General features: G+C 43.9%; 1 protein-coding gene across 1 annotated transcript; it reads right to left on the bottom strand.

Moving 5' to 3' along the window:
* Positions 1-20,711: 20,711 nt before the first annotated feature.
* Positions 20,712-95,969, bottom strand: CSF2RB (colony stimulating factor 2 receptor subunit beta). Its single transcript, XM_033930026.1, has 12 exons — positions 95,864-95,969; positions 95,452-95,609; positions 94,281-94,449; positions 79,117-79,252; positions 73,796-73,953; positions 72,620-72,777; positions 66,505-66,700; positions 48,524-48,626; positions 35,341-35,410; positions 25,249-25,352; positions 23,687-24,926; positions 20,712-22,228 (listed from the first exon to the last, which is right to left on the bottom strand). The coding sequence occupies exons 1-11, from the start codon at positions 95,940-95,942 to the stop codon at positions 23,696-23,698; spliced, it is 2,562 nt and encodes an 853-aa protein (XP_033785917.1). The 5' UTR covers positions 95,943-95,969; the 3' UTR covers positions 20,712-22,228; positions 23,687-23,695.
* Between the last annotated feature and the right edge of the window lie 13,537 nt (positions 95,970-109,506).

Below are 109,506 nucleotides of genomic sequence, written 5' to 3'. Positions count from 1 at the left end.
GCTGCTTGAATCGCCGGGTAGGTATTCGGGTCAGCGGCAAGGGAAGGGGGGTGAGCGGCAAAGAACTCCTCTGTTCTGTTGTGGAGGGCGGCCCGGCTCGATTTATTAATTCGTTGGGGGGGGGGGAAATGCGCTGTGTTGGGGGGAAGGGTAGGCAGACGCGAGGACCGTCCAGTTCGAGAGAGGAGCCGGGGGTGAGAAAGGCCGCCGCAGCTATGGAAATTTTTTTTTTATTTGAAAGCCGCCGCCGGGGCCGCGCATGTGCAATTGTTTTTTCCGCGACAGCTCAAGGAACACGTTTTTTTTAGTGCGCATGCGCGGCTTACCATTTTATTATATTAGATTAAAGTATAAAAAGAAACAATATTCTGTACAATTGTCATTTTATAAATACAAACTAGTCTTTAAGCCCGTTACATTAACGGGTGCTAGAATATATGTATGTCTGTCTTTCTTTCTGTCTCACTCCCTGCCCTTGTGTCTTTCTTCTTTTCTTTCTGTCTCCCTCCTATTATTTGTCTTTCTTTCTATTTGTCTCTCTTTCTGCCCCCTATGCAGCATTTATCTCCCCTTGTCCACTTTCCTGTACAGTAGCCATATCAGCATTCCCTCCCCCTCCATTTCCTTGTGCATCAGCATTTCCCCCCTCCCTACTTCCCTGTGCAGCATTTTCCTCCCTCGGGTGCTAGAATATATGTGTGTGTGTCTGTCTTTATTTCTTTCTCTCTCTGTCTCCTTAGCCACTTTTTCCTGTCCATTCTCCCTTCTTTTTACCTCCCCTGTGTCCACCACCACCCCTTCACTGCTCCCCTTATCCAGCAGCAGCCCTTCTCCCTTTGTTTTACCTCCCCCCTGCCCATCAGTACCTCTTCCTGCTTCCCCTGTGAAACAATAGGCATCCCTTCCTTTTTTCCCCCTGTCCATCATCACCTCTTCCTGCTCCCTCTGTCCAGCAGTAGGCCTCTCTTCATTCCCCCCATCCATCAGCATCTCTTCCTGCTCCCCCTGTCCAGCAATAGGCCTCCCTTTATTATTCCCCCCTGTCCATCAGCATCTCTTCCTGCTCCCCCTGTCCAGCAGTAGGCCTCCCTTTATTTTTTTCCCCCTGTCCATCAGCACCTCTTCCTGCTCCCCCTGTCCAGCATTAGGCCTCCCTTCATTTTTCCCCCCTGTCCACCACCACCTCTTCATTGCTCCCCTTATCCAGTAGCAGCCCTTCTCCCTTTGTTTTACCTCCCCCCTGTCCATCAGCACCTCTTCCTGCTCCCCCTGTCCAGCAGTAGGCCTCCCTTCATTTCCCCCCCTGTCCATCAGCAGGTCTCCCTTAATTTCCCCCCCTATCCATCTGCACCTCTTCCTGCTCCCCCTTTCAAACAATAGGCCTCCCTTCCTTTCCCCCCCCCCACCTGTCCATCATCACCTCTTCCTGCTCCCCCTGTCCAGAGTTTTTTATTTACTGGGATAGAGTCCTTGCGCCCCCCCCCCCCCCTTCCCTTGTAACTCGGCGATTCAAGCAGCCTGTGCAGCAGTCTTCACACACTGCTTCGGGTCCTTCTACTGCCCTTATTTGCTCTGCCGCGTCTCTGATGACATCATCAGAGATGCGGCAGAGCAAATCAGGGCAGTAGAAGGGCCTGAAGCAGCGTGTGAAGACTGCTGCACAGGCTTCTTGAATCGCCGGGTAGGTATTCGGGTCAGCGGCAAAGGAAGGGGGGTGAGCGGCAAAGAACTCCTCTGGTCTGTTGCAGAGGGCGGCCCGGCTCCATTTATTGATTCGTTGGGGGGGGGGGAAATGCGCTATGTTGGGGGGAAGGGTAGGCAGGGTTGCGCGGGTACCGGGTTGCGGGGACCGGGTTGCGCGCTTGTGGTGCCTGAGCTGCAGGAGAGGGAGCTGGTTGTGCGTGGCAGTGGAGGCCCCGACTGCAGCTTCTTCGTCGTTGAAAGCCGCCGCCGCCACAGCTCCTCTCTGTCAATCCTGGTCCAGTTCGGGTGAGGAAGGCCGCCGCAGCTATGTAAATTTTTTTTAATTTGAAAGCCGCTGCCATGGCCGCGCATGCGCAATTGTTTTTTCGGGACAGATCAGGGAACACATTTTTTTTAGTGCGAATGCACGGCCTATCATTTTATTATATTAGATAATACAGAGCAAGGATCAACAAAACCCCTGTCTCCCCTCCCCTTCACATATAGCCCCTCTACTATCAAGAAAAATGAATAAGCCAAATTATTACAGAATGCTACACAGGAATATCATGCTAAGAGAATATCGCAGTCACACATAGCAGGAATAGGGTTAGGGGACTGCAACTAGGGCAACTGCCCCCCTGGTCAGAGAGAGCCCTAAGCCACTGCCTGGACTTTGCAGTCCCCAGTTATGTCTAATACCAGCTCTAGCAGGATATATATTTTAAATCTGATATATTCTAATCACAAAATAGAAATGAATTATTTGTTTCTACCTTTTGTTGTCTCTGGTTTCTGCTTTCATCTTCTTTTCACTCTCTTCCTTCCAGCGTCTGCCCTCTCTGTCTCTTCAATCTACTGTCTGACCTCTCCCCCTTCCATATGGTATTTGTCTTCTTTCTATGCCCCTCTCCCCTTTCCATCCAGCCTATTCCCCTCTCTCCTTTTTACATGATTCATTCCAGCTTCACTGCTCTCTTCATTTTTATCTCTCCTACACCAGTTCTAACATCTTTGTCCCTCTCAATTTCTCTGCTGACCCCCCTTCCCATCTCATTCCCGTCTCTCCCCTTCCCCTCCTCTAATCTCCCTGCCAGCTGTTTCCTTCCTTTTTTTCTTCTCCCTTCTCCCTTCTCCCTGTTCAGCAGTAACTCTCTTCCCTTCCCTTTCCCTCATCTTCCGTGTCTGCCATTTCTTCCTCCCTGCTTTCTTGCACTCCCAAGTCAACATCTATCCCTTCTTCCTCCAGTCCAGAATCACTCACTCACACTCTTCCCTGTCTGCCTCCAAGCTACCCCACCATTCAGGCCACAGTTTGGCATCTTGCCCCTTCCTTCCTCACTTCCCTGCTCCGAGTCTCTCCCTCTTTAATCAGGAGATTCAGCCACCACCTCCATTGCACCCCTGCCCCAGCTTTTGTCCTTTCCTCCCCACCCCAACACCTGCCGCTGCCAAAGAATCTACCTTATTTGCATTTCAGAAGTTACTATGGTTCACATAGGCTGCTGACCCTTTCATCTCCTACTACTACGCTGGTCCCTGAAGCAGCAGGAAGTTATGTCAGAGAGGGTGGATCACAGTAGTAGAAAGAAGACACCGGGGTCGGCAGCATATGTGAACCACTGCTGCCAGTAACTTCTGAAATGCAAATAAGATAGATTCTGGGGCGGGGGTGGGGGTGGGTGGAGAGATGCTGGCTGGGAGCGAAAGACAGATGCCGGGGCAGTGGTATGGCAGAGGTGGCAGCTGAAGCTCCTGATTAAAGAGGGAGAGACTTGGAGGAGGGAAGTAAAAATTTGCTATCCCCTAAAGAGTGCTATCTGAGGCCCTCACCTCAGTTGGCCTCATTACCGGGCTGTCGCTGACTGGAGGATTCTGCTTTAGCTCAAAGAGAGAGAGAGACTGTGTGGAGAGTGCTTGTGTCAGCCTGTCAGCTTGGCACTGGTCCAAGCTCACGGCCTTACTATAGAGAAAACTACTTTGTGTGGCCCCTTTCCAGCAGCTGGGTACAAAGGGGGACTTACAAGTGCCAGCACTGAAAACTAGCTATAGCAATGGAGAGCACAGCACAGGCTCCCACCACTCCATTTTGCTGGCTCTGCAGAATCTTCAGGTGGTGTGAGGCCCATGGATTCCTCTGTGCAACTCTACCTGATTAGCTCCATGGACTCTTCAGCTGATGTGACCAGGGAATCCCCAGTAGCTATACTGGTTCCACCACCAAGTTGCTCTATATTTTGCTTCCCCCCCCAAAAAAAAAAATATATGGTACTGTAGGCAATTTCCTAGTATGCCTAAAAGTAATGCCGATTCCTCCTAAGTTGTATTCGTTGTTTAACATGAGTTATGATGGGGGGCTTAAAACTCAGTAGATATACCTTCTTTAAAAGTTAGGGCTAGATCCATTAAGGACAACAATCATGTCCCGACCACTTTGTGACCCCCAACCTGATTCACTAGCCTTACTCCTGATTCGATCTGTGCATGCAAATGTAGGGAGACAACGATTCACAAAAAAAATCAGGAACGCCGACTTGGCTGGCCGATCAAAAAAGAAGCGACTGCTGGGGACCAGTCGCTCACATCTCTGCCGACTCTCCTGCCCCTCAGAAACAGTTTCTCTCCTTGCTCTCATCCAAGCAATGCAAGTTTAAAGAAGTTAACTTCCGGATGCCATTTGTAAAGCTCTTGCCGCCGCGACTGTCCTGCTTTTGCCACCCTTCCCTGCAGTGCGAGCCTGTGGTTTTAATCTGTGGGTTTAAAGCGGGGCTGCACTATGACTTGTTCTGTTCTGTTCCGGAATACGCCGAAGTGCAGCCTCGCTTTAAACCCGTGGGTTAAAACCACGGGCTCGGCAAGTAAAAAAAAAAAAAAAAATGCAAACAGGCATGGAGAGCACGCGAATGCGCAGACCATCTACAGGCAAAGAAGATGGTCTGCACATGTGTCAGGATCGCTCTTCAGTGATCCGTGTGGGCAGTTTGGGGTGTGCCTCTGATCGGCATAATTTGCATCAGGACGCGTCGTGAATCTGTCGCCCAACCACCTCACGGATCGGATCGCCCACGGATCAGATTGGATCCATGAGGTTAGTGAATCTAGCCCTTAGGCCCAGATTCACTAAGGGCACAGATCGGATCCGATCCGTGTCCGGGGGGCTGATTCACAAATCGCTCTCTTGCAAATGAGGGTGATCAGAATCACGCCCCCATCAGACCGCCCAGATCATTCTATAGCGATCCCCATGCATGCGCAAACCATCTGTAGATGGTCTGCACATGTGTCAAAGATCAGCAACCTTTTTTTTTTTTTTTTTTACTTTACTTTTAACTTTTTAGCGAGCCTGTGGTTTTAACCCGCTTTAAACCCACAGGCTCACACTGAGGGGGAAGGCCGGGGCAGAAGCAGGGCAGCGCTCAGGGCAGAGAGAGCTGGAGAGTCAGGAGCAGAGACAGCTGAAAAGGGCAGAGAGCAGGAGATGCAGTCAGAAACGACGTGAATGACTGGTCCCCCAGCAGTCGCTTGTTTGTTGATCAGCCAGCCCAGTCACTGTTGCAGTTTTGTTTTTTTACTGAATCGCTGCCTGTCTACATTTGAATGTTGTTCCCCCTCATTTGCATGCGCGGATTGGAGGATGATCGAGATAGAGGTTAGTGAATTGGGTCGGAGGGAAATCGAGTCGCAAACCGATCGGTACATGATTGGCTTGCATAGTGAATCTAGTTGTTTAACTCAGCAGTTAAAGCATGCTAATGTAAAAGAATGAAGAGGAGGTGCAAAGAATTCCTTTCTCATTAACATAGATGCTGTTATTGTGTGTTAACTGCTAATGTGGAACTGTTAACTACAACAGTGGCCATGCTCTTAATGCACAGTAGCCACCGTTACTGTTTAGCTATAGGCACGGATGCTATTGTCAAGCTACCTTAAGTTAATGTTTGCTGTTAATGTGGATTAAATATCATTTTTGTACCACAAATTAATGGAATATCTTCAGTAACATTTTTTAAATGAAGGGGGCATGACCAGCATATGGCAGGATTGTAACAGTAATGCATGTTAAAGCAGTGGCAGATAACAGAAACGTTTACCTATACAATTGAGGGTGTGCTAATGCTGAATTGGTCCATTCCTTAGCCTTTGTCCTCCTCAATGACATACCAAAGGGGGGTCAACACCGGGTGCACGCGCTAAGGGGAGAGACAGCCAGCACACCGGATCCGGGACCCCGCCTTACTCTGCTGCTGCTTTCCCGGACCTACAGTGATAAACTTTAAATTCAGCCATTGTGGGCCCTTCCTGCATCTCTTTGGAACTGCTGGTCCACCCCCTCCAACATCACTTTCTTGTTCCAGAGCAGAGCCAGCAGCCACGGGGAGGTGCAAGAAGGTCCCACGATGGCTGAATTTAAAGTTTACAGCTGTTGATTCGAGAAGCATACAGCAGTGTTGGGGAGGTGGAGGGGATGAATACTAGATGATATGTCTTGGAGGGGGTATGTGGGGAAGAATATTGATCATATGGAGGTGGGTGTAGGCCAGGGATATCTTGTGTATAAGGTGTGCATAGCAGGGGTTGATGTAGAGGAGAAGTGGGAAGATGCATTGCCAAAGGGCTGTCAACCAGTCACATTTTCAGGTTATCCCTAATGAATATCCATCCACAAGATACAAATCTAACTGTAAAGTGTACAAAACTTTTCTTTATACATTTTTTTAAAATAATATGATGTGCTCTGATCCATGACCACAAGGTTTAGGCAAAGGTTGCCATGGAACCATCACTGTCACATCAGAGTCCCAAAATGCCCATTTCCTGTCACACTATATCATTGCAACCATTATCAACATATATAGGCTGAATTTATAATAGAATTGGACTGGAGTTTTATAACAGTGCATTTTTTTGATGGTCTGTTTTATTTGTATGAAGAAGCTAAGATTAGCAAAACTCGAGTTGTGAGGAGTTCTTTATGTTTGCATGTTATGTGTTGTGGAGGCCGTGTTTATGCCCAAGAGCCAAGGTAAGCTGTGAAAGGAATGGAGCCGCCATTCACACTAGAAAGATAAGTACATTCAGTCTATATATGTTAATATTGATTGCAATGATATAGTGTGACAAGAAATGGGCGGTTTGGGACTCTGATATGACAATGATGGTTCCGTGGTAACCTTTGTCTAAACCTGTGGCGTTCTAGTTATGGGTCTGAGCACATCACATTATTAAAAAAAAATTTTATAAAGAAATATTTTGAGCACTTTACAGTCTTAGAACATAAGAATTGCCATATTGGGACAGAGCAAAGGTCCATCAAGCCCAGTATCCTCTTTCCAACGGTGGCCAACCTAGGTCCCAAGTACCTAGCAGGATCCCAAGTAGTAAAACAGAAAACAGAGAGTGGGTTTAAATGGTCAATATTCACAATGGTGAAGGGTAAATAGTTGGTTCCCCAGGGGTCTGTGCTGGGACTGCTGCTTTTTAATATATTTATCAATGATCTAGAGATGGGAATAACTAATGAGATAATTAAATTTGCTGATGACATAAAGTTGTTCAAAGTTGTAAAATCACAAGAGGATAGTGAAAAATTGCAAGAGGACCTTGTGAGACTGGAAGATTGGGCGTCAAAATAGCAGATCACGTTTAATGTAAGTGTAAAGTGATGCATGTGGGAAAGAGGAACCTGAACTATAGCTATGTGATACTGGGTTCTCACTAGTTATTCCCATCTCTAGATCATTGATAAATATGGGTTCTGTGTTAGGAGTCAGTGCCTAGGAAAAGGATCTAGGTTTCATTGTTGAGGCTACATTGAAACCCACAGCTCATTGTGTGCCGGCTGCTAAGAAAGCAAATAGAATGTCAGGAAAGGAATGGAAAACATGAAAATGTTATAATGTCTCTATATCGCTCTATGGTAAGGCCACACCTCATATACTGTGTGCAGTTCTGGTCATCATATCTCAAAAACGAAATAGCAGAATTAGAAAAGGTATAGAGAAGGGTGAGAAAATTGATGAAAGGCATGAGACGACTTCCCTGTGAAGAGGGGCTACAGCGGCTAGGGCTCTTCAGCTTGGAGGAGAGATGGCTCAGGAGTGATATGATAGAGGTCTATAAAATAATGAGTGGAGTGGAAAGGGTAGATGTGAATCCCTTATTCACTCTTTCCAAAAATACTAGGACTAGGGGCTATGTGATGAAGCTATTAAGTAGTAGATTTAAAACAAACCAGAGAAAATATTTCTTCACACAATGTGTAATTAAACTCTGGAATTTGTTGCCAGACAATATCGTGAAATCAATTATCTTAGCGGGGTTTAAAAAGGGTTTGGATAATATCATAAAAGAGAAGTCCATAGGCAATTATTGAAATGGTTTGGGGAAAATCCATTGCTTAACCCTAGGATAAGCAGCATAAAATCTGTTTTACTACTTGGGATCTAGCTAAGTATTTCGGACCTGGCTTGGCCACTGTTGGAAACAGGATACTGGGCTTGATGGACCTTCAGTCTGTCCCAGTATGTAGAAGGGAAATAGAAGTGTCCACTGCTGAAAGAAAGTTAATAAAGGCAAGAGAAAATTGAAATAGCAAAGAAAAAAAGAAAGGAGGCCACAAGATACAGAAAATGAAAAAAAAAAGGAACAGACACCAGGATAGAGAATGGGGACCCCCCCCTCCCACTAAGCCAGAAAGTCAAACCAGAGATATCAAAGGTTGAAAACTCTTTTATTATCTTACAAAGATAATTAAATGGAAAAATTCCTTTCAGGAGGATGATGGGAGGTCAAGGATACCAGCCATATGCATAGAAATTTGATCACACTAGCCATATAGGTGCCCTTAACAGCCTTTCTCATCTACTAATTAATTCACATTGGAAGTCCAGATGTCTCGGGGGGTGGGGGAAGCAGGGCTACAGTGCTTGCATGCAGGAGTGGGCTGATAAGGGTCATAATCTCTGGACAATAACGGACAAGCCTCCTCTTCCTGGGTCCCTTATCTCTCCTCCATCTTCCCAGATCCAACATCTCTTTCTCTTCCCTGCTCCCCAGATCCAACATCTTTCTCCCTATCCACCTCTCCAGATCAAATATTTTTCTTCTTCTCCATCCTCCCAGATACAATATCTCTCCTTGTTCTTTCTCCTTCTCCCATGTGCACCATCTCTGCTTTTCCCTACCCCTGCACCATCTCTGTCCCCACCCCTACAATAAGGTTCAGCATCTCTGCCTACTTCCCTTCCTTCTCAAGGTCCAAAATCTTCCCTTCTCTCCTCTCTTTCCTCCATCCCCAGGCTTATCTCTCTCCCCCTCCCCATGTTTACCAGGAAGATATATCAGAAAGGGGTGGGTCACAGATGAGAGAAGGTTTTGGTCTGTGGCAAAGTTTATTTTGGGGTCCTGCATGGAGGAATGAACTTTTGAGGTAAATGCCCAAGGTAGAGGGTGAGAGAAGATGAGTGTCAGACCTGGGAACAGAGAGGCAAAAGATGTTGGTCATGTGGGGAGAAGGTACTGGGTCTCCAAATGGTCTTTGCATTCGGGCACTGCCCAGTTGACAGAATGGTCAATCTGCCCTTGCTACCATGTGATACAGGAGATATTCAATAACTCTAAGTAATGCTATACTTTCTGGTTTGGAGCTTTTTATTCATCTTAGTATAAACTGTTTTATTTTAAGGTCTGTGGGCTGAAAAACATACGGAAGGCTCAATCATAGCCAAAAACCTCCAGCATTACCTGGAAAACCTGCCCAAATTTGCCAGGACCTGGGGAGCGTTACCTGAATCAGTGGTAAAAATCAAGAGGCCAGTAGCCAAAATGGAGGTTGTGAAGCCAAAACTGCTAAAACGAAGTAGCTGGAAGATGGAAGGTTTGGCTCAGGGTTCCTTGAATATTCCAGCAGGAAAGGCACCACCCACAAAGACTGATGAAAATTTCTGGGACTTTTATGATTGTCCTCTACCACCAGTATAATAGTAATAACCACCTTTCCTAAGGAAGGAATGCGATAGGATGAGCTAGTGGCCAGGCATCACCCTTCACAGATACAGGCAACAGACAATGTAAACCAAAAGAAAAGTCTTTATTATGAACCAAAAGTACATAGGCCAGGACTGTCCTGACCTCCTCCTTCCTAGGCTTGGACTGTCCTGGCCTTTCCTCCTTCCCTGGCTTGGAAACTCTCCTAGGCCTCCCTCTTCTGTTCTGCTATAATGCTTTTAACTTCTGCCCTGCCTGAGCCCTGCCCTCTTGATTCAGCAAGTTAGCTCTCCCTACTGTAAGGTAGCTCTGTCTCAGCTTCAGTGAAAGAGTGTCTTTAAGGAAGCCCGGGCTTATAATCACCCACGCCCTCACAAGGAACAATACACATTGCCATTCAAGCGTATAACTTAGATTAAAGGCCCCCTTGACAAAGGAAAGAACTTGTAAACCTAAATTGTAACTCTTCTTGTGCCTGGATCTAAGGGTGAATAATTAAATCCAAACTAAGATATGAAGGTGTGTGTGGGGGGAGGGGAGGGGAACTTAGGCCCAGATTCTCAAAATGGTGCTGTAAGTTAAGCGGCAGTATGTGTCATACCACCATCTAACTTAATCGATTTAATCGGCACAGTAATTGACCATGCTATTTAAAAACTAATTAAATTCTCATTAAGAAAAGAATGTAGGCACCAGAATTGTATTTGGAGGTAGTGCCTAGCTGTGCCTAACATCAATATAGGCATGGTTAGCGGAGTTGAAGTTAGGCACGATTCTCTGTCAAAGGTAGGCGCTGGAAATGTAGGACTTTAAAACCCTGACCTACAGTACATTTCTGGTACCTACCTTTTACAGAAGGCGTGATTCTGCGAATGGTGCCATAACATGATTGACACACAACCAGTGCCATTTTTTAAGGTGCCTGGTGATTATGGCACCAATTGCAGAATCTGGCCCCTCTCCCGCATTTCCTCCAAAGTATACAGATTGAGATCTTCTAAATGAGGTCTCAAAGTCTTATTTAGGGGCATCAATACCTCCTTTATCCTACTTGCCATACATCTCCCTATGCACCCTAGCATCTTTCTAGCTTTTGCCGTCACCTTTTCAACCTGTTTGGCTACCTTAAGATCATCCCATACAATCACACTCACGTCCCGCTCTTCTGTCGTGCACTTAAGTTCTTCACCCCCTAAACTGTGCCGTTCCCTCGGGTTTTTACAGCCCAAACGCATGACCTTGCATTTCTTAGCATTAAATTGTAGCTGCCAAATTTCAGACCATTGTTCATGCTTCGCCAGGTCTTTCTTCATGTTATTCACCCAATATGGGTGTCTACTCTATAGCAGATTTTGGTATCATCCGCAAAGAAGCAAATCTTGCCCGACAGCCCTGCAGCAATATCGTATATAAAAATGTTAAAAAGAACAAGCCCACCACTGCTAACGTCCCTTTCCTCAAAGCAATCTCCATTGATCACTACCATTCAACTCAACCATTTCTTGACACAGCCCGTCACTTTGGGACCCAACCCGACGACACTCGGTTTATTTATTAGACGTCTGTGTGAAACACTGTCAAAGGCTTTGCTAAAATCTAAATACACCACATCTAGTACACTCCCTCTGTCTAATGCTCTGGCTACCCAGTCAAAGAAATTGATCAGATTTGTCTGACAAGACCTACCTCTAGTGAATCTATCCCCTTTATTATCTTGAATGTTTTGATCATGTCCCCTCTCAGTCTCTTCTTTTCAAGGGAGAAGAGTTCCAGTTTCTCTAATCTCTCACTGTACTCCTTCAGCCCCTTAACCATTTTATTCGCTCTTCTCTGGACCCTTTCGAGTAGTACTGTGTCCTTCTTCATGTACGTCGACCAATGCTGGACGCAGTATTTTAGGTGAGGGGGTACCATGGCCCGGTACAGCGGCATGATAACCTGCTTCGATCTGTTTGTAATCCCCTTAATCATTCCTAGCATTCTGTTTGCCCTTTTCGCTGCTGTCATGCATTGTGTGGACGGCTTCATTGACTTGTCGACCAGTACTTCCAAGTCTCCTTCCTGGGGGGTCTCTCCAAGTATTGCACTGGACATCCTGTATTTGTGTATAAGATTTTTGTTACCGACATGCATCACTTTACACTTATCCACGTTAAACCTCATTTGCCATGTTGCGGCCCATTTCTCGAGCATGTTTATGTCATGTTGCAGGTCTTCACTACTCTGAATAACTTTGTATCGTCTGCAAATTTAATCACCTCACTCGTCATACCAATTTCCAGGTCATTTATAAATATGTTGAAGAGCACAAGTCCAAGCACCGAACCCTGTGGCACTCCACTCGTGACACTTTTCCCGTCCGAGTATTGTCCAGTTTTTAATCCATGTGAGTATTTCACCCTCAATTCCATGGCTCGCAATTTTTTGAAGTAGTCGTTCATGCAGAACCTTGTCGAATGCCTTCTGAAAATCCAGATATACAATGTTGACCGGGTCACCCTTGTCTATCTGCCTGTTTACTCCCTTGAAGAAGTGCAGGAAGTTTGTCAAGCAAGATCTTCCTTTGCTGAAACCGTGCTGGCTAGTCCTCATTATATCCTGTCCGTCAAGGTGATCAAAGATGTGGACCTTTATCAGCATCTCTACAAACTTTCCTGGTACCGAGGTCAGACTCACCGGTCTATAGTTTCCTGGATCTCCCCTCAAACCTTTCTTGAAGATCGGCGTAACATTTACCACTTTCCAGTCTATACAGAAATCTTTCGCACTCATGAGAAACCTAAGACAAGTTTGGAAATTCTTCAAGATTACACAATTCCAGCTCATAGTACAATCTGTAATACTAGGCCTTCTAGACTATAGCAACATCCTTTATCTCCCTTGCCCTGCAACAATAACAAAACAATTCAAAACAATTCAAAACACAGCACTGAGACTCATCTACTCATTGAGGAAACACAACCACATTACAGAGGCCTACCTCAATTCACACTGGCTTCCAATTCCAGCAAGAATACTATTCAAATTCTATTGTCTACTATTAAAACTATAAATGGAGGTAGCCCAACCTACCTGAACAACCGCCTCATCCAAACTACTTCAACCAGACACAGGAAAACTCACACCCCATTCACACACCCTCCAATCAAAGAAGTTAAAAATGAAAAAACTATATGATGGCCTCCTGGCCACTCAAGCAGCAAAACTTGACAACCAAATCTCCAATCTACTGATCGCGACCCCAGACTACAAAATATTCAGAAAAAAAATAAAGACTACACTTTAAGAAATTAATGAAAAAGACCTAACACCACATATATACTACTCAAGAAATCCCTGGAAAAAGACCTAACACCATAAGTCCTCTTCATTCCCTCCACTAACTCCCCAACCCCCAGAAACAACCTATTCTACTCTTTATTCTCCCTGAAAATGACCAGACATCTTCTGTACTCCACTTTCTATAACTCTTTTGTAATCTACCTTGAACCGCGAGGTAATGGCAGAATAGAAACCCCTAATGTAATATCCTCTTTGGTAAATACAGACACAAAAAATGTGTTCAGTTTGTCGGCGATGGCTTTGTCCTCCTTTAGCACTCCTTTTATTCCATGGTCATCCATAGGCCCCACCTCTTCCTTCGTGGGTCATTTCCCCTTAATATATTGAAAGAACGACTTTAAGTTTTTTGCCTCCTTGGCTATTTTTTACTCGTAGTCTCTTTTGGCCCCTTATGGCACCTGCTTTGATGTTGTTTGTGCTTTTTCCAGTTTTTGTCCGTTTTTGACCTTTTCCATTCCTTAAACAAAGTCTTCTTGTCTCTGATCGCTTCCTTCACCGCTACAGTGAGCCACGCCAATTCCTTGTTCTTTTTCCTCTTGGATTCCTTGTTGATACGCGGTATATATAGATTTTGCGCCTCGGTGACTGTGTCCTTAAAAAGGGACCATGCTTGCTCTAACGTTTTTACAGTGCTTATCCTCTTAACCTTCTTCCCCACCATGAGTCTCATCCCTTTGTAATTCCCTTTTCAGAAGTTCAGTGCTGTGGCTGTCATTCTGGATCAATGTTTTGCTCCTGTGTCCAGGTTAAAGCAGATAATATGGTGATCACTGCTTCCCAGTGTCCCTTCTACTTCTACACCTTGTGCCGGTTCACGTGGTTCATTTAGAATTAAGTCCAGAATTGCATTTCCTCTCGTATTTTCCTTGACAAGTTGTTCCAGGAAGCAGTGCCTACAGCATCCAGGAACTTGGTCTCCCTACTGCAGCCGGAGGTGTCTAGGTTCCAGTCTATCCCCGGATAATTGAAGTTGCCCATGATAACTGCATTGCCTCCCTTGCAGTTGCATTTAATTTTGTCTGTCATTGCTCCATAAATTTTTTCGGACTGCCCTGGGGGTCAGTAGTAGATGCCGATCTTCGTTTCCGTTCATTCCCAGAATTTTGACCCATAGAGACTCTATCTTATTTTTTGTTTCCAGCATGTTCTCTCCAGTAGACTCAATTCCCTCTTTGACGTATAAAGCAATACCCCCACCTTTTTGACCTACTCTGTCCCTGTGGTGTATCCTGGTAGCACAGTGTTCCAGACATTTTCCTCATTTCACCATGTTTCCGTGATGCCGATGATGTCAAGGTTATCTTTTTGTGCCATAGCTTCTAATTCCCCCATCTTATTCCTTAGGCTCCTTGCGTTCGTGTACATACACTTGAGTTTGCGGCCTTTTACTTTCTTGCATTTCCTTCCCTCTTGTGTCCCTTTCAATCCATCAGGATTTCTGTCTTGCCTATGATCCGGTGAGTCTTCCCCGCTATCGCCCTGCACGGTATCCTCTGGGTATACCATTTCCCGAACTATCGACTCTTGGTCAACTGTCGGCATTTCCCTTCTTCCTAGTTTAAAAACTTCTCAATTTCTCTCTTGATGTTGCTTGCAAGTAGCCTAGTTCCGTCTCCGCTGAGGTGGAGTCCATCCTTCATGAATAGCTTGCTCTTCCCCCAGAAAAAGTGATGGGGCCGGATGGTGTAGATCCGAGGGTGTTGAAGGAACTTAGAGAAGTTCTGGTGACTCCATTGACTGACCTTTTCAATGAGTCTTTAGAGTCAGGAGTGGTACGAAAGGACCAGAGATGGGCGGATGTGTTCCCTCTCCACAAAAATGGAAGTAAGGAAGAAGTAGGGAATTATAGGCTGGTAAGTTTGACTTCTGTGGTAAGCAAATTAATGGAAACACTTTTAAAACAGAGAATGGTGAAGTTTCTGGAATCCTGTAAATTACAGGACCGAAGACAACATGGATTCACATGTTGGGTCATTTTTATTGTATGGTTTCTATCCTGTGGGTCACTTGTGACTGTATACACCCTTTGTGGATTGTTTTTATGATTATTGTATTTAAGTTATTTTGATGCTTATTAAACTGTAAACTGGTACATACGATCTTCTGTTCCACAATCTTTTTATTGTTTTGCTGTGGAACTTTTGGTGCTATTTGGATTTTGTTGTTTAGTATTGCTTTATATGTAAAATCTGATTCCTCAAGATTTCCAGTTCAGGTTTTTTGCCTTCATATCTCTATTACTGATCTGTGGTCACATATGCAAGACAGACAGATCATCAACAAATATTTGTTGAGGGTTTGTCTGTGTCTCATGTTTGGCTGGGGTGTGATCTTTTACTAGCATGTACTTTCTGTGTAGAGATTTGTAGCAGTCTCATTTGTTTTCTTTTCTCACTATTTATCTAACGCAAGAAAGTTTGATCATGTTACCCCTCTACTTATCAAAGCCCATTGGTTACCCATTGAACCCCAAATAATATATAAGATACTATTATTGACCTTCAAAACCAGTCGCTGGCTATCCAGAATTTATTAACTCTTAATTACACATTCATCTAAGCGTTCTTTCCAATCTTCTAACCAAAACTTGCTCTCAATTCCCTCTCTAAGACACATTAATACCATGAGAACTAACATCTTTTCCGTCACTGCCCCCACACTTTGGAACTCAGCTCCCAAACACTTCAGTGAGATTACATCTTTAGACATTTTCAAATCTAGCCTAAAAACATTCCTATTCAAAGATGCTTTTGAATTGTGACCGTCCTTTTGTGCTAGTCCTGCCCTTAACGGGTTCCTCTGTTTTCACTGCCTTTTGTTTTTTCCAGTTTTTGTTCTTTCCTATCTGAATTTTGTAGTTCCTCCCCTTCTCCCTTCATACCAGTCAGTCACTGTTTTTATTAAATGCCTTATGTTTGTCTGTTGTGGGATTTGATGTATTAGTCATGTTAATATTTTCCGCGTATTTTATCTTTGTAAAACTGCCTTGAATACTGGTGGTATATCAAATTTTAATAAACTTGAAACTTATTTATTCAATTTTTTATACCGTTCTCCCAGGGGAGCTCAGAATGGTTTACATGAATTTATTCAGGTACTCAAGTATTTTCCCCTGTCGGTCCCGGCGGGCTCACAATTCCAGGATAGAGGGTTGTCAAGCTAGGGGGGGGGGGGGGGGGTGTCTGATCCGACCCTACCTCCCTCAGCCCACTAGACCACCAGGATTTTGTGGGAGGGGGAAGGATGATCAGAAGGTGGAGAGCGCTTGGTGTCAGGGGGTCCCAGTTTTGATGGTGGAGGAAGGGATGCACAGACGCCACAGTGCCCCCTACCCTCGCTATGCCACAGGAGGGGGCAAACTGGCTGAGGGCAGATGGGATATGTGTGTGAGAGATAAAGAGACTGGAAGTCTGGTTGAAGGCAGGATGTGAGAGAGAAGGGTGGGGGCAAGACTGGCTGCAGGACTATATGGAGGTGTAGGCATCATCTTGTAATACTTTTTTCAATCCACTTATATTCAATTCTTGCCTCTGGCCAGTCTGGGACTCTGCCATACTGAAACTCAGCAAAATAAGGGCCCAGTGTGAAATATTTTGTTGGCAGATGTAGAAAAGGGAATACCCATAGCTAACAAAAATGGCTTAGAGAACTTCTTCCTTTTGCTTCAATGCATTTTTGTGAAACCATTCTCTCGTCTAATAGTTCTCAAATGTAAAATGAGAAACGACTTCTGTCTGGAAAGTTACCTGATTGTGGAAATCAGTAACACTGAAACTAAGATTCAGAATGTTTATTTCATATGGTCCTCGTTTGGTCTCGTCCATAATATTTAGTTGGTCCCCCTTTTAAAAAGTTTTATTTAATTGTACAATGCTTAGAATTTTATGATTTGCATTTAATCAAAATTTTAATAAACTAAGATACTATCCATCCCCCCCTCCAGAACTCCTATTAAAACTGTAAAAGCAAACATGTGTGCCTCATTTCAATATATTTTAAGATGATCTGCACTTTCAGTTTAAGTACTGTGATTGCATTCCTTGTATGTTCTGAATACAGTTTTTTCTTTTGTGTCATTACTATGTGCAAAGTAAGGTGTTTTGGTTCACTGGGGCCTATTTATTTAAAAGTGGAGAGAAATGAAACTGGATTGGTCACTATTGGCAACTTTTGTGGAGAATTTTATGTTCTCCTATTTGTAAGAATAACATATGCCAACTGTGTTTTGGTCTGTATGCTAGCTGCAATGACCTGTACTTGTTATGTGTGTTGCCTAGTTAGTTAATTAACCCCCCCCCCCAAAAAAAAAAAAAAAAATAGCTTGATATGAAAACTGTAGTGCAGTTTTTAGCGCTGGCCACAGCGGTAACAGCTCCAATGCTCATAGGAATTCTATGAGTGTCTGAGCTGTTACTGCAGTGGCCAGCGCTAAAAACTGCTACGGTTTTGTAAAAGGGGGGGGGGGGAGTTAATTTCTCTACTATGTCATTATTGTCCCTGAGTGGCCCTTTTATTCAATAATGATCCAACCTGACTTCCTCACAGGTTTGCTGTGTCTAATATACTTAAAAAAGTTTTTATTATGAGGTTTTGCCTCCAAAATAAGCTGCTTTTCAAATTCTCTTTTTGTTTTTCTTACGTATCAATGGTTTCCATCTAACTTGCCATTGCCAGTGCAGTTTCCTATTTTCTTTATCAGATAATTTTTCCAATTTAATTACACAGTAATAGCCTCTTCACTTCACATATATTTCCAGATAATATACAAGCATAGCTTGATATGAAAAAGCACTTTAGAATAAAACAATATAAAAGAGGGGGAAAAATAAAGGAAATACAGTATATATATGGTGTTAAACAGATCACAAGTAAGGCAAATAATCAATAAAAAAAATGAAGCTGGATATATACATTACAAGAAAATTCATAACAGAAGGAAAAAGAAGATGAGGTACAATCAAGTTTTATAGCCTTATTAAGCTCCACTTGGGAAAAGGTAGCTTTAACTTCTTAGGAAAAAATTACAAAGCATTTACAAGAAAATCACAATTGAAATTTGTTCTTTTAGGCTTCCAAGGCTGGTGTCATGATTGTTGCAATTGTCCGGCTCTCACTGCATCTTGGTAGGTAGAAATGATATTTCAGACATCTAGCCTCTTTGTGCCAGAATTTCAAGTTGTGATTAACAGACTTTCCCACCAAATTCAAATTTTGTTTTTCCTACTAAAATTCAAATTTGTGACCAATGGACTTTCCCGCCAAAATTCAAACTCCTGACCAATGGACTTCCCAGTCTCAATCACCTCAAGCCCCAGCCAATCAGGTTTAAGGACCCACTATATATGTAAAACTAACTGCAGACCTCACAGCTCACCCTGAAGAAAGCCTTAGCATGATGGCTGAAATATTGGTTTATCTACTGTGCAGGGTGCAGGCTCAGCCAAAGGCAGAGACCAGTACCTCAGCACAGCACAGCCGAGTGAATACTGGAGTGGCCTTGAGTAGGAATGTTTACCTAAGATAAAAAGTCCAAATAGTTTTTTGTGCAAAAATTAAAGTTCTTTATTTTTCCCTTTTCAGGGTACTGAAGCAAAATAAAATGGGTAAAACGCGGACCTGACGGACCTCGCGGATCTAAAACCGCATGTCCTTAAAAATCTGTAGTCCGTGTCCATGCCACTTGTAGTTTCTGCCTCTGATAGACCTCAATGAGATTTTAGCGCTGACAGATCCGTCTCAGCATGAGGGAAAAGTATTAGGATCCGTCAGCGCTAAAATCTCATAGAGGTCTGTCAGAGACTGAGGCCCGCGTTTTACCCCTTCTCCAAGAAAGGCAGAGCAAAGGGCATTTCCTATCCCTGCTTATGCAATCATCTCACTAGTGCACTGAGCCTAATCATTACCAACTCCACTGATTTAGCTCTCCACTAAGCCATAAACATTGGACAGGCTTTAGTGAGAAAGGGGCAAACTATTCCCTGAATATTATTTGTCCCTACCAAGTGTAGACCCCCTTCCCCCCCTTCAAATGAACAGTAAATCAAAATTTGGGTTTTAAAGCTCTTGGCTCTAATCACACAGAGTGAACTGGCAAGAAGAGATTAGAAGTTCCCCTCTCCCTCCTCACTATATTTCAGCTGTTGGATCCCAAAACATGTACTTATTCATCTGTGAATTCTCAGACACACCTTCATCCACACTCATAATGCTAGATAATTCTGCCTCAGCTAGACTTTCATCTGATACAGATCTCATGTCAATTTCTCAGCTATTAAATATTGAGTTTAAGCCTGATTTGGAGGGTAGAAACTTTCAGGCAGCTTCCTAGGCTCAGCTTTTCTCCTTGCAATAGCTGTAGTGTCCAAAGGCTTGGAACATGTGCCCGGCTGCTTCTGAGGTCTGTTCTGGAGGAAATTCTGCTTGGCAAGAAAACTGCTCCTCCCTAACCCCTGTTTAACTGCAGGGTTAGCAGGAGCTGGAGCTCTGATTGGCTGTTTGTGTAATGGCTTAATTGCTCTCAATGAAACATGTCCTGATGTGTTTGCCTTGCTGTTTTCTTTACCCCACCCTCTCCTTGCCTCCTGCAGGGACAGTGGGTGTGAAACCTGTCTCTGGCAAAATGCTTACTACAAGGCAAATAAGGCTTGGGCTCAGGAATGTTTTTACTTTCTGCAGCCATCTGCTTTGTGTTAAAGGCACTGCTACTGTATTTCTTCTCAGAGACAGGGTTTAAAACTGATGAGACGCTTGATGATATAGGGGCTTCTGCCTTCTCCCTGCCACACAAACCAGATGTGGTGAGACTCGGAAAGCTGCAACAATCACAATTGAAATTGACCACCAAGGGACAAAAACTTTCTCATCCAAAGCATTTTCTTCTTTGCTCCTGTGTATTCAATCAAAGGTTTGGAAATATCCATACTTTAAGACCCATAAACAACTCTGTTCTGTCAAACATTTAAATTCAAACTGATTATTTCAAAATTACTTAACTGAATGATCAAAACTTCTTCTGTACCCAAGGTAGAAACTTCAATAATATCCCTGGCTATATGACTGGTTCCTAGTACCTCATCAAGGCAATTATTAAAGAGTTGCCAAATTTGTTAGCTTTTCTAATTTCTGTTAACATTTCATTGTCCATTCTTGCCAAGCAGACAAAAGTATACTCCTACCCAATGTATTTTTTTCTAGCATAAAAGGTGATGGTACTCAAATACCAGGCCATTTTTTCAGGAGTAGATTGATCACTGAGGAACTCACCCTATAATAGCCAGGCCCCCTGCAACTAGCCACAGAATCCATGAAAATGCAGCACTGAGTGTGCAGAATCTGAGCACTTTTATTAATATTTGAGGACCATGGGCCATTTGTATCAAGCAATGGAGAAGATGCTGTTACTCAGTACCCCTGAGTACCCCCCTGAAAAAAAGCCTACTCCTATCACTATTCTTTCCTGTAGAATATTTATTCTGTTTGACTCAATGTCTTCTTTACAATATAGAACCATCTCACAGAAGAACATAAGAATTGCCGCTGCTGGGTCAGACCAGTGGTCCATCGTGCCCAGCAGTCCACACACACGGCAGCCCTCTGGTCAAAGACCAGCACCCTGAGACTAGCCCTACCTGCATACGTTCTGGTTCAGCAGGAACTTGTCTAACTTTGTCTTGAATCCCTGGAGGGTGTTTTCCCCTATGACTGTCTCCAGAAGAGCGTTCCAGTTTTCTACCACTCTCTGGGTGAAGAAGAACTTCCTTGCGTTTGTACGGAATCTATCCCCTTTCAATTTTAGTGTACCTTTGCATAAGGAGTCCTAAGTACTATAACTTCTGAGAAGCTTGCTCAGCATAATCACATAATTGAGAAACTGAGTTTTCCAACATAAATTCAACTCTAGTCACTAATTTTCACATGTCTACTAGGGTAATATCAGATGGTACTTGTTCTAAAGAGCCCTTATCCAAATCAGGGCATGGTACTATAGATGCTACTTTGCATCTGGAAATAAGAATTGGAGGATCTTGAGCTGAATCTACTCCAGAACCCACTACGCTAAATGAATAAGGTACCAATTTGGAGATGATTAAGGAAGACATAGATAAAGGTGGGGTAAGGGGACCCCCCCCCCCCCCAGGGCTGAGAAAAGTGCCTGAGCATTGAAGAGGTTTTCATTGGACCCATCAAGGCTGCAACAGCTTGTACATTTTCTCTGTGGAGTCAACAGTTAATTTCCTAGCAGAGGGTGATGAATTATCCTCGTTCTTCTGTTTCCTCTCCATATGAAAAAGAAAGATTTAAGTACTCAAATTCTGCAGAAAGAGTAAAACAGATCATGTAGATATCCTATCAGGGTCTCTGGCCTTCCCCATCCTCCAGAGGGGCTCCAGAGAGGTATGTCTCTTTGGGCCACATCCCTGCAACCCACGCGTCACACATACTACAACACCGATAAGGACCTTCCACTAATGACAGGGAGATCCTGTCTCAAGCTGTCCTAGCAGTGCCCAAGTCTCATGGCACTCCTCTGTTAGTCTGTATCCAAACACATCTGATTCCAAATCTATTCAGACATTGTTGGACTGATAAGATTTCTCAATAAGGACCTCCCGGTGACATCAGGAAGGTCCTATCCCAGGTTGTCTGTGCAGTACATGAATCTCGTGGCACACCTTTGCTAGTGTCTGCAGTCAAACACACCCAACTTTCATGTCATCCATCTATTGAGACTTCAAAGCTCCTTCTGCCTCTTGGGTCCTGTGCATGGACTTGAGAGCATTTCTGGAAATGTTGCCCTGGAGGTCCTAGATTTCCAATTTCTACTTAATTTTGCTTCCAAAGCATCTATTCCACACTATCCTATGTTGTTAGTACCCACCTGTGTTGTGCCAAGACAGCTGGTTCATTCACACCTATTATGTATATGAGGCATGAGGTCCTCCACCTTAGCATCAGATAGGCAAGTGACTAAACAATCATCCAGGAATGAATTACAATTCTCATGAGGCAAAAGCATTCTGGAGGAGAGGGTGGAAACTACCAAGACACAGAGCAAGATGCCTCATTAGGGGAGCAGAACAGAGAAGTAAAGGATGAGAGATATTCTTCAGTCTATCAAGACAAAAAGCAGATCGAACTACACAGGAAGGTGAGCTCAACATCTGTGCTGGATGGTTGTGGTATGTTCTTCCTTTTAATTGAGAAAAGAAGATTAAACCTGCAAGGAAGGGTTGTAGAGAGACAGAGGGAGAAAAAAAAAACTTTTCAAAGCTAATAATTTGGCTTTAATAAATCACTCCCCTTAAAACAGAATCTCTATGAGCATAATATAACAATTACCGTATTTTTCGCTCCATAAGACACACTTTTTCCACCCAAAAAAGTGGGTGGAAAAAGGGTGCATCCTATGGAGCAAATACCCCCCCCCCCCACCTCCCAGTTACCTTTTTTTAATTATTGTGCCCTCCCTCCCTTGACATGGCTGCCTCTCTAGCAGCAGAGAGGCGCACAAGACTGCCTGCCTGGTTAGCTGACGCGGCTGCCTCCTCTTCCCTTCTGTAGTAGCAGAGCGGCACACAAGGCTGCCTGCCTAATCCTGCGCCGCTTCCGTTCTCGCAGGAAGTGGCGCAGGACCAGGCAAGCAGCCTTGTGAGCTAACCAGGCAGCCAGCTTTGCATGCCGCTCTGCTACTGAAGACAGCAAGTCCTGCTTCCCACACACTACCCATGGGCCGAGCATGAGCAGCAGCCATCGGAACCGGAAGCCACTAGGAATCGGCATAGTGGCGCAGCCCTGACAAGAGTGAGCGGCTAAGGCAACAGCAGCAGTGGCAGCTGGTTCCGGTCTCCCACTCTCCTCCCTCCCTTCCACCATGGCAGCGCTTGGCTGCACATTCAGGCCTCAGCTGCCTCCACTGTTGCTCTTCTGACTCCCTTCACGTTCGGTCGGGACATGGAGGAACGGGCCCATCAAGCTGCGCCGGAGGAACTATAAAATACAGGGGAGAGGTTGGAGGGAGTATGGAGGGGTCCTGCCTGCCTGCCTGCTTGCCTCAGGGGGTGGGGTGCCCTGCCTGCCTACCTCGAGGTGGGGGTAAGGAGTACAGGAGGAAATGAAGCTTAACATGGGGAGGGAAAGAGACAGCAAATAAATTCTGAAGGAGGAGGGAGCATAGGGACAGGGACAGGGACATGGAATAATGCTGGAAAGGGGAGGAATAAAGATACAGTGATACTTAATGCAAGGGGAGGAAATGGTACACATGGATAGTGAAGAAGAGAAGAAATATTATACACTTTGGGGGGCCCTGCCTGCCTGCTTATTTGCCTTGGAGTGGGGGGCCCTGCCTGTTACTAGGCCACTATTCCTGCCTGCCACTAGGCCTGCCTGTCCTGTGCCCTGTCCCTGTCTACCTCTAGACCACCAGAATGGGGACAGGGTACAGAGCCTGGCAGGGAGGGAGACAGGGTGCAGAGCCTGGCAGGAAGAATTTGGTTCAGAATGGTTTTTTTCTTGTTTTCCTCCTCTAAATCTAGGATGCGTCTTATGCTCAGGTGCGTCTTATGGAGCGAAAAATACGGTATATTAAAATAGCCAGTTACTCACATTAGGGCAAATTTTAAAGATTAATCATTCTTGGATGGGAATGGTAGCCTTGTATATTCCAGTTGCTTACCATGGGATATTACACCTGAGGTAACATAAAGTAATCATTCTTTAATCTCTTCAGCAGATGGATGGTGTATGTTTCTGGTGTATCTTCTACCCTAGCATCACTGGATTCTGGACTTCCTTTGGCCTTTCCTATTAAATCTCTGGCTTCTTGTTGGATACTGAGAGTATAACTGATTTCATGTTGAGTACTGGGAGCTTCCATGTTTTTCCCTTCCTCTAAGCAATGGCTTTTTGGGAGCTGTTCACTGGGTTTGGAACCAGGAAAAAAACAATAGTCGCCAACTTGCTGTAAGAGTACTGGACTGGTGTGATCAGGGATAAGCATGATGATATCATCATCTCTTCTTTCTCCCAAATCCTTAGAAGCAACTGGTTCCTGGCTGGTTGGAGTGTCCACAAGTTGTGAGCTGGTTAATAGATTGGCTAGAGAAGGAGACGTTTGTACATAGCATTCATGGAGCTTGGGAAGAGCCAGAATACCACACTCTCCAGTGTCTGCAGCCTGAGAAAATCCCTGTTCCTTGCATTCATTCTTGCTGGAAGAAGGGTGGACAATTGAACTCAACTGGGCAGGAACTTTCTCGTGTGAATCAGTTGAATCTGAGGAAGAAAAGGGGAAGAAATGTTTGTCCCCTGGTGAGGGTTTCATCCCATATTTCACTGAGCACTGTAAAGGCTCAAAGTTGGCTTCCATGCTCTGAGTCATCAGATTTTCAGTTGAAGTATTCTGAGCATGCAGTGTCCCATCCACTAGCGTCTCTCCTGATTGATCACCTCTTACCATAGTAGATATGATAGTATTCATACAACATTCTGGTGGATTTACAACATATCCAAGAGAGGAGGGAGGAGGGCAAGTCTCAGTCAGTGAATCAGTCAATAGTGAGGGCAGGTTCTTAGTCAAACACTGAGGAAGTTTTATGTAACCATTGAGTCTTTGTGCCAATTCCTCCATGTTCTTGACCAAGATGAGCTCTGAAAGCAAAGTATTCAAAGAGCGTGCATGGGGACATATTAAATATGGACCGTTGAAAGCCAATGGAGAAATAGCATTTTCTATTGACTTCTTACTGGATATAGCATCCTGGCCAGTGAGTTTCATTGGTGGGAATGACTGGAAATCAGTGTACTCTGTGGGTATAGTGAACCCTGGGATGCTTTGCTCATGATCCAGTGAGGGGAACGGCGGGCACATCTTCTCCATTTCCTTCATCACCATGTTTGAATCCTCATTTATCTTCCTGTGATATTAAAAAAAAAATGATGCAATATATTAAAAAACTTAAATGGAACTTAAAATTAAATGGAAGTGGTTTTTACTAATAAACAATTGATGAATGACTGTTCACTAAATAGCTCACATACCCATGGGACCAATTCATATGAGAATGCTATGAAAGTAAATGCTATTTCCTAAATTCACTGCTTTCTTTCTACACAGATACTGTATATATTTTCACCCAAGAATGCTTTGATTGGGATAGTGGAATAGGAATTAGTATTTGAGCTCTGAATTTGGTACTTTCCCATCCCTTATGACTAGCACAGAGGAGTTCTACATACCTTTCCGACACTAGAGAGCAACTGCACAGGTCATCTTTCGTCATAAGACTGGGTATAGAAAATTCTGATCCATTAAGCAGCTTAGGAAGCACCAGATATCCCTTCTAAAAGCATAAGGAGAAAATAGTATTCACTTAGTTTAGGGAGTAAGCAGCTTTGTATTAAGTTGGGGAGGCTTTTGGAAATCTGAGACCAGAAATATTATCTGTCTCCTTCCACTTTATGCTTTTTGTTCTCAATTATTTCCTGACACCAAACATTATTAAGGAGGCCTGATGCACTGAACATTTTCTCCATAGCTAGAAAGAGACATGGAACTCTTAATACATTCAGCTTATTTCTCTGAGAGAATTACCTCCTCCTCCCCCCCTACTTCATTTTGAAACAGGTCCTTTAATAATAATAATAACTTTATTCTTCTATACCGCCATAGTCGAAAGACTTCTAGGCGGTTCACATTCGAAGAAGGCTGGACAATCAGCGAGATACAGGATGTATGAAGAGAGGGTTACATAAGAATTAGGTAAAGGAACAGTAAAAATAAACAACAAAATTACATCGAGGTAGAGAGGGGGAGAATATATCATTTGGAGGCTTCTGTTTAGGAGACAAATTTGTCAAACAGAATGGTTTTGATTGATTTTCGGAATTGACCTACGGCGCATTCCAAAAATCAATCAAAACCAATCTGTTTGACAAATTCGTCTCCTAAACAGAAGCCTCCAAATGATATATAAAGTTACTATAGTTGCTAATTGCATGGGTAAGTCATATAATACTTATGCTTATGTGTGAAACCATTACCATTATGTGCTTAAGTGCTAGTTGGGTGCTAAGCTGTGATCTATAACTTTAGTGTTCAACTCATATAGAACTGGATTCAGTAAATAGTGCTTATAATTTGGCACTGAATGGTATTCTATAATGAGTGTAATGGGATGGACATCTTACAACAGTGGTTGTCATTGCAAGGCCTGGAAGCCAATTGCAGCCTTTCAAGACCTCTGTGTGGCCTGCGGAACCTGTGCAGAATATCATCTCCCCCTTCATGATCCACCACTTTTTGTTTCCAGTCCTGCAGTCCTGCATTTTTCAGGCTGCGGGCAACGTGTATGAAGTAAACACGTTGCCTTCAGTGACCCTGGAAGCTTTCTCTCAGCTAAAGTTTCCTGTCTCCGCGGTAGGAAGCTGTAGCAGAGGAAAAGCTTCAGGAACAGCCGAAGACAGTGTGTTTACTTCATTCATGCTGCCCATAGCCAAAGAGTGCAGAATCACAATGGGGGTGAGGGTGGTGGGAGAGAAAGGAGAAGAAGATGCCAGACCTCTTTGTGGGAAGAAAAATGCGGAGAAAAGGTGAAGAGCAAAGAGAGGGAGGAAATGGTTCATATGGATGGATAGGAAGGGAACACATGGAAAAGTAGATAGATTGAGAAGGAAGCAGAAAAATGGAAGAAATTTGAATGTTAAAAGTTAATGCGAAAGATGGATATAGGGCAGAAAGTGAAGGAGAGAAAAACAGCAAATGGATAAGAAGGTCCTGGAAACAGTTAGGAGCACAGACAGAAGGAAGCACAACCAGAGACTGGGAAAAGATGATTAGAAAAATAAAATTACCAGACAGCAAAGGTAGAAAAATGATTTTATTTTCAGTTCAGTGATTGAAATATGTCAGTTTTGAGAATTTACATCTGCTGTCTATATTTTGATTTGTTCAGGAACAAATGCATTTCTCTGGTGTTGTACTACATGCAGAGTCTGGCATCATGGGTTTCAGTTGTGGATATTAGGACTTTTAGTTTGCATAGGCTAGGTCTCATTGTGTGACCAAGGCCAGGTGTTCTAGTAGGAATGAATGTCAAAAGGCGCTATTGCTATCATGGCCCCAAGTAGGAATATATTTGTCAACTCTCCTTCAACCCTTTGGGACCCAAAATGGCCCTTTCTTAAAAATTAGTGAAGGCCACTGCCCTAGAGCAGGGGTAGGCAATTCCGGTCCTCAAGAGCCGGAACCAGGTCAGGTTTTCAGGATATCCACAATAAATATGCATGAGATAGATTTGCATCTCAAGGAGGCAGTGCATGCAAATCCATCTCGTATATATTTATTGTGGAGATCCTGAAAACCTGACCTGGCTCCGGTTCTCGAGGACCGGAATTGTCTACCCCTGCCCTAGGGCCAGCTCAAGGAACTGTGGCACCCAGTGCCAACTTTTCTATCGTTGTTCCTACTCATTCACGATCCAGTTGCTCCCCCTCTATCTCAAGTCTCCCCCCTCTCCAATGTTGGTGATAAAGAACGCCAAAATCTTGAATCCCAATCTTACCCTCCCCATCCACAGAGGGAAGAGAAGAGAGGGGGAGAGATGCTGGACTGAGATTTTGGCACCCTTTATCACCCACACCCTGGGTCAGGACTTGACAATCCCATAGGTTGAGCTGGCCCTAGGATACCCTATATAGAATAGTATGCAGTACTTGGATCCATACTCAACTTTGGGTGTGAGGCGTTACACCAACTGAAACCAGGTGTAAATCCCAGCATGCAAGTTGGGCGTGAATCCTCACAGTATTCCATAACTGCGTACATCTTAAGAGGCTGCCCCTAAACCAGTGGTCCCAACCCTGTCCTGGAGGATCACCAGGCCAATCGGGTTTTCAGGCTAGCCCTAATGAATATGCATGAGAGAGATTTGCATATAATGGACGTGACAGGCATGCAAATCTGCTCCATGCATATTCATTAGGGCTAGCCTGAAAACCTGATTGGTCTGGTGGTCCTCCAGGACAGGGTTGGGAACCACTGCCCTAAACAACCCATGTCTCTCCCATTGTTATGGCCCCTTTGTATATTCGGCACTATTCTATAAATGGGTGTGTAAGTGTGTTTTCGCACAGAACTGCCATTTCTGCCCTGTTAGAACACTTTTCCGCACCAAAAAGTCAGCAAGGAAGAATTACCTAATGTTAGGCACCATTTATAGAATTCCCCCTTTAGCATGTAAATGAAAGGGTGCATGCACAGAGGGAGACACATGGGTGAGATATTAGGGTAGTCCAAAAAATTTAACACATTTTGTTTGTCTACAAGGCTAATTTTATTCTTTTATTTTAAAATGAAAAACACACAAAATTTTTACTTAAACAAAGTTTAGGGGTCACCCCACCTCGCTGTTTTATAAAACTACAGCTAAGCTTAACAGTATATTGTAATTCTTGTGCACTCAACAAATAATCAACAGTCTATGACAAAAGAGTCACATTTGATGCAGAAGGAAACTTCTTTCGGTGGCTGGGCACTAGCTGAAGAACAAATTGTTCTGTTCTTCATCTTTTGTTAAGGTTCCTTGAAAACTGGATTGTCAGTTCACTCTGTAGGATATTTCTTCAGGAATATTTTTGCTTTTGTTGATCCTCCTTTAATCATGAGATCAAAAAATGACTGTGTTCTCTGTTACAAAACTTTCAAAGGCCACAGGTTCTGTTTCATCTGCATGCATGAGACGTCGTGGAATGTCTGGCAATGGTAGGCATTGCAATTTCTGCACCATTTGTAGCTTTGTTTCTGGTGCAAATCTGTCATCAAAAAGGGCAAGTGCTACTAGATGACTGGACAGAATCTATAGATGTATAATCTATAATTTACTTGGATTTCAGCAAAGCCTTTGATACAGTTCCTCATAGGAGGCTGTTGAACAAACTTGAAGGGCTGAAGTTAGGACCCAAAGTGGTGAACTGGGTCAGAAACTGGCTGTCAGACAGACGCCAGAGGGTGGTGGTTAATGGAAGTCGCTCGAAGGAAGGAAAGGTGAGTAGTGGAGTTCCTCAGGGATCAGTGCTGGGGCCAATCCTGTTCAATATGTTTGTGAGTGACATTGCTGAAGGGATAGAAGGAAAAGTGTGCCTTTTTGCAGATGATACCAAGATTTGTAACAGAGTAGACACCGAAGAGGGAGTGGAAAATATGAAAAAGGATCTGCAAAAGTTAGAGGAATGGTCTAATGCCTGGCAGCTAAAATTCAATGCAAAGAAATGCAGAGTAATGCATTTGGGGATTAATAATAGGAAGGAACCGTATATGCTGGGAGGAGAGAAGCTGATATGCACGGACGGGGAGAGGGACCTTGAGGTTATAGTGTCCGAAGATCTAAAGGCGAAAAAACAGTGTGACAAGGCAGTGGTTGCTGCCAGAATGATGCTGGGCTGTATAAAGAGAGGCGTAGTCAGTAGAAGGAAGAAGGTGTTGACACCCCTGTACAGGTCATTGGTGAGGCCCCACTTGGAGTATTGTGTTCAGTTTTGGAGACCGTATCTGGCGAAAGACGTAAGAAAACTTGAGGCGGTCCAGAGGAGGGCGACGAAAATGATAGGAGGCTTGCGCCATAAGACGTATGAGGAGAGACTGGAAGCCCTGAATATGTATACCCTAGAGGAAAGGAGAGACAGGGGAGATATGATTCAGACGTTCAAATACTTGAAGGGTATTAACGTAGAACAAAATCTTTTCCAGAGAAAGGAAAATGGTAAAACCAGAGGACATAATTTGAGGTTGAGGGTAGTAGATTCAGGGGCAATGTTAGGAAATTCTACTTTACGGAGAGGCAGTGGCGTACCTAGGGTATGTGGCACCCGGGGCCCATCATTTTTTGACACCCCCCCCCCCCCCCATGTAAAAAAATTTTTTTTTTTTTTTTTTGCAATAACCATGAAATGGAATAAATGGTCAGAATAGAAACAGGCAGTGAAAATTTTCTTTTATTGAACCTCATATATGTAACCATTATTCCAAACATAACAAAACATAAATTATGTCTAAATTGTCATGACATTAGAAGTACATATGGAGTAGTTGCAGGCAGTGGCGTACTTAGGGTATGTGGCACCCAGGGCCCATCATTTTTTGACACCCCCCCCATCTATATGAAAAATATGATTTTTAGTACCAATCTACATATCGCACCACAAGAGTGTACCTAGGAAAAGGCTGCATCTTAAACACTGCAGTGAGCACTAGAACACCAACACATACATTGTAAAACTAAACAAGCCAGATCCCGCACAGTCAATTGGTCCTGTAGTCAATGCCAACTGAAAACTATGTCTTTTTCATACACACAGAACAGAGATACACCCTCGCCCAAAATGGAATAATCACAAACTAAAAATAGAAATATGTAGACAAAAGTTAAACTGATCCGCCAAGAAACCAGACCCTGGATACAATGCAACACCACAAAAAACAGTAACACATGTCCTCTAATACAGTGCAAAATATAAAGACAGTAGATGTAAATTTGAAAAAACTGATACATAACAATCACCACTTTATAAATTAACAAATAAAAATAAAATAAATAATGAGATATAAAAAAATACAATTTTATTGGACTAATCCCCGTAAGCTCGGTCCCCATCCCCGCAAACCACCTGATTCCATCCACACAAGCCTTGAATTGTTTATATTAAAGTATAAAAAGAAACAATATTCTGTACAATTGTCAATTTATAAATCAGCGTCTTCTCCCCACTCTCTTCCCCATTTCCCTTCAGCATCCTCAGCCCACTCTCTCTCCACTTTCCTTCAGCGCACGCACATAAAAACAAGCAAGTAATTTTATATCATTTTCATTCTATTCATTCATAGAAATTAAAGTCTAGATAATGCCAGTCACATAACAAAACATGATTTTACAAAAATAATTCCCTGCAGTCAAGCCTGCAAGGATTATTAGATGTCTTTCAGCAGTTCCCCTCCCTCCCTCCCCCTTACCTTTGTGGCCAAGTCAAAATGATCTACTAACAATAAAATTTTAAAAACACAAAGTACGCTGTACGCAGAGAAAATGTTAATTATCATTTATATTCTGCGGGTTTTCAAAGAGGTCAAGGCAGATGACTTTATGCAATGTCACCTCAGTAACAACTATACAAAAATAGACAAATATTCCCCCTCCCTTTTTACTAAACTGCGATAGCGGTTTTTAGCGTAGGGAGCTGCGCTGAATGCCCCACGCTGCTCTCGACGCTCATAGGCTCCCTGCGCTAAAAAACTCTATTGCGGTTTAGTAAAAGGGGGCCATAGTGCAAAATATAGACAGCAGATATAAATTTTCAAAACGGACACATTTTGATCATTAAGTTGAAAATAAAATCATTTTTCCTACTTTTTTGTCTGGTGATTTCATGAGTCTCTGGTCCTTCTTCTGATCCTTCTTCTTTCTCTCTCCCCCTGGCTCCCCTCTTTATTTCTGCCTTTCTTTCTCTCTCCTCCTGGCCCCCCTCTTTCTTTCTGCCTTTCTTTCTCTCCCCCTTGACCCCCCTCTTTATTTCTGCCTTTCTTTCTCTCCTCTTGGTCCCCCTCTTTCTTTCTGCCTTTCTTTCTCTCTCCCCCTGGCCCTCCTCTTTCTTTCTGCCTTTCTTTCTCTCCCCCTTGACCCCCTCTTTATTTCTGCCTTTCTTTCTCTCCCCTTGGTCCCCCTCTTTATTTCTGCCTTTCTTTCTCTCCCCTTGGTCCCCCTCTTTCTTTCTGCCTTTCTTTCTCTCTCCCCCTGGCCCCCCCTCTTTATTTTTTCCTTTCTTTCTCTCTCCCCCTAGCCTGCACAAAGCCATCGTGCCGATTTCTCCACTTCCACGATTCTTTCCCTACCCTCACCCCCAAGCCAGCAGCCGATTTCTCCCTGCTCCTTCCCCGATGTCCTGAACTTCATCGGGCAGCAGCAGCATTCACAATTCACTGATGTTGCCCGCTTCAGGCCTTCCTCTCTGTCGGGTCCTGTCTTCATGAAAACTGGAAGTAGGCAGGACCCGGCAGAGAACAAGGCCTGAAGCCGGCAACAGCAGCGAATTGTAAACGCTGCTGCTGCCCGAAGAAGGTAATGGAGCACCGAGGCAGTCCGCTTCTCCCCCCTCCCAGCCGAACCCCCGCTGACCCTCCTATCTCCCCCCCCCCCGTGAACCTTTCCGACCTTCCCAGCGAGAGCAGCAAACCTCCTTCGCGGCTTTCTCCTCCCTCTGCCGCGTTACTGATGACGTCATCAGTGATGCGGCAGAGGGAGGATAAAGCCGACGCTACTGGAGGGAGGTTTGCTGCTTTCGCTGGGAGGGTCAGAAAGGTTCACTTGGGGGGGGAGAGAGATAGGATGGTCAGCGGGGTTTCGGCTGGGAGAGGGGAGAAGCGGTCTGCCTTGGTGCTCCAAGGCCTGGCGCCATTACCTTTTTCGATAATGGCGCCGATGCTGCTTTCGCTGGGAGGGTAGGAGCGCGATAGGGACCGGGCCAGCTGTGCACCCCCCCCTAAGGCGGCACCCGGGATGGACCTCCCCCTCGCCCCCCTTGGTACGCTACTGCCCTGGGGAAACAGCCTGCAACAAGATCGCGCGATGCCAGAGATCTTTGCCTGCTTCGGCTGTTTCCTCCGCCGCGGTCCCGCCCCTCCTCTGACATCAGAGGAGGGGCAGGACCGTGGCGGAGGAAACAGTCGAAGCAGGCAAAGATCTCTGGCATCGCGATCTTGCTGCAGGCTGTTTCCAGACGCGACACCCGGCGCAGGGGGGGTAACTGGACCGGACCGGGAGCACCCCCTCAGGGCTTGGTACCCGGGGCGGACCGCCCCCCCCCGCCCCCCCCTTGGTACACCACTGCGGAGAGGGTAGTGGATGCCTGGAATGCGCTCCCGAGAGAGGTGGTGGAGAGTAAAACTGTGACTAAGTTCAAAGAAGCGTGGGATGAACACAGAAGTTTTAGAATCAGAAAATAATATTAAATATTGAACTAGGCCAGTTACTGGGCAGACTTGCACAGTCTGGGTCTGTGTATGGCCGTTTGGTGGAGGATGGGCAGGGGAGGGCTTCATTGGCTGGGAGGGTGTAGATGGGCTAGAGTAAGTCTTAACAGAGATTTCGGCAGTTGGAACCCAAGCAAAGTACCGGGTAAAGCTTTGGATTCTTGTCCAGAAATAGCTAAGAAGAAAAAATTAAAAAAAAAAAATAAAATTTTAAATTGAATCAGGTTGGGCAGACTGGATGGACCATTCGGGTCTTTATCTGCCGTCATCTACTATGTTACTATGTCTATTTATTGTATGCCTAGTCGTTCCTCACTTCGAATCTAATTGTGAGTTGTATTTTCTTAAGGAATATTTGATACATGTCTTGTAATTTGCTGTATGCCCAGCTCTTCTTTCATCATAAACCACCTTGGACTGAAGGTTTGTTGGTATATAAGAATAAATTATTATTATTATGTCTGGAAATGGCTGTGAGTGCCTTGTTTGCAACAGTTATATTCATGTAGTTTCTTCAACTTCCTAGCACCCTGATCTCCTCCCGTGAATTCCAGTATCACCTATATGCTGATGACTCCCAGATCTACCTCTGTACACCCGAAATTTCACCTACAGTCCAAGAAAAAGCGTCTGCCTGTTTGGCTGACATTGCTGCCTGGATGTCCTGCTGTCATCTGAAACTAAACATGTCTAAGACTGAGCTGCTCCTCTTTCCTCCTAAACCCTTTGCTCCTCTCCCTCCATTCTCTGTCTCTGTAAATAATACTGTCATGGTTCCAGTCTCCTCTGTTCGCATCTTTGATTCTGACCTTTCATTTTCGATGCACATCCAACAAACTGCTAAGGCCTGTCACTTCTATTGCTACATCACCAAAATTTGCCCCTTCCTCTCTGAGCACAATTCCTGGACCCTTTTGTAACTTCATGCTTAAATTACTGCAATCTACTTCTAACTGGACTTCAGTAGTGCGGCTTCTCCCCCCTTCAATCTGTGCAAAACTCTGTATGACTCATCTACCAACCTAGCTACACTCATGTCACCCCTCTCCTTAAATCACTTCAATGGCTTCCTATCTGCCTTTTCATACAATTTAAGCTCCTATTGCTGACCTACAATTGTGTTCATTTTGCTGCCCCTCTCTCCTTATATACCTCCCAGAAACTCCATTCCTCATATCAGCTGCACCCTTCTCATCCACTGCCAATTCCAGACTTCATTCCTTTCATCTAGCTGCCCCCTATGCCTGGAATAAATTACCTGAGTTTATCTGCCAAGCCCCTTCCCTTCCCTTGTTTAGAAGTAGACTGAAAGCCCACCTTTTTGATATAGCCTTCAATCCATAACCCTACTCCCCACTGCCAACCTACCTAGCCAACAGATTAACCATTCCCTTTACTGTATCCATGACATCCTGCTTGTCTATCTTGTCTATTTAGATTGTAAGCTCCTTCGAGTAGGAACTGTCTTCTTTGTGACTGTACAGCGCTGCATATGTCTGGTAGCGCTATAGAAATAATTAATAATAATAGTAGTAGTAGTAGTAGTGGTATCTTGGCTCAAACCCATACCGCCATTGCTGACTCACAAGCTAATTTATAGCTTTCAAGTAAAGGTTTTCCTTCATCATAGTGATGAAAATTGATCAGTCGAAGAACATCAGTCCACGTGGCAGTCTAGCAGTTGATAGCTGGCAGACTGATTTCCCAAGAAGTCAAGTTTTGGATGCAGATCACATACTAGATGATACCATACAAACTAATTACTCGCAATTGCCTACATACAAAACACACAAGCAAACAGTGCATGCTGGGGCGACCTCTAAATATTGTCTAATGAAGCTGAAATTTTACACATGAGTAAGACATGTCAAGTGGACAAAAATAAGCCTTGTGGAGACAAGATTTGACAAGGTTGATATATTTATTTATTTTTTTTTTTTGCATGCTACTGTGAACCATCCTAGTGGGACATGAATGGGTCTCACATATATGCCTGTAACTTACTCAATACTGTATGTTACACACTAAAGTACTGCATTTAGGTGTGCACATTTATGCCTGCTACTGACATGGCAATGGATGTGCCTAAATGTTAGCAAATAAATGTTGATTTAATTCTATTATTCTATAACAGAATCTGGGTGCCTAGATGCCATTATAGAATTAGCGCTTGGCATGCTGTATCTTGGCACCCAACTTTTGGGGGCCTTCATAGAATCGCTCCCTTTATGACTCACCCCAGAAGAAAGAATTTGATATGAAATCTACAATCTGCTGGCTATCTGAATCCTTACACCTCCCTGTGTTCTTACCTGGAGGCTGTTGATAAAAAGTTTACTCTTCCGGGGATCTGGAATTTTATCATCCCATTTTTTCTTTGCTCTGTAAAAAAGAAGAAACATTATAATGTGCAGGAATCACCCTGATTAATCCGATAAATGAAAACTCTTAAAATTCCTTCAGATCAAACCCATAATACCTTTCCAGAGTTTCAAGTTTATTAACATTTGATATACTGCTTATCAAATATCTAAGCGGTGTACATGAGTACAAAGTTAAAATGAAAAAAATTAAAAGGTAATCACAATAACCAAGAAAGACCACACATACAGAGGGGAAAAGTGGAGAGAAGTACAATAGTCAATAGGAAACAGAGACATCAAAAGGGATGCACAATAGGGAGGGTGTTAAAATTCTGCAAGACAGTAGAGGCATAAAATAGTATTAACAGTCAAATGCATCCTTGAATAAAAATGTTTCTAAGTTTGATTTAAATTTTGTAAGAGACGAATCTTCCCAAAGGTACAAGGACATACTGTTCTATAAAGATGGGGCAGTGACAGAAAAAATTGATTTTCTGGTGGTATCGTATAATACATGTCAAGGAGATGGAATTTCTAATAGATTTTGATTGCTTGAGCGTAGCACCTGAGAGCTTAAGTGAGCAGAGCAGCTTACTACATTCATAACTTCTGGTGTTCAAATTTTAAAGGACAGGCAACAGTTTCTGTGCCTGACTATGGGCTCCTTTTACAAAGGTACACTAGTGTTTTTAGCGCATGCACCGGATTAGCACACGCTATAGCACGAACTAGCCAAAAAACTACTGCCTGCTCAAGAGGAGGCAGTAGCAGCTAGCGCGCGGGGCATTTTAGCATACTCTATTCCGTGCGTTAAGGCCCTAACGCACTTTTGTAAAAGGAGCCCTATGTATTTCAGACTTAATTGTCTTTACACTGGTTCTCTGTACTACCCATATTTTGTTTGGATTTTTAGACTTATTCACTGAAATTAAGCATTGCAATTTGTTGGTGGAGGATGTGGTATAAGCAATTGGTGTAGTTGGATCTAAAAATGATTTGGGCAAGTTCCTGGAGGAAAAGCTCATAAACAGTTGTTAAATTTGAATTGGGAAAAGACACTGGTCATAAGCAGCATGAACTTCAGCTTCTTTTTGGGACCCCTGCCAAGTACTTCTGACCTGGATTGGTCATTGTTGGAAATGAGATAGTACACTTGATGAATCTTTAGCCTGTCGCAATATAGCAGATGGAGTTGGTCCAGAGGAAGACAACTAAAATGGTTGGTAGTCTTTGTCATAAGACATACGGGGACAGACTTATAGATCTCAATATGTATACTTTGGAGGAAAAGCGGGAGAGGGGAGATATGAAAGAGACGTTTAAATACCTATGTAGCATAAATACACGAGGCAAGTCTCTTTCCCTTGAATGTTCTTTCTTATTATCAATTGTAGTTCCAACCCTTCTTCCCTTTTGTTCCAGTTCGTCAATGTCTTTATAAATTGTCATTTCCCCTGGTTTGTCTTTGTTCATATTGTATTTTAATTGGCGCATTGTTTTGGCGTTTTTTGTACACCGCCTAGAAGGCTTAATTAGGCGGTATAAGAAATTTTAAATAAACTTGAAATTTGAAACTTGAGCATAGAATAAGATTAAGAGGTGACAGGATCAGAAGTAAACTAAGGAAATTCCTTTTTATTGAAATGGTGGTAGATGCATGAAATAGTCTCTTAGGGAGAGGAGGAGATAGTGGATGATGCAGATAGGCAGATTGGATGGGCCATTTGGCCTTCATCTGCTGCCACGTTTCTAATGTTAATACCTTTCTTTATAGGTTGCTACTTTTAAGCTTGTTTTGTAACTCCATTCATGCTTATACAAGTAAAATATAAAAGGCTCTATCAATGCAGGTAATAGATAGAGCTATGGGGATAGACTGAATTCATCTAAGTGGATTTTCAGTTGGTTGAATGCATGGGCATGTTCATAATTTCATATTTGTGCATAGTACTTTTAGTCATGTTAAAAAGAAATTTTAGGGTCAATATTCAATGCAATTTAACTGGTCAGAACAGTGGCGTACCTAGCATATGTGACACCAGGGGCCCATCACTTTTTGACACCCCCCCCCCCATCTGTACAAAAAACATGATTTTTAGTAACAAGCCACACGTCACACATGAGTACCTAGGAAAAGGCAGCATCTTACATATGCAGTGAGCAGTACAATATCAATACACCCATTGGAAAACTAAACAAGTCAGACTAGTACAGATCAATCCTGCAGTCAATCCTAACAAAAAACCATGTCTTTTGAACACACAGAACACAGAAAACACCTTCGCCTAGTATGGAATATGTCATCACAAATTAACCCCTCCCCCTTTTACAAAACTGTAGTGTGGATTTTAACCATGGTGGTAACAGCTCTGACGCTCATAGAATTCTGAGCATCAGAGCTGCTACCACCACGGCTGGCACTAAAAAACGCTCCACAGTTATGTTAGAGGGGGGATAAAATAGAAATACATAGACAAAGGTTAAATTGAACCAGTAAGAAGCTGGACTCTGCATACAGTGCACCACAGAAACAGTGACATATGTCTCCTAAAGCAATAAATGGAAAAAATTTTTCTACCTTTGTCTTCTGTGGTTTCTGCTTTCCTCATCTTCTTGTAACTCTCTTCCTTCCATCCACTGTCTGCTGTCTCTCCTTCTATGCCCCTTCCAGAAACTGTATGCCTCCCCCTTCCATCTCTCCTTTCACCCCCATTGGTCTGGCATCTCTCTCCTCTCCTTCCCTCTTCCACACCTCTCCTCTACAATCCCTTTCCCTTTTTTCCCTCATTTTCCTTTTCAATTTATTTTCTGCATCTGTCTAGATTACGTTCTTACTACCCTCTCATCAATGTCCTTTTTTACTGTCTACCTAAAGCTTGCCACCTCTTTCCCTCACCCCTCCAGTGTTTCCCTAACTCAATCCTATTCTCCCCATCATGTGCCCTCCTTTTATTTATCCCCTCCTTCCATCATGTACCCTTTTTCTCCAACCCTTCCATCTAGTACCTTCTCCTCTCTCTGTCCACTTCCATTCAGCATCTGCTCCCCTCTTTCTCTCCTCCCATGTCCTTCCTGCATTTGCTCCCTTATCTCTCCCATCTGCACTTCCATCCAGCATAGGCTCCCCACTATCATCCAATGTCTTTCCTTTCTCTCGCCATCCACCCCTCTTCAATCAGCATCTGCCCCCTTTCTCTCCCTCCAATATCCTTCCCCCTTATGTCTCTCCCCTTTCTCAGCACCACCCTTCCATACCACCTTGCCCCCTTTCTTTCCCTCCACCACTTTTCCATTCCAGCAATCCTGCTCCTTTCTCTCCCTTCATGCAGCAAGGTCCCACGATGATTGTAGCTGCCGGCTGCCAGTCCACCCCACTCCAACGTACTTGCATGCGGGCTCAGCAGCCGCATGCTGGAAGGTCCCACGATGACTCGTCTGCTGACTCTGCTCCAGAAAAAGTAAGTTACTTCGGAGGGGGTGGACCCGGCAGACGCAGAGAGTTGTGGCAAAGTTCCGCAATGACTGCGTCTGCTGGGTCCACGCCCTCCGACTTAACTTACTTCTTCCGGAGCAGAGCCAGCAGACGAGTCAGCGTGGGACCTTCCTGCACCTCAGCATGACTGCTGCCTCTGCTGCAGAGAAAGTAAGTCAGAGGTAACGTGACCATTTATTTTTTTCATCAAAAGGGGACATCTATTAATTGACTGTGTATCCTTTCTTTCTCCACTCAGGCCCAACAATTGTCCCTTTCTATTCCCTCCCTCCTTCCTTCCCATGTTCTTAGTGCCCCCAGTGCCTCCGTCCTGTGTCCTTAGTGCCCCCAGTGCCTCCTTCCTGTATCCATAGTGCCCCCAGTGCCTCCATCCTGTGTCCATAGTGCTCCCAGTGCCTCTTTCCTGTGTCCATAGTGCCCCCATTGCCTCCATCCTGTGTCCTTAGTGCCCCCAGTGCCTCCTTCTCATGTCATTAGTGCCTCCGTCCTGTGTCCATAGTTCCCCCAGTGCCTCTGTCTTGTATCCATAGTGCCCCCAGTGCCCCATCCTGTGTCCTTAGTGCCCCCAGTGCCTCCGTCCTGTGTCCATAGTGCCCCCAATGCCTCCGTCTTGTGTCCATAGTGCCCCCAGTGCTTCCGTCCTGTGTCCATAGTGCCCCCAGTGCCTCCTTCCTGTATCCATAGTGCCCCCAGTGCCCCATCCTGTGTCCTTAGTGCCCCCAGTGCCTCCGTCCTGTGTCCATAGTGCTCCCAATGCCTCCGTCTTGTGTCCATAGTGCCCCCAGTGCCTCCGTCCTGTGTCCTTAGTGCCCCCAGTGCCTCCTTCCTGTATCCATAGTTCCCCCAGTGCCTCCATCCTGTGTCCATAGTGCCCCCAGTGCCTCTTTCCTGTGTCCATAGTGCCCCCATTGCCTCCATCCTGTGTCCTTAGTGCCCCCAGTGCCTCCTTCTCATGTCATTAGTGCCTCCGTCCTGTGTCCATAGTTCCCCCAGTGCCTCCGTCTTGTGTCCATAGTGCCCCCAGTGCCTCTGTCTTGTATCCATAGTGCCCCCAGTGCCCCATCCTGTGTCCTTAGTACCCCCAGTGCCTCCGTCCTGTGTCCATAGTGCCCCCAATGCCTCCGTCTTGTGTCCATAGTGCCCCCAGTGCCTCCGTCCTGTGTCCATAGTGCCCACAGTGCCTCCTTCCCGTGTCCTTAGTGCCCCCAGTGCCTCCATCTTATGTCCCCCCCACTACCTTCATGATTTTGGCCACCCCCAAAGCCAGCCTGCCTGTCTACCTATCTCCCTCCCTGCTGTGCTAAAGCCAGCCAGCCAGCTTGCCTGCCTACATCCTGCCCTCCCTGCCATGGAAAAAAAATTGCCTCTCCCCTTCCTTTCCCCCGGTCCGCACCGCTGCAATCTTACCTACCCCCCCAGCCCCCCGCCGACAAGAAGTCTTTCCGACGTCAATTCTGACATCGGAGAGGACGTTCCGGGCCAGCCAATCACTGCCTGGCTGGCCTGGAACGTCCTCTCCGGCGTCAGAATTGACATCGGAAAGACTTCTTGTCAGCGGGGGGAGGTAGGATTGTAGCAGCGCGGCTGGGGGAAAGGAAGGGCAGGAGGACCCGGACCTGGCCGGCTGTGCACCCCCCAAAGCCGTGCACCCGGGGTAGACCGCCCCCCCCCACTCCCCTTGGTACGCCACTGGATCAGAAACAACTCCTGCCCAGTTAAATTGCCCGTTTGGGGTTAACTGGTCATTTTCTAAGTTTCCAAGTTTATTTAAAATTTTCTATCTCGCCCTAGGGAAAACCTTCAAGGCGGCTTACAATCTAAAACATATTTAAAATACACAATATATAAACAATAATCAACACATAATACAAAACATAAATTTATTTAATTTGTTTTCTATCCCATTGTCTCCCCAGGAGTTCAGAATGAGTTACAGGTTTAACATACACAAGTTTACGACACAAGTTTCTATCCTAACTTGATACATACTAGGGTCTAATATTAATATGCACAATATACAGTTTACTGGTTACAGTTTGCTATAGTTATTCTTATGGTACAAGGTTTTCAGTACAAGTTATATCATAATTTGACACACATAAATTTACAGTATATGATACATAAGAACATAAGAATTGCCATCTCCGGATCAGACCCTAGGTCCATCAAGTCCGGCGATCCGCACATGCGGAGGCCCTGCCAGTTGTACTCTGGCATAGTTTTAGTCCCCGTTATCACTCTATGCTTCTCATAAGGAAATGTGCATCTAGTTTACCCTTACCCGTATCACTCTATGCCACTCATAAGGAGATGTACATCTAGCTTACCCTTAAATCCAGTGGATTCCGCAATTACCTCTTAAATTACCCTTAAATCCAGTGGATTCCGCAATTACCTCTTCTGGAAGAGCATTCCAGGTGTCCACCACTCGCTGCGTGAAACGGAACCTCCTGACATTTGTCCTGGACCTGTCCCCCCTCAGCTTCAGTCCGTGCCCTCTTGTCCATGTCACATTGGAAAATGTAAATAACTGTTTTTCCTGCTCTATTTTGTCGATTCCTTTCAGTATTTTGAAAGTCTCGATCAGATCCCCTTGCAGTCTTCTCTTCTCAAGGAAGAACAACTCCAGTTGCTTAAGTTGTTCCTCGTAATCCAGGTTCTTCATACCTTTCACTAGCTTTGTTGCTCGTCTCTGCACCCTCTCCAGCAGTTTTATATCCTTCTTTAGGTATGGAGACCAATGTTGGACGCAGTATTCCAAGTGTGGTCTGACCATTGCTCTATAAAGTGGCATTATTACTTTCTCCGATCTACTCGTAATTCCCATCTTTATCATGCCTAGCATTCTATTTGCGTTCTTCGCCGCCGCCACGCATTGCGCCGACGGTTTCAGGGTCCTATCAATTAGTGCACCCAGGTCCTTTTCCTGTTCGGTTTTTCCCAGAGTTGCACCTGACATACTATACTTGTGTTCCTTATTCTTTCTGTCTAAGTGCATCACTTTGCATTTTTCCACATTAAACTTCATCTGCCATTTATCTGCCCATTTCTCCAATCGACTCAAGTCGCTCTGGAATTCCTCACTGTCCTTCTGCGATTTGATTGCCTGGCATAGCTTTGTGTCATCTGAAAACTTGATGATCTCACTGGATGTTCCATCCTCTAGGTCATTGATGAAAATATTATATAAGATGGGCCCAAGTACTGAGCCCTGGGGTACACCGCTAGTCACCTTCTCCCAGTCTGAGAACTTCCCATTTATGCCCACTCTCTGCCTTCTGTTTTCCAGCCATTTGCCTATCCATCTTAGTATATCTCCTTCTATTACATGGCCTTGCAGTTTCCTGAGAAGTCTTACATGTGGAACCTTGTCGAACGCTTTCTGAAAATCCAAGTATATAATATCCACCAGTTCTCCATTATCAATTTGGCTGTTCACTGTCTCAAAAAACTGAATTAGGTTCGTCAAACATGACTTCCCTTTCCTGAATCCATGTTGGCTGGCTCTCATCAGGTCGTGTGTGCCTAGGTGCCAGATTATGCTATCCTTGATCAGCGCCTCAACTATCTTCCCAGGGACTGACGTGAGATTCACAGGTCTATAGTTGCCTGGCACTCCTCTCGATCCTTTTTTAAATATCAACGTGACGTTCGCTATCTTCCAGTCGTCTGGTATCTGTCATGTTTTGATTGACAGGTTGGCAAGTTTTTGCAATAGTTCTCCAATTTCCACTTTCAGCTCTTTCAAGACTCTCGGATGAATTCCGTCTGGTTTAGGAGATTTGTCACTTTTGAGTTTGTCGATCTGGCAGTAAATCTGGTCCAAGTCCACTTCTACTGTGGTGAGGCTGTCCTCTGTTACTCCTTTGAACACTTTCACTGCTTCTGGAATTGTTGCGATGTCCTCCTTCGTAAAGACAGACGCAAAGAAGGAATTTAGTCTGTCTGCAATTTGTTTGTCTTCCTTGATGTACCCTTTCCTTCCCTGGTCGTCCAGCGGTCCCACCGCCTCTTTTGCGGGTTTCCTCCCTTTTACGTACCTAAAGAAGAGCTTGAATTTTTTGGCCTCATGCGCTATTTTCTCCTCATAGTCCTTTTTGGCATCCCTCACCGCCCTGTGACATTTCTTCTGATCATCTTTGTGTTTGTTCCAAGCATCAGTTGTTTTCATGCGTTTCTATGTTTTAAAGGAGTCCTTTTCTTTTATGGTTTCCTTCATCTCTTTAGTGAGCCACGCCGGCTCTCTTTCACCTTTAGTTTTCTTTGCTTTGGACATCCGCGGAATGTAGAGGCTTTGTGCTTCCGTGATAGTATTTTTCAGTAGGGACCATGCCTGTTCTACCGTTTTGACTTTGCCCATCTTTTTCTTGATCCGTTGTTTCACCATGGCTCTCATGCTATCGTATCTTCCCCCTTTAAAGTTTAAATTCATGGTTGAGGATTTGGTACCTTTCCCCTTCCCGACATCGAGTTTGTAGTTGATCATGTTGTGATCGCTCGTCCCCAGCAGGACCGTGACTTTTATTTCCTTTACCGGTCCTATAATGCCATTTAGGACCAAGTCCAAGGTGACGTTTCCTCTTGTCGACTCTCCCATCAATTGTTCCAGGAAGCAGTCCCCTAGCACTTCCAGGAACTTTGCCTCCTTGCCACAGTTAGAGGTTCCCAGGTCCCAGTCTATCCCCAGGAAATTGAAATCCCCCAAGATTACGACATTACCTGTCTTCCATTCGTGTTTAATTTCCTTTATCATTTCCCAGTCTGTCTCCTCCTTCTGTCCTGGCGGTCAGTAGTAAAGGCCAATCTTTGTGTCCTTATGTGACACATACTTGTTCTGGAACCAATATATATTTCTTTGTAGTCTATTGGTCAAAAGTAGGGGTTTAGGTGAAGAGGTATGTTTTTATTGCTTTTATAAAGTTGAGGAGTCCTTCAAAGGATCTGATCTGTGGCGCAGTCGATCTCAGTGGCTCAGTATGAAGTGGGAGTAGGACTGTCGCTTTGCAGTTTGCAGTTGAAGGGCACAACCAGGGAGCATTTTGAGGCGTATTTCATCCTGGGAATGGAGGGACCAGTTCAGCATATATGGAGGAAGCTCAGTCGTCATGTAGGCTGGTGCCATGTCGTGCAAGGATTTGAACGCTAGCATCAGGCCCTTGAAGATCCAACGTTTGGCTATGGGCAGCCAGTGAGCCGATGTTAAAGCCTGGGAGACAGGGCATGGAGGTTTTACAGAAGCCTGATTGCCGTATTTTGTACATGCTGGAGACATCATACATTCATCACCGTGAGACCGTTGAATAGCGCATAACAGTAATCCAGTAATCAAGTTTCAAGTTTAATTAATTTTAATATACTGACCATCGACGTGCACCTGGCCAGTTTACAATGCTAAAAATGAAAGGTTAAAATACATTTTTGTAGGGGGGGGAAATTTGAACATTAAATAGACAAATTACAAATACGAACATGAGCTTGAGGGGAAAGGGGGAGGGGAAAGTTAATAATTACATCATTAAAAACAAATTAATTAAAGGGAAGGGGGGGAAAGGATAAAACACCAGGAATGGGGATCGCTTCTTAAAAGTGGTTTGTGTTTATTTTGCTAGCTGTTGGAAAGGAAATGTTTAGATGCTATGGTATGCGTCTTGGAATAAGAACGTTTTTAGTTTAGTCTTTTTTGTCGAGTGAATTTTCGAGGCGGAGTTGAGGTGGCATGGCGTTCCATAAAGTTGGAGCTACAATGGAAAAATTAGTTTTTCTAGTGTAGTAGAATTCTTTAATGGAAGGTATGGTCAGTAAATTCTGATCAGCCGATCTAAGGGTCCGGGGAGGGTAAAAGGGGATGATGAGTTTATCAAGAAAAGAAGGGAGACGCAAAAGTTTGATTTTAAAGACCAGTATTAAAGTTTTATAGGTGATGCGGTGGGTAGCCAGTGAGCTTCTCACAGAAGAGGAGTGACATGATTATATTTCCCAACCTTATAGATAAGTTTGATTGCCGTATTTTGAATACCGTATTTGAATGCCGTATTTTGAATTGCCGTATTTTGAATTTTGCAGATGACATAATTCTTTTTGAATAATTCCATTGTATAAAGAGTTGCAGTAATCTAAATGAGAAATGACCAGTGAGTGAATGAGGATTGTGATAGCATCAGTTTCAAGAATTGAGGTTAAAGAATGAATGAGCCAAAGTTTGTGGAAATAGATTTTTATGACGGAGCTTATCTGGTCATGGAAAGTTATATCTTTGTCTAGAATAACTCCGAGCAATTTTATTTTTGATTCCATTTTTACCGGGCAAGATTTAATATAGATTTGTCCATTTATCATTTCATTGTTCCTGATTAGGGAGAGTATACCACAGGATATATTGATGTTGAGGGAAAGTTTATTTATGCAGAGCCAGTCACTGATTTTGTCAAGTTTGGTGTTTATTTCTTGTATTTTGCAAATATTTGAAGGATCAACAGGGTGAAGAAGTTGGATGTTGTCTGCGTATGCAAAGATAGTAAAGCCAATGGACTGAGCTGACGTCATCAGGGACGCGGCAGAGGAAATTAGGCCAGTAGAAGAGCCGAAGCAGCGTGTTTAGTGTGCCTGGGACGTTGCTGGAGCTGCCAGGTTTGTCGGCCATGTAGCGGTGGGAAGGTCGGCTGGGGGTATCTGGTATGGCGGGTAGGATCAGCGGGGGGGGGGAGGGGAGTTGCGGCGTGTTAGTGGTGTGGAGGGTAGGGTTGGCAGCAGGAGAGGGTGGAGGAGGGGGAGTCGCGGTGTGTTACCTGGCCGGTCCTTCGACGCTTCTTGGCGGCCGACAGGCTCCGCATGCGCACTCCTACCTGCAGGTCCCTACAGCGCACGGAAAACGGGCGCATGCAGGTGGGAGTGCGCATGCGCGCTTAGGGTTTTATTATATTAGATTGTTGTATATCAAGTCTTTGAAGTGTTAGTGACACACATTTGTTGTAATGATGTAATATATGGACTTTTGCGAGTTATCACATAGAACAGATGGTTATTATTGCAAGTACTGTAACGTTAGTTTAGTTTATTTCTTTGAGCACACAATGTCAAGAGAGGATTTTTCAGGATCAATGATTGAAATCTAGAACTGATAAGCCTCAGATCAGTTCTTTAATACAAAATTCTGAACAGGTTTCTGAGATCCTTTTTCCTCTCTTTTAAAACAGACACTTATTGAGCATTTATAAGTGTTTTGATATATTTTGAGTAGTTCGTGCTGTGGGTTCAAGCCCAATGCTGCTCTTTGCAAGTCACCCAAGCCCCAGGTATGCTAGGTAGATTGAGAGCCCACTAGGACAGATAGGAGAAAAATGCTTGAGTACCTGAATGTAAAACCACTTAGACAACCTCCATTGATAGGCATGTCTGCAGGAAATTTAGGGTCTTTCCACCCATCACATGGTCTAAAATTTATGCATAAAAGGCTATTCAGGAAAGAAGGAGGGGGGCTGCTCTATCGGACCTGTTTCTAATTTGGACCTCTTCTTCTGCATGATCCTGAGCTGTTTTATAAAGAGAGAATTGGGTGATGTATGGTTTCCTTTGATTTGATATAAGAATTTAGTTGCATTTATAGAAAGGAACTAGTTTATTCATAGATTGGGTAAACATAGGATGAGAGGTAGTTGTTTTAGAAGAGTTTTACTGTAATCACAAGTTGTGACTTACATGAGAAACCTCCAGTTGTATACAGACTCATTGTGTGTACACTTCCCCATCCCAATTCGTGGTTTTAGGGCTCGCAATTTCAATTATTCACGATTTCCTAAAACCGGAATCACCCCCACCTCCCGGATCTCCTTGGATCTTATCTGGTAGTCTAGTGGTCTTTCGAGGCAGGAGCGATCTTCCTATGTTCCTACCCTGTGCAGATCACTCATCCAAAATGGCTGCCATGAATTACCATCAAAATGGCTGCTGTGAGGTCCTGTTGTAGTCTTGAGAGACTACGGAAACTCACGGCAGCCATTTTGGATGAGTGACCTGCACGGGGCAGGAGTGTAGGAAGATTGTTCCTGCCCCAAAAGACCACTAGATCACCAGGTAAGGTCCGGGATGCTGGGGGGAAGGCAGGAGGGAGGCGGGGTGGGTCAGAGTCGGCCCAAAAGTTATTTACAAATTTTCAGTATTCGATGGCTGGCTCTGCCCCTCCCCCCTCCCCCCCGAATATTGAGGGAGGAGTGCAATTCTCTTTTTCTTGTAATTATTAAATTAATTCCTTTAATAAACCAAGCTGATCATTTAAGCTCATTTCTGGTTTCTGCTGTCATGTTTGGGTAAGTTTCTGATATTAACTCTGCATTAACTTGAACTTTGGGAAAACAAAACAAAAGAGATAAAGAACACGCACACACATAGAAGTACAAAGACATAAATAGTTTTATCCCAACAGTTTTATATGAAAAATTAAGGGAGTGATTCTCCTTAATCCCATATCGTTTATGACCACCTCCAAAATGAAACCACATTAAAATTTTGGCCTTGTTATGTAATTGGCGGCATTACACATGGTAGGTTTGTAAAATGGGACAGTGACATATGGAAGTACTGGTGCTTATACATGGAAGCTGCTGAATTACCACTTCCATGTGTAAGGGCCTACACCTCCGCTTGAAAGCGGCCTGCTCTGTGCCTTTCATTTTTTCCATGTGTATCTATATAAAATGGCTATTCTTGCTGCATGTATTGACAAAAAATGCACACTCCTGCAGGAATTTTAGAAAAGGCTCAGTGATAGACAAAACTTTTCTAAAATAACATTGGAACTGAACATGTCATGTAAAATGGGGCTCCACATTATCCAACGAATTCTATAAATGATGCTTTGAGCTCCCCGCACCCAATTTGTATACACAACATAATTGAATAATGAGCCAATTAGCACCGGCTTCTTAACAAGAATTTATTAGTGTTAATTGGTTTTAATTTAAATTTATGCATGTGAATTTAGGCATAGAATCTGTGCCTGAAATTTACAAGCGGTGCCAAAGAGGGAATGTGAAAATGTAAGGGTCATGGGCCGATGGGGGGTGTTCCTCAAAGTTGCGTGCATAATTATAAAATAAAGGGCATCTACGCCTAGCTTTAAGCACAAGGCTTTGCACCATGTTTCCAATGTTGCAAATGAATATACCTAAAGTTAGGTGAGGGTCTTAGGTGTAAGCACTATTTTATATAGACTTTGCCTAATTTTAAGTGTTCTATAGCATACCACTGCATTTTTTTCTCACCAATTTTTTTAGGCCTCATATATACACTTCAGTTCTATATTGGGGGATAGTGTGGCGCAGTAGTTAAAGCCTTAGCACCCTGCAGTTGCGGGTTCAAATCCACGCTGCTCCTTGCAACCCTGGGCAAGTCACCTAATCCCCCTATTGCCCCAGGTATATTAGATAGGTTGTGAGCCCATCAGGATAGACAGCAAAAAATGCTTGTATAAACTATTCTGAGCTCCCCTGGGAGAACAGTAGAGAAAATTGAATACTGGTAAAAAAATATTATTATTCAGTCATAATTCAATCGTCACCTGACCTTGAGTATGCATCCCAGGCATCCATGACCCCTTCTCTCATGATCACCCTGCTCTTCTGCCACATTTACACATGCTCCCACCTTTTTAAACATCTGTATCCGTATGCTAAACAGCAAATAGAGAACACCATCACGCAAATTAGAATCAATGACAGCTGCCAATACCAATTCTGAGCTGCAGTCCCTGAAAGGATATAGAGAAATAACTTTAAATTCACATCTTGAACAATATTATGTTTGGGGAAGGATAGGCAATAGAGAATGACACGGTGGCGGTTTACCCGCGGCCACCGCATTTTAGCCGCGGGTCACCCGCCGAAAACGGGGAAGAAAACTAGCAGTCGCTGCGGCGACGGGGACAAGGCCATTCACCGCCCGCAGGGCGGTGAATGGTCTTATCCCCCGCAGTGAGGCATGAAGGATCGCGCGGTCCCCGCAGCTCACACCCGCCCGCCCAATCGATTCCAGTGTCCAGCCAGCTCTCTCCCCTCTCCTCAACCCAGTCCGCAGATCCTCCTCCTCGGCGACCCGCACGCTACCAGAGAGCCGCGCACACCCGCCGCTGCTCAGCCTCGATCTTCTGCTCTGACGCAACCGGAAACAGGAAGTTGCAGCAGAGCAGAAGATCGAACACTGAGCAGCCGCGCGTGTGCGGCACCCTGGGAAAGCGCGCAGGTTGCCGAAAAAGAAAACCCACAAACCAAGGTGAGGAGAAGGGAGAGAGCCGGCCAAACACCAGGATCGACCGGGCAGGCAGGTAGTGGCCGCGGGGACCGTGCGATCGCTAGTGTTCCCGGCTCAAATTGGAAGGAGGGAGTGAAAGGAAAAAGGCTTATATGGATGCAGCGGGGACGGTTACGGGGCGGTGAAAGGGATGGCAGTGGCGGTGACGGGGCGGTGAAAGGGATGGCGGTGACGGTGACGGGGCGGTGAAGGGATCGGCGGTGACGGGGCGGTGCAGATGATGGTGGGGCGGTGACGGGGCGGTGACGGGGACAGATTTTTTCCCCGTGTCATTCTCTAATAGGCAACTAGATATATTTCCCTTGGAAGTGCTCATTGACCAGGTTAAAATTTAAATACTCGACCAATATAGATATTTAGGAATAATTCTTGATTCAGCATTGTCATTTAAGCTTCAGGTCAAGGCAATGGTTTCTAAAGTCTTTTTTCATATGAGTAGCTTGAGGAGATTAAAGGATTACCTATCTTCAGATAACTTTTGTTCTGTTGTAATAGCAATTATTGTTCCACTTCTTGATTATTGTAATTCTATATATCTTAGGTTGCCAAAAATCACTTTACAGGAACTACAATTAACTCAAAACGCTGCTGCAAGATGTGAAAAAAAAAGAACACATTACACTTTTTCTTAGAGAATTACTTTGGCTGCCAATTTGTGCAAGAATAGATTTCAAAGTGTTATGCCTTATTTATAAGATACTCATTGTCCAGCATTATCATCCTTCGCAGCCTTTGAGTTCAGAAGATAGATTATTGTTGGAGATTAAATCTTTTAAATGTGTTACACTTCTTATTAACAGACACACTATGTTTTCAATTCAAGGTGAATGTCTCTGGAATGATTTACTTTTAGAGGTCAGAACTTTGCCTGGAATTTTAGTATCAAAAAATTTTGAAGACAATTCTTTTTGATGTTGTCTGTAATTGAGATATAACTTTGTATATCTTTTTTTTTTTTTTTTTGCCAACTATAGTCAATGGTCTATGTATGTATGTATATATTTTAACTGTGTTTGTTCTTTTTAACCCCGCACAGAATAATAGGATGTTGCGGGCTATAATTTTTAGAATAAATATACTATGGTAATAATGTTATGCCCAGTGTACCTGTCCTGTGGCAGTTCTGTTCAATAGAAATTATGCCTTATAGTCTGTGTACAGGGGCAACAAAATTTACCAGATCAAATGGCATAGTAAGGAGGGGTGGGGGGCAGACCACCCAGAGCACCATCTTGGTGGGGGTGCCGGCACCTCTCTGCTGCCCCATACCATGCTCGCGCCCTCCCTTCCCCCCACAACCATATCTCTATAAATCATCACAGCTAGAGCAACTTCTCAGGCCTGCCTTACATCTATAATCACTTCTGAGTTGCAGAGCCAGGAAGTGACATCAGAGGGAAAGCCAATGCCAGTGTGAACAGCAGGCTGGAGAAGCTGCTCATGCTGGCGAAGATTTAATGAGTGCCGTGGCGGGAGCGGACTGCTGGGCATGATGGACCACTGGTCTGACCCAGCAGCAACAATTCTTATGTTCTTATGAGGTACCTGGGAAGGGAGGGCGCGAGTGTGGTGTAGGGAAAGAACTGGGGTGCAGAAGGAGCAGGGGCAAAGAGGAAGGTGGGGGAGGGGGGGGGAGGGGGCACCACCACCCTGGGGACTTCTTACCCTCGCTATGCCATTGATAATATCCCAGGCCAAAAAGATTTTACTTTACACAAATTTTCACCAGGAAATGAAAACATGTCAACAAATATTATACATCAAGAAATTCCTTTATACTGGTGTCTCATTGGATATCATGATATAGAATTTGGAGATGCACAAGTTCTATGTTACAATAATAATAATAAACTTTATTCTTGTATACCGCCCACCCATGAGTTCCAGGCAGTTCACAATCAGTGAAGCATACATGTAAACAGGGTTGAAGCAATGAATCATGTTACAAACTTATCAAACCAATAAGTTTTCAACAACTTTCTGAAGGCGTAATATGATTACGTTTGTGGAATCAAGGAGCTTAAGCAGGAATTCATTTACCTAACTGGGAAGCAAAAGTCTTATCTAAAAATCTCTTGTACCGACAAGCTTTTACAGATGGATACATGAACATGCAGTCATTTTGAGTATTTTTATTCGACTTATATAATTTAAATTGGGAGGATAGGTATCGTGGAGCCAGACCAAAAAGGGCTTTAAAACAGATGCAGCCAAATTTGAACAGAATTTGCGCTTTGAAAGGCAACCAATGGAGTCGCTGATAGAAAGGACTCACATGGTCGTATTTTTTTAACCCGAAGATCAAGCACACTCGAATACAATTTAAGATTTTCTTATAAGATGCCAAGTAGATGATGTTGCAATAGTCAAGAGCAGATAGAATTAGAGACTGAACTATTAATCAGAAAAAAACAAAGTCAAAATATTTTTTAATAATTTGAAGTTTCCAGAGAATCATAAAACATTTTTTATCATTAGATCAGTATGATCTTCTAACGATAAGTAACGATCTAATGTCACCCCCAAGATCTTAAATGAGGTGACTATATCAAAATTCTGATTGTTAATTTGAAGTTTTTTATCTGTAATGTTATCTTAATAAGTATGTCGCAAAGATCATAAGAGCAAACATTTCAGCCAAGAAGAGATACCTTGGGATTAGTATTCAACCTGTGATGTTTGGCATTTTATAGAGTGATTATTGCAGTTAAAATAACACCAGATATTCTGTGCAGGTATATGGATACCAGCCAGCTCTGAATGTCCAGTTTCAGTGCTGATTAGTAAACCTATCCAGTTAGCGGTAATATTCAGATCACTAACTGGCACTGGATAAAATTAGTACAGCCTTTATGCTGTTCTAACTTTATCTGGATACCTATCTGAAAGTGATAGGAGGAAGTGTCAAAACGGCATTGTAGGGCTCAAGAGAGAACAGGACAAGTATGCAGAAACTGATAAGGATAAGGCTGAATTGCTTAACAATTATTTCTGTTCTGTGTTCACAGATGAAAGGCCAGAGGATGGACTGCAGGAAACAAACGAAAATGGGAATGGATGTGTCGCAGACCAGGATAGATTCTTAGAAGAATCTGTTTGTGAGGAGCTAGCTAAAGAAAAAATAGACAAAGTGATGGGGCCTGATGAGACTCATCTGGGGGAAATCAAGGAACAGAGAGGTTCTGATGGCTCCATTGTCTGGCGTGGCGTGGCGTAGAGTCTGGCGTGGTCCCAGAGGACTGTATTTTTTTTTTTTTCAAGGGTCCCACGACAACAAGAGGGCATCCGTTGAAAATCAGGGGTGGGAAACTACGAGGTGACACCAGGAAATTCTTTTTCACTGAAAGAGTGGTTGATCGCTGGAATAGTCTTCCACTACAGGTGATTGAGGCCAGCAGCGTGCCTGATTTTAAGGCCAAATGGGATCGGCACATGGGATCTCTTCACAGGGCAAAGGTAGGGGAGGGACATTAAGGTGGGCAGACTAGATGGGCCGTGGGCCCTTATCTGCCGTCTATTTCTATGTTTCTATGTTTCTAAGGATGAATGTAGTCCCTCTGCACAAGAGCAGAAGGAAGAGGTTGGGAATTACAGGCCTGTTAGTCTGACATTAGTAGAGAGTAAACTAATGGAAACACTTCTTCCCTGGAGGATTGTGAGATTTCTAAGAACATAAGAATTGCCATTGCTGGGTTAGCCCAGTGGTCCATCGTGCCCAGCAGTCTGCTCCCGCGGCAGCCCTTAGGTCAAAGACCAGTGCCTTAATTGAGTCTAGCCTTACCTACGTACATTCTGGTTCAGCAGGAACTTGTCTAACTTTGTCTAGAATAAAATGGACTACAGGTCTCGAGGCAGCATGGTTTTACAAGAGGCACATCTTATCAGACAAATGTGATTGATTTATTTGACTGGGTAACCAAACAGTTAGATATGAAAAGGGCACTAGATATGGTATTATTGGATTTTAGCAAAGCCTTTGACACATTTCAGGAGAGTCGGCTTTAAACAAACTGAGAGCTCTCGGTATGGGACCTAAAGTAACAGACTGGATTAAAAACTGGTTAAGTGGAATGAGATAAAGGGCAGTGATAAATGGAGTTTGCTCCATGGAAAAGGATGTTGTTAGTGGAGTGCCAGAGGGATCTGTTCTTGGAATGGCTCTTTTTAACATCTTTGTGAGTGATATTCCAGAAGGATTATCTGGTAAAGTCTGTTTTATGTGGATGATACAAACTCTGTAGTAGGGTAGACACCCCGGAGGTTATGGATAATATGAAATGGGATCCAGTGAAGCTTGAAGAATGGTCCAGTAATTGACAACTAAGATTTAATGCTAAAAAAATGCAGGGTCATGCACTTGGGCTGCAAAAATCCAATAGAATAGTATATTATAGGGGGTAAAGTATTTCTGTATACAAAAGAAGAGTGAGAGCTGAGAGTGATTGTGTCTGATAATCTGAAGTTGGCATAACAGGTAGAAGAAATGATGGTCAAAGCCAAAAAGCTGCTTGGGTGCATAGAGAGAGGAATGGCCAGTAGGAAAAAGGAGGTGATATTGTCATTGTATAAGTCTCTGGTGAGGCCTTATTTAGAATACTATGTACAATTCTGGAGACTACACCTTCAAAAAGATTTGAATAGGATGGAGGGCTACTACAAAAATGGCTTGTGGTCTTTGTCATAAAGCGTATAGGGACAGATTCAGAAACCTCAATATGTATTCTCTGGAAGACTAGCAGGAGAGAGGGATATGATAGAGATATTTAACTATATCCATGGCATTAATGTGCAGGAGGTGAGTATTTTTCAAATGAAGGAAAACTTCAGCATGAGAGGGTATAGGATGAAGTTAAGAGGTGATAGGCTTAGGAGTAATCTAAGAAAATACTTTTTTACAGAAAGGGTGGTAGATCTTAGAAATAGCCTCCATATAGAGTTGGTGGAGACATAAACTGTGTCTGGATTCAAGAAAATATAGGACAGGCACATGGGATGTCTTAGGGAGAGAAGATAGTGGATGCTGCAGATGGGCAGACTAGATGGGCCAGGGGCCTTTATCTGCTGTCATGTTTCTATGTTTCTAACTGGTCATTTCTAATCCAGACAGAAGCAGGTTGTTCCTGGGGCACATTTGAGGATGAGCTGTGAATTATTCAGGTGCTGACAATATTCTGTGATGGTGCTTGCATAGCTAAGTGGGCAGATAGGACTACATAAGAAGCAATTCTAACTTTGTCTACTTAGCTATGTGGGTACCAGCGCTAAGTATGAGCCAGCACCTGCATAACTTCCAGGTTTTGGCTTGTCACTCTCTATATGCCTGTCTCTCTCCTGGAACCCCCAATATGACCTGATCTCCCCTCCCCCCAACATGATTGGTCCCTCCTGCTATTCCCTCACCTCAACAATAGATGGCCCTTTGCAAGACATCCCACCCAACCCAAGTTCCAGTAGACTCCCATAGACTACCTTAACTTTGTTGGTGGTGCAGTGACTAAGTACGGCATGAGCAAACCTCACCTTCTTCTATTCCTGGTGTCTTCTGCATATGTAGCAGTATGAAAATAATATGCACTATATTTATGTGTGCATGTATTTCCCAGGGCTAATTATGAGCTATTCAGTTCATTATCAGTACTGCGGGTTATTTGCAACCTTAGCTGTTTGCCAGTGGCATACCTAGCCTATGTGACACCCAGGGCCCATCATTTTTTGACACCCCCCCCCACCATCTGTACGAGAAACATGATTTTTAGTAACAAGCCACATGTCACACATGAGTACCTAGGAAAAGGCAGCATCTTACATACTGCGTGAGCAGTACAACATCAATACACCCATTGTAAAACTAAACAAGCCAGACTAGTAAAGATCAGTCTTGCACAGTCAATCCTAACAGAAAACAGTGTCTTTCGAACACATAGAACACAGAAAACACCTTCGCCTAGTATGGAATATGTCATCACAAACTAACCCCTCCCCCTTTTACAAAACTGTAGTGTGGTTTTTAGCCATGGTGGTAACAGCTCAGACTCATAGAATTCTGGGCATCAAAGTTCTTACCACCACGGCCGGCGCTAAAAAACGCTCTTCAAGGACAATAGTGTTCTTTGTGCCACCTGGAAAACATTAAAATTTATTAACAATTTAACATCTATACCAGTACAACAATCCACGTGTCAATCCTTATGGTTGAACTCCAAGATTCAAGTAGGCGAGTCTAAGATCCTCTGGAAGCACTGGCTGCAGGCAGGTATACATACTTTAGATGTGTTATCAAATGGGAAAATGCTTGATTTGTCACAACTGCAACAATCATTTGGCATTGCAAAGTCTCAAGCATATAAGTGGTTGCAGTTGAAGCAGGCCATTCAGAAGGGGTTCCCTGATTGGCAGAATTTAAATAATCAGTATAGCTTGCCAGGCCTATGCTTCCAGGCAGATTTGCAAGGTTTATCAAGCCGCCAAGTGGTATAAATTAATATCAGAATACTTGAATAAAAAACCAAAAACAAGCCTAAGGGACATTTGGAGCATTGAGAGAAAGCAATCTATTTCTGTTATTCATTTTGCCACGGATTTAGACTTGGAGGATAAGATCTATGAGACAAACTTGATTTTTTCTGTTCTATAGGATTTTTTGGACCCCTGTTTGTTTGCAAAAATTAGATAGTTCAAAATCTAATAGATGCTGGCACTGTCATCTGGAAATAGGGACACTGGATCATCTGTTGTTCTATGTCCCTTGATACTCAATTTTTGGAAGTCTATATGGGGTAAAATCAATATGACATTGGAAGCTTCAATTCCACTGTCATATGACATAGTATTATTCGAAACTCTGTTAAAACATAAGAGTCCAATTAATGCAAATAAGAATAGATTACTTTTGATTATGACAGAAGTGGCTATGCAGCTAATTACAAAAAACTGGAAAAATTAGAATAGACTAAATTATATAAGAACATAAGAACATAAGAAGTTGTCTCCGCTGAGGCAGACCATAGGTCCATCCTGCTCAGCGGTCCGCTCCCGCGGCGGCCCATCAGTCCCATTGACTGAGCAATGGTCTATACCTATCTATACCCCCCAATCCCTTTTTCTTCTAGGAATCTATCCAAACCTTCTTTGAAACCATTTAGTGTTTTCTTGTCTACAACAGCCTCTGGGAGCGCGTTCCATGTATCTACCACCCTCTGAGTGAAAAAGTACTTCCTAGCGTTTGTTCTAAACCTGTCCCCTTTCAATTTCCCCCAATGCCCCCTTGTGCTTGTGGTGCCCCTTAATTTGAAAAATCTGTCCCTGTCTACTTTTTCTATGCCCTTCAGGATCTTGAAGGTTTCTATCATGTCTCCTCTAAGTCTTCGCTTCTCCAGGGAGAAAAGTCCCAACTGCTTCAATCTGTCGGTATATGGGAGATTTTCCATTCCCCTTATCAGTTTGGTTGCTCTTCTTTGTACTCCCTCAAGTACCGCCATGTCTTTCTTGAGGTACGGCAACCAGTACTGGACACAGTACTCCAGATGCGGCCGTACCATTGCACGATACAGCGGCATGATAACTTCCTTCGTCCTGGTTGTAATACCCTTCTTAATGATACCCAGCATTCTGTTTGCTTTCCTAGAGGCTGTGGCGCATTGCGCCGATGCCTTCAGTGTTGCGTCTACCATCACTCCCAGGTCTCTCTCCAGGTTACTAACCCCTAGTGGTGTTCCCCCCATTTTGTATGTGAACATCGGGTTCTTTCTCCCCACGTGCATGACCTTGCATTTCCCCACGTTGAAGCTCATCTGCCATTTTTCGGCCCACTTTTCCAGCTGCGTTAGATCCTTTTGGAGATCCTCGCAGTCTTCCTTGGTTTGAGCCCTGCTGTATAGTTTGGTGTCATCTGCAAATTTAATGACTTCACACTTAGTTCCCGCCTCTAGGTCATTTATGTAGATATTGAACAAGAGCGGTCCCAGCACCGACCCCTGCGGAACTCCGCTCGTGACCCCTTTCCAGTCTGAGTAGTGGCCCTTTACGCCAACCCTCTGCTTCCTGTTTGACAGCCAGTTTTTGATCCATCGGTGGACCTCCCCTTGTACCCCGTGGTTCCATATCTTTTTAAGCAGTCTCTCGTGTGGCACCTTGTCGAAGGCTTTTTGGAAGTCAAGGTAAATGATGTCTATAGATTCCCCTTTATCCACCTGGCTGTTCACGCCCTCAAAGAAGTACAATAAGTTTGTGAGGCATGACCTACCCTTACAGAAGCCATGTTGACTTGGTTTTAGCTGCCCATTTTTTTCGATGTGCTCACAGATGCCGTCTTTAATCAGTGCCTCCATCATCTTTCCCGGGACTGAGGTCAGGCTCACCGGCCTGTAGTTTCCCGGGTCCCCCCTTGCGCCCTTTTTGAAGATGGGCGTGACATTTGCTATTTTCCAATCCTCCGGGATCTCTCCGGTTTTTAAAGATAGGTTGCATATCTGTCGAAGTGGCTCCGCTATTACATCTTTTAGTTCCCTGAGTACCCTTGGGTGAATGCCATCCGGACCCGGCGATTTGTCGCTCTTTAGTCTGTCAATCTGCTTGAGTACATCCTCTTGGCTTACCTCTAAATTGACCAGCTTATCCTCTTGGTCTCCTATTACGATCTCCTCGGGTTCTGGAATGTTGGTTATATTCTCCATCGTGAAGACTGACGTGAAGAACTCATTTAACCTGTCAGCTATCTCTTTCTCTTCTTTTACAACTCCCTTTCGGTCTCCATCGTCCAATGGTCCCATTTCTTCTCTCGCCGGTTGCTTCCCCTTCACGTATCTGAAGAACGACTTGAAGTTTGTTGCTTCCTTTGCCAGTCTCTCTTCGTATTCTCTTTTTGCTTTTCTAATCACTCGGTGACACTCTTTCTGGTGTTCTTTGTGCCTTTTTTGGTTCTCCTCTGTTTGATCTTTTTTCCATTTTCTGAACGATGCTTTCTTGTCGCTTATCGCCTTCTTCACTGCACTTGTTATCCACACTGGGTTTTTTGTTCTATTTTTTGTGCACCCTTTTCTGAACTTGGGGATGCATATGCTTTGTGCTTCGTGCACAGTCTCCTTGAGTAAGGTCCAGGCTTTTTCTACGGATTCCGTCTTCCCTATGTTGCCTTTGAGCTTCTTTCCCACCATTTTTCTCATGGCATCATAATTTCCTTTTTTGAAGTTGAGTGCCGTCGTTGTGGTTCTTTTCCCCTTTGATGATCCAATTTCAAGCTTGCACTGGATCATGTTGTGATCGCTGTTACCTAGTGGGGGTAATACCGCCACCTCCTTTGCTGGCCCCCCTAGTCCGTTAAAGATTAGGTCAAGAGTGGCATCGCCCCGTGTTGGTTCCGTGACCAGCTGCTCCATGAAACAGTCCCTCGTGACTTCTATGAATTTTGTCTCTCTTGCGCAGTTTGAGTGCCCAATACTCCAGTCTATCCCAGGATGGTTGAAGTCCCCCATCACCACCACATTTCCGCTTCTGCATACCTGTTTCAGTTCAGCCTCCATCTCCTGGTCGATTTCTTCCGGTTGTCCAGGTGGGCGGTAGTACAGACCCAGTTTAATGTCTGCTCCTGCTCCTCCCTGTAGCTTAACCCATAGTGATTCCAGGCCATCCGCCCGTACTGTTGTTTCCGTCCTGGCTGATGGTATGGAGTCTTTTATGTACAGCGCTATTCCTCCACCCTTTTTATGTGTCCTGTCTCTCCTGTATAGTTTGTACCCTGGTATGGCCACATCCCATTGATTGTCCTCGGTCCACCACGTTTCTGTGACTCCAATTATGTCTAGGTCCTTATTGCTGGCTGTGATTTCCAGTTCTCCCATTTTGGCCCTCAGGCTCCTAGCATTTGTGTATAGGCAGTTTAAGACCCAGTTTTTTGTCCTCTCTCTTTGTTTCCCTTGTGCTTTGGTATTCCTGCAGTTTCCCTCATGGTTTGCCAGCCCCTGAGCTTCGTCCTCCTCCTGTTGTGTGTGTGTGACGTCCTCTGCCTGTTTCCCCTGCGCCTCCTGCTCTCCTAATTCCCACTCAGTCCTGGGCTCTTTTTCACAATGACTTTGCCCCTCTGTTTCCTGTTGTTCTGTATTGGTCCCGCTTACCTGGTCCATTTGTGCCCTCGATCCCTGCAATGCGTCTTTAGGTCCTTTTTCAACCCATACACCCTCAGACCCGAGTCCTCTTTTACAATGTCCCAGTTCAGTATCTTTGTCAGGTACTGATGTCCGATGTGTCGAGGTCAGGTCGACTATCGGCTTTCCCCTTCTTCTCAGTTTAAAGCCAAGTCTATGACGTTCTGGATGTTGCGTGCCAGCATCCTCGTCCCAGCTGTGCTAAGGTGCAGTCCATCTCTTCTGTAGAGCTTGTTCTTCCCCAAGAAGGTAGTCCAGTTCTTAACAAAGTGGAAGCCCTCCTCCTCACACCATCTCCTCAGCCAAAAGTTAATTGATTGTAGTTCGCTCTGTCTCTTTGTGTCCGCTCTCGGTACTGGCAAGATCTCTGAGAAGGCTATCTTCCTTGTCCTTAGTCTCAGTTTCCTCCCCAGGGTCCTGAACTGGTCTGTTAGTGTAGTCCTGTTGAAGTTTCTCCTGCTGATATCGTTGGTTCCGATGTGGATCACTACTGCTGTCTCCTCCGTCTCGGCTCCCTCCAGGATCCTCTCGATATTGTTGATGATGTCTTTTGTTCTTGCCCCCGGGAGACATGTTACCAGTCTGTCCTCTCTCCCTCCGGCTATGTGACTGTCTACTCCTCTCAGGATTGAGTCCCCGACCACAATAGCCGATCTCCCCTTCTTCAATTGTCTCTCTGGTCTCAGATCTGTGTCATATGTGTAGTCCGTTTGTCCGTTCTCTGGGCTCTGCTGTGTCTCCGCCCCTGGTCTCAGGTCTGTGTCATCTGCGCAGTTCGCTAGTCCTTTCTCCTGGCTCTGATGGATCTCCTCCCCCTCTGCCTGCCCAGGTCCTCCGCAAGGTCCTAGTTCCATGGTGTCTGGTGATTCCTGTCGTCCAACTGTCGGTTCCCTCCTGGTGTGTTGGTGGTCCTGTGCCTCTACCATCTTGCAGGCCTCATCAATGAATTTCTCGAGCTCCCTAACTTGTTCTGCGATGTGGCTTTCTCTGGCGGTGTCCACGGTTGTCCAACACTGTTCTTCCAGGGTGCACAGTCCCTCCAGTTCTTGTACTCGAACCTGCAGTCTCCCGACCTCCTTCTTCAGGCTATCCAGTTCCTGACATCGATTGCAAATGTATACCTGCCTCCCGGAGGGGAGGTAGTCATACATATGGCACTCGATGCAGAAAACTGGGTAGCTCCCCTGGGTTCCTGTAGCCTCCATTCCTGTAGCCTCCGTGATTTGGGAGCGGTGCCTGACGTGCAGTTATCTGAAAAAGTAGAGAGAGAGAAAGTGATAAGAGGAGAATAGAATTTTTTATTTTTATTTTTATTTTTTTTTCTTTTAAGGTTAGAAGTTATTGAGGTTAAAAGTTAGAAGTTGGATTTAGATTTGCTGCTGGGCTGCCTGGGCTCCTTCACAGGCTTCCTTCGCAAAGGCGCTCTCGCTAAGGCGAGCGCCTTTACCGCTCGCCTTCGCCGCGCGCCGAACGGCTGGGCGCCGTTGGCTCCCTTCTACTTAAAGGGGAGCCCGGGCGCCGATGCGACCTATGACGCGACGGGGGGGCGGAGCTAACTCTCGCCGCGACCCCGGGTCTTTCTGCCTGCTTCCTGCCCTCGCTGTCTCTCCTGCTATCTCCGGCCCCTGCCCTGCAACAGCCGAACCTGCTGAAAAAAGAAAAAAGAAACGCAAGGCAAAAACCGCTGAGGTCTGCCTCGTGCCCTGGCTTCCCTTCTACTTAAAGGGGAGCCCGGGCGCCGATGCGACCTATGACGCGACGGGGGGGGCGGAGCTAACTCTCGCCGCGACCCCGGGTCTTTCTGCCTGCTTCCTGCCCTCGCTGTCTCTCCTGCTATCTCCGGCCCCTGCCCTGCAACAGCCGAACCTGCTGAAAAAAGAAAAAAGAAACGCAAGGCAAAAACCGCTGAGGTCTGCCTCGTGCCCTGGCTTCCCTTCTACTTAAAGGGGAGCCCGGGCGCCGATGCGACCTATGACGCGACGGGGGGGGCGGAGCTAACTCTCGCCGCGACCCCGGGTCTTTCTGCCTGCTTCCTGCCCTCGCTGTCTCTCCTGCTATCTCCGGCCCCTGCCCTGCAACAGCCGAACCTGCTGAAAAAAGAAAAAAGAAACGCAAGGCAAAAACCGCTGAGGTCTGCCTCGTGCCCTGGCTTCCCTTCTACTTTTGGTGGGAAACCTTATGCCAAGTTTATAAATATCAGCGTATGCACTCGGAACAATTGGGCCACTATAACAAAATTAAAGAGATTTGGGGTGCATTAGCAAAGTTTGTAAAGAATTGATCTCTAGTATAAGGCTCTGATTTCTGAGTGAATTTTACACATCCAGGGAGGGTGGGGGGCGGAGGGGGGTGATATGTAATTATATTATTATTTGGTAGATATAAGTGCTGATTATTGTATCATTTGTTCATATATTCTATTGCACTTTATATTTGTTTTTGAAACTAATAAAGATTTACAAATTTAAAAAAAATGCTCTACAGTTTTGCAAAAGGGGGGATAAAATAGAAATACGTAGACAAAGGTTAAATTGAACCACCAAAAAGCTGGACTCTGTAACACCACAGAAACAACGAAGCATCTCTCCTAAAGCAAAAAAATAAATAAATATAATTTTTTTTTCTGCCTTGTCTTCTCTGGTTTCTGCTTTCCTCATCTTCTTGTCACTCTCTTCCTTTCATCCACTGTCTACCCTCTCTCTGCCCTTTCTATATGGCATCTTCTCTCCTTCTATTCCCCTTCCAGAAACTTTATGCCTCCTCCTTCTATTTCTCCCTTCACTCCCATTGGTCTGGCATCCATCTTCTTCCCTTCCCTCCTCCAATGGTCTGGCATCTCTCCTCTCCTCTTCTTCCCTTACCTATCCCATACCCCCATGGTCTGGCATTTCACTCTCTCCTCTCCCTTCCCCCCCACTTCCATCAGCATCTGCCCCCTTTCTTTCCCTCCAACCCAATTCCCTTCAGTATCCTTTCCCCGCACACCAATTCCATCAGCATCTGCCCCCTTTCTCTCCTTCCACCACCCTTCCATACCACCCTTTCTCTCCCTCCACTACCCTTCTATGTTCCTCTCTCCCTCCAAACCAGCAAGGTCCTGCGATGACTGTTTCTGCTGCCTCTGCTCCAGAAGAGGTAAGTGACGGCAGACGCAGGGAGATGTGACAAGGTCCCGCGATGACTGCGGCTGCCAGCCCACCCCCTCCGATGTCACCTACATCTTTCAGAGCAGAGGCGGCAGATGTAGTCTCTCAGGACCTTCCTGCACTTCAGCGCGGCTGCTGACTCTGCTTTGGAATAAGTATGGCAGCCATGCTGAGGTACAGGTCCCGTTGAAGAGCAGCGCGGGAGGTTCTGGATACGGCCGGCTGTGTACCCCCCTAGGGCTTGGTACGCCACTGAGCTGTGCTATGACTGTTTGTTTCTGTTTTGAGCTTTCTGCACCTGCTTGAGCTAGGGAACTTCAAAGGGAATTTTTACAGTTTCAGACCTGCTGGCTCTAGTAAACTCTCAGAGGCCCATGACAGGGGAGTCTGGTAGTTTCTAGAACCAGATCCTAATAGAAGTCAAGATAGGGTTACCAGATTTCTTCTTTAAAAATAGAGGACACATGGCCTCGCCCCATTCCGCCCCCACATGAACCTCATGTCTTCTTCCCCGAACTCGGGGCCATGTCTGAAGGGCATCTGCACATGCGTAGAGGTTGACATGATGATATCACGTGCATGCGCGTATGCTTATGACATCATCATGGTGACATCTGCACATGTGCAGAGGCCCTCCACACATGTCCCTAAGTTTGAGGGTCTTCCAAAACCCAGACAAACTGCCAGGTTTTCAAAAGCCCTCCTCTAAAAAGAGGACATATCTGGGTTTTCCCAGACATAACCCTAAGTCAAGGTAGCACTTGAATTTTCTGAAAGGGTGGGCTATGGCAGTAGTTATACTGCCAAAGAAGATTTAAGCTGTGCTCTTGGTGCCAAACTTGACTTTTAGGTCTCTCCTGCTATCTGACCATCTAATCTGAAGAAGAGCCCCTTCATTTTGCCTATTGCCTGAAGCTGAATATCTGAAAGAAGAATTATAGATTCAAGCATGTCTATATGACCCAGGTTAGACATTATAGGCACTTGCAACAACAGCAAGGAATCATAGACTGGGGCAATTATCAGGTCCAAAACCTGGTGGTGGCTTGCTATAGTGGGAAAGTTTAAGGAACCCTTCTCACCCCATGGAGTCTCATTTGAAAAGTTTAAGGAGAGTCTCATGATTTGTGCAGTACTACCCAGGTAGCCCATATTCCATTCCAATGGGAATCAATATCTGAGGCTGAAGGGAGATGATATACCATATATACTTGAATATATGCTGACCTGATTTTAAGCTGAGGTAGACCTTTTCCCCCAAAAAAGGAGGAAAAAGGGTTGACAAATATAAGTGTGTGTGTGGGGGGGTCAATATTCAGAAGGGGGTCAATAATTGGCTCTACATCCAGCCCCCTCCCTCCCCTGCCCTGTCAGGCTCTACACCCAGCCCCCCTTCCTTCCTGCCCTGCCAGGCTCTGCACCCTGTCCCCCTCCCTCTCTAAGTTGTACCCACTCCCTCCCTCCCAATGCCTTGCAGACCTCCACCGGGCCTGCCATAAGACCTGGTGGTCCAGAACAGGGGATATTCCTCCCGCCTCCTGTCCCGGCCAACTCCCCATGTACTTTTTGAATTCCCTGGTGGTCTCGCGGTGGGCCAGGATAGAAGGGATCTCTCCTGCCTCCTGTCCCAGCCGACCATGACAATTTTTACGTCCCTCCCGCCTCCCCTGCATACCTTTCAATTCCCTAGTGGTCCAGTGGTGAACCAAGCAGGAGCAATCTTCCCTTGCTCCTGCTGGGCAAACAGCTGCTAGCTGAATGACTGCTGAAAGTTTTTGCGAGTCCTGTCTAGCCCACGCATCTTTTCTTCAGCTTACCAGCAGCTGTTCCTACACACTGTTGGTGGCTGACCCAGAACCATACCTCTGATGCAAAACACAATCCAGGTAGAGTCTAGGCAACTGCCTAGCACCTCACTCTAGTAGTAGTCTAGCATTACTACTGCTAGTGGGCTCTGTTCCTTCCCAGGTAGGTATAGGAGGGGTTGGGTGTGGAAAGGTTCATCTTTGGGGGATTCCTGGGGTGGGGGGTGTTGGCTGGTAATTGTTGGTGGAGGAGATGAGGTGGGTGAGAGTGGGTTGTTTCCTACATCACTGGCCACTTTAAGAGGTTCCTTGGGAGCATCAGGCTGTATGTAGCAGCCCAATGCTTATGGAAAGGAAAGATAATATCAGTTCAAAGTTAGTATTATTTTTCTACGAATTATTTTTCTATGGCCTTTAAAGATCTGCTGTCATTTTCTCTGTTTCTATGAAGTCAAATGCAAGCTGCTTTATTCATTTTGTATAATCATTAGTTACTTTGCATGCTCGGCATCTCAATATGTGCTTGTGCTACAAAATATGCAGTAAGGGAACACAAAGCAAATGCAAACATATGTTCATGACCACTTGGTGATTTTCCACTTTTTTGTTCCATCAGAAAAATATGGAATTAAAAAAGTGCAAAATCGCTGGACTAAATGTATAGCACGGAATGGAGACTGCCCCAACTGAGAACTTTTCAGTGGCCCCTTGTAAAGACCTGGCTAGTCTAATGTTTGAAGCTACTGAAAAAAAAACCCCAGAAGAGCTGAGATAAACCTAAAGTGTTTCTTTAAAAAAAAATAAAAAATTATTTATTCATTTTTATAACTTACATCAAGTGCATCAAAAAGTAACGCCATTTTAACTTAAATACATCACTTGAAATTCTACAATTCTTCATATTAAATATAATTTATCCCTTTCCCTCCAAACCCTTCAATATCTCATAACACATATACCATATAATAAAGACTTTCCTTCCATTCAAAGCAAATAATGAAAATTCAAAAAATTACCCCCTCCCCATTATTTCATTTGTACTAACCAGGGAAATGATACTTATTCATTGCAATAATTTGTTAATGGCCCCCACACATCTTGAAATTTATTAAAATTCCCTTTTTGAATAGCTAATGTTCTTTCCATTTTATAAATATGACACACTGAATTCCACCAAAAACTGTAGTTTAATCTATTCCAATTTTTCCAATTGCATGTTATGTGTTGTATGGCGACCCCTGTTAAAATAAATAAGAGTTTATTATTTTTGGAAGATATTTGGCTCTTAGCCCTTATAAACATGCCAAATAATACTGTATCATATGATACCTACAGTGTTTCAATGACTATTTTTATTTCAGTTCAGTTGGGCTTCGTGCTTTGAAGAAATCACAGCAATGCATTGCTGGCTCAAGAGTCCAAAGAAGTATGTCTATCATCAGCTGATGAATATATAACTTCATTAATTATAGATTTTAGGAACTTATATAGATGGTATCAGACCATAAATGTGACTGAATGTTTTGACTCTGTCAGTGTGAGAAGGAGCTAGGTTTCAAATAGGGAGAGGGTATGCCAGAAAAATATCCAGTTAGCAAGCAGTACTGAGCTTCTATCCAGATAGTATATACATTAATTTTAGGCCTGCTGAATAAAAGACTTAAGTAAATGGATACTATCCATATGTTCAGCACCACTACTTATATGGTAGTTGGTGCTAGTTCTTAAACTGATGCCATATTTGTGCTGCCCTTTGTGACTCTGTGCAGCACTGTGTGCATCTGTTAGTGCTATAGAAATAATTAATAGTAGTAGTAGTTTTTATTCATCGACTGGTCTAGACAGTGAACTTTGTAGTGTGTCTGAGGTGAAAACAAACTGACATGGCTGGAGAAAGAAGACAGAAGGCAGGACCTTGAAAATGATCTCTCCCTCCATTCATGTGCCCTAAGAGAGGAGCCTAGAGTTTTGACCTGTCTAGGGTTACCATATGGCTCCAGAAAAAGGAGGACGGACTGAGACATCCAGGTTTCACTTCCATTGCTTTCATGCCTCAATTTGTCCTCCTTTTTCTGGAGCCATCTGGTAACCCTAGCCCCCTGTCTTACATTGCATATCTGGTTTGCAACCTCCCAGCCCTGAGGCTGTTACATAATTTGTTTGTATCCTCTGAATGGTGAGGTGGTGAAGGTTGGAGGAAGTTGAGAATGGGGATCATAGTGTTTTACCTTTATCAGTCTCCCACTGATATTCCTCACTCCACTTGCTCCATGGCCCATTATAACAGTTGTTAGGATTATCTGTCATTGTGTGTGCCCGCACCTTGGCAACATACTGAGTCACTGGATCCAGCTGTGAATTCACGTTAAGAAACACTTCTTTTGGGCCTTTGGTGATATTAATCCATTGGCAGGCAGGAGAGAGCTGAAAGGCGAAGTAGGATGAGAAAAGGATGGGGATGGAGGGGTAAGTTTGCAAGTGAAAGAAAAAAGGAAGGAGGTGAGTCAGATGAGGGAGAAAAATAAAGTACAATTGAAAGGCGTGAGGGATGGAGGAACAGAGAGAAAGTGAAGGTCAAGATGCAGAAAGACAGAAATAAAACAGGCAGTTAATTCCAGTACAATATAAACTTGATTCAAAAAGAGCTGATTACAAGAAAACACTAACTCAAATAACATCCCAGTATACAACAAAGCTACTACAAAACTAAAGATTAATATTATTCACATGCAGTATCATGTCTAATACATAAGGTTTTATAGGGTATTGCTCCAAAACAATTAACATATCTTCTATGTATTCCAGCCAATTTCCAACCCCCCTCCCCCTCCCCATTTTATGAAGCTGTGTTAGCATTTTTTTAATTTTTTTTTTTTTCTGGCCGTGGCTGTAAAAGTTCCATTGCTCATAGAATTCCTATGAACATCAGAACATTTATCGCTGTGGCTAGTGATATAAAACGCTAACGCGGCTTCATAAAAAGGGAGGGGGGCATATTATTACTACACGGAATAATTAAAGCTTTAAACTTCAGTTTACAATTGTTGTTAGAGTAATTATGAAGAGTCTACAGGTACAATCATTTTCTCATTAGGCAGTTCAGATGTGGAGCAGACTTCCTTTAGAAATAAGAAGCCTAAATTCATATATTATTTTACTAAAGTTTTAAAGACGCTTTTTTGATAAATGTTATTCTTGATATTTTATCTTTGTGCAATAATTTTTAAGTATATGTGCTCCCCTTAATGTAGGATTCTTGATTTAATCTGCTCTGAATCTCAATTGAAAAATAGCAGAATATAAGACTTCTGATTGGATTAGATTGAAAAAGAGCAGGGCTATTTACCTGTAATGTGTTTTCCTTAGACAGCAGGATTGATAAAGGAACACAAGTAGGTGACATTATCCGATGGTGTCAGGATGGTACTGCTCTCCCAGAGCTCAGCACTTTAGTGTAAAATTCTGACATAGGTAACCCTTCCCACATGCAGCAGTCTCCTTAGCTCTTCACTTAGTTCCAATGCTCAAAACAGTGAGGCAAGTTTCTGTGAAGTGGGAGGAACTGTGGCCCGGATTCTCTAAATACTGCCATTGTCAGCGGCTGCCTTAAAAACAGCCGCTAATCATGTGTCAATTATGCGATTACGCTGTTTAGAGAATTGCGCTTCTGACAAAGGTTGATGTGGCTCTTTGGCTCAAGTGAGCCTGGGGTGTGGCAGCCTATTACAAATGGACAGTTATTCGTTGATATGGGTGAACATGAAATAAAAAAAGCCAGCCACTAAACTTTCTTACCATTGTTCAAAGGATTTTTACTAGTCATGAAGAATATAATATAAGATAAGGATTTAATCCAAGAGCAGATGAGAAAGATTTATGAATGGCTATAAAAACCAAATTTGGATAATATGAATAAAGAACCCAGATAAACAAATATGGGATAAAATATAAGATATTGATATGAGAAAACGTGTGCTCTTTCTCTGAGGAGAAACAGGAAAAGAGCAGGAATCCATCTTGAGGTATGCGAACTGACAAGATCTGTTGATCTGTACTGAAGGTTAGAGAAAATTCAGATCAGATGTGCTTAGTGTTCATAGAGGCCTATTGTTCAATTTGTGTCCAGTCTAGTCTGGTGGGGGGGACTCCAGAGACCCACTGGCAGACATAGATTGGTCTCTGATCTTGTTGCTATAGAGACCCACATTCCAAGGGGCCCTTTTTGAAGAGTAAAGTTAGAGACATTAATTGGATACATATGGACATATATGTGTAAATGCATATATGAATATATGCATTAAATATTAGTAAGCTAGTGAAATGTAAATTAGTATTTAAATATGTAGGAACATTCAAATGCCTTATATTAAAATATAGCTACCTCAAAATGTATTAGATGACATAAGAAAATATAGATTTCTTTAAAGTTGGTTAGCCACTCCCCTTTGCACTGTGAAACAAAGGACTTTTCACTGCATGTTGTTAGATCGAGCAGTAGCATGTGAGAGACGCAGTTTGGATTTTAGGAACATAGAAGAAGGATAATTTCAGGCTGTATGCATGAATATTTTTTCTTTGTAAGTATATTGCAATATTAGAACTGTTTTCTTCTGTATTTCTTTTATTATCGATTTAAGTTAGGATCAGAATGTAACTTTTAGAAATTCTTTTGTAAGGGGGAAAACACTCCTCCAATATGCATGCAAGGGCCTTATATGGTATCAAGTATGTTTGACCAAATATTTGAAGGTAGAAAAATGTCATCATACTAGGTATAAAGGACGGCATATGAGACAGTTTCTCAGAAAGATGCATTTACACTTCTGACTTCAATGTGTCTCCATTGTACAAATACCTTTTGAAACAAGAGTACTCTGTTATTTTTAATAAATGACATTTGATTGGACATATTTGTACAATCATCATTATTCCAGAGCATCTAAGGGCAGATTTAGAAAATAATTCTGTTCAAAGTATATAGGGGTAGTAATTAGTGTTATTAACTAATTATAGGTAATTAGTCCTAAGTTATATGGCTCTCGTGTGTCTAGGGCAGACATGGGCAACTCGGGTCCTCGAGGGCTGGAATCTAATCGGGTTTTCAGGATTTCCCAATGAATATTCATGAGATCTATTTGCATTCCCTGCTTTCAATGCATATTCATTGGGGAAATCCTGAAAACCCAATTGAATTCCGACCCTCAAGGACAGGAGTTGCCCATGTCTGGTCTAGGAGAAAAGCACTGAATTACAAAGCCAGTCAACAAACTTTCTGTTTGCTTACTCGCTTAGATAAGCCAGACCAAGTGATGCAAACATTGCTTTTTTTCAGAATTTTAGCATTTCATAGAAAAATAAAATGTGGGCATACAATAATGCTAAGGACTAGAAACATAGAAACATAGAAATAGACGGCAGATAAGGGCCAAGGCCCATCTAGTCTGCCCACCTTAATGTCCCTCCCCTACCTTCACCCTATGAATAGATCCCTCCCCTACCTTCGCCCTGTGAATAGATCCCATGTGACGATCCCATTTGGCCTTAAAATCAGGCATGCTGCTGGCCTCGATCACATGCATTGGAAGACTATTCCAGCAATCAACCACCCTTTCTGTGAAAAAGAATTTCCTGGTGTCAGCTCGTAGTTTCCCTCCCCTAATTTTCCACGGATGCCCTCTTGTTGTCGTGGGACCCTTGAAAAGGAAGATATCTTCCTCCATCTCTATGCGGCCCGAGAGATACTTGAACGTCTCGATCATGTCCCCCCTCTCTCTGCGCTCCTCGAGTGAGTATAGCTGCAATTTGTTTAGCCGTTCCTCGTATGGGAGATCCTTGAGTCCCGAGACCATCCGGGTGGCCATTCTCTGAACCGACTCCAGTCTCAGCACATCCTTGCGATAATGCGGCCTCCAGAATTGCACACAGTATTCCAGATGGGGCCTCACCATGGATCTATACAGCGGCATAATGACTTCCGGCTTTCGGCTGACGAAACCTCTGCGTATGCAACCTATGACTTGTCTTGCTTTGGATGAAGCTTGCTCCACTTGATTGGCAGCCTTCATGTCCTCACTGACGATCATCCCTAGGTCACGTTCTGCTTCAGTTCTTGTTAGGATCTCTCCATTTAGGGTGTAAGTCTTGCATGGATTTTGGTTGCCCAGGTGCATAACTTTGCATTTTTTGGCATTAAAGTTGAGTTGCCAGGACCTAGACCAGCGCTCCAGTAGGAGTAGGTCGTGCATCATGTTGTCAGGCATTGAAACATCATCTATTGTGCATTTGCCCACTACATTACTTAGTTTGGCGTCATCGGCGAATAATGTTATTTTACCCCGAAGCCCTTCTGCCAAGTCACTTATGAAGATATTGAATAGGATCGGGCCCAAGACCGAGCCTTGGGGCACTCCACTGATCACCTCCATCATTTCAGAGGGTGTGCCTTTCACCACCACCTTTTGAAGCCTACCTCCAAGCCAGTTCCCAACCCATTTCGTCAATGTGTCACCTAATCCTATAGAACTCATCTTGCTCAGCAACCTGCGGTGTGGTACGCTATCGAATGCTTTGCTAAAGTCCAGGTACACGATGTCCAGGGACTCCCCAATATCTAGCTTCCCCGTCACCCAGTCAAAGAAGCTGATCAGGTTAGATTGGCACGATCTCCCTTTTGTAAATCCATGTTGACGGGGATCCCGTAGATTCTCCTCATCCAGGATCTTATCCAATTGGTGTTTTATTAGAGTTTCCATTAGTTTGCTCACTATCGATGTTAGACTCACTGGTCTGTAGTTTGCTGTCTCCATCTTGGAGCCTTTCTTGTGGAGTGGAATGACGTTATCCATCCTCCAGTCCAACGGGACGTTGCCTTTCCTAAGGGAGAGGTTGAAGAGCTTGGACAGTGGCTCCGCCAGGACATCACACAGCTCCCTTAGCACCCTGGGGTGTAGGTTGTCAGGCCCCATTGCCTTGTTAACCTTGAGCCTTGATAGCTCACTGTAGACACTGCTGGGCGTAAACTCGAAGTTACTAAACGGGTCAACTGAGTCAACTCTTGTCTGTAGCTGAGGGCCAAGTCCCGGCGCTTCTCGGGTGAAGACTGAGCTGAAGTATTCATTTAATAGTTGGGCTTTTTCCGAATCCTTTTCCACATAGTCTCCATCTGGTTTCCTAAGACGTACAATCCCACCTTAGTTTTTACTTCTGTCACTGATATACTGATATACCTAAAGAAGGATTTATCTCCCTTCTTGATGTTTTTTGCCAAAGACTCCTCCATGTGAAACTTAGCCTCCCTGACTGCCGTTTTGACGGCTTTTGATTTGGTCAAGTAGTCTGCTCTAGAGACCTGTTTCCCTGATTGTTTGTAAGAGATGAATGCTTTTTTCTTCTCCTTGATAAGGGCTGAGATCTCCGCAGTGAACCACTTTGGCTTATTGTTCCTTCGCCGTTTACTTACTAACCGTTACTTACTTACCGTTTACTGTATGGTGGTTTTCAAAGTCGACCACATTTCTTCCACACTATCGGTTTCTGCTTGTCCTTGTAGCGCCTGGTGAACGAAGTCTCCCATTTCTTTGAAGTTTGTATCCTTGAATTGGAGGACCTTGGTCAGTGTGGTAGATTTAGTGAAACCTTTCCTAAGATTGAACCATACCATGTTGTGGTCACTGGAGGCCAATGTGTCGCCCACCGAAACCTCTGTGACACTTTCTCCATTGGTAAGTAGTAGGTCCAGTATTGCATAAATATATGGGTATACATATAGCAATGCTAGGCAACATCTGCAACACTTAGCAAATTTGATCAGACACAATATGCATAGAAACACAAATTTCCTATAGATAAAAGGCACACAGTTAAGGTATATCACTGAACTAATTACCACGTCACTTAAACCTTTCCTTTTCAGGCAGCTGCTGGTGCTAAAACAGTACAACCCATCTTAACAGTAACACATATTGATGAATTCCCACCTTAATGTGTTACCCCACATGCTGTTATTTTTCCAACCAACAGATTTTTACTATTTATCACTTATATAGCACTGAAAGGCATACACAGCACTGTACATTTTGACATTTATAGACAATCCCTGCTCAGAAGAGCTTACAATCTAACTTAGGCAGACAGATATGACATACTGTATAGAGATAGGGATAGAGATGCAGAACCCAAGCTGAGAGGATATAGGAGTCAAAAGCACTCTCAAAGAGGTAAGCTTTTAACTGGGCTTTGAACACTGCCAGAGACAGAGCCTGCCGTAGGGATTTGGGCAGCTTGCTCCATGCATATGTACATGCAAAGGAATAAATAAATATAAATAGAATAGATAAAACATACCTCATTTTTGTATTTTTGCTTTCCCTCTACTTTGCAATACTGCACTTGATATTGTTGAGATATATCAGTAAAACCCAGTTGCTGGCTCTTCCAGGAAAGTCGATATTCACCAGGGTCCATATTTTCCACTGTCAGATTCTCTGGAGGAAGTGGCTGAACTAGAACGCATGAGAGAATTCCAGAAGTGGGCAGTGGTAATATGGTCTAGCCTCTATAATGGGGGGTTTCCTCCAATACCCCCACAATGGGAGCGCAAACAGTTCTAAGTAAAGTGTGTCCCCCCCCCACAACCCTTCAGACCACTTTAAAATAGTGTTTGAATCCAGCACGCTGACATCCTGTGCGTGATTGCCCACAATTATCTATGCAGTTTTGTCTATGTATCCCAAAACTCATTTACAACCTACTGTGCCCAATTGTATACTACCCCAATAGCCCTTATACCTTCAGGTGTCACTTATATGGCAGTAGAGCAGGTTTTGGGTGAGTTTTGGAAGGCTCACACTTTCCACCACAAGTGTACTAGTTAGAGTGGGTCATTGACCTGGGTCTCCTTCTCTGCAGTCTACTGCACCGACCACCAGGCTACTCCAGAGACCTGCTTGCTGCTCTAATAGGACTGGCTATAACATCTGAAGCTGTCATAGAGGCTGGTATGTACTGTTCATTCACATCTTTAGTAGTTTGGAGTGGGTCAGTGACTACTGGGGAGTAAAGGTGGAGCATGCTTTCATGCATCCAATGATCATCTGATTAGTTTGGCCACCTTTCTGACACTTATTTGTTATTGAAACAGATCTAGCATGAAACGTCCAAGTTTTGCAATAGATATTTTCTGCAGAAAAAAATCCAAATCATAAGCCCACCCTAATCCCACCCAAAACATGCCCCCTTAAAATTTAGACACACTGCAGACACACAGCATATAAAGCCTTCTAAAAATGTGTTTTGAAAATTTCAGTTTTGACATTTTAGCAAACAAAACATCCAAATGTCACTATATGCCATTTTTTGGGCCACTCAGATCCTGTCATACATTAACTGCCCTAGATCTATCAAGTTACTACTAAACAGACATTCTGAGAGCTCAAATGCAGAGACAAAATCATGTTTCACTTTGCTAGTCCATGGTACATGGCTGAAATGTGAAATGGATGATGTTCTACCAATACTTACTGTTCATACATGGTGTAATATTCTTTGTTTTCAGTTCTGGCCTCACTGTGATCACATATTGGCTGTGCATGCTTCGACTGGTGATATTTATCTCACAACTGCTAAAGATGTAGGGAACGCCAGGTTCTATCTTGTGGTGAGGATGACACTCCTTCTCCCTGGGTATAAAAAAAGTAAGAAAAAAAAAGTAAAAAGTATATTTGATATACGTGAGAGCATCAGAAAACATGCATTTTGTTTATTAGCTTGCCAACTACACCCTTCCACAAGTCCATACAGCTTGCTCTCCTCTTAGCCCCAAAGTCATCTGCCTATTCCTTCACTCTCTTGGCTAGACTACTGTAACTCTTGTTTTGTGATCTCAGAGCCTCCCAGCTCTATCAACTCCAACTACCGTATTTTCATGTAGATAATGCGCACCCGTGTAAAACGCGCACACAGGTATAGCGCGCGGAAAACACAAATTTATGTACAGAAATTTTTATATACCGCGCACACCCATATACCGCGCATGCTGCCCGACTCTCCTTTCGCATGCCCCGACTCTCCTCTGGCCACCCCGACTCTCCTTTCGCCCGCCCCGACTCTCCTCTCTCCCTTGAAGTCCTGTCCCCACCCTGAAAATCTGATGCCCCCCCCGACGTCCGATTCACCCCAACGCAGGACTGCTCGCACCCCCACCCCGAAGGACCGCTCGCACGCACTCCCACCCGCACCCGCACCCGCACCCCCATCCTGAAGGACCGCTCACACCCCCACAGCCTCCCGACCCCCCCATCATGTAGAAGCTCCTACCTGTGTCCTGCTGCTTTCTCTTGGCGGTCCCGGCCCTTCCGTGAGCCCTACGCCTGCGCTGCTTCCTCTTCCAGCGGTTCGCCCTTTCTCTAACGTCAAGCCCTCTTGCCCCGCCGACTCCCCGACTCCCCGACACGATAGGGGCAAGAGGGAGCTCAAGCCCTCTTGCCCCAGCCAACCGCAGCACCCCCGACACGATCGGGGCAAGAGGGAGCTCAAGCCCTCTTGCTCCCCCCGACACGATCGGGGCAAAAAGGAGCCCAAGCCCTCTTGCCCCGCCGACTCCCCAACTCCCCGACAATATCGGGCCAGGAGGGAGCCCAAACCCTCCTGGCCATGGCGACCCCCACCCCGCACTACATTACGGGCAGGAGGGATTCCAGGCCCTCCTGCCCTCGACGCAAACCCCCTTCCCCCAACGACCGCCCGCCCAAGAACCTCTGACCGCCCCCCCAGCTGACCCGCGACCCCCCTGGCCGACCCCCACGACATCCCCACCCCCCTTTCCCGTACCTTTGTGTAGTTGGCCGGACAGACGGGAGCCAAACCCGCCTGTCCGGCAGGCAGCCAACGACGGAATGAGGTCGGATTGGCCCATCCGTCCCAAAGCTCCGCCTACTGGTGGGGCCTAAGGCGCCTGGGCCAATCAGAATAGGCCTGGGAGACTTAGGTCCCTCCTGGGGGCGGGGCCTGAGGCACATGGGCCCAACCCGACCATGTGCCCAAGGCCCCGCCCCCAGGAGGGACCTAAAGTGTTCCCTCTAAGCTGAGCAGGTGTCCTCCAGCTGCATTGCTACCACTAGGGGGTGGAATATTTTCAGTCGCTAAGGACAGGTATGTTCCCTGGAGTCCTGCAGAACTTGCCTGTCCCTCACAATTGAAAAATGTGACAGTAAAACAGCACCCTCTATTGGTGAGACTGTGGGTGGAGGACTCCTGCTCAGCTTAGAGGGAACAGTGGGTCACCTAAGGCTCCCGGGCCTATTCTGATTGGCCCAGGCACCTTAGGCCCCACCAGTAGGCGGAGCTTTGGGACGGATGGGCCAATCCGGCCTCATTCCGTCGTTGGCTGCCTGCCGGACAGGCGGGTTTGGCTCCTGTCTGTCCGGCCAACTACACAAAGGTACGGGGAAGGGGGGTGGGGGTGTCATGGGGGTCGGCCAGGGGGGTCATGGGTCGGCTGGGGGGGCGGTCGGAGGTTCTTGGGGGGGCAGTCGTTGGGGGGAGGGGGTTTGTGTTGAGGGCAGGAGGGCCTGGGATCCCTCCTGCCCGTAATGTAGTGCGGGGTGGGGGTAGGGGGTCGCCATGGCCAGGAGGGTTTGGGCTCCCTCCTGGCCCGATACTGTCGGGGAGTTGGGGAGTCGGCTGGGCAAGAGGACTTGGGCTCCCTTTTGCCCCGATCATGGGGGGGGCAAGAGGGCTTGAGCTCCCTCTTGCCCCGATCGTGACGGGGGTGCCGCGGTTGGCTGGGGCAAGAGGGCTTGAGCTCCCTCTTGCCCCGATCGTGTCGGGGGTGCCGCGGTTGGCTGGGGCAAGAGGGCGGGAGTGCGTGTGAGCGGTCCTTCAGGGTGGGGATGCGGGTGGGAAAGCGTGCGAGCGGTCCTTTGGGGTGCGGGTGCGGGTGCGTGCGAGCGGTCCTTCGGGGTGGGGGTGCGAGTGGTCCTGCGGGGGGGGTGAATCGGACGTCGGGGGGGAACTATGTAAAAAAAATTTTGTACAACGCGCTTACGCGTATACCGCACAAGGTTATGCACGGTTTGTAAAAACACGTATAACGCGCACGTTATATGCGTGAAAATACGGTAAAGAATACCTCTGTGAAGCTTTTCCATAGAAAGAAAAAAATGTGAAAATTACTCCTCTTTTCTCCTCAGAGAGGAACACTAGATCCCTGCGTCTTGTTGTATTTATTTTAAACTCTTCACGATTGCCCATCAAGTCCATTTGGTCCTCCAAACAAAACTTCTTATCCATTCCATCACATGTTAGTCTAGATCATTCCCAGCATTCTTGCTTTCATGTAGCTGCCCCCATTCATTGGAACCATCTTTCCATTGATATTCATCTAAAAACTTTGTTTACAAAATTCACTATTGCACTAAAGACAGAGGGCTCGATATTCAAAAGGATTTAACGGGGTAGGAGATACTACTGCCCACTTAAACCACATTGAGTGGGTTGGCTGCTAATATTCAGCAGTACTTAACTGGACAGTGCCACTGGCTTTAACTGGCAGATCAAAACATAAGAATAGCCTTACTGAGTTAGGCCAATGTTCCATCAAGCCCAGTAGCTCGTTCTCACAGTGGCCAATCCAGGTCCCTAGTATCTGGCCAAAACCTAAGGAGTAGCAACATTCCATGATACCGATCCAGGGCAAGCATTGGTTTCCCCCATGTCTTTCTCAATAACAGACTATGGACTTTTCCTCCAGGAAATTGTCCAAACCTTTCTTAAAACCAGCTATGTTATCTGGTCATACCACAACCTCTGGCAATGCGTTCCAGAGCTTAACTATTCTGAGTGAAAAAATATTTTCTCCCATTGGTTTTAAAAGTATTTCCCTGTAACTTTGTCTTTGTAATTTTTGACGTAGTGAAAAATTGATTCACTTGCACCCATTCTATTCCACTCAGGATTTTGTAGATTTCAATCATATCTCCCCATCAACTATCTCTTTTCCAAGCTGAAGAGCCCTAACATTTTTAGTCTATCCTCATACGAGAGGAGTTCCATACCCTTTATCATCTTGGTCACTCTTCTTTCAACCTTTTCTAGTTCCGTTATATCTTTCTTGAGATAAGGAGAACAGAATTGAATACTCCAGATGAGGTCACACCATGGATCTATACAAGGACATTATAACATTCTTAGTCTTGTTAACCATCCCTTTTTAATAATTCCTAGCATCCTGTTTGCTCTTTTGGTTACTACCACACATTGGGCAGAAGGTTTCATGGTATTGTCTACGATGACACCCAAATCCTTTTATTGGGCACTAACCCCACAGGTGGACCCTAGCATCATATAACTGATTTGGGCTATTCTTCCCAATGTGCATCACTTTGCATTTGTCCACATTAAATTTCATCTGCCATTTGGATGTCCAGTCTTCCAACTTTGAACAGTTTAGTGTCATCTGCAAATTGAATCACCTTACTCGTCGTTCCAATTTCCAGATCATTTATAAATAAGTTAAATAGCACTGGTCCCAGTACAGATTCCTGCGGCACTCCACTGTTTACTCTCCTCCATTGAGAAAAATGACCATTTAATCCTACCCTCTGTTTTCTATCTGATAAACAATTCCTAATCCACAACTGAATTTTGCTACCTATCCCATGACTCTAATTTTTTTCAGGAGCCTCTCATGAGGAACTTTATCAAAAGCTTTCCAAAAATCTAGATACACTACATTAACTGACTCACCTTTATCCACATGTTTATTTACACCTTCAAAGAAGTCAAGCAAATTGGTGAGCCAAGATCTTCCGTGGCTGAACCCATGCTGACCCTGTCTCATTAAATCATGTTTGTCTACATGTTCCACAATTTTATTTTTTATAATTGTTTCCACCATTTTGCCCAGCACTGAAGTCAGGCTTACTGTCTGTAATTTCCCATATCTCCCCTGGAATACTTTTTAAAAATTGGCATAACATTGGCCACCCTCCAATCTTCAGGTACTATAGATAGAAACATAAAAACATGACGGCAGATAAAGGTCAAATGGTCCATATAGTCTGCCCATCCACAGTAACCATTATCTCTTTCTCTCTCCGAGAGATCCCACGTGCCTATCCTAGGCCATCTTGAATTCAGACACAGTCTCTGTTTCCACCACCTCTTTCAGGAGATTGTTCCATGCATCTACCACCCTTTCCGTAGAAAAGTATTTCCTCAGATTACTCTGGAACCTATCACTTCTTAACTTCATCCTATGCCCTCTCATTCCAGAGCTTTCTTTCAAATGAAAGAGACTCGACTCATGCATTTATGCCATATAGGTATTTAAAAGTCTCTCAACAAATAATATATGTAGTAACAATAACAATTCACAAAATTCCAAAAATAAGGTGGTGGAGAGGAAAACTGTGATGGAATTCAAAAAAGCATGGGATGAACACAGAGGATCGCTAATTAGAATATGAATGAGCATAATCACTTGCTACTGATGAGATTGAACATGTCAAACTCAGTTAGGTTTATTGTGTTAGATTCATACTCATGTGTACATTTACATCAATCCATTACTATTCTTATACACTGTGATTTGTATCTTCTGAAGATTGTTTTCTTTTGTTCTGTATTTGCCTTATTCAAAACTTAATAAAAGTTTTGAACTTAAAAAAAAAGGTCTATGGCCCAGAAATAACAAAGAAAAAAGACATTTTAATTTAATCATGAAATTGTATTGAATGTGATTACAGGGCAGACTGGATGGACCAATCAGGTCTTTGCCATCATTTACTATGTTACTATGTTCCAGTAGAAGACATATGATGCTCTGAGATTTAGCTACTTACATTTCTGAGGGGCCCTCTTTGTAATAAAGCATGAACAAAACTGAATCGGTAACTTCTTTTCTCACTTCCCAATGGCATGCTAGCTTGTCAATACCGTTGAAGAGGCAGTGAAGATTCTTGGGTTTGGCTTCATTTTCTGTTGAAAAGCATGTGTATTAACTATATAGCGCAATAAACGATAAATGTTAGTGGTACAGTAAATGCAAAGCTATATAAAAAATCATAAAGAGACAGATTTCCAAGGGCATCAGGCAGCCAAGTGGTACAAATTAATATCTGAATATTTAAATAAACCAATTCGTTTACAAAAGTTGGACAGTTCAAAGTTTAATAAATGCTGGCACTATCATCTTGAAATAGGGATATCTTGTTCTATTGTTCCTTGATACTCAATTTTTGGAAATCAATATGGGGACAAATTAATTTGATACTGGAATCTTCGATTCCATTGCCCAATGAGGTGATAATCTGTGGGACATTGTTGTCAACTAAACCTCCCTTAGAAAGGTATAAAAGCAGAATCTTTATCATTATGACTGGGATAGCCATGCAAATGATTACCAAGAATTGGAAAAATTGGGACTGACTTAATTTTTCCTTTTGTTGGGAAACTTTATGTTTATGTTATAGATATGAAAAAATGAATTCAGAAATATCGTGTCATAATAAACTATTTAAATTAACATGGGGTCCATTGATGAATTTTATTAACTCTGATTAATTGGATTATGCCTTTATTTCCTATTTGATTTGCACATCTATGGAGAGGGGTAATATATTTTGTTGTATTCATTGATTGATTCTAAGTTCTGTCTATGATGTTAATTATATGTATATATTTAATGCACAGTTCTCGAATTGAAAATTAATAAAGATTTATTTAAAAAAATCATAAAGAGTTGAATATAGATAGAAAGATAATAGATAAATTATATACCCAAAATAAGCAACCATACTGTATACAGTATCCCCCAGATTCTACCCAATTTTGAGCACCGATATTTTGGGTACATATTTAAGATGTGCACCCAATTAAATTGGTTAGGAGCCAATTAGTGTCAATAATTAGGTGTAAATCAACACTAATTGACACCAGTTTGGAAATGGGTGCTATATGCTATTCTATAACAATATGTGCCCAAATCCCATATGTGCATAACCCAAAAGTGGGCGTGACCATGGTGCATGGACAGGTCAGGAGCGTTCCTAAATTTTGCATGCAGAGCTGGAGATGTGCGCCCAAAATGAGTGCCAAGAATTACACCTGGATTTTTTTAACATGTGTAAGTCCTGATGCCCACATTGGGGTGCCAAAATTGACATTCAATGCTAATTCTATAAAGGACACTCATCTTTGAATGACCATTATAGAATAGCATTAGGTGCAGATTTTATTTGATACCGAGATTTGACCACCATTTCCTAAACCTAGCCCTATGTACTTACTTATGAATTTGTATTATATACCATTCTTTGAGAAAATGAGGATTAGTGTAATAGAGAACAAGTCAGTACTACATTTTATAAAAATAGAGATCCTAATGACTGGGATTGAGCTAAGAAAGAGAATGGCTTACAGGAATTCCTGCAAGGAAAGATACTTGGCATAGTAGCTTAGTGGAGATTTGGGAATGGATGTTAGTGGTCAAGAGAAAATCAGGTAGTTCAAACAGTATAATGCATGTTTGGAAAACTGAGAATATTTCCAGTGCTGAATCAAGAGATTGTAGAACCCTGAGCCAGCTATTGCTCTGCCCCCTGTCTGCATTGGTGCTTTCCTACCCCTGATCTGCTTTGGTGCCCCCCCCCCCCTTCCACCAGCATCATCTCTACCTGCTCATTTACAGTGTCAAGAGCATTTTACTATGCTCTCACTGTTGTACTCTCCTCCATACTTGGCTTCTGGCACCACACCCCAGGTATAAATGTAAGAAAAGGAAGTAATCCTGATGTTTTCACAGTGCAGATGGCCATATAGAAAAGAGAGCACAGTAGTGAGAACAAGAAATGCTCTCACCATTGTGAAAGCTGAACTAGTGAGAAAGGCTTTTGGTGCCTTTGAGCTTTGACACTTTGAGCTAGTGCCTCACCTGGTTCATACCTTGAGTGGGTCTTGTTTACATCCAACGCTGGAAGCAGAGGCATTTTGTATAGTGGTTCAAGCCTCCATCCTTCCTATTTGGGATTATTGTAATGGGTTATATGCTAAAATGGGCTGGACAACTTTTACAAACTTTTACAAAGTCTGCAAGTGGCTCAAAATGCTGCCAACCAGCTGATTTTGGGTGTACCTAGATGGGTGCTGTTTTCTCACCTTTTCAATGTTTCTTTAGAGTCTGGAGTGGAAGTAAGTAGGAGGTTAGGAATTACAAACCGGTTAGTCTGACCTTGATAGTGAATAAACTAATGGAAACACTTCTTAAGCAAATGATAGTGCGATTTCTAGAACTGAATAGATTGCAGGACCCAAGACAGCATGGTTTTATGAGAGGCAGATCCTGTCATACAAATCTGATTGATTTCTTTAACTGGGTCAGAATGGGAGGGGCGCTAGATGTGGTGTACTTGGATTTTAGCAAAGCCTTTGACATGGTGTCACATAGGCGGTTGATAAATAAACTTGAGTTCACTTCGTATGGGCCCTAAAGTGATGGATTGGATTAAAATCTGATTAAGTGGAAGGAGACAGAGGATAGTGGTATATGGAGTTTGCTCTGACGAAAAGGATGTTAGTGGAGTGCCACATGGATATGTCCTTGGGCCAGATCTTTTTAACATCTTTGTGTGTGATATTTCAGATGGACTGTCTGGTAAACTTTGTATTTTTATGGATGATACCAAACTCTGTAATGCCAGAAGATGTGGATGAGATGGGATTTAACGAAGCCTGAAGAATGGTCCAGTAATTGACAACTAAGATTTAATTCTAAAAAAATACAGGGTCATGCACTTGGGCTGCAAAAATCCAAGAAAATGGTATAGTATAGGGGGCAAAGTACTTCTGTATATGAAAGAAAAGCGGGACTTGGGGGTAATTGTGTCTGATGACCTTAAGGTGGTAAAACAGGTAGAAAAGGTGACAGTTAAAGCCAGGAGGATGCTCGGGTGCATCAGGAAAGGAATGGTCAGTAGGAAAAAGGAGGTAATAGTGCTGTTATATAAGTCTCTGGTGAGGCCCCATTTGGAATACTGTGTGTAATTTTGGAGACTGCATCTTCAAACAGATATAAATAGGATGGAGTTGGACCAGAGGGCCACAACAAAAATGGTTAGCGATCTTCATTATAAAGCGTATGGGGACAAACTTATAGACCTCAATATGTATATTCTGGAATACAGGAGAGGGGGATATGATAGAGATGTTTAAATATTTCTGAGGCATTAATGTGCAGGAGGTGATTCTTTTTCAAATGAAGGAAAACTCCAGAATGAGAGGGCATAGGATGAAGTTAAGAGGTCCCATTTGGAATACTGTGTGTAATTTTGGAGACTGCACCTTCAAAAAGATATAAATAGATTGGCGTTGTTTATTTATAACAAAAAAACAATGCATCAAAACAGCAGTACAGCACAAAAGTAAGGAAAACTCCAGAATGAGAGGGCATAGAATGAAGCTAAGAGGTGATAGGACCAGGAGAAAGGGTAGTAGATGTGTGGAATAATAATAATAATAACTTTATTTTTGTATACCGCTATACCACAAACAGTTCAAAGCGTTTTACAGGGGAAGAGACTGTACATATACAGCAAAGATACAGAGAGTAATTGTCATGTGTATTGGTAACCAGTATTCAATTATAAGGAGGGACAGGGAAAGGAGGAGAGATGGTTAGTGTTCGGTAGTTTGGCCGGGAGGGAAGGGGTTAGAGAAATTTATTAAAGAGGTATGATTTGAGAAATTTCCTGAAGGATAGGTAGGATAGAGCATATGAAATGAGGGTGGTCAGGCAATCATTCCATCTGCCAGCTTGGAATAAGAGAGTTTTGTCAAGGAATCTTTTGTAGATACATCCCTTTGGAGAGGGGTAGGCAAACAGGTGGGCATTGCGTGTGCGGTTGGTGCCTGGAAACACAAAGTGGCATGACAGGTATATCGGGGATGAACCAGTTAAGGTTTTGAAGCAGAGGCAGGCGAATTTGAAGATGACCCTTGCTTCTATTGGTAACCAATGAAGTTTTCTGTAGAAAGGGCTAATATGGTCTGACTTTTTGAGGCCATAGATGAGGCAGACGGTGGTGTTCTGAATGATTTTCAGGCGTTTAATGGTTTTCTTGTAAGAACCCAAATATATGATGTTACAGTAATCCAGGGTGCTTAAAATTAGGGATTGGACCAGCAATCTGAAGGAGGGGAAGTCGAAGTAATGTTTGATAGTACGGAGTTTCCAAAGGGTGGAAAAGCATTTTTTGACTTGGGCATTGGTATGGTCTTCGAAAGTGAGGCAGCGGACCAGGATGACTCCGGTGGAATTGATTGGATAAGTTAGCCCGTTAAGTTGCTCCAAGGGGTGGCTCCAAGTATGGGAGAAGGTTCCATCATTGTGGATTTGGTAGGTGCGGTTTTTTAGGAAGCCTGTGAGCCAAGTTAGTACCTGTCCCGAAATGCCAATAGAGTCGAGGCAACTAAGCAGTATGTCATGGTCTACAAGGTCGAATGCACTGCTAAGGTCAAACTGGAGTAGCAGTGCGCTATTTCCCAGAGAGAATAATTGGAGGAGGTAGTCGGTTAGTGAGGCTAGGACGGTTTCCGTGCTGTAGTTAGTGGGAGTCATGAAGAATGTTAAACTTCTCTAGGTATGACCTGAGGTCCTGATTAACAAGACCTTCCATAATTTTGAGGAAGAGAGGTATGTTGGCAATGGGTCTGTAGTTGATGCCTGAAGAAAGTGGTTCTTTGGGGTTTTTGATAATTGGAGACACGAGGATGTGGCCGAGTTCCAGCGGAAAGTAACCGGTTGACAAGCAGAGGGTAACCCAGTTGAAGAGCTCAGCTTTGAAGGGGAGGGGGGCTGTTTTCATGATGGGAGGTGGGCAGTTATCTAGTAGGCAGTTGGATTTGGAATATTTAGAGTATAGCTTAAGGAATAGGTTCCAATCAGGGTTTTCGAAGTGGTTCCAGGTCATGTCGGCAGTTGAACCTTCATGTTCTAGGGTGGGTAGGTAGATTGATGGGCTGGTGCTTTTGTTGCGAGAGATGTCTTCAAGTTATGAATTTTTTTTGCGAAGTGGTCGGCTAGATTTGTCGGGGAGGGTGGTAGTTCTGTGGGGGGGCTTTTATATGGGTCGATGTCAAATAAGGAGTTGACTAATTCTGAAGAGTTTTTTTGCAGTTCAGGGATGGGGTATTGATTGATTGGGAGTAATATTTGCAGCGCTTTTCTTTGATCATTTTTTTGTATTCTATAACTTTTATTCGCCAGGAGTGTCTGTCAATATCCGTGCCTGATTTGCACCAAATTCTTTCTAGTTTGCGTACTTCACATTTCAGGGCTAGTAGGTCAGCGTCAAACCAGTTGGCAGATAAACAGTATTTTTTCCTGCATAGTTTCAGTGGAGCAATGTCATTTAGGACCTGATTGCTGAAATTATTCCAGCCTGGGATGAAATTTGGGTCTAGGTAGGGGATGGATGTTGGGTTGTAGTGGGACCAGAATTCTTCTGGGTTTGGTTGACCTCTAGTCCATATTGTTTTTTCCTTGTGGATGGTTCTTGGTTGCCTTTTGATTTGTTTATTGAGCCAGTGTAATTTAAAGTTGCATCGGAGGTGATCTGACCAAAGGGTGGTGGTCCAAGTTTCATCTTTGAAGCTTATGCTGGGGCTGGTGGAGGTATTGGGAAGGAATGAGATCAGGTCTAAGTGATGTCCTTTAGCAGGGGTTTTAGTTGGGGGTGGTTTGGAGAAACCTAGGGATGTTAGGAAGGAGAGAAGATCAGCAATGTTGGAATTCTCTTCCTGCTCAAGGTGTAGATTGACATCGCCAGCGAGAAGGTTATGGGTGCCCGCGACGGAATTTGTGAGAAGGAATTCGTAGAAATCTTCTTTAGCTTGGTTCCATTTGTTAGGGGGGGGGTGTAGAATACTGTAATGGTCAGATTATCTTTAGAGTCTGCTTTGGATATTTTGCAGGAGAGGATTTCCAGGTCATTGGTCAGTTTGGAGTCGAGAGTTTGGAACTGGAAGTGATCTCGGAGGATTATAGCTAGACCACCTCCTCTCCTAGAGTTTCTTGATAGCGGAATGATTTTGTAGTTTGTAGGAAGTAGGTCTCCAATGATGGTGTCCTGATTGGAAATTAGCCATGTTTCGGTTAAGAATAGGATGTCTAGGTGGGATTCTTCTAGCCAGTCTTTGATCAGTTGGGCTTTGTTTCTAACCGAGCGAATGTTCAGATAGACACCAGAAACAGTGTGGTGTTGCGGGGAAGGAATGGGCTCTGTACTTGTTAGGTTTTTTAGGAGACGGTTTCTTTTGTGCGTTGGCCTGGAGGAGTGTAGGGTGGCATTAACCACAAGGATTGGGAAGGGACCTGATTCCTTGTAATCATGGAAGGTAAAGGAGGGAGGAAGTGGTTTTCCTGGTCTGGTGATTCTGTTCCAAGTGAGGTAGGTAGGGATGGGTTCAAATGCTAAGGTTCTGGTGATCCAGTTTCTCGAGCTAGTAGGTAGAGAAGGAGGAGGGGTATAAGTTTTCCTGTGAAATTGGACATGTTGGTCCTTACTGAACTGGAGAGAGAAGGGCGGTGGTACTGCGAGTGCTGGTGAGAGAGAACTGGTGGTTGATGGGCCTGGCTAGGTAGTAGCCAGATGATAGAATGATCAGATAGTTGGAGACTTGATTTGGCTAGGTTAGTTAAATAGGACAGTATAGGCGGTGTCCAGGGTAGCTAGGGGCATGCAGTTGATAATCTGAAGCCATGCAAGGGGATAGAGGATTGACGAGGCATGCCGGTAGGTGAGATAGTCATGCAGATACTTAGCTGCTAAGTCGGTCCGAGCTACTGGTGGGAAATCCCAGGGTTGGGTGTTTGAAGATTGTCATCAGCAAGAGGCTCCCTCGTCGGCTGAGGAGACTCGAAGCTGGGTGAGTCTGGAAGCTGGAGGAGGGTGGCATAGGGTAGAGGAGAGGCTTGTGCTCCCCTTAGATGCTTCGCAAAGGCGCACGCTAAGGCACACGCCTTTGCCGTGCGCCTTAGCCGGCGCGCCAAACAGCCGCACGCCGTTCAGCTGTAGCAATTTAAGTTCTCCAAGCAGGGACTGGGGGGCGGAGCGTGCTCACACGCCTGGCCCAGCAGTAAGAAGGCAGCCGGGAGCTGTGGAAGAAGTCGGCGTTGGTGTGGCGGTGAAAAACTCGCCTGGAGCGGGGCAGGCAGTCTCGACGGGTGCGAGGCAGGGCCGCAATGGCTGCAAGAATAGTCTCCAGGAAGAGGTGGTGGAGACAACGACTGTCTGAATTCAAGAAAGCATGAGACAGGCACATGGGATCTCTTAGGAAGAGGAAGAGAAAGAAATAATGGATGCTTCAGATGGGCAGACTGGATGGGCCATTTGGCCTTTATCTTCAGTCATGATTCTATGGGCCTAATTATGTAAATAGAACCTACATTGTAGGTGCCACTCGGCATTGTTATCAATCAACCGCTAGGCGCTGTTTATAGAATCACACCTAACAGTGCCTAGGCATGCTTAGGTGTCGCTAGGTGTCCTAGAGGTAGGTGCTAGTATATTAGGCCTAGTTTTACCAGACCTAATTTAATGGCATCTAATTCAAGCGCACCTATTCTCTGCCCCTAACCACACCTACTTTTCAGGTAGGCTTCATTAGATTTCAGAAGGTGCCTCCACTTAGATGTCACTATATGCCCCCGTGCCTAACATTTAATTTTCATTTTTTAATTAATTATTCAGTTAACTTCATGTTAATTACCATGCCATTTAAGCTAATTGATTTAATGCTTCAATAGAGCATAGAAATTGGTTTGATTGACATTATTATTTCCCATGTGTCTAAGACCCCGCCCACAGGAGGGGCCTAAGGCTCCCGGGCCTATTCTGATTGGCCCTGGCGCCTTAGGCCCCACCTATGGGCGGGGTTTCAGACACCTGGGCCAATCCAGCCCCATTCTGGAGCCGGCTGGCCTGCCGGATGGGCGGGCTTGGCACCCGTCTGTCCAGCCAAAGTTGAAGGTACGGGGAAGGGGGGTTGGGGTGGGGGGGTCGTGGAGTTGGCCGGGGGGGGTCACGGGTCAGCTGGGGGGGGGGTGATTGGGGGTTCGGGGGGCGGTCATTGGGGGGGGGGGGTTGTGTCGAAGACAGGAGGGCCTGGGATCCCTCCTGCCCGTATTGTAGTAGGGGGTGGGGTTTGGGCTCTCTCCTGGCCAGATAAAGTCGGGGGGTGTCACCAGGGCCAGGAGGGCTTGGGATCCCTCCTGGCCCGATCGTACTCAGCGGGGGGGGGGGGGCACGATCGCCGGGGCAAGAGGGTTTGGGCTCCCTCTTGCCCCGATATCGTCGGGGGTGTTGCGGCTGCTGCGGGGCAGGAGGACTTGGGCTCCCTCTTGTCCCGATATCGTCGGGGGGGGGGGGGGCCGCGGGTGCCCGGAGCAGGGGGGCTTGGGTTTCCTCCTCCTGTATGTGTGTGTGTGTGTGTGTGTGTGTGGGGGGGGGGTTGGTGTGGATTCTGTAACCGGTGTTGTTTTTGACAGACACCGGTTACAAAATCCAGCTTTTAGGCAAAGGACTGTCTCCTCCTTTGCCTAAAAGCCCTTGTATTGGATATTTGGGGCTTAGGCATTTTTTTGGTTCATTATGGGGTATAAGTGTAGAAGTCGTGGGGGTGTACTTGCAGACGTAGTGGTTGGCTGGGCGTTTAAACAGCTGAATGTAGAGGCAGGCCATTATCAAAACAAGGACGTTTGTTTTGGTTATGGACACTTTCCCTGCTTCTGCTTTCAACATTTAAGGCCTTAGGCCAAAAAGGGACTTAGACAGTTTTTTTGATTATGCCCCTCTCTATTTTTCTGTGCTTTTAACTAAGTTTCCAGGGCCTTCTTGTCCTTTGACTGTTTTTCTTTCCATCTTCACTTTCTGCCTTGCATCCATCTTTCAAAAATATGAACTGACCTCGCTTTATTATAGTAACCTGTCTATGAAGTGCGATCAAAGATTGTTTAAAGTTGCTCAGAGACATGAAACTCTACAAGGAAGGAATACACCCTCCTAGGATTGATACAGAGTTTACCTTCCAGCCATTGCAACTGTTTCAATTAGGATCAATTAGAATAAAGTGAGGTCAGTTTATATTTTTGATTGAAGCATTTTCTGACTTCCCCTAGTCTTTACTAGTATTATCCCCGCTATTTCAGAAGGAAATATATTTGCATCCATCTTTGGCATTAACTTAATATTAAAATTTGCTGCTTTCTTTTCAAAATCTACGTTTCCATGTTTTACCTTCCCTTCTATCTCTGTCTTCTTCTGTCCCTATTTCCATGGTCTGACATCTCTTTCTTTCCTTTCTCTCCCTCCCTCCTTCCTTCCTTCCTTTTCCCTGGTCTGGCATCTGTCTCCTTCCCTCCCCAACTTTTTATTTCTTTCACCCTGCCCCCTTCTTTCTTTTTCTCTCTCTCCAAACCCCCTTTCTTTCTTTTTTCTTTCTCCATGCCCCTTTCTTTCTGTCTTTCTCTCTCCATGCCTCTTTCTGTCTGTGTCCCGTCTCCCTTTTTTTTTTCTGTCTCCCTGTCCCCCCCCTTTCTTATTTTATTTCTCCCTGCCCTCCCTCAAGCCACCACCATTGGGGAACAGGCTACCACCGCCGCATTCGGGGAACAGGACAGCACCGAGGTCTTAGCTCTCCCTGCTTATCTTCCCCAGTGTGGGGCCGACCAATTCTCGCCACCCGACGTCAATTCTAATATCGGAGAGGAAGTTCCGGGCCAGCCAGGCAGCGATTGGCTGGCCCGGAACTTCCTCTCCTACGTTAGAACTGATGTTGGATGGTGAAAATTGGTCGGCTCCATGCTGGGGAAGATAAGCAGGGAGAGCTAAGAACTCGGCGCCAGCCTATTCCCTGATTGTGGCGGTGTTAACCTATTCCCCAATGGTGGCGGTGGTAGCCTATTCACCGACTGTGGTGGCGGCCTGTTCCCCAATGGCAGTGAGTTGGGGGAGGGCAGTGAGAAGGGAAGCATGTTAGGGACCCCTGCTTAAGGCGAGCCGCGAGCCGCACTTAAGTGGCTAAAGAGCCGCAGTTTGCCGACCACTGTGAAGAAACACCACCACAGGAGAAATCATAGGGGGTTAAAAAAATTAAATTTCTGTGGGACAGATATTTGCAATTTCCAAAGAAACACATTTTTCACATACTTGCCAAAGGCCTACAGCCCTACACTGCAACTACCACCACAGCCTGGGATGCCTCGTTGCTTGGTTCTGGTGCTTGTGGGCGAGCTGCAGGGCAGAGTGAGCTGTGTTGCAGGGCAGGGTGAGCCGTGCGCTCCGGATCCGGGCTGTGAGGGGTGTGGAGGGAGGCTGAGACCGCGAGATGCAAAGCGCAACCCGGCAGCCGCTAATGCCGCCTAGAGATGCAAGCCAAAGCGGGTGGAAGGAGGCTGAGACTGGGAGAAGCACAGCACCACCAGGACGCCGTTTGCCAACATTCCCTCCGACACAAGTAAATTACAGCAGTTGCAGTCTGTATGCGATTGTCCTCTCCACAATCAAAAAACTTGTGAAGTGGAGAGGACAGATTGCGGGCCGCAAAATAGTCCCTGGGGGGGCCGTATGCGGCCCATGGGCCGCATGTTTGAGACCGCTGAGTTAGAGGGATAGTTTACCAGGAAGGAGGCATTTTTAGAGGATCTGGAAAAATAAAAAAGATCCATTGGAAAATTTTGAAACTACTCAAGATGAAATTTCTGAATGAGCCACTCTCCTGGTTACTTTCTCCTCAGAGAATTGTAAAAGTATTGTTTTGAAAAATTATTTCCTGAAAAAAGATTTCTTGTTTTGTGGCCAGAAATTATAAATGTTTCCAGATGTTTGTAGAACCACCCAATATAGACAAACAATTTCTTCAATATAAATCTCGAGTATTATCATTGGATACAACTTTTTTTCAAAAATTTCCAGCCAATGTTCGGTCGCTTATTCAAATGTCGTATGCTTTTTTTGAACCTGATCAGCTACAAAGATTCCTATCAGATAAAGAGGGGGCTGTTCAAACTAAAACTTAACATGTTGTAACACAGGCATATTACTTTTCCTTTTCCTTATTGGTTAATATGTATTTGTATTGTTGCTTTGTATTATCCTATCTTTTGGGGGAATTGTTTTGGGGATACGTTGTAAATTGCTTTTGGGGTATTTTGCTGTATTCTGTTTGGCTGTTTGGTATCTGAAAATTTAATAAACAAAGTTGGAAAAAAATATGTAGGAAGATTGTTCCTCTCTCTTCCTTGATGTGGAATCTTATTGCCTTAGAATACTGTATGTACTATATACTGTTATACTCAATTTTTTTTTTTTAAAAAAGGGAACAAGACAGTTTTTAGAAATGTTAGCAATAGGAGGAAGTACAAAAGTATTGTGAAACAAAGGAAGGAGAGAAATATGTAGAAGTTGATAAAGATAAGGCTAAATTGCTTAACAAATATTTCTGTTCCGTGCTCACAGCTGAAGTCCCGGGAGCAGGACTATAGAAAACAGACATAAATAGGAATGGACTTTGAACAATTTTCAGAGGACTATGTTCATGAGGAGCTAGCTAAACTAAAGGTTGACAAAGTGATGGGGCCGGATGCCGTTTATCCGAGGGTACTGAAGGAATTTAGGGAAGTTCTTGTGGCTCTGCTGGCTGACATTTTTAATGCTTCTCTAGAGTCGGGAGTGGTACCGGAGGACTGGAGAAGGGCAGATGTGGTCCCTCTTCACAAAAGTGGAAGTAAGGAAGAGGGAGGGAACTACAGGCTGGTACGTCTGACTTCTGGGGCAAGTAAATTAATGGAAACACACAGTGGCATAGCGAGGGTGAGAGGTGCATAGAGATGATGCCCCTCCCCACCCTCTTCTCCGCCCCCCCCATCCCTACACGCTCCTTCCTTGCTTCCCCATTGCCAGGCGTGTGTTCTGGCATCCCTTCCCCTGTACCTCTGTAGCATTTGTGGCGTGAGCAGCAACCCCCAACCTGCTGCCATACCTGCACTCTCCCTCTGATGTCACTTCCTAGGCACGAATCCAGGAAGTGATGTCAGAAGAAGAGCGAATGCAAGCGCAACAGCAGGTTGGGAGGTTCCTAATCGCACCATGAATATTACAGAGGTACGGGGAAGATAAGCGACATGCATATAAGGCAGTGGGGAGCAGGGAAGGAGTGGGGTGATAGACAGGAGGACGGGTGCCGTGCCCCTACTAAGATGGCCCGTGGGGTGGGCCGCACCACCCCACCCCCCTTACTACTCCACTAGGAACAACTTAAAACAGAGAATATTGAGGTTTCTGGAATCCAATGGACTACAGGACCCAAAACAACATAAATTCACTAGAGGCATTTCTTGTCAGACAAATCTGATCAATTTCTTTGACTGGGTAACCAGAGAGTTAGATGGAGTGTGGTGTATTTAGATTTTAGCAAAGCCTTTGACACTGTTCCACACAGATGTCTAATAAATAAGCTGAGTGTCCATAGGCTTGGTCCCAAAGTGATGGTCTGGGTCAAGAACTGGTTGAGTGGAAGGCAACAAAGGGTAGTGGTCAATGGAGATCGCTCTGAGAAAAGAGATGTTACCAATGGCATGCCATAAGGTTCAGTTCTTGGGCCCATTCTTTTTAACATTTTTGTAAGCAATATTGCTGAAGGGCTGTCTGGTAAGATTTGCCTCTTTAAGGATGATATCAAAATCTGCAATAAGGTAGACACACTTGATAGTGTGGAGAACATAAGGAAGGATCTAATGAGGCTTGAAGTATGATCTGGAATTTGGCATCTAAGATTTAATGCTATAAAATACAAGGTCATGCATTTAGACTGCAAAACCTCAAGGGAATGGTACAGTTTAGGGGGTGAACAACTGTGCACAAAAGAGGAGCGGGACTTGGGTGTGATAGTATTTGATGATCTTAAGGTGGCCTAACAGGTTGAAAAGGTGATGGTGAAAGCTAGAAGGATGCTAGGGTGCATAGTATGGCCAGTATGAAAAAGGAGGTACTGAAGCCCCTGTATAAGACTCTGGTGAGACCTCATTTAGAATATTGTGCACAATTCTGTAGAACATACCTTCAAAATAATATAAACAGGTCGGAGTTAGTCTAGAGGACGGCTACTAAAATGATCAGTGGTCTTCATCATAAAGCATATTGAGACAGACTTAAATATTTCAATATGTATACTTTGGAGGAAAGGCAGGAGTGGGGAGATATGATAGAGATGTTTAAATACCTACATGGCATAAATGTGCATGAGGCGAGTCTTTTTCAATTGAATGGAAACTCTGAAATAAGGGGGGGGGGGGGGCGGGGGCATAGGATGAAAGTGAAGGGAAAATAACTTCAGAAAACATATTTCCATGGAAAGGGGGTTGAATTCTTGGAACAGCCTCCCAGTGGAGGTGGTGGAGATGAAAACTGTATCTGAATTCAAGAAAGCTTGGAACAAGTACGTTGGATCTCTAAGAGAGAGGAAGGGATAGTAGATGTCATGGTTAGGCAGATTAGATTAGGCTATGTGGTCTTTATCTGCCTTCATTTTTCTATGATTCTATTTTAGCCATTATGTCCAACCCTTCCCCTTCCCCTCAATCCATCTTAGATCCATCTCTGAACTGGAAAAACATCTAAAAAGAAAAGCCATTTTCCAAACTGACATGTCCAATTTATAAATGTTAAAAAAAAAAAAAAATTTACAAGAATGTCTGTCTGCCATCATTTTGAGAGAAATGACCACACAGATGTCTCTGCAGATGAGTGGGGTAGCTTAGTGCAATGGACTTTAAACAATGGCACCCAGGGACAATTCCCACCATAACTCCTTTATTTTCCATGGTGAGCCCTCCGGGAAAGAATAAAACCAACTGTACCTAACTGTACACCATTACAATCACCTTCCACCCTACAGGTATCTCCTATATTTAGGTAAAGTAGGTAATTTGGTGGTTTTGGAGAGGTCATGGTTTCCATCACAAATGTACTTGTACTAGGGGGAGTGGGATTTGGACCTGGATCTGGATCCCCTGTAGACAGTCCACTGCTTTGACCACTAGGGTACTCCTGATGCTGTCATAGTATCCAGTATCCGCTTTCAGTTTTATCTTTTAGGGGTCTGGAAGAGGGACAACATCCACTAGGGAAAAGGAAGGGATCAAGCTTTAATCCAGTGGTCAACTGGTCATTCAGAGCATCTTTTTTTTTTTTAGCCTGGACATAATTGAAATAGGTCCAGATAAAAATGTACTTCTTTATAGACTTGATGTGTCTTCTTGTTCCATTATTGCTGAAAGATGTTCTAATGTTGGGACCACCCTAGTCCCACACGAAACACAACACTAACATGCCTTGTTGCTATTTGGATGAACTCAGTGTGCAAAATCGCTATTTAAACCTTTTCGGCAGAAACACATCCTTTTGTCTCCTTCGAGACATCTATCTGCTTTAAAAATGAGCACCATAGAATGAGAGTCATTTTATAACAGGGTACCTAGGATAATTGGCCAAGAAGATGCATATTTTGAGCCTATTTCATAAAGACACCCTAGGTGCCCTCTGTCTTTATAAAACAATAGCACAAGTCCTACAGATATCTAGCCTAGACTGGAGGTGTGCAATCAAAGCTGCTGAGAGCAGGTATAAATATGCATATGTACAATTCACCTGGCTTGTATACTTTTTATAATATCCTGCATGAATTGTGATTTCAGCCTCGCTCTGCCCTAACTCTGTCCCAGAGCACACCTGTTATATAAATATGCACCAACTTACATAACATATGTCGTTTTAGGCAGGACCTATTTGCATACGAGCCTATTTACATATGTAAAACACCTTAATATGGTTTATAAAATTCCCCTCTATGGGCTAACGGTGACAATGTGCCAATAGTGTAATTGGTTCTGTGACAGAATAAACAATTGAACACCATGAGAAATAACTTCTTGGCTCCTTTCTTATGAAATTACCTTCTTGAACCACCCAAAGCACTTCAGTGCTCCAGTCGCTCCAGTGACCCATGAATCTGCTGTCTTCTGTAGGCTTTGCTCGGATACGGGCCACATAATTGCCTGGTATCACCACACTGTTTCGAAGGATACACTGGGACATATTGGAGACTAACACCAACAAGGCCATCTACAAGCAGAATAGTTAATTAATATTTCCCAAAAGGGAAGCAATTTATTTATTTATTTAAAATATTTAGATCCCGCAAATCCAACAATGCTAACTGGGTTCCAAAATTACATACATAATAAAATAAAATACAAAAAATAAACACATACAATAACAAACCATCACAAAAAAAAAAAACCCACACTCAGTAGCAGCAAATTCAAACATCATAAAAACTACCTAATAAAAAAGCAGATCAAACAACTTTCAAAAAAAGTATTCAATCCATGGGCTATATCACCCAAGAACTATGGTGTAGAAACAACAATCTTTTTATAGTTTAATTGTCTTCCAGCTGCTCCAGCCTCTTTTTTTTCTGACTGCCTGGAACCTAACTGGAGCCTTATTTAATAACAATTTATTTCATAGAAACAACATGGAAAAAAGTTCACTTTCATTAAGCCCATCTGTCTTTCTTCTTGCTTCCCATTTTCTCTTATATCTCCATTCTCATCAACTATAAATTCCCAGGTCATCCTTTATCTCTCTGTTCTTTCTTCCCACAGTCTCTTCTTTATCTGTGTGGTGTTCTAGAACAGTGTTCTTCAACCGCCGGTCTGTGGACCAGTGCCAGTCCACAGAACTTTTCTGCCAGTCCGCAGGGCTGGCACGTCCATCAGGCTCAAGACAGTGTTCTTCAGCCGCTGGTCCACGGCATCTTCAGGCCAGCTCCCTGAGTGCTGCAGTGCACTAAGCCATGGGAAAAGGCTCCTACGCGCATTCTGCGCCTGAACTGGAAGCCTTCTCTCTGATGTTGCGAGATGGGCATGACTTAGCCCAGTGTTCTTCAACTGCTGGTCCACAAAATAATTATTTTATTTCCGCCGGTATTGGTGTCAAAAGGTTGAAGAACACTGTTTTAGAATTCTTATTCCTTCTAGCATTTCTGTTCTCCTTCCCAGAGTTTTCATTTCCTCCTCTATCTTTATTGTTATATCTCTTCCCTCCTTTCCTGAATCTCACCTCCCAGGATTCCCAGGATCTTTTATAGGCCACTTCATACTGCATTTCCCCAGGCATCAAATGACTGTGATTCATGTCATAAGGAGTTTCCCATGTCAGCAAGAAATCACTGGTGTTCAGTCTCTCAATTCTGGGCTTTAGAGGTGGAAAGGGTTTTACTGAAATTAAAATGGATGAGACATTTATTACCCGTACTTATCTTTATTATATGTATTTCCTTCCATGAGGTATATCTAAGGATTTCAGAATGTTCATAGAAAACAGAAACTTCAATTCAGTGCTTTTGGAAATGGAAATAGTGACAGACAGTTACAGACATGGGTGTGATACACACATTGCTATAGGACAGAGAGAGATAAAATACATGATTACTGCTATTAGAACAGTGTATAAGAGAAAATGCAGCACTCACTGTTCTGTGATAAATTGACGTTAATACTGGTATTCAATTCTTGGTCTGGCAGAAATGTGTAAACATCATGTATGGTCATGGCAAAGTGTGCTTGCTGTCTCCAGCAGGTCCATTTCACATGATTTGAGTCATTTAATCTTGGCTGCATCATGCTGCATGTTTCTTTTTGCCTGTGTTTCAAGGAAATGGAAACCCAGAGTCAGAATGCAGCTTCTAGTTCATTTGGCAGGTCACGCCTGCGCTTACAGGAGCCGCACCTCCAGTGGTCAACATTTCACCAGAACGTACTCAGGTATTGTCGTGCCAAGTCCTGGGAGCACCCATAAGTAATTTCAGTGCACACTCTCCCAGGTTATATCCAATTCATGCACTCTCTAGGTTCCAGCACACTGATTAACACTCTTCTAAGACAGGGGTGTCAAAGTCCCTCCTTGAGGGCCATAATAATCCAGTCGGGTTTTCAGGATTTCCCCCAATGAATATTCATGAGATCTATTAGCATACAATGAAAGCACTGCATGCAAATCGATCTCATGCATATTCATTGCGGAAATCTTGAAAACCCGACTGGATTGTGGCCCTCAAGGAGGGACTTTGACACCCCTGTTCTAAAACAACATTCAGTAGCAGACATGCCTCCACTTAGGTGTTCTAAGGCTGTATGATATAAGTCTATTCTATATTGGCATCTGGGCATTCAGATTCCAGCCTAGAATACCAGCATATCCCGGTGTCAGTGCGCCTTACATTGCATGCACATAGTTATGCCAGTTCTAGACCTAGCATAAATGGGGTCTCAAAAGCATGGCACAGACACACATAACTTATAGTATTCTGTAAGTTTAGGGTTACTAGATTTTTGCTGGGCAAAAAGAGGACCTGTGGCCCTGCCCCATTCTGCCCCGGCCCTGTCCCGTTCTGCCTCCGGCTCGCCCCATTCCACCCAAAGCCCTGCCTCGTTCTGTCCCCCAACCTCGGCCCCACAAGAACCTCATCTCCTTGGGCCATGTCTGGAGGGTATCTGCGCATGCGTGGATGCACGCAGTGATGTCACCATGTTGCATTCGTGCATGCACAGATGCCCTCCACATGTGGCCCCGAGTTCAAAGCATTTCAAAACGCGGACAAAGTGCCGGTTTTTGAAAAGCCGTCCAGATGCCTGGACAGTCCTCTAAAAAGAAAACATGGCCAGGTAAATCCGGGCGTCTGGTAACTCTATGTAATTTACATGCGTAAGTGGTAAGTGGGAGACATCCTGTGACCCATCCATGCTCCATCCATGTGTTCACCCCCTTGCATTTACCTGTTATACCACTTATGTGAGTTAAGTGTAATATTCTGTAATTTTACACATATAAGGGGTGGGGGGTGCACATGTAGGCACCAAGTTATAAAATTGCCCTTCTTCTCCCGGATTCTGTAAATCAGGGCTGCCCAAGTCCGGTCCTCAAGATCTACTGGCAGGCCAGGTTTTCAGGATATCCACAATGAATATGCATGAGAGAGAGAGATTTGCATACCAAGAAGGCAGTACAGGCAAATCTCGCTCATGCATATTAATTGTGGATATCCTGAAAACCTGGCCTACCAGTAGATATCGAGGACCGGACTTTGGCAGCCCTGCTGTAAATGTTGCCCAAGGTTAGGCATCCAAATTTAGGACACAGAATCCAGATGTAAATTAAGGAGTGTGGCACAGTGGTTAAAGCTAAAGCCTCAGCACCCTGAGGTTGTGGGTTCAAAACCTGTGCTGCTCCTTGTGACCCCTAGGCAAGTCACTTAATCCCTCCACTGCCCCAGGTACATTAGATAGATTATGAGCCTGCTGGGACAGACAGGGAAAAATGCTTAAGTACTTGGTTACATTCATGTAAACCGTTCTGAGCTCTCTTGGGAGAACAATATAGAAAATTGAATAAATAAAAAAAATTAATTAGTCAGTTGGATGCTAACAAGCAATAATTAGAATTAATTGGCATTAACAGGCCCTATTTTGGGTTTATGTGCGCATCTGCCTATGTGCTATTCTGTAACACTGCACCTGGGAGGGTCTTGGGGGTCTGATTGGTCCATGTTGTTTGAGAACCCTCCCATAGGAAGGGCCTTATACAAACTGGGCAATGAGAGCCTCAGGCAAAGGGGCCTAAGGCTCTTATTGGCCCGGATGCCTAAGGCTCCTCCTACGTGGTGTCTGGGCCAATCAGAACCTTAGGCCCCTTCCCAGTGCATCCAGGGAGGGGCCTGAGGCTTTGATTGGCTCAGGTTAGGGGTAGATCAGGGGCATTCTTTTAAGTTAGGCACTGCTAGACATCATTAACAGAAATGTGCCTACATTTATTTATTTATTTAAAAAAAATCTTTCCTAACTAACATATTTATTTATTTATTTATTTAAAAAAAATCTTTCCTAACTAACATAGTAACATAGTAGATGATGGCAGATAAAGACCCGAATGGTCCATCCAGTCTGCCCAACCTGATTCAATTTAAATTTTTTTTTTTTTTTCTTCCTAGCTATTTCTGGGCAAGAATCCAAAGCTCTACCTGGTACTGTGCTTGGGTTCCTACTGCCGAAATCTCTGTTAAAACCTACTTCAGCCCATCTACACTCTCCCAGCCATTGAAGCCCTCCCCTGCCCATCCTCCACCAAATGGCCATATACAGACACAGACCGTGCAAATCTGTCCAGTACTTGCCTTAGTTCAATTTTTAATATTATTTTCTGATTCTAGATCCTCTGTGTTCATCCCACGCTTCTTTGAACTCAGTCACAGTTTTACTCTCCACCACCTCTCTCGGGAGCACATTCCAGGCATCCACCACCCTCTCCGTAAAGTAGAATTTCCTAACATTGCCTTTGAATCTACCACCCCTCAACCTCAAATTATGTCCTCTGGTTTTACCATTTTCCTTTCTCTGGAAAAGATTTTGTTCTATGTTAATACCCTTCAAGTATTTGAACGTCTGAATCATATCTCCCCTGTCTCTCCTTTCCTCTAGGGTATACATATTCAGGGCTTCCAGTCTCTCCTCATACGTCTTCTGGCACAAGCCTCCTATCATTACATTGAAGATGAGGTAAACCCTGGCCTACATTAGCGACACCTACAATGTAGGTGTCTAAATGTAGGTGTGATTCTGTTAGTGCCACCTAATGCATTATTGACATGACTATGTGTCTACATTATAGGCGCTTATAAATATAGGTGTCAACAAAATCTGGCCCTTACTTCGCTTAAAAAAAATCAGTGCCGACTAGTGCAGTTCTAAGCACTATTCCATAAAAGTTAGGCACCCAGTATAGAATCATGCTTAGCACTGCCTAAGCATTCTGATATTTAGGTGCACCCTATTTATGAAAGGGTTTTCTTGGCCTAAATGCATGTGCCTAAGTTAGGTGCCCAACAGCTCCTAACTCAAAAAACAGGTGCCTAACTCAAAAACATGCCCATAATCCCATTTTAAACTAAGAGCTTTGCACTAAGTACCTACAGCAACTGTTGTAGAATCATGCCTACCAAGTTAGGCGCCTAAAGTTCAATTAACTTCACTTAGGGCTCCTTTTATCAAGGCGCGCTATGGAGGTTAGCGTGTTGAACATTTCATCACGCGCTAATCCCTGCGGCAAGCCTAAAAACTAATGAGTCAATGGAGGCGTTAGCGACTAGTGCGGCAGGCGGTTGAACGCGCGGTATTCCGCGCGTTAACCGCCTACCGCACTTTGATAAAAGGAGCCCTTAGTGTCAATTAAGAAATGTTGAGTGTTATCAGTGCTGATTTAGCCTATTACTCAATTCAAATTCCTCTTACTGACGTTCAAGTGTATTCGCTCTGTAGCTACGCAATATCTCTCCTCTCTTATTACTCCCCCTTCCCCCTGGATCTCCATTCAGCAGACATGTCTCTCCTGTTGGTACCCTTCTTCTCTACTGCCAAATCCCATCTCCGTCCCTTCTATTTTGCTAAGCCACATGCCTGGAACAACCTGCCTGGCTGTTACATCAGGCTCCGTCTCTGTTTGAAGCCGTGTTTAAATCCTAACCCTACCAACATGTCTGTCTTTCATCCCCTCAATGGTCCCCTGCCACCTCTTCAGCCCCCTCCAATTCCCTTCTTGAGCACCAAATGCTAGATTCACTAAGGGCACGGATCAGATCTGATCCATTCTGTGTCCAGGAGGCTGATTCACGAATCGCCCTCATGCAAATGAGGGTGATTAAAATCATGCCCCCAACCGAGTGCCGTATCGCTCTATAGTGGTCCCAACACATGCGCAGACCATCTGTAGATGGTCTGCACATGCTTAAAGCAGCAGCGACCTTTTTTTTTTTTTACTCTTAACTTTTCTTACTTTTGCAAGCCCAGCGAGTCCTTGGTTTTAACCCACTTTAAACCCGCGGGTTAAAACCACGGGCTCGCACTGCGGGGAAGGCGATTGGGGCAGAGTCCTGGAAAGTCAGGGGGGAGAGAGCAGGAGAGTCAGGGTAGACAGAGCTGGAAAGTCGGGGGCTGAGAGCAGGAGATCTCGGGGCTGAGAGCAGGAGATCTCGGGGCAGAGAGCAGAGAAGCAGGGCAGAGAGTAGGGTGGCAGAAGGCAGGGCAGTCGGAAAGGACCTGAGCGACTGGTCCTCGGCAGTTGCTTATTTTTAGATCATTCAGCCCAGTCGGTGTCCCTCATTTTGTTTAGTGAATCGCTGCTTGCCTGCATTTGAATGCTGTTCCCCCTCATTTGCATGCATGGATCGGAGGATGATCGGGACAGAGGTTAGTGAATTGGGTCGGAGGGAAATCGGGTTGCAAAGGGGTTGCAAACCGATCGGTACATGGTCGGTTTGCTTAGTGAATCTAGCCCTAAGTTCAGACTCCCCTTTGGCCTATGTGATTCCACCTCATCATTCCCCCTCCCCCTCTAATTCCCTACACGAGCCCTTGTTCTGACTCCCTTTTTGCATTGTGTGTCTGTCATAATTAGACTGTAAGCTCTTCCGAGCGCTATAGAAATAATAAATTGTTGTTGTAAAGTTAGGCACCTACATCAGCTAGGCGTGCTGATACAAGCGCATGAGTTTAGGCATATTTTATAGAATTTGGGGGTTAGTCCCATTCTGAAAAGGGGGATAAAGGTCTCTGAATTTGCCATGTCCTTGTCCAGCCCAAAATTTGCCCAGATCATGCCCCCATGCTATTTTGCTGTATCCCAGCTTTGTAAAATGGGTACTGAGATGTTTATGCAAGATAAACATTTAAGTGATGGTTTATGCCCATATCAAATGTGAATTGCAAAATGAGGGCCGTGGACTACTTAAATTGATGTGTGCTTTTAGCATTCTAGGTATAAGTATTTACACCAGCTCTATGGTTATTCCAGTATTCTATAAAGAAAGTGAATATTTATTTTCCTTTGTAAAATAGGCTCCAGAAAGCAGTGGGGTAGTAAGAGTAAGTGGTGCCTGGGGCGGTGGCGCCCCTTCCCCACCCTCTTCCCTGCCCACCCTGCCACACGCGCGCCCCCTTCCCTTTCCCTGTACCTTTTTAACTTCTCTGGTGTGAGCAGCGTGCCCATGGTCAGTGTCGGCTTGCCCTTTGACATAATTTCCTCGGCGCAGGTCCTAGAGACTCAATGAGCATCGGGAGCAGCGCGGGCCATTCAGCGCAGCTCCCCGTGCTAGAAACTGCTATTGCAGTTTCATAAATGGAGGCCTAAGTCATTCTTCCTGCTTCATCTTCCGGGAGCTCCCTAGTCACCCCTGCTTTTGAGTTTGCGAATCCTGACAGGAGCAGACATGCTTACCTTGCTCTGATATCATTAAAGCACAAATCAAAACAGAGATCTCTAACTGACCTTCACTCACTCTAACTGACCTTCTTATCAACAAGCCAGGCTGTTTTCTTCCCCTTTTTCAAAAGAACCAGATGTTGGCAGGCGATATGAAGAGTTCAGAATCAGGAAGAGGAAAGTTGATTTGTGCAATGTGGCTTTATTTCTCAGTTGCCTAGTAGTACTACCCTCTCTCTACTTTTTATCCTTTCTCATATGAGATGTATGCATAAGACAGAGAAAGGGGTCCATTCATTAGGAAAGAATCACAGTAAAAATGCAACTCTAATATCCACACCTTCCTTATGTTAAAGTTCCCTCAGGAGAAAGGAGGAAACATTGAAACATCTGGGTTTTACTTCCATTGAAAGCAATGGAGGTAAAACCTGAATGTCTCAATTTATCCCCTTTTTTCTGGAGCTGTATGGTAACCCTACCCCCCTTCCTCTGGATTTCACATCCCCTTTGTTAAGTTTCACCATCTTTGTGAGCAAAGGGAAGAGAATTTGTAACATGTTATTGATATTTATGAACTTAAGACTCCCTCATTTATCTTGATATTATTCATACTGTATATTTGAGATATACTGTTAATATGTTAATGGCCCTGATTCATATTTCTGGAATAGAGCAAGTAGGGGGTGGGGTGAGTATGTTTTGATTCTTTAAGAACATAAGAAGTTGCCTCTGCTGGGTCAGACCAGAGGTCCATCGCGCCCAGCAATCCGCACCCGCAGCGGCCCATCAGGCCCATGACCTGTACGATGATCTTAGTCTGAACCCGTAAATCCCCCTTGGTCTCTATCTATACTCTTTCTATATCCCATCTCTACCTCTATCTGTATCCCTCAATCCCCCTATCTTTCAGGAATTTATCCAATTCTTCTTTAAAACCCCGCAGTGTACTCTGTCCTATCACAACCTCCGGCAGCGCGTTCCAGGTGTCCACCAACCTCTGAGTGAAAAAGAACTTCCTAGCATTGGTTCTTAACCTGTCCCCTTTCAGCTTCTCCGAGTGCCCCCTTGTGCTTGTGGTCCCCAATAGTCTGAAGAATCTGTCCCTGTCTACCTTCTCGATGCCTTTCATGATCTTGAAAGTCACTATCATGTCTCCTCTGAGTCTCCGTTTTTCCAGGGAGAAGAGCCCCAGCCTTTCTAACCTGTCTGCATATGACAGGTTTTCCATACCTTTTATCATTTTCGTCGCTCTTCTCTGGACCCTCTCAAGCATCGCCATGTCCTTCTTGAGGTACGGTGACCAAAACTGGACACAGTACTCCAGGTGCGGGCGCACCATCGCCCGATACAGCGGCATGATGACTTCCTTCGTCCTGGTTGTGATACCCTTCTTAATAATACCCAACATTCTGTTTGCTTTCTTTGAGACTGCTGCACATTGTGCCGTTGATTTCATTGTTGTATCCACCAGCACACCCAAGTCCTTTTCAACGTTGCTTTCCCCTAGCACCGATCCCCCCATTTTGTAGTTGAACATCGGGTTCTTTTTCCCTATATGCATGATCTTGCATTTCTCTATATTAAATCGCATTTGCCATTTATTTACCCACTCTTCTAGTTTGTTTAGGTCCCTTTGTAGGTCTTCGCATTTCTCCGTGGTTCTAACCCTGCTGCAGAGTTTGGTGTCATCCGCAAATTTTATAACTTCACACTTCGTTCCCGTTTCCAGGTTGTTTATAAATACATTGAACAGCAGCGGTCCGAGCACCGACTCCTGCGGAACACCGCTCGTGACCCTCCGCCAGTCCAAGTATTGGCCCTTCACCCCAACCCTTTGTTTTCTGCCTGCCAACCAGTGTTTAATCCATCTGTATACGTCCCCTTCCACCCCGCGGTTCCGCAGCTTCCTAAGTAGTCGCTCATGGGGTACCTTGTCAAAGCCTTTTTGGAAGTCGAGGTAAATGATGTCTATGGGTTCCCCTTTGTCCATCTGGCAGTTTATTTCTTCAAAGAAGTGCAGTAAGTTTGTTTGGCATGACCTTCCCTTGCAGAAGCCATGTTGGCTCGCTTTCAGTTGTCCGTTTGTTTCTATGTGCTCACAGATGCTATCCTTTATTAGTGTTTCCATCATCTTGCCCGGAACTGAAGTCAAGCTTACCGCCTGTAGTTCCCGGGGTCACCCCTTGATCCCTTTTTAAAAATAGGTGTGATGTTAGCTATTTTCCAGTCCTCTAGGATCTCCCCAGTTTTCAAGGATAGGTCACAAATTTGTCGGAGTGTTTCCGCTATTTCGTTTCTTAGCTCTTTTAGAACCCTTGGGTGGATTCCGTCTGGGCCCGGTGATTTTTCACTTTTCAATCTATCTATCTGTTGGAGGACATCCTCATGGCTTATCTCTATATACTTCATGGAATATATTTTCAAAGATGTAAGCTGGCAACAGCAGTTAGTATAGCTGGATTTCAAAAGTGTTTGGACAAGTTGCTTAAGGAAAAGCCCATAAACTTTTATTAACTATGTAGAGTCAGGGGAAGTTTCAAGTTTCAAGTTTATTATAAAATTTGATTAATCGCCTTTTCCAAATTCTAAGCTATGTACAAATCGATAAAAATTATAGAATTAGGGGAAACAAACACAACTAACAAAGGGACTAAATCTACTAAACATAATAAAAACCAACTTACACAAACATAATAAAACACATTCCGCTTACTGGTTCAATCTTCTATTCTAAGCATGCTTGATTACTGTAACATCATTTACTTGGGAACTTTTAAGAAAACCCTTCAACGGCTTCGAGTTATTCAAAACTCGGCTGTTAGATTGATCTTTGGTTTGAAAAAATGGGAACATATAAGTCCCTATTATCAAAAATTCCACTGGTTGCCCTTGGAAGCAAGAGTTCTGTTCAAATTCTCTTGTCTTTGTTTTAAATCAATATTTGGGATGGCTCCTACGTATCTGGTCTCTCATTTTAAACTGAACTGTTCTAACAGGCCTTCTCGTAGAATTCATATATTCACTTATCCTACAATAAAGGCCTGTCGATATAAAAGATTCTTGGATAGAACTCTTGCTTTCCAGGCAGGTAAATTAAATGAATGGTTGGGTAATATCATTATGCATTCCTCATCTTACTTTAGTTTTAGAAAATTAGTAAAAACAAAAGGATTTACTGTTAAGGTTTTACTGTTTTACTTTTACACTATATGTATGTACTGATGATTTTATATTGTGTTTTATGCCCTGATTGTCCAGCATTTCTTGTTGTAAACCGCCTCAAACTATTATGGCTTTGGCGGTATATAAAAATAAATTATTATTATCTCTTGCTGAATATCTAGCTTGTCGGATTGGCCAGTAATTGGCTATGTTATGCAAAACAAAAATACAAAAAAATGAGGAGTGGAGGAAAAGTATAGACAAAAAAATATAACTGCTCTTTACTAAAACAAGAGCCTAAAGTATCATCTCCGAGCACCTACAAATCACAGGTGAACAAATATAAATTAAACTCTACCTACCATATGTACTACCAAATTATATGTACTGGCCCTGCTGGATTTGGTTGACATGAGACACTGGTTGTATTGACGTATAATTAATACTATCTTCCCCCTTATTATGTGATATGTACAACTAGTCTTTTTCATGTTTAAGTTGTCTTTTGTATATTTGCATTTTTATAATAATTATTTGTATACTTTGTATATTTATTTTGAAAAATAAAAAATTTTTGAAAAAAAAAATCTCTACCTACCAAACATCACTGACATACAAACTTTCATGAATCTTGTAAGAAAATAAAGAATAAAAAAACCAAATTGCAAAATTCATGAAAGTTTTTTTGCCAGTGATGTTTGGTAGATAGAGCTTAACTTATATTTGCTCGCCTGTGACCTGAGGTGGTTTTTTTTTTCGTCATTTCATCATATGTAGGTGCTCAGTGATGATACTTTAGGTTCATGTTCTTTAGCTAGTCACCATTACTATTCAGCGGCTGGTCAGCCAAGACTAGCAGCTAGATAGACCTAGCTAAAAAGCAGGTCTATCTTTCACCATCTTGCTTAGCTGGCCAGCCATTGAATATCGGTTTGGCTGGCTAAGTTTGAGGGGACGAACTTTGACTTGGATATTAAGATGATTTACAGCCTGCACGTTTATATGATCATGGGGAGAGTGTGGCGCAGTGGTTAAAACTACAGCCTTAGCACCCCGAGGTTGTGGGTTCAAACCCACACTGCTCTTTGTGACCCTGGGCAAGTCACTTAATCCCCCCATTGCCCCAAACACAATAAATAGATTGTGGGCAGACAGGGAAAAATGCTTGAGTACCTGAATAAATTCATGTAAAACCATTCTGAGCTCCCCTGGGAGAACAGTATAGAAAATTAAATAAATAGATGTCCTGGAATAAACTTTATATTTGACAGAATAAAGAGTGTTAATGAGAAGAATAAACAAACATACATCCAGTTTCAAAACAAAATTAAGAAACTGAAGATGAGCCTTTAGGGCAGGGATAGGGAACTCCAGTCCTCGAGAGCCGTATTCCAGTCGGGTTTTCAGGATTTCCCCAATGAATATGCACGAGATCTATTTGCATGCACTGCTTTCAATGCATATTCATTGGGGAAATCCTGTAAACCCGACTGGAATACAGCTCTCGAGGTCCGGAGTTCCCTACCCCTGCTTTAGGGCCTGATTCTCACAACTGCGCCATACGTTAGGTAGTTTTAGATGACCTACTGCTGCCTAACTTAATTGGTTTAATTGGTGATAAACAGCTTGATAATTGACCGTGTTGTTTAAAACCAATTAAAAAGTAATTAAAAGGTGCCTACAAAGAACGCCATCCAAGTCCCGTCTATAGAGGCGCATATGTCAAAAGTAGGTGTGGTTTGCACCGGAAGTGGACACAGGCACCAGTAGGTTCCTCTGTAGACATGATTGTCATCATAGGTAGGCAACAAATGTTGGCCTGTAAAACCCTGCCTACATTCCCAGTGCCTGGTTTTGACGTGGCCATGATTCTGCAATCAGTGCCATAGCATGACTGACAAGTGAATAGTGCTGCTTTTGTAGGCAGTCGCCGATAACGGCGGTGTTTGCAGAATCCGGACTTTAGTAACACATTGTATTGAATTTAAAATACATTTCAGTGGTTAGATTATTTTGCAAATGATTGGGAACCCGCCAAACAGGGGAGGAAATTGGAGAAAGAGACTAAGCTCTATTTCTTGTGCAAAGAGTTTTTTTTATTCTCTACAACCTGCTTACCTACATTCATATTTGATTCCCTATTCGCCATTAAGGACTTTGAGATCTATTCAGGATAACAGAAAGGTAATACACTCTGTTCATACTGTAGAGCTAGATGGGAGTCTGCTTGAAATAAAGCATTCTAATTTGCAGCTCCAAATTTATGGAACCATATGCCAGGAGAGCTGAGATTAGAGACAAATTTAAAATCTTTCAAAATTATGTTAAAAACAGTATTTTTAAAAGAAGCATTCGGACAAGTTTTAAATCAAACCAATATTACTCATATATTCTGAATGTTCTAGATCTTCAGTTAGCAGTCTGGGGAAATTTTAAAGCTTAATGGTATTTATATGATTTTATTTAGGAGTGAATGCTTTTTGTAAGAGTGAATGTCCCTTAGTATGCCTACTGTTTATATGGGCTAGTTCTTTTTTTTTACTGTATTTGTTTTATTTTACTTTTATTTTGTAAACCGCTTGGACCAGTAAAATGAACGAGCGGTATAACAAGCTTAATAAACCATAAATCATAACCATGAAAAAAGATGAATGTATCAATTAAAAACTGTAGAGCTACATTCATATAATGGAATGACTTCTTCTAAGATGGTTTATTTACAATATGCACATTATTTGAGCATTCTCTATAATTTATATTGATTGTAGTAATTCCACCACAGTGATGTCAGAAGAATTGATGGTTCTGATTGGTCAATTCAATCAGGAAAGCATTCCATTTGATTTCAAGCACTATTCTGACTTTAGGAAGTTATCACAAAGTGAATACAGCTTACAAGTGTAAGTAAGATAAACATTTTTGCTTCTACATTTCTGATGATAAATGGTAATGGTTTGCTTTTTTTTTTTAGAGCAGCAAAGAAAAGCAAGCCATATGAAAAACCTGTCATTGTGTGCCAAATGTATAAGCCAATAATGTAAATTCAGCTGCATTGAATCTGTTTGTTGTGGTTCAAGAAGCAATTTGCATACAACCAGAATTGTGTATGCATAGAACCTCTGATGAAGCCTTTTGGGTGAAACAGTAACCACGCTGGGTTTCTTGTTTGATAAGTGATTATTTTGGTTAAATTTTAATCAATTTTTATACACATGTTTTGGTGATAAAAAAGGAAAATAATTTTTAAAATGCATATTAAAGCTAGCTGGAGGCTTTTAGACCTATGAAAGATATTATAGTCTTGGCAACAAGAGTTATATGTAATGCAGGAAAATGGGGTTGTTGTTTTTTTTTTCTTTTTGCTGAACAAGAAACCTGAGGTCTCTTTTTCTTTCTGTAAGTGATGTTCTTCATGTAAGAAGCATAAACTTGCAGACGGGGCATTATTTGGTTGTGTTTTTGTGTTCCCATCTCCCTTACACCCTATGCGGTCACATCACTCACACAGCCCTCGAGATGGCTCTAAGTTCACCCATCCCAGAATGAAAATTCTAGAAATGTCATAAGCAACAAAACATTAGGAAGAAGAATTCTGAAGTTGATAATATTTGTGTTTTATTCACAAGCTGTTGAATAGAAGTGTCAAGGGTTAAAATTGGCTGCCAACATGAAAAAGAAGATAAGAAAGTTCTGATATCTTTAAAGGTTTCCTCACATCCTTCTAAATTGATGTAATACAGTGCAATAAGATGTTAACCGAACAACAAATGCCTTGTGCTATCAACTAAACATTTATGGTGACTTAAGTTGCAACAAATGAGGTTATTTTCTCCACAAAATGTGTTCTTGCAGTGAGTACTCTATGCAAATACGGTTCTATTATTGACTATTTCTGCTCGTACAAATTAATTACCTGTTCTGCCACTTGCCACACTTTAAGTCTACAAAATCTTACTACCTGCATGGAGATATATTTGCATGCTTGTCTCCTCCATTATATACAAATTTCTCTCATGCATATACATTAGGAATATCTTGAAAACCCAACTGGCTGGGGGTCCCCCAGGACAGGGTTGGGAACCACTGGCTTAAACAAAGGAAAAAACAAATCAAACATCAAAGGAATATTAAACAAAAGGAATAATAAAACACAATGTGGAGGAATAGCCTAGTGCAGGGGTAGGCAATTCCGGTCCTCGAGAGCCGGAGCCAGGTCAGGTTTTCAGGATATCCACAATGAATATGTACGAGATGGATTTGCATGCACTGCCTCCTTGAGACAAATCTATCTCATGCATATTTATTGTGGATATCCTGAAAACCTGACCTGGCTCCGGCTCTCGAGGACTGGAATTGCCTACCCCTGGCCTAGTCGTTGGTGCAGCAGCCTGAGAATCTGGGGAACTGGGTTCAATTCCTGTGTAACTCCTTGTGACTCTGGGCAACTCATTTAACCTTCCATTGTCCCAGGCACAAAATAAGTACCTGCATATAATATGTATTGTAAACTGCTTTGATTTTAACCACAGAAAGGCAGTATACCAAGTCCCTTTCCTTTCCTTTAAAATAAGGAAAATTGGGGTGAAGAAGAGAAAGAAAATTCTAATTAGCAAGAGACTTTCTACAAGATATTTAAGGGGAAACTAGAAATGTCTTATATCTGACTCTTCGTATCTATAAGACCTTTTAAACCGAATCTGAAGG

Source organism: Geotrypetes seraphini, chromosome 2 (assembly GCF_902459505.1).
Source record: "Geotrypetes seraphini chromosome 2, aGeoSer1.1, whole genome shotgun sequence".
In the NCBI taxonomy this organism is placed as follows: domain Eukaryota; kingdom Metazoa; phylum Chordata; class Amphibia; order Gymnophiona; family Dermophiidae; genus Geotrypetes; species Geotrypetes seraphini.
This window is presented reverse-complemented; position numbering and strand designations above follow the sequence as displayed.

Excerpts from the sequence above, each read along its gene's own strand:
- CSF2RB (XM_033930026.1), bottom strand. The coding sequence starts at position 95,942 with ATGACCATACATGATGTTTACACATTTCTGCCAGACCAAGAATTGAAT. Across the intron at positions 94,450-95,451 it reads GATCCTGGGAATCCTGGGAG|ATGGCCTTGTTGGTGTTAGT; the intron begins GTGAGATTCAGG and ends TTCTGCTTGTAG. Across the intron at positions 24,927-25,248 it reads TGCTCTCTAGTGTCGGAAAG|GAAGATAAATGAGGATTCAA; the intron begins GTATGTAGAACT and ends TTAATATCACAG.